The sequence below is a fragment of the Tasmannia lanceolata genome, unplaced genomic scaffold (assembly GCF_043159265.1).
Source record: "Tasmannia lanceolata isolate RefF3 unplaced genomic scaffold, GAP_Taslan_0.1 ptg000003l, whole genome shotgun sequence".
NCBI classification, from domain to species: Eukaryota; Viridiplantae; Streptophyta; class Magnoliopsida; order Canellales; family Winteraceae; genus Tasmannia; species Tasmannia lanceolata.
This window is the reverse complement of record NW_027518680.1, coordinates 42,186,600-42,330,778: the sequence shown is the minus strand read 5'-3', so window position 1 is coordinate 42,330,778 and position 144,179 is coordinate 42,186,600. Positions and strand designations below refer to the sequence as shown.

General features: G+C 39.2%; 2 protein-coding genes across 2 annotated transcripts; both read left to right on the top strand.

Annotated features, from left to right (window-relative positions):
* The first annotated feature begins 35,242 nt into the window (after positions 1–35,242).
* Positions 35,243–36,166, top strand: LOC143869783 (uncharacterized). The gene has a single exon (XM_077376341.1). The coding sequence runs from the start codon at positions 35,243–35,245 to the stop codon at positions 36,164–36,166; it is 924 nt and encodes a 307-aa protein (XP_077232456.1).
* A 22,792-nt stretch (positions 36,167–58,958) lies between these two features.
* On the top strand, positions 58,959–112,493 carry LOC143862349 (chaperone protein dnaJ 10-like). The gene is made up of 11 exons (XM_077373379.1): positions 58,959–59,067; positions 59,149–59,292; positions 62,273–62,332; positions 97,172–97,254; positions 97,450–97,609; positions 104,179–104,308; positions 110,701–110,859; positions 111,232–111,410; positions 111,512–111,592; positions 111,698–111,874; positions 112,258–112,493. The coding sequence occupies exons 2-11, from the start codon at positions 59,206–59,208 to the stop codon at positions 112,351–112,353; spliced, it is 1,212 nt and encodes a 403-aa protein (XP_077229494.1). The 5' UTR covers positions 58,959–59,067; positions 59,149–59,205; the 3' UTR covers positions 112,354–112,493.
* Positions 112,494–144,179: the final 31,686 nt, after the last annotated feature.

The window sequence follows — 144,179 nt, the reverse complement described above, 5'->3', positions numbered from 1 at the left end:
TGCCTAACTCATTTAGGATACCGATCTAGACTGGACTCAACTGTTTCAACAGTTTATGAGAGATACTTAATTAATTCAAATTGATTGTGTTTTCTTACCCTAGGACTCCATCTATGATGCTATTCCTATATGATCCTATCTAAATGCAAGACACTCCCTAGACTAATGCAGGTGGGCCCTACCTCCTAGGTTTACATAGGCTTGTCCTGTGGGGAAAAGGGTGGACTAAGTGAAACCTAGTCTAATACTTGATTAGTAATTATAGTAACTAGCTGTGATGAAGCTTACCACACTTGTAACTGTAGGACTTCTTAGGACTTAGGACTCAATTGCGACCTAAGTCTTCCTAAAGGGGTTTTTCAGGGCTCCTATTTTGCACGTCGGTTTGACCAACCCAATTTATTAAGTTGATAATTTTTATCTTTTAGGGGTCCCTATCACCTAAAAATAAGGGCTTTCTAAGGCTCTATGGGTAAATTCACCTAGGCTAGGGTTTTTACCAAAACAGCAGGTTGTGAAGACGCTCAATGTTTTTTAGGGATTTTTACTTCAGTGACTTAGGGATTATAATGGTTCTAGAAAATGTTGATGTTCTGGAATTTTTTAGGATTTTACGAGATATAGTTAATTTGTAATGATTTTTATCAATTTAGTCAATTTATTGATGTTCCAAAGCAACCTATACTAAATATTGTCCAATTAAGTCCAAAATAGTATTAAAACATGCTCATAACAGTAGTAAATTACTGTACAAATTTTAGGCATTTTTTCTGTGATTTACTATTTTTTACAGATTAATCGAAATCAGACTAATTTGAAAAGAAAATAATTAGAATTATCTAATAACATACAAAGATTATGAAAACTTCATGGTATGTTAAGAGAAGATCAATATATTTTACTACCAAATTTCGGCCTCAGAAAATTTCATTTTCATTAGAATCATATCATTGAGTTGAAAATCAGTTATTTTCTCTATCAACTTACTAATATTAATGAATAATAGGTACTGAAATACCTCAGAAAACAACCAAAATTTTAATGAAACATTCCAGTAATATTCTTAATCTGTTTCAAGAGGAAAATCTAAAAAATTATTAGTTTTAATGTAAAAATTCATCATCATGATTAAATCACTGTTTTGACTATAAATCCATGAAAACAATTGATTTTTCTGAATTCTAAAACATAAATCTACTAAGATATATAAGAAATTAATTTTTGAAAAGTTTTGTAAATTTTAAAGGTCTTTTACTATTTTTAGTAATTAAAACGCTTTTCATGTAATTCATAAAAATACTAAATTAATATGAAAATTCTAAAAAAATCTGTGTGGTCTTAAACCCTTAAAGAACTACTGAAAAATAAATTTTCAGCAATTGTGGACTCGTTTTGACATACTTTTGTATTTAATCTTTTGAAAAATACCATTTTCTAGGCAATTTTCGAATGATTAAAAAGCTAACCAAACATGTCAAAACTTGCTGGAAATCTTGATTTCCAATCCTATTTTAATGTGAATTTGACTCAGCAATCGAAAGATTTTGAAAAACTTGGAGTTTTACAATACTTGATTTGAAAAGTAGATTTTAACCATGAATTAATTAAAATCGATTTTAATTAGCAAAAATAATTTTCCTTCAACAAAAAAGTAGATAATATCATATATTAGTACTTTCCATAACATATTGAAATTTCACAAGAAAATTCAATCATATGCTTGATGGTTACATACAAAATCCTAAAATCATAACCCTAAGCATGTTTCTAGTTCTTATTCTAAAAGAGTTAGGGTACCAACCTTCAAACGCAATCCAAAATCTCTAAGGCTTTTGATCCAAGATATTCATTTTGAAAAGCCTTTTAATCCGCAATGGAAAAACCCAAATCGTCAGAAAAGATGAACCGCTTCAAATAATAACCGAAAGAAGATGAAGGAGATGGGTGTCCTTCACTAAAATTCAAAGAGATATGGCCGAATCCTCCACAAAAAGGGGTGGACGGAGTTTTTTTTTGTTTTTGAAGAGGGATGGCTGGACGAAATTCCAAGAGAGCCAAAAGAGTTTGCTTTGCCTTGTTTTTATTGATAGGGCAATGAAGAGAAAAGGAAGTTTCCAATGTGGGGAGTGGCCTTTTTTTATCACTTTTTATTTCCTTTCATTATTTGCTTTTCCTTTAAGTTTCCTAATAATACATATTTCCATTATCAATAACAATTGGCTTGCTTGCTTACTAAGACATGCCAATTGTTTAGATAGAGAATATACACATTGCTTTTTTAGAAAACTTACATAGGAAAGAATCTTCTTACAACCTTTTAACTTTGATCACAAATCCACCCTCATGGGGGGATGCCCAACATGTGGGGACCACTAGTTGGCCGAACCACACATGTGGTTCCCACATGGGCTTCGGTCAATGGGCTTTTTGGTTAGTGGGATTTTTGGGTGTATTTTGGACTTTTATGAAATCTAACCTCCATCTCGTTCCCAACTCCAGCCAACTCCATGGACCGAGGCCACTTCCCCTTCCACCATTTTTTTAGGACCCAGACCCATGTCCCTCTAATTACACTAAACCCTTTCCAATATCACCTTAGATATAGGAAACCCACATCAATCTAAACCCAAAACCTTCAATCCTCAACCCATCTACCCAAAATCCCTACCTTACTTTCCTGACATCCGAACATCCTCTGGCCCATTTCCGGTTATCCGAGGTCCTCAGCCATCATCATGATCTACGACCACCACCACTGGTTCAAGCATTTGGGATCTCTCTCATTTTTGCTAAAACATACAGAGAGAAAGAGAGATCGGAAGAGCAGAGAGTGAAAGGAGAGGGAGTTTTGCTCCGACTTTCCTCTCCGGAGACAGTTTTTGATTGAAAAAGCAATAAACTGCAAGTGCACAGATTGCGTGTAGTTAAGGGTCGAACACAAGGAAGAGATTGATTCAAATTCTCAACTTAGACAGAGTGCACAAATTATTCAGAATGTATCACTAATTTTCTAATCTAAAGCAAACTCTCAAATTAAATTAACTATTCTAAACATAAATTTTCCAATCTAAAGAAAACTATGAAATTAAATTAACTATTCTAAACATAATTCGAACAAAGTAAACTGATTATCTAATCTAAAAGAAAATTTCAAATCAATCTAACTAGGAAAGAAAATCCAAACACACACTAAATTGATTATCTAATTCGATCACTAAACTAACACAACTAGAATTCAATTTCGAAAATTACTTAGGGATAGAATCCACCATAAAGTTGGATCAAATCAATGGTTTGTAGATTTATTAATTCAATCACACCCTTGAATTGAATTGAATTGTGTATATGATGAATCCGGTCAATGGAAAATAAGATCAATTGATGTTATTTCCCATGAGAAATACATCAAACACACCCTTCAATCTAATGATTATACAAGACTTTATAAAACATCATCAACAATCATGCATATGAAAGAATATCATAATGGCATGTCTGATCTAAAATCTGAAATTACAAACCCTTGTATATATATATATATATATATATATATATATATATATATATATATATATATATATATATATTAACAAGATTGAATCTAAAGCATTGGATTACAAACTATCAATTTTTATCCTTCCTCATGGCTTCATCTAAACCCTAAGTTAATAAAATTTAGCTACTCATGGCCGATTTTAAACACAACAAATAAGATAAAGAAAACAATATACTTATTCAATAAACTGAAAATAACCAATGAATAAAAATAAATAAAGTTGACTTCCCTCTTATTCGCCGAAAAGGTTCAAGTACATCCAGGTTCAAGTGAGCCCCCAAAACAAAAACAAAGGCTTTGTTTTCTTCTCCACTGCTCCTCTCCCCCTTCTTTCGATTATGTTGAATGCCCTCAATAGGAGAAGACTTTTTTCTTTTCGTTACGCTTTTTTTTCTTCCTTTTTTTGTTACTGGCCGTCCCAATCTATATTGTAGCAAAAACTATTTTTTTTTTAAAAAGGAAATCCTAAGAAATTTTATCTAATAAAGAGACTGGCCAACATAGCAAACTTGACTCCTCTCTTTCCTTGAATTTTCGAATTTATATAGAATACCACAAGAAAATAGGAAAGGCTCTAATCGAATAAGTGAAGTTCCTACTAAGTAGGAAATAGTACTACAAAATAGGAATGGTTACGACAAAATAGGGAGAAGCCTCCCAACGAAATAGGGAAGATGCTAACCAACGACATAGGGAAAATCCCTCCCAACAAAATGGGGAAGTTCCCACCTTTACTAAAATCGCATCTCACCCTTGTTGATTTCAGCAAAAAAAAATCCTAATTACTTTTGTTGTAGACTTGATATGATCTTAGCCATTGAAAGTATGAACATCCACAAATCATCTTTTCTCTTCAATCAGCCCATAGTTGTGCTAAAATCAAAGACAAAAGAGGGTGTCAGTAACAAATTTTGGCCCATGACTGCACTTTTTACATAACCACTTCAGCTTGGTTCAACTTGATTTTCCTAGCTTTACTTGAAATTCCTGGAATAATCCTGGAAATTCCTGGAATAATCCTGAAACACATAAAACATAGAAAATACCTTAAGCAGCACAGTTCTAAGTATAAAAAATGCATGCTTTACTACCTAAGATTCACACATAGTGCTCATCAGATTCCCACATACTTAAACTTTGCTAGTCCTTGAGCAAATAAAAGAAAATAAACAAAAATAAAAATGAAATAAAAACAACCTACCACACTTTCGTAGGAATCACGATTGCACTTAGCACATGCAACAAGCCTTTAAACCCCTAGGTTACCCTAGTGGACGAGTTGTGTCTCGTGAGTGTATGCATTGAATATACACACAAAAGTCAAATTTTTTTCTAACTTGAATACCAATCCTTACTACGGAATAAAATAGAATATAACCATTCCTTTGCCTTGATATTATACTCAAGATTAAAATTCCTAAAGTACCCCCACAGTTGGATTTTACTATCCCATTCCAAGTTTTGAACTAGTCATATATCCTAATTAATGAATCGTCTTCATGTTTTTCACACTTTTGTCCCTAGAGGTTAAATCCTAGTGTCGTCTAGGCTACAAAAGACCTTGGTGAAGAGGTTTGATAGAAGTTTGGATACTCACTTGGTTCCATCCTTGAAATTCTTTCCACATTCCCACTGTTTCTAAGAATTGAAACTCAATTGTTCCTTTACTGCCGTTGGCGTGAATGACATGCAGGGCATGCACCAAACACCCAAGTTACTAAGTAGCATTGGAATTATTTTGTTATTGTGCATATATCTTTAAATCACATTTTGTGCGATTTTAGAAATTGATGCAGTATGAGTTCAAACTTAGTTATTCTTTTTTTTTTACTTTTTTTTACTTTAATCCGAGCAATGTCTCAACCTCTTATGCTCTGTTTGGTTGCCGGGTTTTTTTTGTTCCCGGGAGTTATGTGGGAGAAAAAAAATACCCTGGGAGATAGGTGGGAAAAAAAAGTCCTGGAAGTATCCTGGTAAAATAAAAATTCCATATTTGGTTATGTGGGAGAAAAAAATACCCTGGGAGATATGGTGGGAGAAAAAAAAACCTTTGTTTGGTTGCTTGAACTGTTGGGTAGAAAAAAATTCTTCTCAAGCTTATTTTTGGTTCCTGAGTTTATTTTTGTTCCTGGGGTTATCTTGGGATGGGATGAAAAGGCAATCATTACAAAAGTGGGATTAAAAAATTCACCCCACAAGTAATCATTACAAGAGTGGGATTAAAATAAACCTAGTGCTAAAAGGCAACCAAACATGGGATGGGACCAAAATTTAACTTACTCTCCCACAAAACTCCCAGGCACAAAAAAAACCCGGCAACCAAACAGAGCATTAAGCTCTCTCGATGACCCTCGAAACGAGCTTTAGGCCAATTACTCTCAAACCAGATGGCTTTAAGGAATTAGGTGTAAAACACCCCTCGAACTTACTTACTCGAGCCAAAAAGGCTACAAGTCAAGACTGGATCAAAGAATAATTTTTTTTTTCAACCATTTCATTCCATTTCTACCTTACCATGTAAAAATCTAAGCTCTAGTCGCATCTCCTAACCAAGACTTATGTAAACAAGATTACATAAAAGATCGGTCATATAAGTAAAAAGTGTTATTTTCTTATTAAATTCCCAAATTAAAATATAGAGTAATTACCTTCCTTATAATGGGATATATAAAAAAATTCCTTTTCAAATAAAAGGAGGGTATCTAGGTATCTCTTTCTTTTGCAAAAATATAAAAACAATCGAAAAAGAAATAATTCTACCTTAAACCATAGAAAGAACCTACAAATAAGCTCACCCCCCATACTTAAGTGATGCAGTGTCCTCAATGCATGCAAAAATAAATAATGAAAACAAGGACAAAGAAGAGGGGCGTACCTTATACAATCAAGAAAGAATAGAATAAAGAGGCTCATGGAGATAGACCTCTTCGAAACATTGTAATTCAATTAGGGGCTTCAAACGTTGTCCATTTACCTAGGAAAGCTCACCAGGGCAAGGATTCAAGATCTCAATAGCACCATGTGAGAAAACATTATGCACAATATATTGACCATCCCAACGGGATCTCAACTTACCTTGAAAAATATGCAATCTGGAATTGTACAAGAGGACTTTGTCACCTACTGTGAAAGATTTCCTAAGAATCTGCTTATCATGAAAAGCCTTGGTCTTCACCTTATAGATCTTTGTATTTTGATAGGCATCATTACGGAGTTCCTCCAACTCACTAGGCAAATCAAAGTTCAATTTCTTAATTGCCCAAAAAGCTTTGTGTTCTAACTCAATAGGAAGATGCCATGCCTTCCCATACACAAGGCGATAAGGAGACTGACCAATATCAGTCTTGAATGTGGTTCTATGAGTCCACAAGGCGTCCACTAGCCTAAGGGACCAATCCTTGCGATTTGGGTTGACAGTCTTTTCCAGAATTTGTTTAATTTGCCTATTGGACACCTCCACTTGGCCACTAGTTTGGGGGTGATACGGGGTAGCCAATTTATGGGTGATCCCATATTTCTTCATAAGGGTCTCGATAGGTCGATTGCAAAAGTGCTTACCCCTATCAGTAATGATAGCGCGTGGTGTACCAAAGCGGGAAAAAAATATTTTCTTTAAGAAATTTGACCACCACTTTGTGGTCATTGGATTTACAAGCTATGGCTTCAATCCATTTGGAAACATAATCTACAGCCAACAAAATAAATAGATTCCCAAAAGAGTTGGGAAACGGACCTATGAAATCGATACCCCACACATCAAAAATTTCAACTACTAAAATCGAGTTGAGGGGCATCATGTTCCTCTTAGTTACACAGCCTGAAGATCGACAGGCTTTGCAAGCCTTGCAATAATCGAATGCATCTCTCAACAAGGTCGGTCAGTAGAAACTGCAGTGGAGAACTTTGGCAGCGGTTTTCTTAGGACCGAAGTGACCTCCACAAGCTTGATCATGGCAAAAAGATAAAATTGATTGGTGTTCATGATCGGGAACACATCGTCGGACAATCTGATCAAAACATGTCTTGAATAAATATGGATCATCCCAGAAAAAGTACTTGACCTGTGAGTGAAACCTATACTTGTCTTGGGTGGACCAATGATCTGGTGCCGTACCCTGACCAAATAATTTACGATATTAGCATACCAAGGTTCACTATAGATGGTCAACAATTGTTCATCGGGAAAATTCTCATTAACAGGGCATTCATCATTCTTTGCATTAGGGAGACGGGACAAGTGGTCTGCAACCAAATTTTCTGTACCTTTCTTGTTCCTAATTTTGAGGTCAAATTCTTGAAGAAGCAAAACACACCTAATAAGGCGAGCTTTGGCATCTTTCTTACCCACAAAATATTTAATGGCAGAATGGTCTGTATAAACTATTACATGCGAGCCAATTAAGTAGGACCGGAATTTCTCAAGAGCAAACACAACAAATAGAAATTCTTTTTCAGTTATGGTATAGTTAAGTTGTGCTTCATTGAGGGTCCTACTAGCATAGTAAATCACATATGGTAGTTTATTAATTCTTTGACCTAAAACAGACCCTATGGCAAAGTAAGAAGCATCACACACTAATTCAAAGGGTTCAATCCATATGGGTGCTTGAGTGATAGGAGTCGTGGTTAACTCCTTTAGACGCTCAAAAGAATCTAAACACTCTTGGGAGAAATCAATTTTTTTGTCCTTAGCGAGCAAGTTAGTTAAAGGCCTAGTAATCTTACTAAATTCTTTGATAAATCTCCGATAAAAGCTAGCATGGCCCAAAAATTATTAGATATCCTTCACATTTTTTGGGTGGTGGTAGATGAACAGTAAGATCCACCTTGGCTTTGTCAACCTTTAATCCCTCATTGGAAACAACACGACCTAACACTATGCCTTCCTTCACCATAAAGTGGCACTTCTCCCAATTAAGAACTAGGTTCTTTTCTCTACTCCTTTCTAGGACCAACTTTAAATGGTGAAGGCACTCAGCATAGGTGGAGCGGTGTATAGAAAAATCATCCATAAAAACCTTAAGAAATGACTCCACCATGTCTGAGAATATGCTCGTCATGCATCTTTGGAATGTGGCAGGCACATTGTATAGCCCAAAAGGCATGCGTCTGTACGCAAACATTCCAAAGGGACATGTAAAAGTAGTCTTTTCTTTGTCTTCGGGAGCTATAGGGATTTGGTTGTAACCGGAATACCCATCTAAGAAGCAATAATACCCATGACTGGCTAGTCTCTCTAACATTTGATCTATAAAGGGCAAAGGAAAATGATCCTTCCAAGTGGCTGCATGTGGGACCTTGAAATTCTACTAAGCAACCCAAGAGGGGGGTGAATTTGGTTTCTTTAAAAAAAAAACTTTAAGGATTTAAAAACTTAGCTCACATTAGTTTTGTTTAGTTTTGTGGACCTCGATCCAAGAATGCCGAGGGATGGATCCCCTACATCCTTTGGATCTCCACATGTGAAGGAGAGCTCTACCAAGGAACTCTCGAAATGATGCCCCTTATGGCATGAGTGGCGATATATGAGATACCTCTTGATTCGGAGACAAAGCACTGAATCAAGACGTACCTGAATACAAAGAAGAGTCACCACCCAGGGAAGTCGACCTTGGAACCCATAAGATACTCTGTTGCAATGGATAACCAGAGATAACAAAGGTTCGTGCCTGGTTACGAGTTGGGAAGGTGTTAGGCATCCAACTTGCCCGAGCGCACTCGGTGTCTTATGCAATTTTTATTGTTTTCGAAGAATTTTGGCCTAAAATCATGTGAAATGGGAACGGGCATCCTCGAGAAGACGTCTACCTAAGTATGCATGACCCGGAGATGGCAAAGAAAAATAAATAAATTGTAACTCATCACATCACATCTAAGAAAGCAGTAAACAACCACATGCACAGCTACAACTAAGCAGATAATGACAGACATGATAAGATAAGCAGGAAAAGTAGTAAAGAGCTACATCTAAACAGATAATCGAGATAAGATGAATGGATAAATGCTACAGCTAAACATGTGAATGAGTATGAAACTGATCAAGAGATATATCTAAAGAGTGAACACTCAAGATAAAGAAGTAAACACACTAACATGCGCCTAATTACGCAGAAGATAATACAAAGCAGTAAACAACCAAAGTAGTAGAATAAATACACTAGCATGTGAGCCTATGCAAGAGATAATACTAAAAAAATAATAACTAATCACATGCTAGAAAAGTAAGCAAGCTGAAAGTAAACACCTAAGAAACCAAAGACAAACACGCAATAAGCTAAAAGATGCAAGGAAAGGAATAAATCGGGAAATTGACAGTATGTGAGGACCAGAAATGCCAGGAAAAAGAAAAGGGGACATATGATAGTCTCAAGAAGCAATTCTAAAAGAATCAAGCCCAGCGATCCTGATTCGCTAAAGATTGGATAAATCTCAGACTCACGGTCGTCGTAGCCTATCGTTGGGCTCAGCATGGACAATCCCTGTGAAGGGGCCATGCTATGTCATCACCCATCCCAAAATCTGATAAAACATCGAAAAACCGTTGAAAACCGAAAAACCACGATCAAAATTAGAAATTGAATTAAAAGAGGGCTCCGAGTGACCTGGTAATCACCATCCTTGCCCATATTTAGTTTTTTTGTATATTTTAGTTTTTGTTTTGAAAGGTTTAAAAAAAGTTTTACTGAAAAGTTCGAAATAGATTATTGAAAAAAAAGGTTTGCAAAGTTTTTATTTAAAATGTTTGACAGGACTCGGGATTATGGTCCCATGCTGCCTATGTACCCTGTGAAAAGGGATGAAGCCAACGTAGTTCGAAACAGCTCTTTCGAAAAATGCTTTTGTTATTTTTGCTTAAAAAAGGAATTTTTGACCCAAGAGGACAGACTCCTAAACTTTATGAAGGTAGGACAGAATCCTATGACTCTATGGAGATAGGACAGATTCCTAAACTCTATAAAGGAGTAGGACAGACTCCTAAATTCTAAAAGGGAGTAGGACAGACTCCTCAATTCCGTAAAGGGTAGGACAGACTCCTAAATTCTATAAGGGTAGGACAGGCTCCTAAATTTTATAAGGGTAGGACAGACTCCTAAATTCTATAAAGGTAGGACAGGCTCCTAAACTCTATAAGGGTAGGACAGACGCCTAAACTCTATAAGGACAAGATCCCTTAACCTGCGAAAGCTCTAAGGCAGGAAGGAAGGAGGTTGGCTCAAGAAACATTCTGTCATAGCCTGGACCTTAAAAGGAAATTACGAAGAAGGTCAATAAATGGAAGGAAAGAGAAAAGAAAAGGAGGGGCTCCGAGTAGCCTCATCATAGCCCGAAACCTTCAACCCTTTTTGTCTGTCCTAACATAAAATGGTTTATCCTGGAGATGAACGATTTTCAACCTATGCATGGAAATCACTCTTCTGTAAAAACAATTGACAGTTCAAATCATCACAGTATGCAAACATCAAGTTTTAAACGAAACTATTCTGATGTGACAGTTGAAATCCCCTTACAATCATTTTAAGTTTTGAAAAATTCATTACTTATATCTCAACAGGTCAACACTAAACCAGGAAATGAAGACTTCACAAAAACGTTTGCAACATCATGCTCTTAAACCAAAAAACTTCAAAACTTGAATTATGACATCAATTAAGGAGACCCACGTGAACATGAGCTTAGTGAATACATCCATTAAGATTTAAACACTTCAGGGGTATAAACTATTAGCAAACATCCACCCTACAAACTTTGGCAAAAACACTATTAGAAGACTCAGATGCCTAAAAAAAAGTCACTATATACAGTATGTGCCATTATTGAATGGAGTTTATCGAGGATTATAAGGAAATAAATATAGCCATACACACATGTACTTGATTCAATTTGCATAAGTAATGAAACACACATCTGTTATCATAAAAAAAATTAGTCTTTTTCAATAGTAATTTCCTACGTTTTCCAACACTTTATTATTTGACAATTACCCAAAGGAATTAAGCAACACTCTTATAATCACTTTAGATAATAAACTCACAGAATAACTTCATCTATAAAATCTACTCAACCCTAGGGTTCATGTCTACAGGCTATCAAACTAAGGGACTACCTTTAGCATAGAAAAGAGACGACTAATCCTTGTTATTGGTCTCGTATCAAAGCCAAAATAAGCTGTTTAAACATCCCTTTTGTCTTAAATAAGAGAATCAGCCTAATATCCATTACATGTATGATTACATTATCAACACCTAAGATAAAAAACTTTTACTCTAATTTCTAGTGCATAGTTAAAGCTAATTTAAAGTGAGGAATAATAATTATCCCTCACAGCATCAGCATGAGCTGAAACTGAAATTCCATAGGCCTCACCCATTCATTAGTTCCTAACCTCATAATACTATAAACAAATTTACTCTTTTACAGCCCAACTAACATCTAATTCAATTCATTGAAATGGAGCAACCTTACAAACCATTATTACTCACAAATCCCATACTATGGATTACAATTACACTGGCATGATCAGCAGACAAGGCTTTCCCATTCAACTCTAAGGTTTTAGAATGAATTGTATCACCTAATGCTTAGACTCCCTACAAGAACACTGGTCATTATTATAATTCCAATCGCAATGAGGATTCCTTCTAGGTTCCAATTCAGATTGTGGTTCAATAAACCATGCTCATGAGAACATAGTTCAGATCTCTACTATCACACTCAATGAAACACGAACTTTCGATTTTAATCATTCAAGTTTGGGAATAATAAATGAATGCTTTAAGTACAATGAAAATACTCATCTCATTATTATGTGGAAACTAATTCTATACCATTGTGCAAAAATCACTTTCAAATATAAACACCAAAGTTTTCTAAACCAAACTAACATCTGAACATAACGTGAATCATATCTGTTCTCTTACCATGACTTCATGAGAATAGAAAGAAAATACCGGTATAGATACACTCATCCTAGCAGTAGTGAAGAGAGTTATCATTAAGGTAATAATTACCATAAAAGAATCTTTATCAAGGTAACAAGAGTGTCCTAAAAAAAAGTTTCAACCAAGAGATAAATAAAATAAGCATGAATAGGAATCGTCCATTACAGGTGAAGAATGATGAACAATATACCAATATTCTTTGCAAATAAAACATGTGCTCAAAATTAAATAATATGAATGAAGTTCCAGAGTGTAAAAGAAATCATTCCAATGAACATTCATATATATATATATATATATATATTAAAAAAAGACAGATGTATAAGTCATAGATGACGCTATGTACACAATATGAGACACCACACAAAATGAGTCATTTCTATTTTATATAAAAAAAACAATATGATATCAACATTTCAGCGTATTGAACCCTTTCACCTCGAACCTGGAAAAAATCCTGTGAAAATTTAGCATGCATTTTAATCTCTAATCTTAATTCCTTATTCCTTTTTCCGTTATCAATTTACAAACATATTTTCCTGCAATTCCAACTGAGGCATTAAAAAAATTCATTTACACTACTTTTCACACTACAATAACAATTAAGAAATAATCCTTGAAACAAAGACATAATCCATGTATCAAAGGCATTCTTAAGGTGCCTGTTCTATCAATACACGTATGACAAGGATAAAAACATTATCTTCTTTGGTCTAATTGATCGAACAGGAAAACACCAAATTTTTAAACAAGAAGAAGAAGAAGAAGAACAGAGCACTTCAAAGAAAGAATAAAATAAAACCAAAGTTTATAAAGAGATGGCCAATATATATGAGATCAAGGTAAGAGTAAGTAGTAATGAATAGAGTAAACAGACCATAAGCAATCCAAACATATAAAGGAATTAAAATTAGACTGCAAGGTAAGAGTAAAAATGATTTTTACCTGCTTGTTAAACACTTAATCTCACCTACTTTACCTCCTTTGTGCAACAATATGATGTACTCCTATTGTCTTTCTCCTTCCAAAGTATGATTTAAGCTACAACAACGATGAGATCTGAGGTTTTTGAGGTAAATTTTTACTCCAAGGTCAGATCTGAAACTCTTCTTCTCTGAAATTTTTGAGATGGAATCCCTGCCACAAGATTCGCCGGAACTAATGGCATTAGGACTGGATCCGACAAATGAAGGAATAGATCTAAGGTTTTATAGCTAAAGCTAGGGTTTGATGAGCAAATAAGGTTAAAAACTAGATAAAGAGAGGGAATTATAGTTCCAACAACTACTGATTAGAAGCCCTGGCCAGATTCCAGCCAGATTCTGGCAGAATCTTGCCGGAGAAGATGGCAGGAGAGGAGAATCTCTCTCTCTCTTTCTCTTTCTCTCTCTTAGTTAGGGTTTCAATGGGAAATGAAAGTGAATTTTCAGCAAAAGATGAAGAAAACAAAGTGAGAAACCAAGATCTGTATGGAAAACACCGTGCAACTATAGAGATACTATTGGTCGGAGCATGCCGGAGCTAGCTGGAGAAGACAAGGAAGATCGAAAAAAGTACGAATTAGGGTTTCAGTAGTTTTTCTTCTCTTTCTAATCTCTTCTCTAATTTTGGGAAAAATGAAATTTTTCTTAAAAAAAAGAGGTTATCTCTCTATTTATAGGTATTTTTTAGGTGCTGATATTGGCACTACAAGTGGATTGGGCGTGCTGATTTGCGCAAAAATTTGATGGGCGCACGCCCGAATCGTGTCTTATTCGGCTATGCACGGCCCTCTCCAGGATGATTCACCTCCCCTTCTATTTGCACTGTGATTCCCACTCGGCTCGTCTTATTTGACAATATAGCTCGGATTTCGACGAAATTTTACAGGGACCTATGGGAGACCCTAACCTACCTTAGGGAGAAATTTGGAGTTTTAAAATATTGGTTTAATGGGGTTTTGCTCAAACATGGAGGTTTAGGGTACGGTCAAAATGGGGTGTCTACAGCGGCTGACCACTCACTTCTATCGGTTGTGGGATGAATATATCCCATCTTCAATTAGTTTCCACATCTCATAGTCATGTGATTGAAGAAAGAAAGTCATTCTAGTTTTCCAATAACCATAGTTTGAACCATTGAAATAAGGTGGTCTAGTTACGATTTGTCCTTCGACATTTCCTTGAGAGGTTGCCATGATCTTTTACTATTGTAAGATTTTGAACACTAAAAATCCTATATTAAGAGTCCAAAGCTCTGATACCAAGTGAAAATAGACTAGGCAACCTAAAAGGGGGGTGACTTAAGTTTTATAAAAACTTAGTTACTTTGAAGCCCTTGTTTTAAATAATTTTTCTTTTAAAGCTATCTAACAAGTGCTAATAAGACATAGAGGTTTAAGATATTACCAATGAAGTCACAAGAAGATAGAGTGTGGGAGAGTAGAAAGCACACCAAATGAACACCAAGATTTATAGTGGTTCGGTCTACCCAAAAGACCTACTCCACTCTTTCTGAGGTCGCACTCAAGGGTTTCCACTATCCGAAAACCATACAACGCCCGGCTTAGAGGCTCCTTACAAGTACCGAGTCTTTAAACTCAACAACGGTAACACCCCTTCTCTTACAATGGTAGAAGGAAAGTAAATGCTCTCAACCCTCTTCAATAGGCAAGTACAAATGTAATAGCTCAATTATCACTCTTGCTTCACCCAAACATGTAAACCCTAAAGATTCTCTCTTTGAGGATTGAAAGTAATGGCACACTAAAGATGATTTAATGAAAGTATATCTCACAATGAATATCAAGATTAGAGTAGGTGAGAATTGAATGCTTGACAGAAGGTAGCTAGCGTTTTTTAGAGTGCAAGAGGTATGTTAGGGTTTTTCCAAAAGGTGATTTTATATCGAGAAACACAAAACCCTAATTTTTTAAATTCAAAAGCGTCGCGGACGAAGTCCTGGACTTCCGCCGAAACTAGCCGTTTTAAATTCCAGACGCGCACCAAAGTCCGTCAACGGACGTCCGCCATATCCCGGACGACCACAATTATCTCGGTTAAAAACCTCATGTTCATTCGGACGTCCGCCAAAATCCCAGACGACCGCATTCTTCTCTGTTATTTTTCTTAAAATTTAGAAGTTCAAATGGACTACCGCAACTTCCCGGATGACCGTATTTTCTGAGGTGCAGAGGTGCAGACGGACGTCCGCCAAAACCCCGGACGTCCGTAATTCTTCTAGATACTTAATTATGCATTTCTTCGAGGAAAATCATTACAGACTTAGGTCTATTAGAGGGAGTGTGATTCCTAGAAACTTCTAAGTCCATTCTAAACTTCCCTAAATTCCAAGAACACAATCAACCAAGAGAGAATATACAAACTAAGCTTTATTAGGGCAACTTCTCTTCTGGGCTTCTTGAGTCTTCAATCTTCTTCTTCTCGGCTTCATTTGACCTTCAAGATGTGTGCGTCAAGGTTCCATAAGTCACTTGCGATGTCCACTTCGACTTGCTTGCCTTCAATCTATTAACCCTGTTCATCTCATATGCAAACAACTGAACATAACCAATCAATATGGGTTTGATTACAATCAAAACATTGGTGATCGATAGCCTTTCGGCTTACAGGGAGTTGATTTCCCTCCTGTGCAAGAGGTTGGTTTTCTCATGGCGTGGGAAGTTGATTTTCTCACGGAGCCGGAGACTGATTTGAAGTGGAACCTCAATTAATATGACTCATGATCACTCTATCACTCAGTTTAGGATTTGCGGTCTTTCTCATCTTTTAGTTGAAAAAGGTCCCACTGTCGACACCAATCTGATGGTGCTGAAATCTGGTTTCCACGATTAGTGGCTGGTGGAGCTCCGACCTATGATTAACCTGTGCTCACACTAAACATAGGGGTCCTGGAGTTGTGGCTCCGGGAGGCCACTCCGACGTTCAAGTTAGAAATCGGTACAACAAGTGAGAACCAAGTAATAGAAGAGCTAGAGAATAATAACGCTTTCTAGAGATTATGAGATGTGTACCTTTGAGTGTGGGGGGCTTTTTTATAAAGAAGGAGCTCACAATAGTTTAGGAGACTTGCCTTAGTGGGAGTCTTTCCTCATTGGGCGATTTCCTTTGGAGATTACCACCAAGTTTCCTCATGGGAACTGGTTTCTACTAAAGGTTCACTAACCTTGGGAGAGTTTCCATGCCCGTGTTAGACTTTCCCTCCGAAATTCTTTCCTTTATGGATGTTGCTAAATTGGCGAGATGCAAGATCCTTCCTGTATCTTTCTTCAAGAAAACGAAGTTGGTTTTCTCATTTAGGATCCATGCCACGTGTCATTAATCTAAGGGGGAGGTAAAATTTACCCCTAACAGATACATTTTCATGTAGAACAATGATACTACCTTACTAGTATAATTAATTGTGGTAAATAAATAAGAGAAGTGATATTTACGCCCCTTTTATCACCAGGGACACCCAGCGTCAGTGTATCAATGACAAAAAGGAGGCTAATATGTACATGATGTCAAAAAAATCCAGTGGCTTTGATTGCAAAGTACACTGGCATTGGGTGTTGCTGGTGATCAAATGGGGCGAAAATATCATTTCCCATAAATAATTTTATTTGTATGATGTTTCTAAGGCCGTTTTGTTGAGTATCGCACGACTTGATGTAGGCATGAGGGCTTCTTTTGAGTGAAGATCCGACCAAATCAGTAGGGGGCCTTCATTCTATGAAGTGTGCATTAAGGTGTCATTGGTGCGTGATGAGCCTTTTGGTAAGACCATATGGAAAGTTCAAAACCTTAAATTGGAAGCGGTCGGTGTTTTTGTTCCCAAAACAATAATTCTCCTGATCTCGCAAAGGCATTCTCATTGATTAACATACATTTCATTATCTATAGGTAAATGTTATCTGTACTACTATATTTTGATGAGGGCACTCCTCACTTTGTTAAAAGTACGGTATGGCCCGCACTATAAGATGATCCAATCCGTCCATTAGATGGACCACAGCCTAAATAGGTTGTGCCCCAAAAATTATTTCCATAGTTTGATCCTAACCCTCCGATATATAGAGGGTTAGGAGATCGGGGGGTTAGGATCAACCTATGGAAATGATTTTTGAGGCACAACCTATTTAGGCTGTGGCCCATCTAATTGATGGTTTGGATCATCCTATGGTGTGGGCCATACCGTACTTTTAATAAAGTGAGGAGTGCCCTCATCCAAATACATTAGTGCTGATAACATTTCCCTATCTATATAGAGAGGAATTACTAGAAAAAATTTGTCACAAGTTTTGCCTTTGCAAGACCATTCTAGATAATAAGTCTCACAAAATCCAACCCAGATAATCTGTTTTTAAATCCAACAAAGAGAACCTCTAGTTGATTTCATTGGAATTATAAATAAAATAATAAACAATGCAAAGCATGACTCGTCCATATCACATAGGTGGGTTAATTGTCCCTCTCTAGTGAGCCTGCATTATTTGAACTACAAGATTTCTTTAATACAAGTAATTCATGTTCCGTCTTCATTGCCCCTGAATGTGCCTCACGTGTGCACTCGAATATGATATTAGGAAAAACTTTTAATTAACAATGTCATTTTCTGTTTTGTGGCTCATTTATTTTAGGAAAAACATATTATGCAAGAATTGAAAAATCCAACTAGAAGCAGATGTTTTCGACCAGAAATTGGGTGGGCCCACATTGTATTTTTCTGTTTTTGTGGATGGGATGAGGGGGTCGGGGGAAATAGATGTGGATGAGTTATATGGGAATGGGCACCCTCCCCTTAACGGCTAGCTTTTAAGGGTGAGTTGAGCAAAAGCAAGGTTCTTGTTCTTGAGAAGAAAATTAGGCGAAGGCAAGAGGGGTTTTCTCTTTGGGGCTCTAGGAGGGCTTTTGTGCTGAAGCAAAAGCAAGATTATTCTTATACTCAAGGTTGAAGAGAAGGTTTAAAGCAAAACGTGGGGTTTTCTCTTGGGCACTTGGAAGGCCTTTTTGTGGTGTAGCAAAAAGGGTTTTTCCTCCTCTTCTTGTTTATCAAGGTGTATTCTTGTTCTTCCATTGTTTTTCTTCTCCATTGCGTTTTCTTCTTTGCAAGAGAAGCATTGTATTGGAGGGTTTTCCAAAGTAGTTTTTGAAATTCCTTTGGAGAAGAGATTGTTGGGGTTCAACGCAAAATCAAAGATCCCACATCGTTGAAGTGAAATAGATGTGGATGGGTTATAAGGGAATGGGTCCCTCCCGTTAACTGCCAGGTTTTGAGGGTGAGTGACCCTAGTCCCAACAAGTAGTATCTGATCGAGACCGTGGTGACCCCGGTGTGCCTCCGAGGATGAAAAAATCCCTTGGAGAAGATCTCGGTCACCCCGGTATGCCTCCGAGGACAGAAAAATTCCTTGGGGAAGATATCATAGTTCACACATTCCTGCCGTGTGGAGGCGCAAGATTGTCCACGGTGCTTCCACATGGAGGGCAGCTTGTTGGGGGTTCCACGCAAAAGCAAAGATCCCACATCAGTAAAGTGAAATAGATGTGGATGGGTTATAAGGGAATGGGCACCCTCCCCTAAACGGCTAGCTTTTGAGGGTGAGTTCTACCCTGGTCCCAACAAGTTGTATCAAAGCTCAGAGCATGGTAAGCCCGGTTTGTCCTCTGAGGGCAGAAATGTCACTCGGGGAAGATCTCAAAAACCCCGATGAAGTATCTCATAGTTCCCACGTTGCCGCCGCATGGAGGAGCGAGATTGTCCACGTTGATTCCGTGTGGAGGGAAAGATTGTTGGGGTTCCACGCAAAAGCAAAGATCCCACATCAGTAAAGTGAAATAGATGTGGATGGGTTTAAAGGGAATGGGCACCCTCGCCTTAACGACTAGCTTTTACGGGTGAGTTTTGCCCTGGTCCCAATACATCCGATGGGCCCCTGACATAGATAGGGTGCGCCCAAAAAATCATCTCCATAGGATCATCCTAACCCTTCGATTTGTGGAGGTTTAAAATGGACAAATTTGTGGAGGTTTAAACCCATCCATTTTAACCTCCACAAATCGAAGGGTTAGGATGATCCTATAGAGATGATTTTTTGTGCACTCCCTATGTATGTCTAGGCCCATCAAATGAATGGTGTGCATCTCCCACAACGTGGTCCCATGCTATTTTTGGTTGATGGACCAGCTAACTTAACTAGTCCGATGGACCATAAATGTTTTTCCCTTGTGTGTGTGTGTGTGTAGAGGTCGCTCATTTATTTATTGATTCTATTTCATCATCCAAACTAGATTGATCTAAAAACCCCCACTCTAATACAATCATCAAAGATTCAAATAGCTTCATTCGTGTCCCTAAATGTAAGGCGCCTAACTACTATTAGTAAGGCGCTCACGCTAGCATTTTTCAGCTCTAGTAGTGTAGGGTGCCCTTACGTGATAGGAGCCAGGCCAAGTCAGAAAGGAATTGTATTGGAATGTATTTTTATTGACCAATTAGAATTGCCTCCCATAACCATTAATTGTCTCAAAAGGTCCAATATACATATATTATTGGACCTTTGGAGTAACAACAGCACTTTCCGTCCAACTTGCATGTGTTAAGCATGCCGCCAACGTTCATCCTGGGCTAGGATCGAGTTCTTGAAGGGGGGAAGTCTAACACACAGAGTATTGAAGCTTATCTATTGCATAAGTCTTTCCCGAAATATTGATATCTTTTCTAAGATAAAAATTGAGAATCCTCCACTCAAAATGTTTTCTATTCTAATTTTTACCTGTATCCATAATAGATTCTTCTCCTAGATAATCACTAATAGCTATAGAACTAATAACCAGCTCATTGCTTCGTAGTATCGAGATCTAAGAAAGAAGTTATTATATGATGTGTCGATCATATAGTTGGAGCAACTGGAATCATTTTTTTTCCATCAAGGAAAAATCAATCTGATTATGGGTTGTAAAGCGAAAATAGAGGGATATGGGTAAAAGGAAGGGTAAGAGAAGGGTCCCCTCAAAAAAGTGCGCTACTGGAGTTTTTAGCTGATAAAAGTGCGTTGTTGGGGTTACGCTAAGAAAAAACGTATTTATCACACCTTTACTTCCCTATGGCTATGGGATATCCCCCTTCCTGGAGGAAGAGCCATGGGAACCTGTGAGATTGATTGAACAAGCTATATGCATCTGAGGGGTACAAAAATCATCCTTTTCTTTACGCTTTTGGGGAACATGAGTTGGGATTTGGCAGTGGATACTGAACATCTTTGGAGCAGAATTCTCAAGGGGAAGTAATGTATCAGCATGGAGGGCTTAACTCCCAAACAAAGATCGCAAACTTTTGCTGTGTGGAAGGGGGTTAGTCGGGAATGGAGTTGCTTGTTTTGGTTCAGAAAAAAAATGAAAAAACATGATACATAGCCAATATATATATATATATATATATATATATAGCTAGAGAAAAACAGAATTTGTTTTCTTTTTCTGTGAGATTTACACATCAGCATTACTCTTTTACCATTTACCCCTTTGCTAATATCTAACATCTATCCTACTATATAGCTAGAGAAAACAAGAATTTGTTTTCTTTTTCTGTGAGATTTACACATCAGCATTACTCTTTTACCATTTACCCCTTTGCTAATATCTAACATCTATCTCTATGAGAAATTATTTGAGGGTAAAATCGTAATCTACATACGAAAAGTACCGACCCAGGGTACCTGTCTATGAAAATTACGAAAAAAACTACGAAGAAGAGGTAAAGACATATGACAATGACGAAAGAGCTACTTTATATTACTCATGCATGACACTTGCAAAATATTGACGGATTCCTGGCACTTGAAGATGGACAACAATTATGGAAATCTCTATCGATTGGAGGGCTAGGATCAGCTTATATTGATTGGAGGGCTAGGATCAACCTATGGAAATGATTTTACGGGCACAACCAATTGATCTTGTGTTCCATCACATGGACGGTTTGGATCAACCTATAACCCGCTATAGATCGGAGGGTTCGGATCAACCTATAAAAATTATTTTTGGGGCACAACCTATGTAGGCAGTGGCCCATCTAATGGACGGTTTGGATCATCCTATGGTACGGGCCATACCGTACATTTTAATAAAGTGAGGAGTGCGGTCATCAAAATACAGTGAGTAGTGCCATTATAAAATATGGTAGTGAGGACATTAGCACTATATATAATTTGAAATCATCGTTATTACTTGGATGTTCCCATGCGGGTCGGGTTCAACCCGAACCCGACGGGTTCATCCCAAATTTGGGTTGCGTCGGGTTAAGCTTTTTCACAAATCGAGTTGGGTTGGGTTGGGCTGGGAAAAATCAACCCGAATTGGAAATTGGGGCGGGTCAAGTTGGGCTGTCGGGCAACCCGACCCGACCCGACCCGACCTGAAACCCGAATTTGGGTTCCATATGAAGAAGTTATGTATATGTGTTTTTCTTTTTCAACATTGAAATAGTCTCCACAGTCCACAATGGACGGTTTGGATAATCCTATGGTGCGGGCCATACCGTACTTTAATAAAGTGAGGAGTGTGATCATCAAAATATAGTAGTGCGGATAACATTTCCCTTTGTTAATTATTAGTCCCTGTTTGGGTTGGATTTTGAGAACCGATTGTGAGTTAAAAACTGATTATTGGTGAATCACTATTGGTTCTCAAAATCCAAAACAACCCGGCTTGAGTTGAGGTGGTCAACAATTGGTACCATATCAAAGCGGGTCAACCCGACCCAACCCAACCAGAATTGGAAATCAAGTTGGATTGGGTTGAGGAAATTGCAAATCGGGTTGGGTCAGGTTGAACCCAGTCGGGTTGGAAATCGGGAACTACTTTTCCTTATTCACTATGTGCGGGTCAAATTACGAAAAGTTTGATATTACGAATGCAAGGCACCTGTAAAAATATTGACGAATTCTGGGCACCTTAAGAGGAACACAATTATGGAAACCTCTATAGATTGGAGGGCTAGGATCAGCCTATAGAAATATTTTACGGGCACAACCTATTTAAGTTGTGTTCCATCACATGGACGGTTTAGATCAACCTATGATGTGGTCTGTACAATTAATTGTCGGCCCGTTCATCGCACGGGGTTTTTTGCTAGTATATATATATAGTAGAAGAGAAAAGGAGATAATTATTTGAATTTCTCCCAAAATTCGATGAGAATTGCACATCACTTTTTTTAACTTTTTTTAACAAAGGCACCCATTCAACCCACATATTTTCAATCCTAGCCCCTCATTTATGCTTTTTAACAAAGGCACCCATTAAAGCCACATAATTTCAATCCTACCCCCCTCCTTTATGCTTTTTTAATTATGGAAACCTCTATAGATTGGAGGGCTAGGATCAGCCTATGGAAATGATATTATGGGCACAACCTATTGATGTTGTGTTCCATCACATGGACAGTTTGGATCAACCTATGATGTGGTTCGTACAGTTCTTTGTCGGCCCGTGCATCGCACGGGGTTTTTTACTTGTGTGTGTGTGTGTGTGTGTGTGTGTATATATATATACACACACATACACACTCACATACACATATGCATCCATACATACATACATACAAGTGGTATCAGAGCCATCGATCCTGCGCCATGGCTACATCTTGGGATATTTTGGATTCAATATGTGAAGATATTGAGAAGATTAATGCACTTGTTTCAAAAATGTTGGAAGGAAAACGACAATTTGTAGAAAGCTTGAACGAAATGCACACGGCAATCAAGGAAATGCTCAAGGAAGAGAAAATGCTGAAACTTGAGAAAGCTAATGCTCGGGTAGAGAAAAGTGCGAGAACTGATGCTGAAAAAGATGAAAAATTGTGTTTCTTTTCTAGTTTGGTCATAATGGAGTTTGAAAGTGGAGTTAAAAAAATCGTGAGCATTATTTTTGAAGATGGAAGTCCTACATTAATTGTGTTGCTCAACAAAATCATGTCCAATTTGATCTGGGACCCCCGTGGATTAAAGTAAATTATCCAATCATTCGACCTTGAGGGCAAGGTCATTTCTAAAGGGAGAGGAATGTTGTGTGCATGTCAACGGTTTCAACCAATAGCATATATGGATATTTCAATTAGTTTGAATTAGGGTTCAGTTTTAATTAGTGTCTTAATGTAGTGGATAAGCCCTTGCGAGTAGTGGGTGGTGGTTGTGAGATGTGTTGTAATGGTGTATTTATGTAAATCTGTTGTAGGGATATCATTGGTCCAAGTGTCTTTAGTAGGTAAGGGTGGTGTTTGTTATTTAAATATGTGTTGTAATTGAATGTAATGGAAGAAAATAATTTTACAGAAAATAAAGGAAGCCTTGTTTTGGAGAGTCATGGTTCCTCTCGAATTGAGCTGTTAGGAGATTCAATTGCCTCGAATCAACCTCTCTTCATTCTTTTATGTCTTTTTTGTTTATTTGTGTTATGGCCAATTAGGCACATAACAATTTTGGGTTTCAGAGAGAGGCAAAGAGAAGGGGTATGGAGAAAGTGAAAAATGAATTTTTCTGTTTGAAGATTGTGTACAGATAAAAATATTTGCCTGGAAACGGGGTATTTGGGGTGCAAAAATCATGAAATACGATTGGGCCGAAAAATCTATGATGGGAGAGATTAATATGAAATGGCACCGTTTGATGTGATGGGGATACGAAAAAGGCGTGTTTTGAAAAAATCTTGGACGCAAAGAGCAATAAATCAGTTAACAAATAAGTGATTTTTGGCATTTTTTCTTATGAAAATTTACTTGCCAAGTAGATTTGATGGAGGAATGAGGGACTCTCCATGTCAGCGTGATCAGTGAAACCTCCCTTCCAATTCTTGGGCCAATGTTGTTAAGGGAACTGCAAGTGTTGATGTGAACACTGGTGCAGCTCCTAAAATAGATACTGTGAATTTTGAAAGAGATATGCTAACAGGAACCTTCCCGAATCTATAGAGCTGGTTTTCATGTTGGGGACCTTCCACTCTTAGTCTTAGCCAAGTGAGGGTGTGTGTTAGAGAGTTAATTCAAACAAGTGGGGCCAACCTATAAACACACCATTTAGTCAAGACCGGACTAATGATAGGTAGTCACGATGATGATTCCTATTATGAGTGTCGTAGCTTCTTTGGTATCTTTCTCTCGATATTTCTCTTGATGTCTCTCTAGGTTTACAAAACTACTGAAAACCAGTAACCCCAACAACTAGTTGTGGACCCCGATCCGAGAACGGCAAAGGACGGGTCCCCCTCGCATCTTTTAAATCTCCACATGAGAAGGAGAGCTCCGCTAAGGCTCTCTCAAAGTATAGTGCCCTCACAGCATGAGTGGCAATATATGAGATACCTCTAGATTCGAGGACAGAGCCAGGAACCAAGACGTACCTAAAAATAGGAAAGAGTTGCCATCCAGGGAATACGGCCCTGGAACCAATAATATACTCTTTTGCAACGGATAACCAGAGAAGAATGGGTCCGTACCTGGTTACAAGTAGGGAAGGTATTAGGCACCCCACTCGCCCAAGCGCACTCGGTCTCTTATGCTATTTTTATTATTTTGAAAAAATTTGAGCTAAAATCATGTGAAATAAGAACGGGCATTCCCGAGAAGACGTCTACCTAAGCATGCATGACCTGGGGATAGGCAAAGAAAAATAAACAAATCCTAACTCATCACATCTAATCCTTAACTCAACACATCTAAGAAAGTAGTAAACAACCACATGCACAGCTACAGCTAAGCAGATAATGACAGATATGATGAGATAAGCAGGAAAAGCAGTGAAGAGCTACATCTAAGTACATAATCAAGATAAGATGAATGAATAAATACTATAGTTAAGCATGTGAATGAGTATGTAAACTGCTCAAGAGATATATCTAAAGAGTAAACACTCAAGATAAAGAAGCAAACACACTAACATGCACCTAACTACGCAGAAGATAATGCAAAGTAGTAGAATAAATACACTAGCATGCGAGCCTATGCAAGAGATAATACTAAGAAAATAATAATCAATCACATGCTAGAAAAGTAAGCAACCCGAGAGTAAACACATAAGAAACCAAAGACAACCGCACAACAAGCTAAAATATGCAAGGAAAGACAAAAATCGAGACATCAAAGGAATGTGAGGATCAGAAATGTCAGGAAAAAGAAAAGAGGACATACGATAGGCTCAGAGAGCGATTCTAAAAGAATCAAGCCCAGCAATCCTAATCCGCTAAAGATCGGACAAATTTCAGTCTCGCGGTCGTCATAGCCTATTGTTGGGCTCAGCGAGGACAATCCCTGTGAAGGGGCCTCGCTACATCATTGCCCATAGGCTCGGGAGGAAAATCCCTGTGAAGGGGCCACGTGTTAGATTGGTTGTAAAACCCCGAGCAAAATCGCTACACATTGCAGAAGAATAAACCGTGTAGAACAAAAAATTTGCTCTAACCCAGGATTCCTAGGGACTAATTGATTTTAATGTGATTTAATAAATATAAATATAAATACCTTATTTTGCTGATGAGAGGAAAAACGTCTGCGTGATCTACTCCTCGAAAATTTGCTAACGATCTAATCGATGCGAAACCGTAATTTGAACCGATGGATTCCTTTCTTTGCACAAAGGATCTTGTAAACAACTCTTTGTTTACTTTATAACATGATGTAAATCAGATTATAATGTGGGAATATGTATTTAGATCAATGGAACGTTGATGGATGTTTGTCTTTGACTTAGAAAAGACAAAACTAGTTGATGGAATTGAAGAAGAAGAAGAAGAAGAAGAAGAAGAAGAAGACTTTGGGATGTCTCTACCAATTTTCAACACATGGAATTATGGAAGAGCTCTCTTACTAACTCTATTTCTTTGTCTTGTATATATAGAGTTCTCAATTTTCATATACACAACCCAAAAGCTTCTAGAGAAATCTCACAAAACATAGAAACTATCCACAATTAGAAGCTCCAATTTGGAAACATGCTAGTTGGCTTTTTCAAAATAGAAACCAAACAATGTAGGAGTGTTTTTAGAAATTCTTAGACTTTTAGAAATCCCTAAATTAAGTTTCTCCAAGTAAAAACTATGGTCGCTTAATTGGATAAAAACAATCCCAAAAATATCTCACACATTGTTTCATTTTTCAACAATCCCGCTATAAGCCTGTATGTCAAATTTCGACCTCATGTTTGGACAAGAAAATGGCTGAACTATAAAAATCACAAACTACAAAGTTGCAGATCTTTCCAAATCCTTCAAAACGAGTACTTACACATTAATGTTTTACCAGAGATGAGTAAGTTATGACTGTTTTAGTAAAACTAGTCTATAAGTTAAACTTACAATTATTTATTTGATTCTTTTAATTAAATAAACATATTTCCTCCCTTCCAATGGGATAAAAAGCTCCATCCATATTTTTCTATAATTCTCAAAATACACTTATGTTTTATACTTAACCATTTTAGTATTTCCAATGTATCCCATAGTGCATATACACTATATACATTGTATATATCATTTCAATGCATCCAATGCCACGAAACTAGTTCGTGTAAGCAACCAAATAAATGCGGGGCCTCTATCTAATAGATAATAATAGGTCAATCGAGTAGTGCGTAGGATCGTAGCACAGATTCAACCGTAGATCCAGCAGAACCCACAAGTGGACCCCACTGTGATTATTGCTCCGTAGCAAATGCTACAATCCTATTGAGTCAGTGCCCTCCATCGAGACGTAACCCTGAAGATAACTGTCAAATCATCATACACCTAATCACATCAAATGTGCAAGTCCTTTCTCCAAGTCCACATCTACTGAGTTGAGTCCTACGGGGGGTGGACATCAACTACCCCCTGGGCTCACTCACGGTATACCTTTCAGTCAAGCAGTGTCGGCCCGTAAATGCATTTGCGGAAAATATTTCAAAACTTATTTTGTGAAATCATTTTGATAAACATTTTATCAAATCCACCTGGCCAGGTATTTTTCTAGGCCTACTGCTCTGTCTAAAACCGTACATGTTATCCTATGAAATAGATGGAGAATTTCATGTTGGGTATCACTATTGACCTCGAAGGTTTGTCCAACATTCCAGTACTACCCTCTAGTGACTCCAAGAGAATCACGGTTAGATAGACCAAGAATAAGAGACTCACCAACAGACCAATATGACCCCTCAGGTTAAAGGACATGTAAAGGGTCCTATCTGGTAGAATAGCTCAACTATCTCCTGTCCACAAGCTATTCTAATGTTATCCCGTTTAGTATGCAATCTCATTGTCGTACCCATTCTATCTTGCTTTGGGTCAACTACCCAAGTGATTGAGATAAGTCACTCCACATCACGTGCATGTCGGCAAGATAGATGCTAGTTGTATACAGGAGGAGGTGTCCAACCTCAACCCCAACTAGGAACTATTAAGGTCTGCAAAGAATCGGAATCCCATATCTCCTTGCTCCCTAGGATCTGTGAATCCATGGGCATGAGTTTCCTACTTTGCTACCTAAGGACAAATACGTGTCAATAACAAGTAGTATGTCACACATATTTAACTTTTAGTTACCCATTAATTGTCATGAAAAGAAACTTTTATTGATTAACATGGGAAATATACTGGGTTTTAGGGTACATACTCTAACAGTCTCCCACTTGCCCTCAAAACCAGTTATGCATATATCTTAGACCCATGCCCTCAACATGCCGGTCAAGCACCTTTTGACTAAGGGGTTTGGTAAAAGGGTCTGCCACATTAACCACTAAGGCAACCTTTGCAATAGCGACATCCCTTCTTTCAATGATCTCCTGTATCACATGATACTTTTGAAGCATATGCTTGGACTTTTGATGAGACCTCGGTTCCTTTGCTTGAGCAATCGCTCCGCTATTATCACAGTACATCGTAATGGGTCTCTCAACAGAGGGCACGACTCCAAGGTCGTCCCGAAACTTTCGTAGCCATACTGCCTCTTTCGCTGCTTCACTCGCAGCGATGTACTCAGCCTCAGTCGTGGAATTTGTCATAGTGTCTTGCTTGCAACTTCTCCATGACACTGCCCCATTTGCTAAGGTGAACACAAAACCATTTGATGATTTCATGTCATCAATGTCAGACTGAAAATCTACGTCGGTAAAATCAGAAACGACCAACTCGTCTGCACTGTAAAATAAACAATAATATTTAGTTCTCCTAAGATACTTGAAAATATGTTTAACTGTTGTCTAATGCTCTAGACGTGGGTCCGACTGATATTTGCTAACCACACTTACAGAGTGACAGATATCTGGCCTTGTACATAACATAGCATACATAAGGCTTCCCACAGCCGAAGCGTAGGGAATGTTGTTCATAACATGCTTATCCTTAAGTGTGGGAAACATCTTCTTGGATAATCTAATTCCATGCCTGAAAGGAACTAATCCCTTCTTAGAATCTGTCATTTTGTCCCTTGCCAATATCTTATCTATGTAAGTTTCTTGTAATAGCCCAAGCTTCCTATTCTTACGGTCCCTAAACAATTTAAGTCCTAGAATGTATGAAGCTTCTCCCAGATCTTTCATAACAAATGTGCTTGAAAGCCACAACTTTATACTTGACAGCATTCCTACATCATTCCTAATTATTAGAATGTCATCTACATAAAGAACCAAGAATGTAATCGCGCTCCCACTGTCCTTCATGTAAGCACAAACCTCGTCTATGTTTTGACAGTAGCCAAACTCTTTGACTGCTTGATCAAAACGAAGGTTCGAACTACGGGAAGCTTGCTTCAATCTATAAATGGATCTCTCAAGTTGCACACCTTTTGATTACCCTCTTCAGCAGCCTCAAAACCCTCCGGCTGTACCATATAAATATCTTCCTGAATGTTTCCATTCAAGAAGGCGGTTTTGACGTCCATCTGCAAAATTTCGTAATCATAATGTGCAGAGATAGCTAGTAAAATTCTAATGGACTTTAGCATAGCTACTGGTGAGAAGGTTTCCACATACTCAATACCAGCCTTTTGACTATATCCCTTCGCTACTAGCCTAGCCTTATAGGTCTCCACCTTTCCATCAGGGCCCTTCTTCCTCTTGAAGATCCATTTGCATCCAATGGGTTTAATACCCTCAGGTGGATCAACGAGAGTAATACATAGCGTCCATTTCAGATTTCATAGCGTCCATCCATTTTCTCGCATCGATGTCTAACATCGCCTCTTTGTAGTTAAGGAGATCTGTATCTTCTGTATTTACTTCACCCAAGTAGACAAGTCTATCGGGTTGTCTGACCTCCCTACTACTACGTAGAGTGTTAGAAAAGGTTTAGTGGCTACTTGCTCAAATTTTTTATATCTCTCTATTGGATTTTCAGGTTGCTCTTCAAAGGCAATCATATTCTTTCCGCTCGCATCTTGAATGAACTCTTCTTCTAAGAATGCGGCATTTCAACTCACAAAACAGTTTTGCTCACCAGGGTTATAAAACATATAACCCTTTGTTTCTCTAGGATATCCAATAAAGAGACACCTATTGGTTTGTGCCTTCAACTTTCCAACACCTATCTTTTTAACATGGGCAGAACAACCCCATATCCTCATATAATTCAATGCGGGTTTTCTGCCCGTCCATATCTCATATGGAGTCCTTGGTACTGATTTAGTTGGTACTCGATTAAGGATGTAGAGCGCCGTTTCTAGGGCATATCCCCATAGAAACAAAGGTGTCTGTGCAAAGCTCATCATATATAGAACCATGTCTAATAGTGTTCGATTTCTCCTCTATGATACACCGTTTAACTCTGGTGTTGCAGGTGAAGTCCATTGAGAAACTATTCTGTTTTCTTTTAAGTAGTCCTTAAACTCATCCGAGAGGTACTCTCCTCCCCTATCGGAGAGAAGTGTCTTAATCTTCTTGTTTAGCTGGTTTTCTACTATATTCTTGAACTCTTTGAACTTTTCAAAGGTCTCAGACTTACGTCGCATTAGGTACAGGTAGTCGTACCTTGAATGGTCATCTGCGAAAGTCACGAAGTAGACAAACCCTCTTCTCGCAGGATGAGAAAGAGGACCACATGCATCCGTATGTATCAATTCCAATATACTTTCGCTTCGTCCACTCTTGCGCTTGAAGGAAATTTTAGTCATTTTGCCTTGGAGACATGGCTCACAAGTTGGAAAGGGTTCCACTTGGATTGAATCCAATGGACCATCTTTCACTAACGTTGTGATCCGCTCTAGGCCAATATGACCTAATCGAATATGCTAAAGATGTGTTGGAATTATTGTGTCGCTTGCCCTTTGAGGTTTGGAACATCAATACTCGGAATATTCTCAACATTGCTCCAATTCTCTAAGGCGTTTATTAAGTATAGGACATGACTCATTGTACCTTCCACAATTGAGGAATTTTTCTTTTTAATAAAAACAGAACTTTTATTAAAACTAGTAGAATATCCATCATCAAATAATTTTGAAACTAAAATTAAATTCCTTCTTATTGAAGGTACATAGAGACAATCCTTTAATATTAGATAACCGCCTGAGAATGTCAAAATATAATCTCCTACAGCTTGGACAGCAACTGTTGCTTCAGTTCCAACCGCAGGGTGAGCTCGCCTTCAGTCAACCTTTTGATTTTTCTGAACGCCTGCAACATATTGCAGATGTGTGAGGTCGCACCTGTGTCAACACACCAAGAAAATACAGGACCAATCATATTAGTTTCAGCAACAAACACTTGCAACATGCCTAAGGTAGGCTTGTTGCCCTGCTTGGCAGCTAGATAGCTCCTGCAGTTCCACTTCCAATGTCCAAGTTTTTCACAATCGAAGCATCCGTCGTTGGCCTTGGTTGACTTCTTCTTTTTAAAGTTCTCTATATCTTTACCATTGGCTTGTTCTTCTTAGAGCCTTGGACTTTTGCTCTTCTCTTTCCTTTACCTTTCGGCTTAGGAGCTGAGGGTCCATTACCCTCTGCTAGGAAGGCACTTTTCTTATTTTCTTCTAGGATCTTAGCTAATGGGTTAAATGAAGCCATGGTATCTACGCGCAAAGGAAAGAGGCATAATTACTAAAACTACCATTTTAGTTAATTTCATGACATGTCCATTGGATCTGAGATTTTGATCTACGATGGAACCACCCATTGCACGTCTCATTCACGAGTCCCTCAACCTCGTGAATCAAGAGAAATGTATAATTTCTCCAATGAGCATCGAAAACTTACTCAACAACTTTGAATAAGTGGATTCATCTAATCCTATGAGATCCAATTTATGCTCGACCTTCAAGCATTGTAGTATGTATATCCTTTGGGCGTCAATACCCTTTGCTTGGTTAAGTTACACCCTTTGCAAATTCTTCTTATCCTTGTAGGAATCTAACGGTTTACTCTAGTCAAGAAATAAGATCAGCTTCTGCTTTGGCATGTGACCGTCCTATTTTCAAAACTAGCCAACAGTTAGATGGCTATAGAAGGCCACGAGATCTTGTCCTTTCGACCTAACCCCATTTATCAACTTAATATTTTTAAGAGGCTTATTTAATGTGGGAGTTACAGTCATCATTGTGTATGTTTGATTAGTCATCCATTGCATAAAAGAAAAACATACATCGCAAACTAAACCATGCCATCCATCACATGAAAAGAAAACAAACAAACAATGCCATCCATCACATGAAAAACAAACCATCAAACCATGAAAATAAAAATACACCGTCCATGAAACCCAATTTGGCATCTTGGATCATAGAGATTCTCCCACTTACCTTATTTGAATAAGGGAATCCCTATAACACCATCTTGTCAAATTGAGGGTGAATTATGGGCAACTTTGTGCAACGGCACAAGGGGAACTATGCTGGCCTCAAAGTGAATTCCCAAAGGAGTGTAATCTGATTTGCCTCACTATATGAAGCACAATAACATCAGCAACATCAGCAAGTTCGTCCCTTTTTGGTTGGATCGAATCCGCCTCCATCTGCCAGTCAATCTGAAGCATCACCATGCCGCAATATCTTGATGAATTCATTCATAATGCGTTCTGAACCCATAGTCGGCAATTCACGCAAACTCAGAAGCCATTTCTGTGCCACGCCTTTTAGAGATATCTGAAAGATGAGGGTCAGCTGATCTGGGGGCAGACCCTGTGATCGCAGCATACTTTCGAATACTGCCAGGTGATTACGAGGACAACCAGTTCCATCGTATTTACTAATGTCAGGCCATTTGAAGCTAGCCGGGAGCTGTACATCTGGGAACAAAGAGATGTCCCGGAAAGAGTCATGACGACCCCTGAACCTTGATAACTTTGAGGTCTTGACTAACCTTGGCAAACTTATCTTCCCACTGCTTCAGAATTTGAGCAAAGGGATGGTTCTCATCTACATACTGCTCTCCTAGGAATGGATCCGGTGGTTGAGCTATAGACTGACTAGTTGGTGGAGTTGGTAGTAACCTGAGGATGTGATCTCAATGCGGCATTCTCTTATGAGAGTTGGCGGAGACTCTGACTAAGTTGAACTACTGCTTGTTGTAGCTCTTGGGTAACATGGGACTAGTCCGTAGGTTCTGCCATGATGGCAAGAGGGGTTGTAGGACTAGATGGCTCTGAAATTTCTACTGAGTGAGTAGGAACTAAAGAACTAGATAGTTCTGAGGTTCTCACTAAATGAGAATCGGTTCGGTACCAGGTTTTTTCTTTCCTAGATGTAATGGTTTCAAGTATACGAACTTTCTACCTGCAAATGGGAATATACACTAGTTTTAAAACTTTTTCATGCAAGGAGAAATAATTATACAGACAATTTAGATTTCAAACAAGATTTTTCAGGGAATGATCTTATTTTATTCATATGTCTGATCAACTTTTACAATTTGTACAAAAGGGCTGTGCTAGCCTGACTTTAAGTAGTATTTTCACAAAACTTGCAAAAAAGGAAAGAAAACTTGAAGTCTCCTGTATGAAGCAATCCCTTGACCAGTAGATCTGAGCCTTGACGAAGATAACAGAGAGTCGGTAGAGCTTCTATGCTTCTGAGAAATCCGAAGGCTGGGCATCCGAAGGGATGTGTGAAAGAAGTGCTGAGTAGTAATCCGGATGTATCCTGTTTCCATGAGGAATGTAAGCCCAAGGGCTCAACTAATCCCTTGTTTTGATGATTAACAAACCTAAATTGATTAAACATTAATGACTAATAAGTTGCCTTTGAGTGTTGTGCTATAGACAGGTTATTCACAGGTCAATCCAAGTTAGCACATCATCATACATGGCAAAGCTTGAGGAGAAACAACTTAAAGCCAAAGAGCACTCGAGCATACATGGATCAATCACCTCTTGAAGGAGCAACCAAGGAAGAGCTCAGTTTCAAGTATCCCAAGCAAATGTGCATTCAAAGGAAGACTTCTGGAGGCCATACGAGAAGAAGAGTAAAGGAAGAGCTCAAATTTAGACAGTATGTAAATCCTTCTCTTTTGATTGAACTCAAGTCAAGGAACTTAACACAAGTCTAAAATCCCCAAATATAATAGACTAAGTAGGACAAGACCATGGCCCAAAGCCCTATACTCAAAATAGGAAAAGTAAGAATTTCAAGACAGGGCCGGTCGACCGAGGCACCACGGGCGACCACGCGATAGATATTGAAATTTCAAATCTATCGGATTTTAACGGGCCGGTCGACTGAGGCATCGCAGGCGACCGCAGATGGGCTCCTGGAATTATTGAAACCATCCAACAAGGTCTTGGCAGTCGACCGCTACTGTTCTGGCCGACCGCGAGTAAAGTTTTTTTGAAAAATAAAAATGGATAGGGAACCCCTAAAGGGCGACCGCAATGGGTCCAGTCGACCGCGCAACATTTTTTGATGAAAAATAAAAAATGGACAGATTGCCCTTGGCGGGCGACCACGGATCCCCCAATCGATCGCGCGACCTTAAATTTGAAAATAAAAAGGTTGCCTGATAAGGGCGGGCGACCGCCTCACCCCGGTCGATAGCCCCCGTCTGGCAAAGTAGTCGTTAGAGCTCGAACGGCTTGACTTTTTCTTGACCAGTTTATTATAAAAATGCCCCTAACAGCTAGTGTGAAGTGTTGGGTCTATATATACATATTTCCCTTGAACATTAATGACTTTTGATGATCTACCAACCCTCAAGAGCCTCCATTAATACCTTGCTCTCATCTTTAGGCTAAAAATTTCTCTTCCAAACTTGTGCCTTGACTTGTGTTTGTTCATTTGAGTTTGGATATGGATTCTTTTACTTGTAATTATTTGAGAGAGTTATTGTGAGATTTTTAAGTGTGCAATCAAGCCCCAAAGGGAGGCAAAGCAATCCTTCTTCTTCATTCAATCATTGTAAAGTGGAAAGGGTATTGTACTTAAATCCTTTGGAAGATTTGTAAGGAGCCTTGGAGCCGAGCGTGGTATGAGCTTCAATTAGTGGAATCCCTCAAGTACAACCTTGAGAAGAGTGGACGTAGGACCCTTGTTTTGAAGGGGCCGAACCACTTAAAAATCGGTGTGTAATTTTCTCATTTCTCCCTTGCTTACTTCCTTCTTGTGGTTGTTTTTTTTAATGTTATTATTTTTATATTCATTGTGCTAACATTGTAAGGAAGATAACAAGTGGATTAGGTTAAAACCTTTAATCAAAGCTAAAAAATTTAATCACCAACCAATTCACCCCCCTCTTGGTTGCCCTAGACTATATTTTAATTGGTATCAAAGCCTTGTCTCTAAGATAATCCTTAACAGGTCTAGAGTAAAGATCCCTAAATATGGCAATCTTTCCCCAACATCTAGAAGGACAATCAACCACTAGACCACCCTATTTTAATGGATCAAATTATGGGTATTGGAAAGCTAATATGAAAATCTTTTTAACTCAAGACTTTCAAATTTGGAGAGCCATTCAAAATGGTTACACACTACCTACCAAAAATCTAGATGAATGGGCCGAGCAAGAACAACAAGCCTCAAACTACAATGCCAAAGCTATGAATGCGCTAATATGTGCCTTATCACCAGAAGAATTTAATAGGGTAGCTAATTTAACTTCGGCAAAGGAAATTCCGGATATTCTAGAAGTAACCCATGAAGGTAGAAGTCAAGTAAGAGAATCTAAAATGAATCACCTGTTTAGGCAACATGAACTATTTCAAATGGAACCCAATGAAACAATCACCGATATGTATACTAGATTCACAAATATAACAAATGGACTAAAAGTACTTGAGAAGCAATTCTCAAACAAAGAACTTGTATCTAAAATTCTTAGATCTTTGCCTAAATCATGGGAATCCAGAACCGCCGCAATCATAGAAGCCAAAGACCTAAATAGACTTAGCTCAGAAGAACTAATTGGATCTTTGACAACCCATGAAATGATGTTCAAAACCAAAGAACCACAATTAGAAGATAAAATGGAAAAAGGAAAAGGTGTTGCTTTGGTTTGTGATGCAGGTAAAGATGAAGTGGAAGGAGAAAATCTTGAGAATGAAATTGCTCTTATGACGATGAATTTCTCCAAGTTCCTAAGAAGAAACATGGGAAACATGAACAATAGAAGAGCCGCACCTCAAGGAAAGAAGGAGGAGGAGTTTGAAGACCAACCTCGGTACTTCAAATGCAAGAAGGTGGGGCATATTAGACCGGAGTGTCCACTCAACAACACCACCACCTCAAATGAGAGATTGATGTAAGCGAGTTCGCACCAAATGAGGGAGAAGATTGCTTGATAGGAAGAAATGTATGCTTCCTGGCTTCAAATGACACTGATCAAGAGGTAAGTACTTTACGTGTTGATTTTACATTTGATGAATTATTTGAAGCATTTCAAAAATTGCATGCTCAATTAGAAAGTGAACTAGCTAAGAACATAACTCTTAAGAACTCATTAGCTAGTTTGACTAAGGAATTTGGATGGCTAACAAAGGATCATGAATACTTAAATGAAGAGAATGAGAAGTTTAGCATTGAGATTGATGAGTTGAATGTTGTTATTGAAAAATTGAATGAGAATGGACAAGAACTATCCATTGAAAACAACAAGTTAAAACATGAAAATTATGAATTATCTCTCAAATATAATGACTTAAAGAAACTATTTGAGAGATTTGAGAATGATTCACTTAAATTGGATAGAATAGTAAACATTCATAGATGGTCACATGATAAAGTTGGACTTGGATATAAATGGGACACTAAAATGAGCAACTACAAGCATAACTTTGTGAAAGGATCTTCTAGTGGAACCAAGTCTTGCTTTTATTGTGGACTAGACTGACATTACAAGTTTGCTTGCAAGTATGCTAAACAAGATAACTTGAACTTGAAAATGAAAGATAAAATCAATAACCTTAGACATAACAAGTTCATAAAAGTCTGGGTACCTAAGAATTCTAATTTATCTATTCATAATGTAGTTATGCCTTAGAAGCCTCAACAAGAAGGACACATGGTACCTTGATAGTGGATGCTCAAGGCACATGACTGGAGATCTTACCCAATTTGTATCCCTCTCTATCAAGGATGGTGGTAGTGTCACCTTTGGAGATGACCGCCAAGGAAAAGTTATTGGTGAAGGCACCATAGGTAACTCTACCTCCCCCATTCATAATGTCCTCTATGTTGATGGTCTTTCACTTAACCTCATGACCTTCAGTCAGCTATGTGATAATGGGTATGAAGTAATATTTAAGCCTGACAAATGCATAGTTAGAAATGAGGTAGATGGAACTATACAATTCAATGCATATAGAAATGGTAATGTTTACACAGTTGGGCTAGATAAATTAAGACTACAAAATGTAACATGTCTAACTGCACTTAATGAAGACTCTTGGTTGTGGCATAGAAGGCTAGGGCATGCTGGAATGGATCTCATATCAACCCTTCCTCAAAAGATGTAGTTAGAGGTTTACCTAAAATAAGATTTGATAAAGATCACACATGTAGAGCTTGTCAATTATGTAAACAACTAAAGAGTTCATTTGCCCCTAAGAACATGATCTCTACCACTTACCCCTTACAACTCCTTCATATGGACCTATTTGGGCCTATGAAAACAAGTAGTTTAAGTGGTAGAACATATGTGCTAGTTGTAGTCGATGACTACTCTAGATTCACTTGGGTCATGTTCTTGGCTCATAAAGATCAAACATTTCAAAACTTTTTGGCACTGTGTAATCAAGTTCAAAATGAAAAAGGAATTGCTATCTCAAACATAAGAAGTGACCATGGAACAGAATTTTAGAATATTCAATTTGATAAATATTGTGTTGAAAATGGTATAAAACATAACTTCTCTGCACCTAGAACACCTCAACAAAATGGGGTAGTTGAAAGAAAGAACATAACCATCCAAGAAATGTCCAGAACAACGCTACATGAGAATAATCTCCCTAGATATTTTTGGGCTGAAGCTGTGAATACTTCTTGCTATATCATGCATAGGGTATACATGAGGCCAATCACTAAGAAAACACCTTATGAATTGTGGAAAAGTGTAAAACCTAACATAAGTTACTTTAGGGTGTTTGGTTGTAGATGCTATATATTGAATATTAAAGACAATCTGCATAAATTTGATGCAAAATCATATGAGGGTATTTTTCTATGGTATTCTATGCATAGCAAAGCTTATAAAGTGTTCAATAGAAGAACCCTAGTGGTAGAAGAGTCAATGCATGTGACATTTGATAAGAGGGAACCCCCTCTTGAAAATTGTCACAGGATGAGGATGAGCCAATTGAAGATCATTTGCCCAAGGTAGCTGAACCTCCAAAAGAACTTGATAATGTAGAAGTTTCTAATGAGGAGGTTGTAGATGTAGAGGACCCACCTAGGGATAGAAGAATATTAGTAGACCATCCAGAAACTCAAATCCTAGGTGATGCCACACTGCCAGTTAGAACCAGATCATATTATAGAAGTGTTAGTACTACTCTAGCATTCTTATACGAACTAGAACCAAGATCCTTCAAAGAAGTAGAAAATGATGAATTCTGGTTGATGGCTATGCAAGAAGAGCTAAGCCAGTTCGAGATGAACAAAGTGTGGAAACTAGTCCTTAAACCTAGTGATCGTCCAGTTATTGGTACAAGATGGGTATTTAGAAACAAATTGGATGAAAATGGAATTATCACTAGGAATAAGGCAAGATTAGTAGCCCAAGGGTACAATTAGGAGGAAGGAATAGATTATGATCAGACATTTGCTCCTGTTGCCCATATGGAAGCTATTATGATACTTTTGACATATGATTGTCATAAAGGATTTAAACTATATCAAATGGATGTCAAAAGTGCCTTCCTAAATGGCTATATTCAAGAGGAAGTGTATGTTGAGCAACCCCCAGGTTTTGAAGACTACAAGCATCCAAATCATGTCTTCAAGCTTGATAAAGCTTTATATGGATTGAAGCAAGCTCCTAGAGCTTGGTATGAGAGGCTTTGTACGTTCTTTGTAGACAAGGATTTTGAGATGGGCAAAGTGGATAAGACATTATTTATCAAAAGGAAAAATTAAGATATTCTTCTTGTCCAGATTTATGTAGATGACACCATTTGTGGCTCAACTAATCAAAGGATGTGTGATGAATTTGCAAACCTAATGAAAAATGAATTTGAAATGAGCATGATGGGTGAGTTAACCTACTTCTTAGGACTCCAAATCAAACAGTATCAAAATAGGATATTTATAAATCAAGAAAAGTATACAAAGGAGTTAATAAAGAAGTATGGGATGGATAGCAGCAAGACAGTAAGAATTCCAATGAGTACAGCTGCGAAGTTAGAAAAAGATGAATTTGGCAAGTCAGTGGACCAAAAGATGAATTTGGCAAGTCAGTGGACCAAAAGATGTATATGGGTATGATAGGTAGTCTCCTCTATTTGACAACCAGTAGAGTGCCTACACTGTGATATTAGCAGTGGGGCCTATGTTTGTGAGTCCCTTGAAGATAAAGAGGCCTATGAGTGCCTGCTCTGTAATTGAACAATGAGGCCTATGTTATCCCCTCCATAAAAGTAATTGGAGACATGGCTTATGCAAGTCCTCTATATTTTCCTTTGGACCCATCAGGATGTGGTTTTATGTATGATAATACTTTTGAATCTTGATGATTGATTAGGTATATGAGTGACTAGTTTATACTGTGCCTTTGATTTTCTATGCGCTCCATATGAAAACTGTGAGAAAAGGCATGTGTAATGGATTTGCAACCATCTAGTTTATGAAGGCACTCATATAGTGAACATGGATTTGCATCCATCTACTTTTGCTATTTTTCCAAAAATCTGAACCATCTGGCAACAAATTTAGCATCCTTAGCTCTACAGACATCTTCAATGTATCGTATACGCTAAGGAGTGCAGGAATCTTTTTTAGGTGAGCTAATATGTCATAGCGAATATGTTGCCCATTAGCTGCTAAAGTTTGACCAGCAAGCATTCGTGGATAGGAATCTATTAGTTACTCTAGTTGAAAATTAAGACCGGCTTCTGCTTTGGCATATGACCGTCTTATTCTCTAAACTAGCCAACCAATAGATGGATACAGAGGGCCATGGGGATTAATCCTTTCGATTTAAATCCCCATTTCCAACTTAATATTTTATAAAGAGGGTATCATTTTAAGTAGAAGTATTAGATTTCTATGCATGCATATAAACCAAACCATCAAGTGAAAATACATACATAAGGAAAGGAAAATGCAATCAACCATCACACATCCAAACAATGAAAAGTAAAACAACCACATCCATAAGCTTAATTTCGGCATCATGGATTTATAGGGATTCTCCCACTAACTATTTTAGAATTATCTAATAATTTTAGAGTTAGTTAATCCCCATAATTCCCTATTACCAAAATTAATAGTGAAATTTGGGTAACTATTCGTTATTCGCAATAGGAAAAATCAGCCTACCTCAAGGCGATTTTTCAAAGGTTTTGTACTGATATACTTTATCATATAAAGTATCAAAGATCTGGAATAATCATGAAGAAAGCGTCCACCCTCTAATGAATCGATGGAATTGAAGTCAATCATCATCTATAGCCTTCTTGAAGTATCACCATGTCAAGGTTCTCTTTGATTCTTCGAATGACCTCATCAAGAGTGATATTATTTCTTCAATACTTCTGATGTAAAATAAAAATAAACTATCCTAGTGTCCTACACTAGTCTAAACAATATATACATCAAAAGAAATTCTCAATGGGAAACCAGTTGTCCTCACAACTGCCCAGAGGGAGTGCATTAAACAATAAAACCATTAATTATTACATTGCAGATTTTTAATCCCTACATTCCAGCAATATCAAACCGTGAAAAAGAAATAATAAACATGCACAAAAATTATCCATATGCATCTCATGCATGGATAAAGGTTGAGTAACCTTTTTTCCAATTTTTACCAACACTGATAAAATAATGCTGAAATTTGTGGGACCCTCGAGGCGACGACGGGATAAGACCCCATGGCCTCTATCTCTGAGATGGAGAGCTCCCTGTGGCTCTCGTATAGTGCCTTCACAGTATGAGCAATGGTGTGCCATACCACTTGATTTGGGATACAGAAGACCCGAAACCAAGTCGTACCTTAATAAATATCCCCACACATATCCAAGGATCTGATGGGGAACTAATGACTAGAGTCGCCATCCAGGATGAAAGCCTGCAACCCATAAATGATCTATGTGCATGATAAAGCAAGTTCTAGAAGGAAGAGTCTGTGCCTGGTTATGAGTGGAGAAGGTGTTAGGCACCTCACTCGCCCGAAAAAACTCAGTCTCTAATGCCATTTTTGTTAATTTTAAAGAATTTTGGGTGAAAATCATGTAATGGGAACCTGCATCCCCGAGAAGATGACCTATCTACAGTATACATAGCTCGGGGATGAGCAATCACATCCACAAAAAAAAGGAAAAATCATCCACAGCCTAAGGAGGGTTGATATCAGTATCACCCAACATTGGAAGAAACACTATAGTCCGACGTCTCCCCCTCTCAAATATACAAGCCTGATATACATAATACATCAATAAACCTCACACCACTCATGGGGAGGCGGGAAAGACTAGTGAAACTCCAATATGGTGTGACACTGTTACCTGTCTCCACTATAGCCTAGCAAATATCATCTAAGAAAGCAATAAACATCCACATGCCACAGCTAATCAGATAAGCAGATAATTAACAGATAATGATAAAGAACTTTACCTAAGCAAATATATGAACATCTATCATGAAATAGTAATAAAGAAGCAATAATCAAATAATGCTAATAGCTAAGCATGTGAATAAGCATGTGATCAAAGCAATAAAGCAATAACCAGCAGCATGCATGCAAATAAGCAAGTATAAACATGTGATCTGACTATAGCTATGTAAGAGACTAGTCACATGCTACAGCTAAGCAAATAAGTATGTGATCTAAATATAGCTATGAAAATAGATCAATCAACAAATCAAAGAATCAATAAAAGGATTAGCAGAAGAAAAGGGGCACGATAGGCTAGAGAGGGCAATCATCCCTGCCTATCGCCTGTGTCCAATGAAATCATCTCTCGTGAGAGTGTTAATCACATAGTGTCGTCGACAACCTTTTCTTCCTTGTTATTGGTTGAAAATATTTTTTTTCTTAGATTTTTTAAAACTGCTTTATTAATTTTGAAAACAAGGTTTTGAAAAGGCTTTGTTTTGAAAGGTTCTGAAAAGTTTGACTGAACTTTGGAGGACCCAAGCTGCCTACGTACCCTGTGGAAAGGGATCAAACCAATGTAGTTCGGAAACAGCTTTTTCTAAATATGTTCTGATTGTTTTTTAAGTTGTTTTGTCTTTTATCATTTTTTAATTTTTTGTAGTTTTTATGTGTCTTTTCACCCTTTTGGCTTAAGGGAACTGTAGACACCCCATTTTGACTGGACCCTAATAGAGTCGTTAAGATAGAAACCCTATCAAACTAGTGCTTTAATGTCCCAAATTTGTTTCTAGAATAGTTTAGGGTCTTATTTAGGTCCTCATAAAATTTCATCGGAATCCGTCACGGTTTGCCTAGCAAACGAGCGACGTTTGTAGAGTAGTGTAGTGTAGGAATAAGGGTGGCGATTTAGTCAGAAATAGGGGTGCGTTGGAGCCTGAAAAGCCAGTTCAAATTTGCTGTGGTGGGGTGTCCAGGAGGATATAGGGGTATACGGATTAATGTGTAACGTAATTAGGGGGTGTATTATCCTGAACCAGGGCAATTTCGTAATTTGCGAAGATGCTTTTCTTCCCCTCCAAGTCACCATTAAGCCCTAAGCTAGGTTAGTGAGATGGTTAGGACTAGGATTAGTTAGAGGGAATCTTAGTTGGTTATGTTTCTTTTGATCTCAGCCCTTGAACGAAAAAGGTAATTTGGAGGGTTGAGATAAAAAAGAGAGAAGATATTTTTGCAAATTTTTTCCCCCTGTTTTCTACTTGGGCCGCCTCTTATAGAATAATAGTTGACCTGATTTGCCAAGGGGGTTGTCCTGGAGGGTTTGGGGGTATCAAATATATCATTTCTCGTTTTCTTCTTGGGCACCCCTCCGTGTGTCAAAGGGTATTAAAAATGCGCTGAAGGTGGTTGTCTCAGAGAAAAAAGGGGGTCGGATTTTTGGTATTTTCGTCTCATAAAACCCCGAACGAAATAGGGTTTGAAGGACAGAGCCTCATTTTCGTGGAGAGGAAAACCAGAGAAAGGGAGCCACCACCACTCTTTTCTTCTTCTTCTTCTTCGTTTCCCTCACCCACCGGCCTGCCACCACCACCTCTATCCCACCACCTCAACCACCTCCACACCCATTTCCCCTAATATCCAAACGCACCTCCACCACTTCAGCCACCCACCTCCGCCACCACACCATCACCTCCGTCTACACCACCATCTCCATTAAACCCAAACCCTCTTCATCCTCCGACCACCAAAGCCTCTCAACCACCACCACCATCTCCGGCCGCCACCATTTCATCCTCTAACCCTACCCGCATCTAACCCAAATGCCATCGTCTTCTCCCTAGCCATCATTCTAAACCCTCTTTGCCACCGCCATTTATCTGAGAAATCTCCGGTCCGATTGCCATTACCACCTCCATCTCCTCTGCAACTCCGGTCAACCCATCGATTCCGACCAACTCCCCACAACCATCTTCTTGTTCTTCTTTCTTTCACTTTTTTTTTTCTAAAACCCAAAACCCACTCCAAACACGTCTACTCCGGCCTGCCAACCTCCATTAAATCCGGCATCACCATCTTCCTCCTCCTCTACAATCCAAACCACAACCATCTTCTTCTTCTTCTTTCTTTCACCTTTTTTTCTAAAACCCAAAACCCATTCCAAACCCATCTACTCCAGCCGGCCAACCTCCATTAAATCCGACACCACCATCTTCTTCTTCCACCTTCTTCTTCATCACAGCCACCATCAACCAACCAAACCCACATCCACCACCATCTTCTCCGGTGAAAAATCCCCAAATCCGACCGGATCTACCATCTTCAACTCCACCCAGATTTAAGCCCATTCCATCAAACCCATCTCTGCAACTCCAGCCGGCCACCTCCATTCTCAGCCGCTTCTCATTCCCATTTCCCCAGTAAAACCACCCCACCTCCATTAAACCACTCTCACAACCCATTTCATTCTTCTCCACCACTTCATCTACCCAAAAACCTTGAAACCCACTTCCGCCACCTCCACCATTAATCCATTTTTCTTCCCTAAACCATCTGCAACCTACCTCTACCTTGAAACCCATTTTCTGAAAAAAAAAAAAAAAAAAAAAAGCAGAGAGGGAGGGAGAGGAGAGGAGCCACCGCCACTATCTTTTTCTTCTTCTTCTTCTTCTTCTTCCATCTACAACGGCCGAGCCACCTCCTTCACCAGCACCACCATCTTCTCAGGCCGGATTGCCAGAATCCGGCTAAGGTACCTCACAGCCACCCCATCCTCGCCATTTTCTCCTGCTTCTACCGTCATCATTTTTACAAATCCTTTTTTTCCATTTAAACCCATCCCAAGCTCCATTTCAGCCATCTTTTCCTCCACCCTTTTTCATTGTCTTCTTCACCTATTTCGACCACTAAATCTGAGTCCGCCGCCGCCATTTATTTGTCTGCAACCAAACCCAGTTCCATCAATTCCCCACCCAATCTTATAGATCGGAGATAGTGTTTGAATTTTGGAAGCATTTCCCCATCTTCGAGCAGAGGATTTGCGAAGAGCTATTAAAGAAGCAGAAGGAAGGAAAGATCAAGATCTCATCATCTCAATTCAAGCTTGAATACCCTTATTTGGTAATCACTCGGAATTTCATTTTATTATTTACTGTTTTTGCACGTAATCTCTCTCCTAACTATTGATTCCTACTTTTCATTATGTATTTGCTTCCTTTTGATCATCTGTTTGAGCTAAATCATGGTCTATATGTGGCTACCATTTTTGATGATTCAACTACTGTTGTGTGGCGATGGTTTTGCTTGGATTTATGATAGTTCCTCTAAGATCTGCAGCAATTTTTCCTTCGATGTATAGGGGATTACATGTATTTGTATATTCGTCTGAAATCTATGGAAATTCTGAAGATTTATCCAATCGTTTATGCCTGTGTTGTTTGTGTGAAGCTTATAGCTTAGTCTCAAGATCTGTAGAAATTTTTCCCTTGGAATTCATCTTATTTTCTCCAGATTTATGGGCAATTGTGGTTTCAGTTGGAATTTGTTGCTGTAAACCTGCCATGATTCGTGATGAATTTGCCATGTCTCAAATTCCGCATATTCCGGTGCTTGTGTGTGTAAACATATTCACTTGAGTATCAATTGGTCATGTAGGGGTGTGTGTCATTTGGAAGAGAGTTAATTTCTCAATGATGTGTGATAATTTTTCCCTGAAATTACAGCTTTCCTGAGTGTTGAGTGAGGCTCGAATGCTTAAGTTGAATTTAATCTTCATGACTATATAATATAGCTATTTGGATGTGGTCTGGATAAGATTATTGTTGGTTTTATTTTTGGGAGAGAGTTAGTTAAATACATCGCATTTTCATTTATTGCAAATAAGAGTGTTGTTTGTAATTGATATACATTCTTTGATAAATATTTGTTGGGTTCCGAATATATACCTTGCATATGAACCTTCATGATAAGCTTTATCTCCCCCTGCCTGTATTATATTTTTATAGTTGGGTCAAATTATTCACATTCGAAATTCACTGGATTTCATTAATAACTTTCCTGTGTTGACCCCAGTATTGTGTATAAAATCAAGGGTGTTGCTGTGATATCTTCGAGCTTTAATTATTTGCTTCTTATGCGTGGCTGAATGTTCTATGCAAGAAAATGTTTAAGAGCATTTTAGTTGATTTAATTCGGAGAAATCTTTTCTTTGTATAGAAGAAGTTTGGATGTTTGGAGAAATTATTATGACCACATAGATGAATGACAACAGCTTATTAACTTACGCATATTTTACCTTTGTGGACATAAATTGATTTTATCATCCAAAATTATTTTTGTTTCTTAAATATTTTCTCAAAGGTCTCAGTAAAGGTCATAATATGGCTCATAAGTAGACTTTAAGGTCTGGTTTTCTTGAATATCATATTTAATTAATAATTACTTTGGAAAACTCCAATGTTTATATTCATTCATGCTTGCCATCATTATGTTTATCGCAGTCTTACTATGCTTTTCAAACAAGTTTTGTAAAGTCCATTTTTTTTGGGGGGATTCTAAATTTAGATATGTTGTGATATAACTCTCATTGGAGGCTTTTGGTAATCTCTCATGATCTGTTGTTATTTCTTTTTCTGTGTTTGTTTGAGAATAAGTGGATATGCCCTGTTTAGAATCATTGGTAGATCTTTTGTAATTTGTTGTGTCTTGCTGATCATAGGAGAATGACCTCTATTTTTCATTGGTCCTGCATCACTTTGTCTTGAAGCATGTTGCAAATTGGAATCGTGAATTTGTGATTGGAGTTGAAGTTGGAATTGCAAAAAATGAAATGGTGCGGGTGTTAAAGCTTGTTTTTAAAGACTTAATGACGGTAGTCTTTCCCTCATTACAAGGGCAATGAAAGAGATATCTGGAGCCCCCACTAGGAGACATGCTTTGTCTCATTAAGGTGTTTCTCCCTCGGGGGCAAGCCTTATTGTTTAGAGCCTCCCCCTTGAGAGTCTGAATTAGTCTGATAGAGAGTTTACCCATAGGAGGCATGCCTAGTCTCATTTATAGAACCCCTATTTGGAGACATGCCTTGTCTCGCGTATAGAGTTTCCTATTTAGGAGGCTTACCTAGCCTCATGTTAGAGTGGCCTCCTCTTTTAGAGGGAGTCTTTTTCTTGGTAGCGTTATTAGAGAGTAGTTGACTCATCCCCTCCCCTCTTTGGTGTTTTTTTAGTTAGGAGTTTCTCCTTTAGAATTGTCATTCTTCTTGATTCGAGACTAACTCAGTCTTATTAGAGCCTTCCCTGCTTGGGATCTTAGATTGTTTTCTCTATTCTTGGGACACTATCTTTCTTGTTGCGGTTTGTCTCTTTGAGACGCTAGTTGCTTATTTGGGGTTTTTCCTTTAGATTTAGGGCTTTGCCCTAGTTTGTGGTGTTACTTGCGTGTTCCCTTTAAGATTGAAAACATTTAAAGGTTCAGAGCATTGGAAAAGCTTTAAAATTCAAAAAAATTAGAAATTTGAAACTCAAAAACATTTGAAAAACTTTAAAAATATCAAAAACATTTGAAAAACATTAAAACCCTTAAATCATTTGGAGTGTTAGGTTTTAGTCAAACCTTTGTAAATAAATCATTCAAACTCTTTAAAAAAGTACAAAAATATTTCATAAACCTGTTTTCGAAAAATCTTCCTCTAGAGTTAGGACTTTGTCCTAGAAGGAGAGTTTTAGAGTTACGGGTTTGTGTTTGGTTTTAATCTTTGATTTGTTATGTGCTTGTTTACGTTTGTTTTAGGGTTAAGAGTTTCATCCTTGGTGTGTTGTTTGATTGTTGTGTGTTTTGTTTGTGTTTGTGTTTGTGTTAGAGTTAGGAGTCTGTTACGCCTCCGTCCGGTCAGTGGGCGATTCACATTGCCGACTGATGACTAGAATATGATGCGTTAGTCAACCCTTTGTTTTCCTTAGGAAATACAGCCTAGTTACACATAGGTTGTAGGAACCACCTGCATTAGCTTAGGGCTAAACCTGCATTTAGTTAGGGCATATAGGGTGTCCTAAAATCTACAATTCACTGGAATTTAAATAATCGTTCAAGAAGCTTTAATAACTAGTCCGGTCTTTTAGATCGAGTCTAAGATAGAAGTCTAAGTGTCTTAGGCATCATAGCTTAGAATAGGCGCAAAGAACTATGTTGCCTTGATTCTCGTGGAGGCGGGGATACATAGGCTTCTTTGGATGAATATCAGACCATCCGAGGACTCGGGCTTAAGCATTAGAGTCTTAGGGTCTGTTGTTAGCGCTTGAGATTTATGTTTGTATATCGATTTTTACATAGGATCATAGATAGTGTGTGTTCATTTCTTGGCTTTCTTACATGCTTATTCTTTTATCTGCCTGCATTGCTGCTTATTCTTTACTTCGTTTATTGTATCTTAATTCATTTCATGATTAACTGCTAGTTCTAGATTTTTTATCTTGTGCAGACTTTATACCTTTAGCTGTAGCATGCATGTGTTTGCCCACAAGAACTTAGACACCTATTAGCATGTCACTCATAACCTAGTTATCATTAGGTGACATTTATTTCGGTTCTTTTGTGTGTGCTTATTTTCATCTCCGAGAGATGCATGATTAGATAGACGTTTTCTGGGAGATGCGTGTTCCCATTTCATATGATTTTCGCTTGAAACTCTTCAAGGTTAATAATAAATGGCATAAGAGACCAAGTGTTCGCACTCGGGCGAATTGGGGGCGCTCTTCGGACCTTCTCCATTCGTCATCAGGCACGGACCTTTTGTATCTCTGGTTATCCATTGCAAACAGAGCATTTGTTTTGGTTCCATGGCGCATCCATGGATGGCGACTCTGAGTTATTTTCAGATATATCTTGGTTTCGAGCCCTGGCTCCGGATCAGGATGTATCTCTTTCTTTTTATATCGCCACTCATGATATGCTGTGAGGGTGGCACCAGTTTCGAGAGTTCTTTGGTAGAGCTCTCCTTCACGTTGTGGAGATCCTGAGGGTGTTAGGGACCCGTTCCCTCACCGTCCTCGGATCGGGGTCCACAGGAACCTATAAGACTGACACCCGTGATCCACTGCTTGGCGGAATGTCGACAAGGAAGGATATAATCCCTAAAGCTAAATGGAATCCCAAAACAAGTGAATAAGAGTCCCTATACGATGTTAAGATCCCAAGAAGAAGACATAATCTAATAAGACTAAACTGGTCGCTAAAAGAGAAGGGAGACAATGGAAGGCTCCGAGTATCCTCATCATCGGCCTAATCTAAGGGGATATATTTCTAAACTAAGGGACAAACTCCTAAACTATAGGACAAAATCCTAGACTATAGGACTGACTCCTAGGCTATAGGACTGACTCCTAACTAATGACCCTAAAAAGGGGAATGGAGTGCTAATGAGACTAAGCAAGTTTCCTAGGGAAGGGCTCCGAGTGACCTTATCATTGCCCCTGCAATGATAAATAGGAAAGCTAAAAGACTAAGTTAGTCTCTATAAAGGGCGAGGAATAATCCATGAGAGGTGATTTATTCATGAGACTAAGCAAGTCTCAAAGGAAAGGCAAAGAGTAGAAAGGGTATTCTGGTGAGACTATGTAAGTCTCCTAGGGGTGGGCTCCAGGTATCCCCATCATAGCCACGAAATAAAAGAGAGTAAACGTATCAAGATTTTGGGAGAAGCCAGGATCACTCAATATACATGGAGTCAGACCCCAAGCTCCTAATTGAATCTGATCCCCAAAGAAAATCATCTTGCAATGAGGAAAAGAAGAATTAAAGCTTAGGTCCATTTTCTTCTAGACAACAAGAATCTTGACCCGAAAGGATAATGTGGTTACCTGATGACCCCACATCCATTTTCTTTTCAACTACACCTCAACACACCATGGATCAAATAAAACTAATTTGGGAAAGTCCATAGATCTCTATAAATACCAAATAAAACTAATTTGGGCAAGTTCGTGGATCTCTGTAAATACCAAGACAAAGAGAGAATTCCAATGAGAGCTAGAATCAAAAGATAAAACCCCACTTCTGCTCTTTATTCAATACAAACAAAATGGATGATTGTGAGGTCAAGAAGGCATTAAAACCAAAGATTACTTCTGATCCCATGACCCTTATAAACACTGAACCAAGAGATCAAGGTCTATACAAAGTTTAAGATCAAATTCTTCTTCAGAGATAAAGACTTAAAACCTCGAACACTCGAACACAGAAAACAAAATCCTTAGACAAAAAGGTCAGGTTCTAAATCGAGATCTCGTGTTCTTATACTACTATACTCACACGTCCAAAGTCAGGTATTCAAGTCAAACTACAATGAAAAGGTATACCCCATACGTCGAACCAGACATGGGAATGAGCTTGGATCAAAACTGATTTAATCAAATATCGTATTTACTTTTTCAAATAGACACATCAAGAATCTGAGCTCAAATAAGAAACGAGATCGTGGGACAAACCATATCAACCACTCTTTGGGAAGCAAATTAATTGGGATCAATCACATTTAGGGAGATAAAAAACACAGATCAAATTCAACACCAAATTCCTCCTCTAAAACATAAGACTAAAAAGTGAGTTTAGGGATCGAGTATCATACTAACATTAAGCATCCAATAAAAAGCAGATTAAAATTCAGCTTGTAAAATAACATCTAGCTATTTTCTTTTTTTGGATTTAAAGACAAAATTCCAAAACAAATTCTAGAAAAAGAACAAGCATTTACCCCCTATTGTTTAATTCATTTTCTTAGTAATCAAACTCTTAAATCAAAGCAGGGATGAATTCGACCCTAAAACAGAAATTATTAACAGAAAAATCTAACGAGAAATAACAATGGGGAATCAAATACACTGAAGAAGAAAGATTGAGCATTACCTTTGTTTGGATGAAGACAATTGGAATGTCCTGAGATGATGGAGAGTTATCTGATCGGATTGCTCACCGGATTCTACGGGATTGCCGGAAATTGATGAGATTTCTTGTCAGAAACATGAATATGTGACCAGAGAGTTCCTGAAAAGAATGAATCCTTGCTGAATTTGATGGAGAGTTTGCAAGATCAGGACCGGAGAAGGTAGTCAAGGTAATGGACAAGTTATGGAGCTAGCCGGTCGGATCTTGAAGATGATCTCCTGAGTTGAGCGGAATTGCAAGATTCCGATGGTTTTGCCCGATTTAGACGGAATCTCGCCAGTGAAGAAGATATCAGTGGATTTGATGGTAGAGATTGCAGTGGAAATGACTAGACTTACAAAAATCAATAGAGATTAAGGTCAGATCTTAGGAAATGGGTTGGATCTATGAAAAAGAGAGCTAAATCTATGTTTTTGGGGATAAAAAGAATGAAAATATGACAGTAGTGGTGATAGAGGTAGTGGACAGTGGTCAGAGCTCAGATTTAATGGAGGAGGGTTTGGTAATGGAGAGGGTGATTGTTCTGCAAATGATGAGGTGAGATCAAATAGATGATGGCTATGATGGTGAAGTTTGGAGATGACTGGAATTAGGTTAGGGATAATCATATTTGAGTGAAGGTTGGCCAGAAGCCATGGGGTTTGCCGGAGTTAGGGTTTAAATTTCAAGGAAAATGGGTTTTCAAAACAAGTCCATCAAATAAGGATCAAAGGAAGGGGAAATTGACAAAGGTAATAGAGGTGATGATAGCAGGATCTCGCTAGAGAAGATGATCCCAAACCCTAAATCCCTCCGCTCTCTATCTCTCTCTTCAAAAGAAATGAGAAACCCTAGATCTAGGAGAGATATTCCCAAATGAGGACCCTTGATCCTCTATTTATAGAGAATGGATAAATTTCACCCCCTTTAGTTGACTCAAGACAGCCCCTTGTTAAGGCATTTTCCTTTTGCTTTGTTGTTGAGGGGGTCCAAAGGAAGAAAGTTTAATGAAAGATTACTCAAGCTAATTCACCCCCTTTACTGGGTAGCTTAGATCTTAAGGTAAGTTTCTCTTCTTGTTCAAATAATGCACCCCCCTTTTGGCTCAAATGTATAGGTTAGTTGCTTGGCTGGATAATTTACTCCCCTTTTGCTCAACAATTCGAAGTTGGCTTGTCTTATTATGTAATTTTTGTCCGATTTTTTTAAAATTTTACAGGGACCTTATTGGGATCCTAAAATACCCTAGGGTTGATTTTGAGACTCTAATTCACTTATTTGTTAGACTTTATTCAAACATGATGATTTAAAGTTCGGTCAAAATGGGGTGTCTACAAAATTAAATTAATTAATTTTTAATTCAGCCATTAAAACTATTGAAATCTAAAGAAATATTATAAAAACAATTCTTATGATGTCATAAGTCACCACAAAAAAATTCGCACAAAAACAAAATCGTTTTAGTGAGAAAAGCTCAAAATAGTGGTTTTCGGAAATACTTTCAGAATAACATAATTTCTGAATATTTAACTGGGAGAAATATTATTCGGAATTTTGAGGTTTATTCGAAAATAATGCTATTCTGAAACAGAATAAAAAAACCACCCTTGATCAATTGAGGAAGGAGATCCAGCATAGAGAGCGAAGTGGTGCTGAGGAGCATCGATAGGTGCAGGCGGATTATATTTGTAGCAAGTAAGGGCGGAGTGGCCAATACGCCCACAAAGTTGAAAAACGACTCGTCCAGCGGTGTTGCCCGGTCCATAAGATGGTGGTGAGTTTGATCGTGGAGAGGAGTTTGTTTATGGGGGGCATCCACGGCCACGACCATTACGAAAATTTCGCTGACAACTTTGACGATGGCCAAAAGAAGATGATGGAACTTTGGATGCAGCATTTGACTCGGGAGATACAGCTGGTTTATGAAGAGAAAGTGCTTGAAGTTCTAAACGAACCTCATGGTTGTAAAGTAAACCGTGGGGGTCTTCCAAAGACAAGTCTTCGGAGCGATTAGTGATGGTAGTGACAAAGTTATCGTAAGTAGGTCCAAGGCAAAAAGAATATAAAGAATAAGGTTAGAATCCAAGATAGGCTGACCGACAGAGGCAAGAGCATCTGCTATGGACTTCGCTTTCTGAAGATATTCCGAGATTGAGTGAGAATCCTTTTTCAATGTCTACAATTGCAGACGGAGTTGCATGATGTGTAGACGTGAAGATGACGCAAACATCCCAGAGGTGGATAAACAGACTACTTGAGTGAGGGGTCCTTCAGTAAGTGAAGAGATGATTCAACTAAGGGTAAGTTGGTCATGACAATGCCAGATTTCAAAATTTGGATTGGGTCGGAGAGGCTCATCAGGCTTGTCACACGAATAGAAGGGTGCTGGACAGGGTGTATAGCCTATGACATAGCCAAAAAGGCCATGTGCCCGAAGCGGGAATGAACTGAGGCCGCCAAAGGGGATAGCTGGTACCGTCCAGTTTCATTGAAAGTGCATGGTGGACATGCGCAAGATTTGGGAGAACTGTCAAATCTGAGGACTTCGATGAGCTAACAACATCAATTGAGGATGTAGTGGTCGAAGTAGATGATGCCATAGCAACAGAATGATGCCGCCTCTAAGAAAATGGAGAAAGAGAATATTGACAGTAGAACAACTGTTCGAAAAAAAATGAATGAAGGTAAATACCTAGACGTCTGATACCATGTTAAGATTTCATATGAAGATTTCCTCCAGTACCGATTGTGGTGGAGGTTTTCATTTATATAGAAAACTATTACAGGATTTATGATATCTGTTAACAACCAAGATATCCAAAAGATGCAATCTGCTGATCTAAACCCCTAGAATATCACAAGATAAACCATGTAATTTTTCTAATTCGATTCCAATTAGAGTTCGCGTTGGAATCGAATTGTTTGGATTTTAGAAGCTATATTTGAACAATTCTATCTCCAAGAGTAGTTCTAATACAACTCAAAGTTCATGATCCATTGGGAAACGTTTTCCCCTGTCTTCCAACTGATTTGGGCGTGTGTGGACCCCAACACACGTTTCCAATCTGTAGGACAATTCTAATCCCCAATTCCGTTCCAATTTCGCTCTCTTTGCTAAACCAGTTTGGGAATACCTATCCTCATTTGGATATCACATTATTATTCTTATTATTAATCATATTAATAATATTTAATAATGTATAATAAATGAATAATTAATTATCCATTTAATTAATTAATAACTCGCATCCAATGGGAGTTATTTAGCTCCAATTTTGTTCTCAAAAAATTCTCTCGTAGTCTCTTGCTAGTTAACTAACAAAGACATGTATATATATATGTATATATATATATATATATATATATATATATATATATATATCCACATTGATCTAACGGATCATATCCTTCCGTGCAATTATATAAAATGCGGAACCTTAATCCATTTGGATGTTATCGGGTCATTCGAGTTATGAGTGGGATCGTCCCAGTGATCCTATATATATATATATATATATATATATATATATATATATCCACATTGATCTAACAGATCATATCCTTCCGTGCAATTATATAAAATGTGGAACCCTAATCCATTTGGATGTTATCGGGTCATTCGAGTTATGAGTGGGATCGTCCCAGTGATCCTATGGTAGATCCGGAGGAACCCTATGGTGGGTCCCAGTGATCCGACGGTAGATCCACGGTGATCTGACGGTAGATTCGCAGTGATCCGACGGTAGATTCATTTTGTAGTTAATCCACGGTGATCTGACGGTAGATTCGCAGTGATCCGACGGTAGATTCATTTTGTAGTTAAACTACACTCGCATTAGGTCAGTGGCCTCCATCGAGACGTAACCCTAAAGATGACCGTCAGATCATCTTACCCCTAATCACATTATGTATGTGCAAGTCCTTTCTTCTTGACTACATCTACTGAGTTGAGTCATACAGGGGTTAGACACCTCTTACCCCCTTGGCCCACTCTAGGTATACCATTTTAGTCAAGCGGTGTTCGGCCTGCATTTGTAAAATCCTTTGAAAAACTTTTCAATGTTTCAGAAAATATTCTGATTAACCTTTTATCAAATCTGCATGGCCAGGCTATTTAATAGGCCTACTGCTCTGACCAAATTGTAGATCTCATTCCTTAAATTTTAGGGCGAAGAATCCCATACTGAGTATCTCGAGGGTTTTCTCTAGGATATAGCACTATCTGAATGCGACTCTATACTAGAATCACTATAGGATATACTAAGACCCTAGAACGGGCCGACAGACCAATAAGATCTCTCAAGTCTAAGGACATGTGAAGGGTCCTGTCTAGAAGAACAAATCTCTTGTCCACAAGTTGTACTTTTATTTGATCCAGTTTGGTTGCGGGATCCCATCGTCGTACCCACTCTTCTTGCTTAGGGTTCACTGCCTAGATGACCAAGATAAGTCACCTCACGCCAGACGCATGTAGGCAAAACTGGTGCTAGTTATATACAGAAAGAGATGTCCAGTCACTTTCTCAACTAGGAACTATTAAGGCTTGCATAGAACTGAGATGCCATATCTCCTTGCTCCCTTGGATCTGTGAATCCTTTGAGCATGGCATTTCTATCAAACCATCCCAACCATACAAATGGTATCCAAAGTAGCTTTTCATACCAACCATACAAATGCCACCTTCCATCAAACCATCCCAACCATACAAATGGTATCCAAAGTAGCTTTTCATACCAACCACACATCATGACCTCAAAAACTTTATAAATAAGAAGCACCCCATACATCAAAGAAGGAGAAAAACCAAAAAGTGAAAACTACACCCTTAAGAGTTCCTCCCCATCTTCTCCGAGCCCTTAGCCTTTAGCCTTAAGCCTTCACTCTTAATCTTAGCCTTAATCCTTCACCCTCAAGCAAGCCTTCACCTTCAAGCCTTCCATGTTATGTAACCCATAAACCTTCACTGTTAAGCGTTCCCATAGCCTTAACCCGCAAGCCTTAACCCTTCCATGTTAGTGTAACTCCCCTCTCTTTTATTTTATGTAATTTTCTTCTTCAAGTTTTCTTACCAAGCTTTACTATTGGCATACTCTCTGTGAGTTTTTAATTTGTATATGTTTATGCCTCTCTCTCTCTCATAATTAATGTTATAATTGCTTCCGCCTCTCACTCTTTAGGTTAATTGTTTAGTTAATCTTCCTCTTCTACCTCTCTCTTATGTTAGCTTGTTAGTTTATCTTTTTTGTTTTCCTTTCCTATGTTGTCGATATTATATTGGGATTTGCTAGGGATCATCAGAAAAAGTGTTTCTGGTCGACAGACCAAAATACAGTGAGGCCCACATTATTTGGTTGATGCAAACCATTCATTTGATGGCCTCTGACATAGATAGGGTGTGCCCAAAAAATTGTCTCCATAGGATCATCTTAACCCTTGATTTGTGGAGTTGCAAAATGAACAGCTATGAAATATGTCCATTACGCACCTCCACAAATCGAGGTGGGTTAGGATGATCCTCTGGAGATGATTTCTTGCACACAACATATCTATGTCTTGGCCCATCAAACGAATGGTTTGGATCACACACAGAATGTGGGCCCCCACTATATTTCTGGTTGATCGACCAGATAAATACAGCCCTATATATATTTATTTATTTATATGAATGCTAGACAGACATGTGCCCTTGCAAAAAGACAAGGAAAGGGCACCCCCATTGGTCAAAACCTATTTAGGATGGCACAGAAAATCCTGATCATAACTGCCATAAATGGGTTTTGACCAATGGGGGCACCCTTTCCTTGTGTTTTTGCAAGGGTGCCTATCAGTCTAGCATCTCTCCCTCTCCCTCTCCTACTACCACTCAACTAAAGGATCCATAATGTAACCTTATACATTTATCCTCACCAAACTCCAATTTCTATAGGAGGCAGAGCAGAACTTAATCTCCAAAAGCATGAGAGAGAGAGAGAGAGAGAGAGAGAGAGAGAGAGAGTCTAACTGGACTTCTAGATTGGTGAAGAAAGTAGTCTATTCTCTCCTAATCATAGGTAAACCTTTGTATAGTTTAGGTTTTAGATGGTCAATGGTTCATATTCAATGGGCAGACATCTAGTGTTCAGACTTCTATTATTTAAATGGGTTGGTTTATATAATTGGTGTGATTTTTATACCATTGACAGTCACATATGTGCAACTCTACCCGTGAGGTTCATACAAATCATTTTTGAAAACGATAAGAAAACATGCTTGTGTTGAGATTGTCCAAAACAGCCCTCGCAATATCGCCAAGTGTACTAAAATTGGGATATATTTGTCATTCTATTAGATGATGGGTATATATCTGTTATAAAGAATATGGCACTAAAAAGTTGGCGAAATAGTGGTCGTCGGGGACATGCTCGCGTCTTCCTGGTAGCTTTCAATCTTTTCACTCACGTGCATCATACTTGGAACCTTTATTTTTTTGGTTAGAAATTCCTTTTCATTTTCTTTTGGGAAAAAGAGGGATTAATTATCTTTTGAGTATGAATTTACGTAGTAATGGTCCTTTAAATTCTATTGTCTCTAGAATGGCGTAGTACAGTCTAAAATACTTTTTTGCTCTATTTTTTCCTTCTCAGAAGAAAAAGGAAGTGGAAGAGGGTAAAGAAGAGGAAGAAGAAAACGAAAAAAAATAAGCGGAAGAAAAGGAAGATGAAGAAAAAGAACAAGAGGAAGAGGAAGAGGAAGAACAAGAGTATGAAGAATCTATGTCGAAAAAATGGAAGGCGCTGAAAAAATAGAAAAGAAAAAGGAGTAGAAGGAAAAAAGAAGTTGTTAAAAAACAGCTCAAACGACAAATATTAGCATAAATTGAGCCAAATCGGTAACGATCGGGTCGAATTATCAGAGACCATGTCGACACCACAAGATCGGGATGACTCGGCAAAGACAGGGTCGACTCAAGAAAACATTGGGATGACTAGGCAAATTAGCAGGTTGACATTTTTGCAAGTCGACCTGGTATTTTTCCTTGTCGACCTGATCTCTGAGGATTCAAACTAATTTTTAACCAATTCGACTAAATTTTTGCCAATTCAACCTTTTTTTTGTTGGATTTGACCCCATTTGGCCTCTTCTTCTTCTTTTCCTTCCTCTTCCTCTCATTCTCCATTTTTTCTGGCACTTTCTATTTGTCTTGGCACCAATTATTTTAACCATTATTGGATTTCAAGAAGATATGACAAGGAAAAAATCCTGAACTAAGTGTTTTAACCCATGGTTCTCTCTCTTTAGAATTGGCTTCTTTTCCTCTACACTCGAATCCTCCAAACAAGATAGTCCCTCTTCTTGATGGGTCTCACGAAATACAAAATTCCTAGAAATATAAGAACTTTTTTTGAAATACAAAACCGCAAAAACCCTAAAAATCACACTTTCTATAAGAGAAATAAAGGGGACCTTTCACTGAAACAATTGTCATCACCCGAAATACAAGAACCTTGGAAAGGGATTTCAAAAAACAGCAAAACACAGTCGATGTGATACATGTTCTTGTTCCGAAGGGAATCATTTGGAGTGGGATTTTCAATTGGAGAAAGAGAGAGAGAGAGGGAGAGGGAGAGGGAGGGAGAGAGAGAGAGAGAGAGAGAGAGAGAGAGAGAGAGAGAGAGAGATGCGCCTGGAATGAAGAATACCACCTCTTCGGGCGGTAACAAAACCTGCGCAAAAGTTCAGTGTTTTCCTTCCTAGATTTCTGTTTGCGCCAAAAAAATTGATCCAAACGCCAGAATCGACACAAACTGAATCAAACATCGATTTTGATTCTCGATTCTAGCAATCCAAACCCACCCTTTGGTTTATCATTACAAATTTCAGGTCCCTTTAATATAACTCAAACTATGGGGTTCAAATCACTTTCTTCATATGCAATCATACAATGAAAAAGTATGAAGTTTAGGAAAAGTTTTTCTTTTCTATACTTCTCTCGAAAATTAGGCGTGCAACTCGGATCGGGTTGAGACCAAACCGAACCTGACCCGACCCGAGGAACCCTTTTTACCAACCCGAACCCCAACCCGACCCGAGTTCAACACGGTCCAACCCGAGATTTTAAGCTTAAATAATTAAACAAATTATTAAAAATGTCGGGTTCACTCGGGTCGGGTTGCCCAAGCCCTCAACTTGAACCCAACCCGAACTCAACCCAACCCGACTTTTTTCCGGGTTGAACCCGTTGGGTTCGGGTTGAACCCGCCCAAGTTGCACCCCTACCGAAAATCCCCGGAATCCAAACACGGCCTATAGAATACCTCTTTCCCAAAAGAAAACCTATTTGGTAGTTTCAATAACTTAAAGAAATTAAATAGGAAAGTTTTTTAAAATAATTGAGAGAAAAAACCATGATCCACATGGCTCTCTATAAAAGTTGAGTTACAAAGGCCAAGGGCACGAGTAGGAAGAGAGAGAATTGAGCGCGTATAAATTAAAACGCGGTATCAGGTAATCCTCACTCTCTCTCTCTCTCTCTCAACTACTTGACTCTCTCGGAATCTTCGAAAAAATATTTCTCTCCCGTGGCAGATCGTGAATATCCATTCCCTGTCCGATCCCTAAACTCAAAACCCAAGTGGAATTTCCATGGTGAAGGAAACGGAATACTACGATGTGTTGGGGATCAGCCCCATGGCTACAGAGGCCGAGATCAAGAAAGCTTATTACATTAAGGCAAGCAAATAAATTCCATACATTTGAATTTTCTTCTCTCCTAGGAAAATCTGAAATTGAACGCACTAACTGTTGTTGACTTTGACTTTCGCCTTTAGATCGGTTTTTCTCTCTGTTGGAATATTTCCCTCCCATTTTCCCCTTCTTCTTTAGTTAGAACTCGGTTCTGATTTTCTTTGTCTGCAACATTCTTTTTTACCTCTTCGACTTATGAGGCATATGCCTAGTTAGGGTTTCAGTTGGCCTGTTTGGATTGCAAGAATTTTCTGAAAAGTTTGGAAAGGGAAATTATTTCTAAAATTTTCAACTTTTTTACACAAAAAAAAACTTAAACCAATCCTATTTAATTTTTACTTAGATGGGCCTTCAAATTTTGATAATTTCCCTCTAATTTAACCATGAACATGCTATTTCCCTCTGAATCATGGAAAGAAAAAAATTTCCCAAGAAAAAAAATTCCTCCAGATCTTGCAATTCAAACAGGGCCTAAAGGAAGGGTTGGTTGTGGAAGAACAGAGAGTGGATCTCTTTATATGGTTTGAAGCAGGTGAAATGGCATATTAAGACATTCTTCTTGTTTTATTTCATTCAGGACAAGTAAACCATTCGGCCGTATATAGTTCGCCTTGGAAATTGTAGACAAGATGCTCAATTAGTACCATAGTTTTAAAACTCTCTCGCGTCATGGACTCCCCCGAGTTGACTCCCTTTTCCCTTGGTTGTGTTCTGCGTTTTGCCCTACAAAATCTATAAAAACTCCTTTGACTCTCCCGAGTTATGACCACTTCAATCGAGTACTCAGCCCTGTCAAGCACATTCTTGGCCGATGAAGATTTTTCTTTGCTGCTTTTTGACCCGCATCCACATTTTTAAAGTCTGATTAATATCGATGTTTGGTTCTGATTAGGGTATGCTTCTTGGTTGCTTACGATTTTATCCTTCTTTTCTCATGTCTTTTTAATTTTCACGGGGAAACTCCTCAATTAGGTCCTTGAAACATAATTTGAAAGTTCTGCTTCCCGTTCACTTAAAAAATGCAGAAGACTTATGCCTAGAACTTAAAATCTTGATAATTTGTGTCAGAATAATGCCTATGAAGTGTCATAGCAAAGCTATATTTTTATTCAGAAATGTTAGGATCGCACAAATTAGCTTTTGTGGTGGCCATGTGATTGGTTCTGTTCTGCGCTGCAAATTATTTGACTTTGTGACTAGTTTATGAGAGAGGGATTTAGCTATGGAATTGGTAGTAATCATTTCGTCAGATGTCTTATTAAGTTCTCGTTTTTTTCTCCCTCTCACATTAGTGAGGACTATGGTCTTTTTAGCTTCCTCTTATCAAAATCTATGAAATCATTTAAAAAATCCTTCCATAGTGAAGCTTAGCTGCTGTGACATGTTTTATCAATTTCCATGGAAGTCTTGGTGGAAGGGAAGCAAATCATTGAATAATATTTTTCTACAACATGGAAGCATAAAAGGGGTCTTTCTTTACCATTTTAAAAAAATGGGGGGTGTTTCTTTCACTGTAAAAGAAGTGGGTAGATGCTGCATCTTAAGCTGAGTGTAAGAATAGAATCCCATCCTGTTCTTTTTACTTGTGAAGCTTTATTTATATGGTGCCCGACCGTCAAGTCCCTTGTAGGTGGTACGATGGAAGTACCACCCTTGATATTTGATCCTGGTAAACTATAAAAGATTAAATAACGCCATCTCAATCAGCTTAAGCTTTTGGAGTAATTGGCAGCTTCACATGGTATCAGAGCCAAAGGTTTTGAGTTCAAACCTCCCGGATAGCAAAAATCCACATGCAATGGCCAAACCCAAAAGTGGGGGACACATGTGCCATGTGTAAGCCAACCCCAAAAAGAGGGGCCACACGTGAGGGGGGTGTTAAATTTTTAAAGATTAAATAATGCCATCTCCACCAGCTTAAGCTTTTGGAGTAACTGTCAGTTCCACAGATCCAACAGCAGCCTCTTAAAAAGTGGGCTGCTGTTGGATCAAATATCAAGGGCGGTACCGCTAACACGGTACTTGACGGTCAGACACCATATAAAAACTCTATTTTTTCAACAAAATGGATAAATGTGAACATTATAAATGGTAAGATTTGTGTATGCTTAATCCTCCTTGAGATTGAAGGCATCCTTACCCTTATTCCAATACACTGTCATTACATTGACTCTACTCTTGGGAAGGTTCTGAAGCCTCTTCAAAAAAGTGCCCCCACTTCCCTTTTTCTGCATTTTTTTCGACCAAGTTATACCACAACTTACCCTTTTGTCATCTACGTGCAGTGAGATAACATGGCTACATGGTTTTCTCTCTAATTTTGGTGTTGCTCGTACTTCGCCCACTACCTCTCATTGTTGATAATACAAGTACTATCCAAATTGCTTCTAATTCTATCTTCCATGAGTGCACTAAACACAATATCTTGGAGATGTTTCTTGGTGGACTTATCGCTCTTCCTCTGTATCCCTTGTAAACATCAACTTGCTGATCTCTTTAACATAGCTATGATCAAACACGACATGAGTTTCTTATCTGCAAATTAATGCTCTATGATCCTCCTTATCAAATTGAGGGCGAGTGTGAACAAAGTTTGTAGGGTACACTGAAATCTTGGTTCATATACTATTTATATTGTATTGTTTTTTGTTTCCTACCCTTAGTACAACTGTATATAGTTGGTATATTTTTGTCTTTATCTCCTGTATTATGCTAGAGAGAGAGAGAGAGAGAGAGAGAGAGAGAGAGAGAGAGAGAGAGAGAGAGAGAGAGAGAGAGAGATTTTGCATATCCAAAATCACTAACCACTTGTGAGAAACATGGTTGCATAGAAATGTATAGCATTTCTCATCTATATATGTGGCTTCTGACTGTTCCTGATAATGTTTTTAATATATTGCAGGTTGATTGTTATGCTTGTCAATTTCATAGGCATCTTATTTATTTATTTTCTTGATGTTTGTAGGCAAAGCAGGTCCACCCAGATAAAAATCCTAATGATCCTCAGGCAGCAGAAAAATTTCAGGCAAGTCTTTTGTTCCAAATATCATGATAAATATCCATTCTCTGCCTTTCTCTTTATTTACATAATGGAAAAAATAATGGGGCTGGGTTTTTAATAAAAACTGAAAATTTGACATAGACCTGACAATTGGAAGGAAGGAGCGTTGAATTGTCGGTCACTTTCCCGGATGTACCCTTTTGGGGAACCGGGTCACCAAAGTCAAGATCAGAGGTGAGGTTAGCAGGATTTTCACATCTTCTAGTGTTGGTTTGAGTCCAGCTTGTGAGAAGTTCCTTTATTTATAAATTCCATGTCTTTGTTTGAGATAAGAAAACTGAACCTTTTTTTTCTTGTTTCTTTCGAGAAATCTCCTTTTCGGGATCAGGAAATACCCAGAGAAAGAACAAATGTTTTCCACATTTAGACAGCTCCTCAGAACTACTTAATAGGGGAGGAGGCCCTGTTTTTGTTTCACATATCGTGAAAGAGGCTAGATTGAGCTGGGCCGGGGCTTTTCTGTTTTGTTGGTGGCACTACTTACTGAAATCGATATTTTCAAGTGAAGAGTCTCTAGACTCATATCCCCCTATGTTGTAAGTGGTAAGGGGAGAGTCTTACTCAGATAATAAAAAGCCCGCTCTTTAAGGCTTTCTTCTATTCTAAGGCCGTATCATCATGCTGTCCTATACACTGAGTTTTCAATAAAAACTGAAAACTTGAAGTATAGATCCTTCGGAAATTCAATCACTTGAATGGGACGACATTTTTTCCAATCCTCCCTTTCTATGTGTTGATTTTATTTGTATTTCTTTTAAATGTTTTTATGTGGTAAGTGGGATGCTTTAACTGAAGAAATGTTGTCAGGAACTTGGGGTCGTCCATGAAAGTGTCATAGGATTAAAGTGTTCTATTGGAATCTTTGGAAGCAAGGTTGACCTTGTCTGGGAATGACAGCTTTTGTTTGAAAATTTTTATTTTCTCCTATTCCCTGAAAATTTGTAGGTGTGTTGCGGGGCACACACACACACACACACACACACACATATATATATATATATATATATATATATATATATATATATATATATATATAATTATCTACACCCTAGCTTAAAATACAGTGGGGGGCACATTGTTTGGGTAATCCAAAGCATTCATTTGATGGGCCCTCACATAGATAGGGTGTGCCCAAAAAATCAGCTCCATAGGATCTCCCTAACCCTTCGAATTATGGAGTAAAAAATGGACAGATTTGTGAAGGTTTATACAAGTCCGTTTTTACCTCCACAAATCATAGGGTTGGGATGATCCTATCAAGCTGATTTTTTTGGGCACACCCTATCATGTGAGGGCCCATCAAATGAATGCTTTGGATCACCCAAACAATGTGGCCCCCACTATATTTTAAGCCTAGGGTGTAGATAACTTATCTACACTAGGGTGTAGGAACTCTTTTCTCATATATATATATATATATATATGAAAATCGTTTCCATCAGAATGAACTAACTGGACAATTCCATAGTATTAGTTTTCATGTTTGCTTTTTAAAGGCAGTACAGTGATACGATGATGCGAAGGGTAAATGTGTTTGTTTCTAAGATACTATCTGCCATGCTAGAAAGTTTGTGGTTGCGCCTCTACGGATGGAAAATAATCTTTTACAAATTGGGTTCGCTACTACTCCATGTTAGTGAGTGCTATCATAGGTTCTTGATAAAAGCAAATTGCCACCATGTGCGACCACAATGTATATTTTTCTTAGGTTTGACAGCGTGTTTATTTTGATCCTGTTCAGTGGGTAAAATTTTCTCAAGTTCTAGTTGAGTATATTTCGTCACTATCTTGTGTCCTTATGATTGTTGATCCTTGTTCTTTATGCATTGCGGCTGGAGAGTCGGTTGTTCACCTATTGATTCATTGCTAAGTAGCGCGGAAAATTTGGAGTGGCATTTTGGGTAGATTTGGTATTTGTTTGGTGTTTCCATTACACCTTAGTGATTTATTAGAAAGTTGGCAGTTGGTCCCTTGATAGAGGAAAGGCCAGATTTTGTAGAATGTCTCATTCCTTGCAGTTATCTGGGTTCTTTGTAAAGTGAGGAACACTGAGGTCTTCAAAGGTCATGCCAAGAGCTCCCATCATCTGTTCTTGTTCCTGAAGGTGATTGCCTTAAGAATTTCTTAGGATTCGATACCTTGCTTCATGTTTGTGTCCGCTTTTGACCTCTGGAATGGGTGGAGGGAGGTATCTTTTAGCTCAGAAGTGCGGCCCACAGTTGCACAGTTGTGCAGTGGTGGGAATGAAGGAATGTTATCCCCTTCCGGCAAGATCGCTATGCGCAGCGGAATAAAAACCGCATAGAACTTTAAATTTTCTTTTCGATCTTGCTAGTGCCCAAGATCCTAGAGTCTAGATTAGTTAATTATGTTAATTAAAGATAAATAAATACCTCTTTGAAGAAGAAATCAAGGAACCTTGCTGCTTGATGTACTCCTCGAACAGTTGCGATCGTTCTGAACGCTGCAAACCTTACAAGTTGAACCGATGTACTATTTTCTTTGCACCGTTGATCGTGGATGTGAATAACACTTATTCACTTCTTTAAGGTCTGATCTAATCAGTACCTTTCATATAAAGATCAGAGAATTATATTGGAAGCCTTTCTTTTTGAAACTATAGGGTGAATTTCCAACAATTGGAAGAGATGTAGAGAGAGAGAGAGTGTGTGTGTGAAAAATGATTTTTTCGAAGGTGGGGAGGAGTGGCTGGCGAATTTTGGAGAGGGAATACTTCTAAAATTCGTTCAGCCCTTTCTCTTAAATAATAAGAAGAGCTTGGTTTGATCTTTCCCTTGTTTATCTCTCACAATTCCTAACCAATACGAAGACTAGTTGCATTAAGACTCCTTGATGAATTGGGACTCTTCCCAAACATCTAAGGCTTTGTGGGGACGCCCAAGATACTTAGGAAAACGTTTATTGATGTCTCTCTCTAGCCCTTGTGGCCTTATCTCCTAGGAGTTGGTGTTGGAAAGAAATTTTTTGCTTTGTAGATCCTACAATTTAGCAATTCTTATCCAAAGAGGAGTTTGAGTGCAACTCAGAGTCCTTGAGAAATTGAGACTCTTTTTCCCAGCTCTCCTACTGATCTGGGAGTGTGGTGGGCCGTGCAAACCTTATCCAAATAGGTAGTCCTATCTGAATTCTCAATTCCGTTCCAATTCCACAACTTTTGCAAAACTAGTTTGGGAATAACTATACACAATTCGATTTCATTTTACTATACATATTATTAATCGTATTAATAATATATAATAAAGTATAATAAATGAATAATTAATTAATAATTAATTATCCATTTAACTAATTACTAACTCACATCCAGTTGGAGTTATTTCGGCTCCAATTTGTCTTCGAAAAATTCTCTCATTGTCTCTTGTTAACTATTAACAAAGACATGTATATATATATATATATCATTATATATACATATATATTTACTTAATTAATATCTACATTGATCAAAAAGATCATATCCGTCCGTGCAATTACATAAAATACGGAACCCTGATCCGTTTGGATGTTATCGGGTCATTCGAGTTATGAGTGGGATCGTCGCAGGGATCCGACGGCCGATCCTGCAGAACCCAATGGTGGGCCCCACTGCGATCTCGCTCTGTAGTTAAACTACACTCGTATTAGGTCAGTGGCCTCCATCGAGACGTAACCCTGAAGATGACCGTCTGATCCTCTTACCCCTAATCATATCTTGTATGTGCAGGTCTTTTCTTCTTGACTACATCTACTGAGTTGAGTCATACGGGGGGTGGACACTTATCCCCTTGGCCCACTCTTGGTATACTATTTTGCTCAAGCGGTGTTCGGCCTTCAAATGCATTTGTAAAATCCTTTGAAAACATTTCAATATTTCATAAAACATTCCAATAAACTTTTTATCAAATTCGCCTGGCCAAGTTATTTAATAAGCCCATTGCTCTGACAAAATTGTAGATGTCAATCCCTAAATTTTAGGGTGAAGAATCCCTTTTTGAGTATCACTATTGGTCTCGAAGGTTTGTTCTAGGTATAGCTCTATTCGAATGTGACTCTAAACTAGAATCACTATGAGATAGATTAAGACCCTAAAATGGGCTGACAAACCAATAAGATCCCTTAGGTCTAAGGACGTGTGAAGGGTCCTGTATGAAAGAACAACTTTATACTCTCTTGTCCACAAGTTGATCTATATTTGATCCGGTTCGATTGCGCGATTCAATCGTCGGACCTACTCTTCTTGCTCAGGGTCCACTACCCAGATGACCGAGATAAGTCACCTCACGACACGTGCATGTAGGCAAGACTGGTGCTAGTTGTATACAGAAAGAGCCCAGTCTCTTTCACAACTAGGAACTATTAAGGCTTGCATAGAACCGAGATGCCATATCTCCTTGCCCTCCTGGATCTGTGAATCCTTTGAGCATGACATTTCTGCTACGCTACCTAAAGACGAACATGTGTCAATAAACAAGTTCATCACACACATTCATTAATATAATTACCCATTCATGTCATGAAATAAATCTTTATTGATTAATAAATGTCATTCTACTGGCTTTTTAGGGCATATACTCTAACAGGGAACCCTCGGCTTTTGGATTTTTAAAGCTTAAATTTGATGGATCTAGTTTGGGCAATCCTGGTCCTACGGGGATTGGGGGTGCCCTTAGAGATGACTCCGGGGTGGTTAGATGGGATTTTGCGGGTCCTCTTGGGGTGGCTGACTCTAGTGAGGTAGAGGTGTGCGGGGCCTTTCAACGCTTAAATTTGTTTTTATTTATTTATTTATTTTTTTTTTGGGGGGGGGGGGGGAGAAGAGTTAATTTGGATAAGATGGTGGTAGAAGGGGACTCCTTGAATGTGACCCGTTGGTTGTGTGGTTCTAAAGTCGTCCCTTGGGGTTTTCTATGATTTTCGATGAGATTCGTGACATCTTGGGCTCCTCGTCAATTGGTTTTCATCGTATTAGAAGATCTGCTAATGAGGCGGCGGATAATCTTGCTAGGAGAGGAGTTCCTTGGGGGCGTTGGAGAATTATGACTTCCTTCTTTTGTTTTTTGTTTCTTCTTTCTTTTACTCTCCTTGTAATTTCTTGCTATCTTTTCGGTTTTCTTTCCTCAGTGTATTTTTATTTGATCATCTCGGTCTTTTTTTAGTGTAATTCTTGGCCATTCAAAAAGAAGAAGAAGAAGAAAATGATTACGAAAGGGAAGGGTGGGAGAAAAGGGAAGGGTGAGAGAAGTCGAGGCTCATGAGGTTGCGAATTGTGTGTGTTAACAAGTCTTTAGGTCTTTATTGTAATGCCCAAGGGCATACTTGTCTTTGTACTTCACTCTTTATTATTTATATTACATGAGTGAGGGGGAGAACCCTAACTCAATCTTTTTTCTCACTCTTTACTTTCTCTCTTTTCTCTACCTCTATCAACATGGTATCAGAGCTCTAGGGCATGGATGCCTAGGGCCATTTTTCTTTCTTTCTTTTTCTTTTCTTTTTTTTCCTTCTTTTTTCCCTAACCCTAACCTTAACCTCCACCTCCATCTTCTCCATCCCTAACCCTAACCATAACCCCTCCATTCATTGCTACAGTACTGCTACAGTGAATCGTTACAGTACATCGCTACCGTTCCTGCTACAATACCCTCTTTTCCCCACTCTTCCTTGCCCTAATCTGATCCATCATAATCTCTTCTTCCTCTTTTGGGTCATAGCTATGCCCTAGATTTTCTTGTTCGGCTTGATCACTATCTTCATGGTGTTGTTCTGGATTTGTACTTACATCATTGTGATGTTTGTGGCTCGGAGTTGTCTCGACTTTGTCTTTATGTCGTGAGGCTATCTCATGCCTCCCTTATGCATATGTTGTCCTCACGAAGCCGCGGTCTATTAGCTTGCTTATAGTCTTCATCCTTGTCTCTACCTACTCGTTGTTGGTCCTCTTCAGTCTTCTTCTCGGTCTCTTATGGAAGATACCCCTCGTATTGAGGACCCTACTATTCGTATTCCAGCTATGGCTACTAGTTCCCACCCGCGTTAGGCTGCGTCGTCGTCTTTGTCTTCGGTGGATGCGTCATTCCCACCGATTACCACTTCCCGTCTTGATGGATCCAACTATTGGACTTGGAAGATTGCTGTGGAGACATATCTGAAGGCCGACGAAAGATTTCTATTATTCATCGTGATCCCCCTCCTGAGACTGACCCTACCTTTGATGATTGGGATGTAGATGATGCCCTTGTTCATACACTTCTATGGCAGAGTATGACCCCTGCCATTGCTAGCACCATGATGGATCTCCCTACTGCCAAAAAGATATGGGAGCACACTGCGGCATTATATTCTAGTGAGGGGAATGTCGCCCGTCTCTGCGACACTTATTCGCAATGGATGGGTCACAGGCGTGGTGATTCTACAGTCCATGATTACTACAGACAGTTTGTCTCTTATTGCCAGCAGCTGGATGCTCTTATGCCTCTCACCACTGATCTTACCACGGCAGCCAGACAGCGGGATCAGCTCCGTGTTGTTCATTTCCTTGAGGGTCTTGGATCAGAGTTCACTCATCTTCGACAACACATTCTTGGGTCTAGTACTGTACCCACTCTTCAGGAGGTACTTTTATGAGCTCAGCAGTGTGCACTTGGCATTACTGTTCGTACTCCCGTGGATGTCTCGACTACTGCTGCTTATGGAGCCGCTGACCGCCCTTCCCGAGGAGGAGGCATTTTTGGTCGCGGCCGTGGTCGCGATACTAGCCGAGGAGGACGTGGCGGCGGTCGAGAGGGTGGCCGTGGAGCTCGGCCCTGTTGTACTGATTGTAGGCGTGAGGGTCACTATCACGAGATATGCTTTGATCTCCATCCTGAGCTGCGTCACACTCCAGATCCTCGTCAGGGCCGTACTGCACATCTTGCCCTTCCAGATTCGCCTGCTCCTATTGACAGCCCCTCACAGACACCACTGGCTACTCCGACCGATCAGATGGTCGTCTCTCGTGCTGACTATGATGAGCTACAGCGTTTCAGGTTTGCCAGCCGTTCTCCTACTGTTGGTCTTGTTCAGCCAGGTAGTTCTCCTGCTTCGTTCCTCTCTAGTTCTAGCTCCTGGATTATTGATTCAGGAGCATCTCATCACATGACAGGTACCCAGTCATCCTTACATGATTTTCATCATGTTGTTTCACGTTCTATTACTCTTGCTGATGGGAGTACCTCTCCTATCACTGGTGTTGGCAGTTGTTCCCCTTCACCAGGCATTACATTATCATCTGTGCTTTGTGTCCCCAAGTCACCTTTCAGTTTACTTTCTGCTAGTCAATTAACAAAGCATCTTCATTGTTCTATCTCATTTTTCCTTCATATTGTCTTTTCAGGATCTCTCGACTGGGAGGACGATTGGCTCGGGCCGTGAGGTGGATGGTCTTTATCGTCTCGACTGCACTTCGTCCCATCCGATTCTACATGGCTCGGTCTATGCATACCAGTGGCACTGCCGTCTAGGTCACCCGTCTATGGAGCGTTTACACAGGATTCCCTTCGTTCCTTCTTCATCTGTTAGGTCTTTTCAGTGTGAGGCCTGTGAACTTGGGAAGCATCATCGTGTGCCATTTCCCTCTAGGACTGTTAGTCGGGCTTCACATCCTTTAGTCTTGTTCATTCTGATGTATGGGGTCCTGCGAGGACTACCTCTTTATTTGGATTTCGCTATTTTGTGGTCTTTATTGATGACTATTCACGTATGACATGGACTTATTTAATAAAAGATCGTTCTACAGTTTTTTCTGTGTTTCGTGATTTTTATGCTGAAGTTAGTAATCAATTCTCATGTGTTATCCAATGTCTTCGCACTGACAATGCAAATGAATATTCTCTTACTCAAATGGTTTTCAGGAATTCCTCTCTTCGCGAGGCATTCTTCATCAATCCTCATGTGCTCATACCTCTCAGCAGAATGGAGTGGCTGAGAGGAAGCTTCGCTCCTTGTTAGATGGGGCCCTGACACTACTCTTTCAGATGCGGGTCCCTAAGACCTATTGGGCTGATGCTGTACTCACAGCATGCTACCTGGCGAATAGGCTTCCCTCTTAGGTCCTTGGTGGCACCTCTCCGTCCTACCTCTGACCCTTTCCCTCTTACACCTCGAGTTTTTGGCTGTCTCTGTTTTGTCCACGTTCTTGGGTCAGGATTAGATAAGTTGGATCCTCGGGCTGAACGGTGTATCTTTCTAGGTTACTCTCGGACCCAAAAGGGTTATCGTTGCTACAGCCCTCGCCTGCGACAATCCTTTGTCTCGACGGATGTTACATTCTTTGAGACTCAATCATTTTTTAGTCCGTCCATCTCGTTGGATCCCTCCCCCTCTACACTTCAGGAGGATTCCTCGCATACTCCTGTTCTTCCTCTTCCCATTCTTCCTGATCCCATCCCTGTTTCTACACCTCCGGTGTCCAGTTCCTCCCCTACAGTTGATTCTATTGTTATGCCGACGTCAGCGCCTTGTGCAGCCCCTCTACCTCAATCATTGAAGCAGTATCAGCGTCGGGCCAAATCTGCTGCTCATTCAGCCCCGCCCGAGCCATCATCATCTCAGCCGGAGATCCCCACTTCTGAGGTACATTCTGACTCTCCCATTGCCTCTCGCACTCGGTCTCGCAGTACTGCTCATCCCATTTCCTCTTTTGTGTCTTATGACTTTCTCACCCCTGTATTTCGTAGTTTTGTTTCGTCTTTGTCCTCTATTTCTCTACCTAAGACTCTACAGGAGGCACTTGATCATCAAGGCTGGCGGGCGGCTATGGATCTTGAGATGCAGGCCCTTCAGGCCAATCAGACATGGGCTTTTGTAAAGCAATAAAGTGCAGAAAGTAAAACAAAATAAAGATAATGACATTTATATAAATTCGAAGTGGGCCGGAGAACTTATTCACCACCACATACCTTACTTTCTTAAAGTAGTAAAGTGCAGAAAGTAAAACCAAGTCGGAGGGATTTTTATCTCGAGCGCTCGGCCGTAGCGGAACAAGTCTCTTTGACATCTCAACCTCGTACCTTACTGTGCAAATGTAAAAGTATAGAAAGCAGTAAAGTGCTAGAATTAGTAAGAGGCAGGTAGAGGGGCTTGACATCAGAAATGATGAAACCCACCCTAACAGTTTTGTAAATACAACTGGAAAGTAGTAAGAGGGGGTTGAGGGGCTTGACATCACGGATGATAAAACCCACCCATACCCATTTTGTAAATACAACTGGAAAGTAGTAAAGGGGCAGGTTGAGGGGCTTGACATCACAAATGATGAAACCCACCCATACCCATTTTGTAAATACTCAACTGAAAGGTAAATTGCAGAAAGTAGAAAAGGGCCATGTAGAGGGGCCTGACATCACTGATGATGAAATCCACCCTACCCGTTTTGTAAACACACGAGTGAAAAATAAATTATATCTTACCAGTGAGAATTGGGCAGCGTAACCGCGCTTGTTTCAGAGGGGCCTTCGAGGCTGCGAAGAAATCGGCGGCGTAACGGCGCTGTGTAGCCGAATCGCCTCTGAGTTTGTCGAGATTTCAGCTGAACAACGACGCTACTATTGAAAAGTAGCTCGTAGTTCTGCGAAATTTGACAGAACAACGGCACAAAAAGAGGATGTCGATCCGAACCTTCAAAATTTCGGCGCAGTGCCGACGCCCAGTGAGAGCTACCTAGTGTTTCTCTACTTTCTCCCTTCTAAAAAGCAAGCTAACTAGGGTTTTTCTAAATTTCTGCAGGGGTTTGGGGCTTTAGTAATACACCCAAGCAGGATTATATGTCTCACCTTAGAAATACACCCAAGCAGGGTTCTATATCTAATCACATAGGGGGGAGAGAAAATCCAAAAGAGGAGAGAGAGAGAGAGAGAGAGAGAGAGAGAGAGAGAGAGAGAAAGAGAGAGAACCCTTATCCCCCCTCTCCTATTTATAGGGGAGGGGGATGAATTTGGGGGTGACATCATCCCCATAAAGTAGGGTGATGTCATCCCTGTCTCCGCGATAGTTCGTCTCTTCTCCAGTTTTTTAAAACGGGCGTAACGTCTTCGTTTGAACTCCGACTTACGAGCGGTCAGGTGCGTTGGATTCGTCATTTCACGTACTTTCCAATGAACCTAATATTGCTTGGTCTTGGGAAACAAAATTTTCTTTAGTTTGCCTGAAAAAGGCGGGTGCTATGTAGAAATAAGCGTTTTGGTTGCCGAAAAAGGCGGGTACTATAAAAACAATCCTTCTGAGGTTCTCTACAGGATAACAAGATTTTCTTAAAACCATTTCCTTTTGTAAAACACCTTGAAGAGAGATTGAGAGAAACACAGCTAGCGCTCTAGGACTCGTCATAAGGTTCTTCCTCGCTACACCTATCACTAATACTACCTTGACAAAATTGGGTGTCTACAGATGCCCCTCTTTGGTAGAGGGTGCAAGGCACCTGAATGCCAAAGTAAGGAGACAGCAAAATTTTGTCACTAGAGACTAATGATAGGCTTGCATGACACACATCAGATCCTAGGGCGTACAGCCCTCACCGAGGAATCTTGCTGTCAGGTCATTGAATGGAAACCTCTCGCCGACGATTTAAAAAAAAATAAGACCGTTAGGACGAACCCCGGGATGGACGTCGTTACTAACACCCGGGAGGGTCATCGGAAGTCAGGTTTAGGACATCGGACTTGGGGAGGGACTTCGGGTTATCAGAAGTTAGATTCAGGACACCTAACTTGGGTAGGGACCTCGGGGGATGTCATTTTGACATCCAGTGCTGACACTGATGTCCCTCTACCATATGGTGCTCGCCCCGTTGGTTGTCGCTGGGTTTATGCAGTCAAGCACCTTCCTGATGGCACAGTTGAGCGCCTTAAGGCTCGACTTGTTGCCAAAGGGTACACGCAGACATATGGGATTGATTATGGCGAGACTTTTTCACCAGTTGCGAAAATTCCTTCTGTCCGTGTCCTGCTATCCCTTGCTGTGAATCATGGCTGGCATCTTCATCAATTGGATGTAAAGAATGCTTCATGGTGATTTGGAGGAAGAGGTCTATATGGAGCAACCTCCTGGATATGTTGCTCAGGGGGAGATATCTCTTGTTTGCCGTTTGAGGAAATCCATTTATGGTCTCAAACAATCTCCGAGAGCCTGGTTTGGGAAGTTCAGTGCTACACTTATTCGCTTTGGCATGAAGCAGTGCGCAGTTGATCACTCCGTCTTCAGTTTCAGTCTCAGGCTGGTTGTGTTCTGTTGATAGTATATGTCGATGATATCATTATCACTGGTAGCGATACAGGTGGCATTCAGAGGCTCAAATCCTTCCTTCAGACAGAGTTCTCTACTAAGGATTTGGGTCGTCTTCGGTATTTCCTTGGCATTGAGGTTGCCTATTCGACTAGGGGTATCTACCTCTCACAGAGGAAGGATGTTCTGGATCTTCTTGATGAGACAAGTTGTTTGGGAGTCAAGCCTGCCTCAACTCCTATGGACCAGAATATGAAATTACTCTATGAGGAGGGAGTCCTGTTAGAAGATCCAGGGCGATACAGACGCTTAGTTGGTAAGCTCATTTATCTTACTGTTACACGTCCAGATATTACCTTTGCAGTTAGCGCTGTTAGCCAGGATATGAGCTCACCTCGCACTTCACACTGGGCTGCTGTACTTCAGATATTGAGATATCTGAAGAGTTCGCTAGGTAAAGGGTTGTTATTTCAGAGGCATGGGCACCAGATAATTGAAGGATACACTGATGCAGACTGGGCAGGATCTCCGGCTGATAGGCGGTCTACTACAGGATATTGCACCTTTATTGGAGATAATCTTGTTTCATGGAGAAGTAAGAAACAAGATTACGTGTCTAAATCCAGTGCCGAGGCAGAATATAGAGCTATGTCTCATACGAGTGGCGAACTCATGTGGCTACGTTCCTTACTTTCAGAGATTGGATTTCCTCCTTCTTCTTCTCCAGCTCAGTTATACTGTGACAACAAATCCGCCATTTACATTGCCACGAATCCAGTCTTCCATGAGAGGACCAAACATATTGATGTGGATTGTCATTTCATTAGAGATTTGATTCAGCGAGGCTACATATCTCCTGTGTTTACCAGATCTACAGATCAATTAGCAGACATGTTCACGAAGCCTCTAAGTAGAGCTAAGTTAGTTGATAATTGTAACAAGCTAGGAATGTTAGATATCTACATTCCAGCTTGAGGGGAAGTGCTAACAAGTCTTTAGGTCTTTATTGTAATGCCCAAGGGCATACTTGTCTTTGTACTTCACTCTTTATTATTTATATTACATGAGTGAGGGGGAGAACCCTAACTCAATCTTTTCTCTCACTCTTTACTTTCTCTCTTTTCTCTACCTCTCTCAACAGTGTGTATCAAGCCCCATGATTTCTCTCCATAGCTTTTATTAAAAAGAGATTCATCCAATATTGCTAGAGTGCCACTCATAAGTGAAATCATAATGACTAGACTATTCTAACCTTTACACCATAAAAAATAATGATAAATGGATTAGAAATAATACTCACCCTACAATTGGAGCATATCATCGCCCATGCTTAGCTTGGAAAACATCTTTTGGAAATGATCTTGGCCAATGTGTTAGTAATATGTCTACCAATTGACTTCTAGACTTCACGTATGGAGTATATATTTGTTTGTCTAAAATTTTTTCCTAAATAAAATGACAATCTTTTTTACTGGTAAAATGTCATTAATAGAGATAAAGAAATAAAGTACAAAGCCGACCGAGAAGGTCGACCCAAGAGAACAATACAAGAGCAATAGGATACACCAAGAAAATCCCTTAAGGAGGAAGGAAATCAAAAAGTTCCAACTCCTGCCTTCCCACCCCATCTCTAGCTAATTTGTCCGCCTCTGCATTTGCAGATCTTTTGACATGAATAAAAGCCACATCCAATCCTCTAATCTGGTCCTTAATCTCATCGATCCAAGTAGCAAATCTCCAAGGAAAAGTCTTACTTCCTTAGAGCCACCTTATGACATTAAGCGAATCACCTTCCTTGATTACTTTAGCCAAATCGCTATTCTCGGCAGACCTGACACCGTGTATAGCCGCCCAAATTTCCACCTCGTTTGAATCTGCCACACCTATAGGACCCGAAAATGCCTAGATCGTGGTGTCGTGCTCATCTCTAAGAAGATCTCCAATCCCTGAGGGCTCGGGGTTACCTAAACTCGATCCGTCAAAGTTGATTGTAAGGAAACCTAGGGAGGAGGACTCTACGTAGGGCCACCGATCTTCTCACTATTACTACTAGAACACACCACCCCCCAGCCATGACGAAGGTAATAAGTTGAAATAAATCTAAACATAGGGAGAGCTCTGGCCCAAGAAATGGTTAGGGAAAAGACTAATGAGGAAACAAGGTGGGGGCTTTTCTTTATACTTTTGAAAATTCTAGCGTTTCTTTCCTTCCAATTGGACCAAATCGTAGCAAGCAAGGATAGCTTCCATAAAATTTTGCCTTTGTGACACCAAGGAGAGAACTCCCAACAAAAGACCAAATCCTCCAACTTAGCGGGAAACACCCACTCCAAACCAAATCTCTGAAGGACCCTACTCCACACAAATCGAGCAAACTTATGGTGCAAAAGAAGGTGATCCACAGATTCCCCGGCCTCAATGCATAAAACACAATGATCCACTATCCACATTTTACGACTTCGTAGGTGGTCAACCGTGAGAATCTTGTCGAGAACCACGGTCCAACTGAAAGCGCAAAACCTGGGAGGAGCTGGGAAGGTCCAAACTTTAGCTGCCTGCAAAGATCCTGTGCAAGGGGTGAACTAAAGGTAAAAGGACTTAACATTGAACTCCCCTCAAGTGCACAAAATCCAAACTCTCTTGTCCACCCCAAAACAACTGATGTACTGCGAATCAAGAATCTCCAATAATCGAGCTATCCTCTCTAGCTCCCAATCGAAGAAATTCCCGCGGAAGTTAAAGTTCCTTGCAATACCATTTTCCCCATTCGACATATAATTCGACACCCATGCCTCCCTGTTTAGTGTGATAAAAAAGAGGTCAGGAAATAAAACTTTAAGCGAGGACTCCCCACACCACAAATCGGTCCAGAATCTGACCCTTTCCCCTGAGTACACCCTGAATCGAATCCCATTATTTTGATTTAACACTTTGTTTCAAGATATCTCTCCACACTATCACCCTCTTATACTTAAACTTAACATCGGACCCCCAATTTCCAGGAATAATCCCATATTTATCTCTAATCAAACGGAACCCACAAATGCTGGCTCTCCTCCCCAAATCTCCAAAGCCACTTCCCTAGGAGAGCTAAGTTCATCTCATAAAACCTTCTAATACCCAAGTCGCCCGATTTTAATAGTCTACGATGATATGTTAGTATCCTCTTTGTTGCCACAAACTATTTTCATTGGCTTCTCAACCTTAAAACCCATTTCAAGCACAAGAATCTACCATTACATTAACTGACACGTTGTATGAGCCATTGCCTTATACTTGGCATCTGCGATAGATTTGACAATGGAACTCTGCGTTTGCTTTTTGAAATCACCCAATTTCCTCCAACAAGGTATACAACATGTAGTAGATCATTTATCAGAAAGAGACGTTGCGTAATCAGCATAAAAATAATTCTCAATGCTCAAGTGACTGTTTGGCTTGAAAATAATGCCTTCACCCATGGGGCACTTGTTAGGTACTGTATGACGCGACAAATTACTAGCCAGTGACAAACTCTTAGTGAGTGCATAGACTTACTGCACCTTTGTTTTTTGCAAAACGTGTAATGATCAAGTAAATAATCTTCAAAATAAGATGTTTGTATCAGCCAAGGTCCTCAAAAGGGTCTCCGTGATCTTAAAACAACTTGAAATTTGGATCCATAGGAGATCAAGAAGCTTAGTACCCAAAAAACTAGTCTCTAACAACTAATTTGTAGCATACTTAACTTTGTTACAAAATAATACCAAACTGAGATCTAGCTACTTCAGTCCCGTGAAAATATTGTAGCTGATCCAAATCATTTGCCTATAAGTGTTGCAGCAAATATTTATTCAATTCATCAATGCTTCCCTGGTCACTATCTTTGTTGGCCTAGTTACAGCAGAGAGAGAGAGAGAGAGAGGATTGGGTCTAGTTGAAAACCTTGTTCTTTTTAAAACAATTTTACAATTAATGCAAGAACAAAATAAAATTAACGAACTTGAATATAAAATCCAATGCAAGATAAATATAAATAAAGAGAAAGAGAGTGAGATATTTCACTGGGATTTTATAGTGGTTCGAGGATATTCCCTCCTTGTGCCTTCACTGGACCATTCTTCTTATAGGTGAAGATCAAATCGTTACAAACCGAAGGTTGATCCGCTGCCTTCTTACCATTCCCAAAACTTTATCCCCAAGCTTTGACTCTGAAGCTTGATCCGGTGCCTTCTCACCAATCCTATTGTTGATATGGTGCCTTCTCACCAATTACAAAACAAGAGAAGATTCTCTCAAAGATATACAATTGAAGCTCACAAAATATCTCTCTAGAAGAATATAGTAGGAAAACTATCTAATCCCTCAAAGACTTATCTTCACATTCATCACTGTAAGCGGGGACGATGGAGGAGAGTTTTTTGGCTCCAAAGCTATCAGCCGAGATCCTAAAGGGCAAGTCTGTGGAAAAGGATGCTAGGGATAAGTCGAGTACATGCGCGGGTGACTGGCCGTGTCTTTACTGCAACTACTATAACTTCAATTGGCGAAAAATGTGCAGACGATGCAAGCAAGAAAAAGGGAAAATGAACTCTCCAACTGTTTCGCTACTTGAGAGTAGTTACCCACACCTGTATGTGGGGAGGGGGGGACTCCAAATGGGGAGCTAAGAAAAGAGTAGGCCCTTGCATGGGGACTGGTTTTGCCCCTCTTGTAAGTACTTCAACTTCAAGTGGCGGGAAAAATGCCGTTGGTGTCAGCAGGCTAAAAAGTAAAAACCCTTCAAAGTGGATGACCCGTATTAGTCTATCACCCCCTCTGGAGGTTGATTGTAGTGAGGGCGAGCGGTGGCCTGACATTGGTAAAATCTCCTCACATGCGGATGGAGGGATTTCATCCTTATTCATCTCGGGAAGGGAAGTAGAAGTACGAATGGATACCCTAAAAGCTTGCCTGATAGGGAAAAAGAGTGATCATAATGGGACTTTAGAGGATCTTTGGCTTTGGGCGCAAAAGCATTGGGAATCTCATCCTTACATTGCCCCTGCATCTTGGCAAAGGACGAGTTTCTTTTTATGTTCGAATCAGAAAAACAGGCCTTAAATATCCTCACTAAGGGATCTGAGGCTTTGGGGAATCAATTGCTCTCTCTCTCACCTTGGAGTAGGGATTTTCTTCAAGGTATGGAAGCTCTCTGGGTCTACTTCTATGGTATCCCATTACATGCTTGGGCCATATCAACGTGGAGGCTATAGGGAGCCTCTTTGGTAAGGTTCTGGAGACAAAGATGGAAGGGAACCACCAGCACTGCATGAGCTTTGTATCGGCCAAAATCCTACCTCCCTGATGGAAGTTTTAAGGTACCTTTGTTAAAATCAAGATTTTAGACCACGACTATACCATTAGAATTGAAATTCAAGCGAAATAGGTGAGTGCCCAACCAATCTCGAGCCTTCCAGCTCTAAGGGGCGGTTGCCTTCTTTGGTTGAAACCTCTTCGGGTCTCGATGGTTTGGGTAATTCGATAGTGCCACCGTTCGAAGATCTTCCGAAGTTGCAGGGTTGGCTCTTCGGCGAACTTTTGGGACCCACGCTGAATTCAAATTTCAAATCCGACCAACCAAATTCCAATGGCGCACTGCTCAAGAATGGATTTCAAATCCGACCAACCAAATTCCAATGGCGCGCTGCTCAAGAATGGATCAGAGAAAGGTGTGGTGGGATCTAGGAACAAGAGTTTTGGTCAAACTTGCCCGTTTTCTGACGGGCTCGACTCTAAGTCAAATGACCTTCTTGCCCCCCCCCACACACACACAAGAAAAGATGGTTGGATGGATCGTCCCACCAAGAAGAGTAACAAATCTGGTCATGTTTTAAAACTAAGAAATTTTTAGGATCTTTCAAAACTCGAGCTTCTAGGTTGAGCCATCTTGGATTAAAATTCAAGGCCAAGAAGGCTAGTTCTAAAGGAAAGCTTCTTAAAAGGAAATTGGAGAAACCCTCGGGATCTACTTTAGTACAGATAAAGGAGAAATCTTTTAGCCGGTTTCCAATATCACTCAAAACATTTTCCCATACGCCCAGGGTAGGCTTTGCCTATGGATAAGCCACTATTGGCCTCCTCTAGTCATTGTCCCAGATGAAGTTTTTGGGCTCGGGGGAGTGGGGGCCCCATCTTATAGTATATTCACTAGGTTTGAGGCTATAGAAGTTTCCCGTATATTATTATTTTTTGAGTATGGGGTAGGAGGCTACATTCCTTAACTATCTAACATTTTGGTACGAAAAGAAGCATTCCGTCAGGATTAGGTTACCTTTTCTAAGCGTTCTTCCGTGTGTTGAGTATAGTTCACTTTATATAGCTCTATTATCAAGGAGAGGGAAGCTGTAAAGGTATGGTTTTGGGCTAGAGGACATTAATAGTCCCGTATTTTGAAGGGAAGTATCTATAAGCGATAGTGGATACTGGAGGACGGCTATTGGACGATAATCCTTACATAAAGAGGCAAGGAGAGTCCATTGGAATCCCCTTGGAGTCTTGGGTGATCCGCTCTCATCCTCAACCAAGCAAGAATGGACAGTCGAACGCAACACGATTCACCTTCATGCTCCGGAGGTTGGAATAGGAGGTTGTTTATGGAGATCTTGGTTTTAGAAAAAATTCTTAACAGGATGAGGACGATGGTTTATGATGAAGAGAGGGCATCCATTGACCCAACTCATAAAGAGATGTCGGGAGATCTTCTCAGGAAGCAATGGAAATTTTTTAAGCTAGAGACTCAAGATTATCCTTGGACATTCCATAGCCTTTGTGGGGCAGCTACGGTCAAAGATACCCATTCGCCGCTGCATAAACATCATTTCTTCAAATTAATTATGAACGAAGAAAGGGTTGCGAGGAAGCGGCAGTGGGAAGCTAACAAGGCGGTGGGCATCCTGCTGGTGGAAGAAAGAATTGCTAGTAGAAAGAGTCCCGGTTTCCTGGAAATGGTTCCGGAGGATCTTCTCAGAGACATGCCGGATTTCCAAATCGAGCACATTCTGGAGGAGCTGGAGAAGTGTTTTTCCTAGGTGAGCAGTTTAGTGCTGAGATGCCGCTAGATTTTTGTGGAAGAAGGGTGGTTTCCGTGGCGTTCGGGACAATGCTAGAACTTTAGGTCTTTCTGGTGATCTCTATACAAATGGAGTAGTTGTAACCCGGTCGGTATGGAGTTGGGGTTGGAATAGAGGGATTTTCTGGGTTTCTGATGTCATACCACAGGTTTTTTTTTTTTTTTTTTTTTGGGACTCCTGGTTCCACTCCCTTGTCAAGGTGTTTGAAAGATTGAAATCTGAATAGAAACTGTCATTTTTCAAAAAAAATAATCCCTCAAAGACTTGTAAATTATTACACAAGGGAGATAAACACTTAGTATATTGGTCACAATCATACTTTGATAAACACATAGTATATTGGTGTGGAACCAGATCCGGGACGGGCGTGAGGGGACGGGCCCCCGCGCGAGTCTCTAGATCATCCACGTGAAGGAGAGCCCCACCAAGGAACCCTCGAAAGAGTGCCCCTCACAGCATGAGCGGCGATATAAAGTGAGATACCTCTCGATTCGGGGACCAGCCCAGATTCGAGGCGCACCTTAAACAAAGAAAGAGTCGCCATCCAAGGAAGTGGGCCCTAGATCCCATGCTGTGCTCTGTTGCAACGGATAACCAGAGATATAAAATAGGGTTCGTGCCTGATGACGAATGGGGAAGGGATTAGGCGCCCCCAATTCGCCCAAGTGCTAGCACCTGGTCTCTTATGCCATTTATTATTAATTTTGAAGAGTTTTGGGCGAAAATCATGCGAAATGGGAACGAATATCTCCGAGATAACGTCTAGCTAATCATGCATGTCTCGGAGATGAATAAGAAGCACACACAAAAGAAATGAAAGATATGTCGCCTAAGAATAGCTAGGTTATGAGTGACATGCCTAATTGGTGTCTAAGTTCTGGTGGACAAGCACATGCATGTTACAGCTAAAGGTATAAGATCTGTACATAAAAATAAGAAAACACAGCAAAACACACAACACAACACGACTCGACAAGACAAATCCTAAAATTCTAATGCAGGACTTGACTCGGACCAGGATGGCCATCCATCCTAGCTGCACTACGTATCCCGGCCTCGGGAAGAATCAGAGCCAACGTAGTTCGGTGTCCTATGCTAAACTACAATGCCTAAACCTCTAGGACCGCTATCCTAGACTCGATCAACTAGACTCGACTAGTTTTTAAAGCTTTTTGTGCGATTGGTTAAATTCAAGTGGATTGTGATTTTTACGACTCTCTATATGTCCTAACTAATGCAGGTTGTTTAGCCTTAAGCTAATGCAGGTGGGCCCTACATCCTATGTGTATCTAGGCTGTGCAACATAAAGAAAACCATGGGCTGACTATATGCTTCCTAGTCTAGCCATCGGTTCGACTAAGTGTCTGACCGATCGACTCGAGGCCTCCTAACTCTAGGGACACTCACACGACATGACACACCACATCAATACAAATCAAGACCGACTCCTAACTCTAAAACACCCTAAATATCTAGGACAGACTCCTAACTCTAGGGGAAGATCTTTTTGAAAAGGTTTTGAAGTTTTTTGTATTTTTGGGAGGTTTTGAAGTTATGAAAAATGGTGAAAGTTGTGAGAAATATTTACAAAAATGGTGACTGAAAATGGTGAAAGGGTGTAAAAATGGTGTCTAAAAATGGTGACTGAACTCAGGGTGCCAGCAGCACGCCTGAGCTGCCTACGTACCCCTCAGCTAGGGATCAAGCCATCCGTAGTTCGGACGGAAAGGTGAGAAATAAAGAGTGATAAAAAAAAGGTTGGTGACTGCACTCAGGATGCCAGCAGCACGCCTGAGCTGCCTACGTACCCCTCAGCTAGGGATCAAGCCATCCGTAGTTCGGAACGAATTCCTAACTACTCTGCACATGACTCAAGATTTTTTGAGATTTTTGATTTTGATTATGTTTTTGGATTTTGAATTGTTTTTGAGATGTTTTTGAATTTTCAAGTGTTTTTTGGAATGTTTTTGTTGTTTTCAAGTATTTTTGAAATGTTTTTATTGTTTTTTGACACCAGAGAATAAAATCCTATCATCATACGGGTAGGGAGACTTCTGGAATCCCGCAAAGGTTGGATAGCATCCTATGCTTTGCGGGGGAACGAACAGGAAAATAACTCGGCAAGGGTTGGACAGCATCCTATACCTTGCAGGAGCGGGTAAAGATCACGACTTGATGAGAGGATGGACAGAATCCTAACCCCTATGATGATAGGAAAAACTCCTGGACTGACTGAAGGACTGACTCCTGTGCTGAAGACTGTTATAATTACTATTCACAACTACTATTCACGACTACTATTCACAGCTACTATTCACAGCTACTATTCACAGCTACTATTCAAAGCTACTATTCAAAGCTACTATTCAAAGCTACTATTCAAAAGTACTATTCAAAAGTACTATTCAAAAGTACTATTCAAAAGTACTATTCAAAAGTACTATTCAAAAGTACTATTCAAAAGTACTATTCAAAAGTACTATTCAAAAGTACTATTCACAGTAGGACCTACCAAGTACTATTCATACATCGGCGGGCCCCACACAAACGGGTCCCACATCGGCGGGTCCCACATCAGCGGGCCCCACATCAGCGGGCCCCACATCGGCGGGCTCCACACAGCGGGCCCCACATCAGCGGGCCCCACACAAACGGGTCCCACATCGGTAATTGGAAACGAAATAACAATTAAATATTCCACCGAAAGAAAAATAATAATACTTAATTAATAGTAATCATCGCGGTCAAAAAAATTAATAATTTAATAATATTAATAACCGACAAAAATAATAATTTAAATAAAATAATCATTACGGTCAAAAAACAATAATTAATCACCGACAAAATTAATAATTTAATAATATTAATCGACGAAAATAATGATTTAATAATATTAATCGACCTGGTACTGTTCACGCAACCTTTACTATTCACGAAAATAAAAATTTAATCCTATTACTATTCAAACAGCTGTTACTATTCTCGATAATTTAATATTAATAATCAACGAACAGTCAAACATGCAATGATGAAACGACAAAAAAAATTAAAAATAAATAAATAAATAAACATAAAAAATGAAAATACCTGAGCGTAAGGGTGGCCGGAGTTGGGGCCGGATTTCGGCACAGCCGGTCGGAGGTGGTGATGATCGGACTCCGACGAAATTTCTGTCGGAGAAGAAGATCCTTCTCTCTCTCTCTCTTTTCTCTCTGCAGATCTCTCCTTCTTTCTTTCTTTTTCTTTTTTTAAAAATAAAATAAAAATAATAAAAAAAAAATAAAATAAAATGAAGAAGAAGAAGTTGGAAGTGGGGTGGAGGAGATGGTGGTAGGGCTGGAAATGGCCGAATAGTGGTGGTTTGGGTTTTGCAGAGGAGAAAAGGGGAAAATGAAGGAGAAGGTGGAGATGGTTCGACGGTGGTGATCGGATTCCGGCAAGCTTGCCGGAATCAATGGAGGTGGTGGCTGTTGGTGGTTGTGATTGGGTGAAAGCTCGATCGGAGGTGGTGATGAGGGAAAATATGGGCGGCTCCGGTGGGATGTGGTCGGAGGAGTTGGGTTGCAGAAATAGGATGGAGGCAAAGATGAGGTGGTGGCCGATCCGATCGGAGCTCCGGCACCGTTGCCGGAGGAGAAGCTCTCTCTCTCTATCTTTTTTTGTCTTTTACCAATGAGCTCTCCCCCTTTCGTTTTTGATTTTTTTTTTATATAGGTTAAAATAACCTGTTGATATCCCCGCACCCCCATTTGATGGGCGCACAAAAATGATAAGGCGCGCCCGTAACCTTTGTCCCATTCGGTCCAGGTTCGGCCCCACCCAGGATAAATCACCCCCCTTCTGCGCATTTACACTACAGCACCGTCTTAGCTCGTTTGCTAGGCAAACGCGATCGGATTTCGACGAAATTTTGCGGGGACCTAGCTGGGACCCAAAGCTAGCCTAGGGTTAAGTTTGGGACCCTAACTCATTGATTTGATGGGGATTTTTGCAAAACTGGAAGGGTTTAGGGCACGGTCAAAATGGGGTGTCTACAGATGCCCCTCTTTGGCAGAGCGCGCTTGTCGCGCGAATGTCAAAGCTGAACAGACAACACATTTTGACTGGCCCAAGATTTCGAACAGAAGGGATGCAAAAGGGTGGCGAGATGGATCGACGAGACACATTCTCATCGAGAAGGAATGATAAGATGAATTGACGAGACAGAATCTCGAAAAGAAAACTGAGATGGACTCTCAAGTGGTAATGAGACAGACTCTCACACAATGCAGAATGGAATGATTAGACAGCATCTATTTAAGCCATTCAGGGATTTGGAGATTGTAAAGCGGAATGATTAGACAATATCATGATCAAACCTAAATTTGGATCTGGGACAAGCGAAATGATTAGACAGCATCTTGATCATTCCTGAATTGGGATCTGAGAAGACAGCATCTTAACAGATGAACACAGCGGAATGATTAGACAGCATCATGATCAAACCTGGATTGAGATTTTGAGAAGACAGCATCTTGACAGACGAACGTTGCGGAATGATTAGACAGTTATCATGATCAAACCTGGGATCTGAGAAGACAGCATCTCGACAGATGAACGAAGCGGAATGATTAGACAGTTATCATGATCAAACCTGGATTGAGATCTGAGAAGACAGCATCTTGACAGACGAACGTTGCGGAATGATTAGACAGTTATCATGATCAAACCTGAATTGGGATCTGAGAAGACAGCATCTTGACAGATGAACGAAGCGGAATGATTAGACAGTTATCATGATCAAACCTGGGATCTGAGAAGACAGCATCTTGACAGATGAACGAAGCGGAATGATTAGACAGTTATCATGATCAAACCGGGATTGAGATCTGAGAAGACAGCATCTTGACAGACGAACGTTGCGGAATGATTAGACAGTTATCATGATCAAACCTGAATTGGGATCTGAGAAGACAGCATCTTGACAGATGAACGAAGCGGAATGATTAGACAGTTATCATGATCAAACCTGGGATCTGAGAAGACAGCATCTTGACAGATGAACGAAGCGGAATGATTAGACAGTTATCATGATCAAACCGGGATTGAGATCTGAGAAGACAGCATCTTGACAGACGAACGTTGCGGAATGATTAGACAGTTATCATGATCAAACCTGAATTGGGATCTGAGAAGACAGCATCTTGACAGATGAACGAAGCGGAATGATTAGACAGTTTCATGATCAAACCTGAATCGGGATCTGAGAAGACAGCATCTTGACAGATGAATATAGCGGAATGATTAGACAGCATCATGATCAAACCTGAATCGGGATCTGAAAAGACAGCATCTTGACAGATGAACACAGCGGAATGATTAGACAGCATCATGATCAAACCTGAATCGGGATCTGAAAAGACAGCATCTTGACAGATTGACAACAGCGGAATGGGTGCTCTAAGGGAGACTTTAGTGAGGTGCTCTCAGGGAGACTTTGGTTGGGTGCTCTCAGGGAGACTTTGGTGAGGTGCTCTCAGGGAGACTTTAGTGAGGTGCTCTCAGGGAGACTTTGGTTGAATGCTCTCAGGGAGACTTTGGGTGGGTGCTCTCAGGGAGACTTTGGGTGGGTGCTCTCAGGGAGACTTTAGTGAGGTGCTCTCAGGGAGACTTTGGTGAGGTGCTCTCAGGGAGACTTTAGTGCGGGTGCTCTCAGGGAGACTTTGGTTGGGTGCTCTCAGGGAGACTTTGGTGAGGTGCTCTCAGGGAGACTTTAGTGAGGTGCTCTCAGGGAGACTTTAGTGAGGTGCTCTCAGGGAGACTTTGGTTGGGTGCTCTCAGGGAGACTTTAGTGAGGTGCTCTCAGGGAGACTTTAGTGAGGTGCTCTCAGGGAGACTTTAGTGAGGTGCTCTCAGGGAGACTTTGGTTGGATGCTCTCAGGGAGACTTTAGTGCGGTGCTCTCAGGGAGACTTTAGTTGGGTGCTCTCAGGGAGACTTTGGTTGGGTGCTCTCAGGGAGACTTTAGTTGGGTGCTCTCAGGGAGACTTTGGTTGGGTGCTCTCAGGGAGACTTTAGTGAGGTGCTCTCAGGGAGACTTTGGTGGGGTGCTCTCAGGGAGACTTTGGGTGGGTGCTCTCAGGGAGACTTTAGTGAGGTGCTCTCAGGGAGACTTTGGTGAGGTGCTCTCAGGGAGACTTTAGTGCGGGTGCTCTCAGGGAGACTTTAGTGAGGTGCTCTCAGGGAGACTTTGGTTGAATGCTCTCAGGGAGACTTTGGGTGGGTGCTCTCAGGGAGACTTTAGTGAGGAGCTCTCAGGGAGACTTTGGTGAGGTGCTCTCAGGGAGACTTTAGTGCGGGTGCTCTCAGGGAGACTTTGGTTGGGTGCTCTCAGGGAGACTTTAGTGAGGTGCTCTCAGGGAGACTTACACGGATGATGCCTCAGGGGTCTTACATAGATGGGATGCCTCAGGGGTCTTACACAGATAGGATGCCTCAGGGGTCTTACATAGATGATGCCTCAGGGGTCTTACACAGATGGGATGCCTCAGGGGTCTTACACGGATAGGATGCCTCAGGGGTCTTACACAGATGATGCCTCAGGGGTCTTACACAGATGGGATGCCTCAGGGGTCTTACACGGATGGGATGCCTCAGGGGTCTTACACAGATGATGCCTCAGGGGTCTTACACAGATGGGATGCCTCAGGGGTCTTACACGGATGGGATGCCTCAGGGGTCTTACACAGAAGGGATGGATATTTCTTTTGATTTTGATTGATTGATTTATTGATTCAGATTGATTCATTTGAAAATTGCTTTGTCTCTTGCCGAGAAAATGGGATTGCGAGTTCTTTGCTGAGGACCAGACTCACATGATCTGCTGAGGTTCTGAGTATTGATCATTTCTTCTGAGAGAACTGAATTTTGCTGGAGATTGAAGGCTGCGTGAGCAAATTCTAGACTTCGCTAGGGAAACTGATTTTCTTGGAGAATTGACTCTTCTGAAGAGTGGAATCAACTGAGGAGTTTAGAGGTTTGGCTTGAGATGTGCTCGTACCCCTCTTATCTTAACTTGCTGGAGGCCTTATTACTGATTGCCTTTGTGTGCTTGACATCTTTTATGACGCGAGTCATAAAAGATGCCCCTAGTATATTGTGTTTCCATGACAGGAGTTTTAAGGAGGCAGGACAATGATGGTTGAAGAAAAGATGTTTCATTTCATGAAGGCTTGAGGTTGCACAGTTTTTTTTTGTATGGAGAGAGTAGGACAATCACCATGATGGCTGGGTCTGAGAATCCCATTTTTTTGCATTGCTCACTTTTGGAGGCTTAAGGTCTCTGGTAGGTTTGAACAAGATGTCTCCCGCCCCTTCTGATACCTAAACCAGGATTTACTCTGAATTTTCTTCGCATTTTGGATGACACGCTCCCATTCTTCCAGCATCTGACAGTTTGGACTTCGCAAGGAGAGGGAACACAAATATGAAGGAGGAACAGATTTCCAAGGACTCAATCAAAGAAGATTCTCATTGTTCCAAGGACTCGACTCGCTTTTGACTCACTCTTGGATCTGATGTGTTATTTTTCAAGGGTATGGCTTAGCCACTCTTAGAGTATTTCGAAGACCGTGTCAAGAGGCACTATTCTCCTTTTTCGGTGTTTATGTCATGATTATTATCCCTTTCGGATTGCTCGGTTTCAATGCCCCTAGTTTAGATGAATGTTAAAGTAAGCTTGCTGGCACTACTTGGACTCCAAGATTTTACCCTGGTTGAAGACTGTTTCTCCACCTCAATGATTCGCTTTTTCGTTGGAAGTCATTGCCATTGACCAGATTGCCTTGTCAGGTTTTCAATCTGGCGGACCGCTTGCCCTAACTTTTGCCTGGTTCGCCCTTTCGGGTTTTCAATCCAGCGGGCTCGATACCCTAACTTTTGCCTAAGCTGACTTTTCAGTTGTCAACTTAGCGGGTGAATGACCCTAAATTTTGCCTAGACCGCCCTCCCGGGTTTTCAGCCTAGCGGGTCTTCAGATTCCATCGTGTTTTGTTCTTGACTTTGAACCTCTGCTTGTTCACCAGAAGGACTTTCTAAGTGGGCTGGGGTTCAAAACGGTTGGATATTTCCTTTGGATTTCAAAGTTTCAACCGAACCTGGATTGGTCAGGTTGCCTAAGTACCCCAAAAATGGAGGATCAGGTCCGCGTAGTTTGCTGGGGTTTGGAACACAATGATTTGGCTTTAAGCTCAAAAGTTGAAAGGGAATAATTTGATTTTTATTCCAAAGGTTGAAAGGGAATAATTTGACTTTTATTCCAAAGGTTGACCGAACCTGAATTGATCAGGTTGCCTACGTACCCTATAGAAAGGGATCAGGTCAGACGTAGTTCGAAACGAACTACCCCTGGTTTGTGGGTGCTTGAAAATAATGTTTGATTTTGTTGAGGCTCGAAGGTGATTGCAAAATGTTTTTTTTTTTAAAAAACTTGGGATTTTGGCATTTAAGGCTCAGGCGTCCAAGGATGGCCTTCTGGTGTTTTGGCATACAAGCTTCTTGAATGGCTAAGGTTCAATGGCTTTGAACTTTTTTCTCTTTCCTCTTTTTTTTTTTTTGAGGAGTCTGGCGGCATTTCCTGGCAAGACTTCATCTGCACTGTGCGAGCTAGACTGATTGAATTCCCACTTTGTCTTTGAGATCTCGCACTGATATTCGGGATTCTACGACTCTGGGTCTTCTCTAAATGCTGAAGATGATTTTGAAATTTTCAATCTATTTATCAGCTTTGCTTTTTGAGATTCTGACGTTCTTGAGGAGTTGACGTGGGGCATGCTCCCCTCTCCTTTCTTCTCTGGATTCTATCTTTTTTTTATTGGATGTCGGGGAGGCCCCTACTCCTTGAATGTTCTAACTTGAAATTCCATCGGAATGTATAGCCCAAGTATTCTTTTTGGGGTTCATGTTCTATGCTCATGACTTTGTTGTCCGAAAGTCTTCTCTCAATTTTTCATTAACTTCACTTGATGTCTGGTATTCTTCGTTTGAAATTTTCACTTTTTCGACCCGATGTCTGAAGCTGAGGGTGACTTACGTTGAACAGTGCCAAGGCATGCTTCTGGTTTATCCTCATAGGACCAAGCAACACTTCTTTGAACCCTCTAAATAGGTTTATCGATTCTTTGCGCTCTTCGGGAGATTTTGCCAATCCTTATTTCCCGAGTTTCGGATTTGGATACCACTATCCACGGTATCGATTTCATCTTCGAGTGGCTTTGCTCGACGCTCTTCCCCTCGTTTGATCAGCTTTCAAATCTCGAGGAGAATTTCATCGGCATCCTCATTCGAGGAGGGTGTCTTAATTTGTTTATTAACATTAGATCCAAGAGTGAACATATACAAGAATATTGACGACACTGGAATCAAATGTTCTTTTCATTGAATGTTTGAAGTACATACAATGATTTTTGATGCGCCACGATAGGCTCTCCATCAAATTCAGCAAAAGATTGGACATTGGCTCACAATGAGAGAGACCAATAAACACAACGTACGTAGAATTGATATTGGCATGGTTAGGCTTACCAACTTTGACAGGAGGGTTGGTATACACTCTTCCAAACAAATTTCAAAGATGAGACACTTCATCGGAGGCAACGGATTGGCGCTGAAAGTTCAAGGACAACGTGCCTTCATTGATAATGATTGGAGAGAGCAATCCTGGAGTTAGAATCTCAGAAGAGAGGGCCTCTTTGGTTTCTGTTGATCCAGCTCAAATTGTCCTTTAGCACCTGACAATGGCAAGGCTTTCTCTGGTATAATGTTTTCAAGGAGTTCAAGCTCTGACATTTTTCTTTTCCCTTCCTAATCATTTTCCAGCCCAGAGGTGGTATAGGTAGAGGTGGTAAGATCTGTGAAGGGTTGAATGAGTTGAATGGTTCCCATGGTGGGTGAAAGAAGTGCAACACGGTTATGTGCAGGGTTCTCAGAAGCATTTGAGTTCGAGAAGACTGAGGGGATCCCCGTCTATCAGGTCATGGATGTCATCACCATCTCTCTCATTTCTCTCAAGACGAGACTTTCAGCATACTCAGCCATCTGGGCAATGTGAGAGGAAAAAGGTATAGCGGGCTAGACCAAGCGAGTTTAGAGATGAAAGCTTTTTGGGGTTGATGGTAAACGAGTGACTAAGACTCCTGTCATGGACATCATAAACACTAGGCTCAATGAGAATTAATCCCATAGCAATGTAATGTGCAAGTTGAGACAAAAGGTAGCGCCAACACATCCTTCCCTTGGATCAAAATCCGACAGCTTAACGGTTGTGCATGAAGATGTGGTACGACAAGTACATGGTTTGTCAACAAGCCTAAAAGGATGATGACCACACTCAAGGTATTTGGAGAAAATTCGGCAGCATAACGGCTATACCAGGAGATGTGGTAAGGTAAGCACATGGTTTGTCAATGAACCCAAAAGGATAATGATTACGCTCAAGGGTTCTAAAAAAAATTGGCAGCATGACGGCTATACTAGGAGGGTCTCAGCAACTAAACATGAAGAGTATGCCGTCATGGTCAAGATAAAGCAGGGATCTCAGCAAGAACACACACTCCGATAATGATAATGGCAAGATAGACTCACAATCGACATGTGGAACACGGTCTGATCAGGATCAATCAAATGATCAAGCTCACGGAAGACAGATCATGACTAAAAGAGCCAAGAATCTGATGATAATCCACAGAATGGATAGATGGGGAAAAATTGATTAGATTAGAAGGAAACCTAACTAAGAAGCAAGCCCTAATCTAATAATAAATATATACATATATATATATATATACATCCTAACCAGGGGCACCAACCCTAGTCTAACTAGCGCAGCCAAGAAAATCTTGACCCAGAAGTGTCTGTGAGTGTACTAGATAACGCGGCGGGTAACCACGGTGTGACTTACCCTTCTACACTACATGGGTAGGCTGACTTCTATCCTAGGCTTACATATGCTGGTCGCACATGTTCGTCCTATATGAGTACATATATATAGTGTCCTAGCAAGGGTTCCCTAATTTTGGTTCTAAAGGGAGAAACTAATATATATACATAATATAATGAAATAAAAGTAGGGCCCGGGCATTTCTGCAGGGTACTATGCTTATGACCATACCCTTGATGTATAACGCCAGCACACCCAGCATTATACAAAGTATGTTCATTGCTCATCGGCTGCTGTAGAACACCAGCACACCCAGTGTCTACGGCTGCAGCTCCGGCGCATAGCTCGGAAATAGATACAACGGTTCCCATCTGGTACGCGTCATATCTATTCCCTGAGGCCAATAATGAAAATGATGAAAGAAATAAAGAATATGACAATGTATGATGTGCGATGTGTGAATCCCTTGTTTTATTTACGCGCCTACTTGGTGCCCCTGGATTTCTAACGATAAAGTTCCCATTTAACTCGATTTTGGCCCAAATTTCCTCAAAATTAGTAACAATGGCATTTTTACAGAGTTAGGCAATGTTTCAAGATTTCCCCAGCAGAGTCGCCAGTCTGTGGAACCAGATCCGGGACGGGCGTGAGGGGACGGGCCCCCGCGCGAGTCTCTAGATCATCCACGTGAAGGAGAGCCCCACCAAGGAACCCTCGAAAGAGTGCCCCTCACAGCATGAGCGGCGATATAAAGTGAGATACCTCTCGATTCGGGGACCAGCCCAGATTCGAGGCGCACCTTAAACAAAGAAAGAGTCGCCATCCAAGGAAGTGGGCCCTAGATCCCATGCTGTGCTCTGTTGCAACGGATAACCAGAGATATAAAATAGGGTTCGTGCCTGATGACGAATGGGGAAGGGATTAGGCGCCCCCAATTCGCCCAAGTGCTAGCACCTGGTCTCTTATGCCATTTATTATTAATTTTGAAGAGTTTTGGGCGAAAATCATGCGAAATGGGAACGAATATCTCCGAGATAACGTCTAGCTAATCATGCATGTCTCGGAGATGAATAAGAAGCACACACAAAAGAAATGAAAGATATGTCGCCTAAGAATAGCTAGGTTATGAGTGACATGCCTAATTGGTGTCTAAGTTCTGGTGGACAAGCACATGCATGTTACAGCTAAAGGTATAAGATCTGTACATAAAAATAAGAAAACACAGCAAAACACACAACACAACACGACTCGACAAGACAAATCCTAAAATTCTAATGCAGGACTTGACTCGGACCAGGATGGCCATCCATCCTAGCTGCACTACGTATCCCGGCCTCGGGAAGAATCAGAGCCAACGTAGTTCGGTGTCCTATGCTAAACTACAATGCCTAAACCTCTAGGACCGCTATCCTAGACTCGATCAACTAGACTCGACTAGTTTTTAAAGCTTTTTGTGCGATTGGTTAAATTCAAGTGGATTGTGATTTTTACGACTCTCTATATGTCCTAACTAATGCAGGTTGTTTAGCCTTAAGCTAATGCAGGTGGGCCCTACATCCTATGTGTATCTAGGCTGTGCAACATAAAGAAAACCATGGGCTGACTATATGCTTCCTAGTCTAGCCATCGGTTCGACTAAGTGTCTGACCGATCGACTCGAGGCCTCCTAACTCTAGGGACACTCACACGACATGACACACCACATCAATACAAATCAAGACCGACTCCTAACTCTAAAACACCCTAAATATCTAGGACAGACTCCTAACTCTAGGGGAAGATCTTTTTGAAAAGGTTTTGAAGTTTTTTGTATTTTTGGGAGGTTTTGAAGTTATGAAAAATGGTGAAAGTTGTGAGAAATATTTACAAAAATGGTGACTGAAAATGGTGAAAGGGTGTAAAAATGGTGTCTAAAAATGGTGACTGAACTCAGGGTGCCAGCAGCACGCCTGAGCTGCCTACGTACCCCTCAGCTAGGGATCAAGCCATCCGTAGTTCGGACGGAAAGGTGAGAAATAAAGAGTGATAAAAAAAAGGTTGGTGACTGCACTCAGGATGCCAGCAGCACGCCTGAGCTGCCTACGTACCCCTCAGCTAGGGATCAAGCCATCCGTAGTTCGGAACGAATTCCTAACTACTCTGCACATGACTCAAGATTTTTTGAGATTTTTGATTTTGATTATGTTTTTGGATTTTGAATTGTTTTTGAGATGTTTTTGAATTTTCAAGTGTTTTTTGGAATGTTTTTGTTGTTTTCAAGTATTTTTGAAATGTTTTTATTGTTTTTTGACACCAGAGAATAAAATCCTATCATCATACGGGTAGGGAGACTTCTGGAATCCCGCAAAGGTTGGATAGCATCCTATGCTTTGCGGGGGAACGAACAGGAAAATAACTCGGCAAGGGTTGGACAGCATCCTATACCTTGCAGGAGCGGGTAAAGATCACGACTTGATGAGAGGATGGACAGAATCCTAACCCCTATGATGATAGGAAAAACTCCTGGACTGACTGAAGGACTGACTCCTGTGCTGAAGACTGTTATAATTACTATTCACAACTACTATTCACGACTACTATTCACAGCTACTATTCACAGCTACTATTCACAGCTACTATTCAAAGCTACTATTCAAAGCTACTATTCAAAGCTACTATTCAAAAGTACTATTCAAAAGTACTATTCAAAAGTACTATTCAAAAGTACTATTCAAAAGTACTATTCAAAAGTACTATTCAAAAGTACTATTCAAAAGTACTATTCAAAAGTACTATTCACAGTAGGACCTACCAAGTACTATTCATACATCGGCGGGCCCCACACAAACGGGTCCCACATCGGCGGGTCCCACATCAGCGGGCCCCACATCAGCGGGCCCCACATCGGCGGGCTCCACACAGCGGGCCCCACATCAGCGGGCCCCACACAAACGGGTCCCACATCGGTAATTGGAAACGAAATAACAATTAAATATTCCACCGAAAGAAAAATAATAATACTTAATTAATAGTAATCATCGCGGTCAAAAAAATTAATAATTTAATAATATTAATAACCGACAAAAATAATAATTTAAATAAAATAATCATTACGGTCAAAAAACAATAATTAATCACCGACAAAATTAATAATTTAATAATATTAATCGACGAAAATAATGATTTAATAATATTAATCGACCTGGTACTGTTCACGCAACCTTTACTATTCACGAAAATAAAAATTTAATCCTATTACTATTCAAACAGCTGTTACTATTCTCGATAATTTAATATTAATAATCAACGAACAGTCAAACATGCAATGATGAAACGACAAAAAAAATTAAAAATAAATAAATAAATAAACATAAAAAATGAAAATACCTGAGCGTAAGGGTGGCCGGAGTTGGGGCCGGATTTCGGCACAGCCGGTCGGAGGTGGTGATGATCGGACTCCGACGAAATTTCTGTCGGAGAAGAAGATCCTTCTCTCTCTCTCTCTTTTCTCTCTGCAGATCTCTCCTTCTTTCTTTCTTTTTCTTTTTTTAAAAATAAAATAAAAATAATAAAAAAAAAATAAAATAAAATGAAGAAGAAGAAGTTGGAAGTGGGGTGGAGGAGATGGTGGTAGGGCTGGAAATGGCCGAATAGTGGTGGTTTGGGTTTTGCAGAGGAGAAAAGGGGAAAATGAAGGAGAAGGTGGAGATGGTTCGACGGTGGTGATCGGATTCCGGCAAGCTTGCCGGAATCAATGGAGGTGGTGGCTGTTGGTGGTTGTGATTGGGTGAAAGCTCGATCGGAGGTGGTGATGAGGGAAAATATGGGCGGCTCCGGTGGGATGTGGTCGGAGGAGTTGGGTTGCAGAAATAGGATGGAGGCAAAGATGAGGTGGTGGCCGATCCGATCGGAGCTCCGGCACCGTTGCCGGAGGAGAAGCTCTCTCTCTCTATCTTTTTTTGTCTTTTACCAATGAGCTCTCCCCCTTTCGTTTTTGATTTTTTTTTTATATAGGTTAAAATAACCTGTTGATATCCCCGCACCCCCATTTGATGGGCGCACAAAAATGATAAGGCGCGCCCGTAACCTTTGTCCCATTCGGTCCAGGTTCGGCCCCACCCAGGATAAATCACCCCCCTTCTGCGCATTTACACTACAGCACCGTCTTAGCTCGTTTGCTAGGCAAACGCGATCGGATTTCGACGAAATTTTGCGGGGACCTAGCTGGGACCCAAAGCTAGCCTAGGGTTAAGTTTGGGACCCTAACTCATTGATTTGATGGGGATTTTTGCAAAACTGGAAGGGTTTAGGGCACGGTCAAAATGGGGTGTCTACAATTGGTCACAATCATAGTTTAGTATATTGATCACAATCATAGTTTTAAATTTTGTCCCAAATGGACCGAAATTTTGGATTTCGGTTGGAAGCGAAACCGAAACTTCGCGAAATCTGAAATTTAGGATTTCCCAAATTTCGTCCAAAATTTCCGAAATGATTAATTAATTATTTTTTTACCCGATTTCTGCCAAAATTTCAGTTTCGGCCAAGGCCGAAATTAGGACAGAAACTGAAATTTAAATCCATGGTGACAGCCCAAGTGTCGTGTATGTATGTTTAAGGACCCCAAGGGTCCTTTTATAGAGGTTTGGAAGAGGAATAGTTTTTATAGCACCTCAAACGGTCGGATCGGCTTCAAATTTTATTATCTGTGAGGTTTAATTGATAAATTGATTGAGTCAATTTTTTTCAAAAATTAATTATCGTATTTAGTTTTGCTAGAAAGTCTTTTAAAAATAAGGACAATTTTATTGTCGAAACAACTTATTGTATATTTATGTTAATTTCTATTGATATTCATTATTCTTTCCTGATTACCGATACAGTTTAGAATGGATCTTACTGTTCTAGACATGCGCCACAACGCATGTCATTAGGTATTCGATCTTGTTAAACACTTAAACTAAATTACATGGTTGACTTGCTTGTGTGATGGTTTCTAAGTGTGAATTTACGTTTATTCTAACATTTCATGAAGTTTCACTATTTGCATGCGTTGTCATAAACCTTTGTGATTTTACAAGATTTTCGCCCAACCGACATTTTTCCATTTTTGTGGTGACTGACAGGCATAACGAAAACGATATTTAAAGGGCGATGATATTTTCCCTCTCCCCTGCAGTACGCATTCGCCCTACCTTTTAACGTGATTTGATGTCAAAAAGCGTTAAAGTTGCCCGCTGTTCACTACGCATTCGCCCTACCTTTTAACGTGATTTGACATCAAAAAGCGTTAAAGTTGCCCGCTGTTCACGTTATAAGGGGGGCGAATGCACTGCGGGGGGGGGGGGGGGGGGGGGGGTGGGCGGTGTTGCAAATATCATCTCCCTATTTAAGACGTTGGTTTAGGCATCTCCTTCAGGAGTTGTACTTGAGATCATATACTCATAACTTTTTTTTCTGACCTTATTAAAACACATCTGATTCTGATATTTCTTAGTCTGAAAATTTCTGCTTTATCTGGCCATTATAAAATGTTAACTACTATGAGTTATTGTGATTTCAGGCCTTGGGAGAGGCCTACCAAGTCCTCAGTGATCCAACCCAGCGGCAAGCTTATGATACTTATGGGAAAGCAGGCATTTCAACGTAAGTTTCTTCTTTTCTTTCTATTCACTGTGACACAGATTTTGAGGATTTTATGGAATATAATTGGATAGATATATATTATTATTATTAGAAACACACAATTGTACCTAATTGTTCCTCTTTTTAAATTATATCTATCATCTTTCAGTTTAAAGAGGACTGATCTTTGTACCCATGCCTATGTGTTTGTTACAGTGAAACAATTATTGATTCAGCAGCAATCTTTGCAATGCTCTTTGGGAGTGAGCTTTTTGAAGAATACATAGGCCAGCTTGCAATGGCATCCATGGCTTCCCTCGACATGTTCACAGAAGGGGAACAGTTTGATGCCAAAAAACTGCAAGAGAAAATGAGGGTATGATTCCTTAGTACCCATCTGAGAAAAATGTGTTCTTCAGATGGGCTTTATTGGTTTCTTTATTATCTTTCTTATATTTTATTCCTCCTTTTTTCAGCATCATATCCATTTCAAAGGAAGTTCACTGCTTGAGTCTTTTCCTATGTAACAGTGTTGTGTTCAATGCTCATTAGACTCTTTTATTGAGCGCACTAATAGTTGGGCTGTTCATCAAATATTTTCTGTTGCTTATCTCATCTATATCCATGGATCATGATGAAACCTGGCTTTAGGGAAGGAAAATTAGCAAAGGTACATATAAAAAAGAACTATAAAAGTGGTAAATTAAGAAGCACAATATAAAGAGCCTGGAAATAGCTTAAAATATTATAAGAATTCTCTCTCTCTCTCTCTCTCTCTCTCTGTGTCTTTGTCATATGCCTGGTTTGACTGATTGTCTTATAAGTTAAAACTCTTATAATTGCCGTACAATTTTAGACTTGATGACCACTATAAAACATAGCAATCTGAGTGTTATCTGATTCAACACCATAATTTCACTTTAATGAAAGCGAACCAATGAGCTCACCTTCTGGCTCCCTAATGGTTTTGTTTTAACTCCACTTGGAAGTGACACAGAATTTGTCATGAGAGAATTAGCTCTAGATTGTGCTGTAAAGCATGAAATGTTGTTAGTTCCATAATTTATATTATATTGTATTAAAGAGCCTGAAAAATAAAGAACCATTTAAGAAAAATATTACCCTTGCTTCTAACACTAATAAAGTATTATCGATGAACCATGGTAAATCTCTAGTTGCACGAAATACCTTCAATCACATCATAACCTATTGAAATGTTGCCATCATCAACCAAATGCTTGTGAAATTTCAACTCAATGTGTCAAATTGTATTTATCTATTTATTGTTACTCAAATGTGGTTCCTCTGTTTTATTGTTAGTCAATGAACTATTCTAAGATTTTCACCTCTTTCTTTATTTGTCCATTGTGAGAAAGCATTATTTCTTTTTGTTTTTACTTCAATTCCTTCAAAACATTGGAATTCTTTGCTGATAAATCATTCATTGCGACATCCCATGTCTTAAGTTTCTTTTTCATCAATAAGAGGAACAAGCAATATGCTATGTAACGTCTCTATTCTAGGTATTGGGTGGAGGATCCGATTGTATTCTCTTCTAGAAGTTGTAGTCTTTTGCGTAGAGTGGCAACTGATTAAATCTGGAATTCCTGTGCCTTCCTTTAGATTACTGTAGGCGGCTATAGTTCTGTTTTCCGATGATAAGTTTTATATACCTTAATGTAAATTCAAAAGATAATGAATGAAGAATAGGAAAGAAATCTCTTATGTAAATGGGAGACTAATATGAAATCTTTTTCATTACTCTGTTCTTGTGTGTGTGTGTGTGAGCGCGCGCGCGCGGGAGAGAGGGTTGGGGGGAGAGGCAACTTGACCTTGAACTTAACCGTATTATGGTTGGCAAAAACATCATGCACTCTAACAAAATATATTCAGTATCCAATACGATTCCTGAACTTGACATTGAAAATGCCTATGATAGGTTGGAATGGTCTTTATTGATGTGGACCTTGGAGAAAATGGGACTTGGAATAAAATGGAGAAGTACATTCCTTAGTCGGTTGGAATCCAGTCCAGTGGTCATGTAATTTCACACTTTACTATATGGATGACACCATTCTCGTCAAGGTTTTAATGATTCAAGAAGAAAACATTAACATTTACTTGTTATTATCAAGGGGACAATTGACAAGACCATTAAAAGAAAAGGGAGACAATTGACAACAGAATTAGTAAATACTAGGTCTGTGGGATTATGTTTTTCCACTGTCATCAAATCCATTTCCTTGCAGATAAATTTCTACGTGTCGCCCCTTTTGATAAAGTATCTTAGATTACCTGTAAGGATGGTAGTCTAAATCCTCATGATTGGTTTATGGAAATAGAAAGAATCGAATCAGAATTAGAATCTTCGAAAAGCAGATATTCATCTCTGTCAAGTAGAATAAAGGCTTCACTATGGAATGTTCCTACCTACTTCATGTCTGTGTTATGATTTCCCTTCTGGTGCCAGTGAGTATCAAACGGATCCAACGAAACTTTCCTTGGAACGATGACACATGCCTTAAAAGGTACACCTAATAAATTGGCACCAAGTGTATTGTAGAAAACCGAGAAATACCTCCTCTAATAAAGATCAAACAAGATGTGCAGCAAAACGTCAAGAAGAAATGCAAGAAACACAATCGCCCAAAACAAAGATTTACGTGGTTCGACAGTTTTCCTACATCCACGGAAGAAGAGTTTCACCATTTCAGTTCAGGGTAACTCTCTATCCCGCGAATCTTACTCGCTTTGCTGTCATTCGTGAGTGAGGTGGGGTGGGGGGGGGGGGGGGTTGTGTTGTTCAACAACATGATCATTCTGGATTATCATGGTGGAGCCGTGTAGGTGGGGATAGTATGCGGCTAAGGTGGAGGTCAAAGTTGTTTGGAACATGACTAATCTGTTGTCTCATTTAAACCCTTCCAAAATATCGACTGAAGGCCATTTGTTCAAGGCAATTAGGTGGCTTAAAGGGGAGTCTTGCCCTCCCTACGGATTAGAAGATTATTTGGAGAAATGAAGGATATGTTTATGTCTATCGAGTATATCTTTACTCATTCGTCGTGAAGGAAACTTGCAATTTGGCACTGTTGCAAACTATGGACTCTTGTTCTGAGTTATTAGTATGACATGAGATGCCAAATTTGTAATTTTGGGGTAGCATGTTGCGTATTAGGTTTTTTATTCTCTTTATTTTTAGATTGTATATGCCCTTTTCTAGTTTAATTTAATATGTTAACTTGTTCAGAGAAAATATTTCCACACATTTTCTAGCCGTTCCACCCTATATTTTTTGTCTTTATCATGTCAACCAGCTATGAGCGAGGGAATTTGAACGTATGAGAATAAAGTTGCACTTATGCTTTCTCTCTCTCCCTCCGGAAGTTTTTCCTTGGAAATGGCAATGGTGAGGGATGGGGGTTCTTGTGTTCAACAGGAGAGGAAAAAGTGTCGCCTGTCTTGTTTTCTTTGTCATCTTGGGATGCAAGTGGCTAGCCCATGGAAGGGATAATGGGGGGACTGCACTGGTGATGGGTCGCTGAGGCAATCATCTGCGATTTGTCATGTCCTCTATCCACAAGTACACTAATGGGCTAGGGGTGTTTGTTCGGTTATAACCGAACCGAATAGACCGAAATTTGATAACCGAAATAATTTCGGTTATCAAATTTCGATAACCGAAACCGAACCGAAATTTCAAAAAACCGAACCGAAACCGAACCGATTAAAAATTCGGTTATTCGGTTATAACTGAATAACCGAATAGTGGGAGGAAAAGAGGAAAAAAGCAAAATTTCGATTTGGATCGGAGGGCTAGGATGATCCTATCGAAATGATTTTTTAGCACAACCTAATTAAGTTGTGATCAATCAAATGGACGGTTTTGATCATCCTATGGAGTGCCCATATAGCACTTTTTTTTGAAAAAATAATGGTTTTTATCATAATTTCGGTTATTCGGTTAACCGATTTTTTTTTTTGTGATAACCGAAACCGAACCCGAACCCGAATAACCAAATTTCAAAAAAAAAAAAAACCAAAATCGAATCAAGAAGGAAAAAAAACCGAACCGAACCGACCAAACCAATGGGAGGGTGTTGACCATAGAACCCATGAAGGAAAGCCAAAAGATATGTATATATTGCAGTCTCCATCTTTTTGTATATTGTTGTGTGCTTTTAAGTGTGTAGGAATAGGCAACAGCATTGTTGTTTCCTTCATCATCATGTGAAATAGATGGCTGGCCCATGGAAGGGGATGATGAGAGGATAGTGGTGATGGTGGTGGGTTTGTTGAGACATTTCACCCATGAATCGACTATTTGACTACGGGCTGAAAATGGATTCCTTTTGGCAATCTATTAAATGAGGAGTTTACAAGAAATCAATAGCGAAGGCCTCTTGATGCTAATTACACCATAATTACCCATGAGCTTTTCTATTACGCCCAAAGTTACTGAAATACCCCTGGAAGATGGGAAGCACAAGCACATTCCCCCAATTTGGGATGCATGTTTCCATCCGTTTTTCTCCTATCTTTGCTCTGTATCATTTACAAAATTTCAGGGAAACGAAATGGAATTACAGGGAAATAAATGGAACATGGTTTTTACATGCAAAATCATTTAAGTAAATGAAGATTTGCATGTAAATAAGGAAATACCCTCTATTTGGATTTATTAAAGATAGTTTCAAGATACTTGAAAGGAAAGTTTTATAAGATAGCTATGAGGCCAGCCATGGTATACGTCTCAGAATGTTGGGCCACCAAGAAGCAGCTTGTGGATAAGATGAGTGTAGCGGCGATGCGAGTGCTTAGATGGATGTGTGGCCACACAAGGTTTGATAGAATTAAAATGAAGACATACGTAAAAGGTGGGGGTGGCACCAATTGAGGAGAAGATGAGAGAGCACTGGTTAAGATGGTTTGGGCATATCCAACATAGGCCTTTGGATGCTCCAGTGAGGAAGTGACTTGTGCCAAGTTGGAGTAAAAAGAGGTAGGGGCAGACCGAAAACAACTTGGGTAGAAACAGTGAGGAAAGACTTGATGGCTAGGAACATAACAGAGAACATGACCTTGGATAGGAGAAAATGGAAGAAAATAATCCATGTAGACAAACCCAACTAGTGTTAGGATTAGACTTGGTCAATTTGAGCCGGGTAGATTCTTTCACCTTCTTCATGAAAATTTTCTAAAGGATTCATTAGCCGACCCCAACTAGTTTGGGACAAAGGCTTAGTTGAGTTGAGTTGAGTTTCAAGACTCAAATCTAAAAAGACAAAAGTCAACTTTCAAGTTCTAGTACAAAATCTGACAGTTTTAGGTCATTCCGGGCCGGGTCAAAATCTTAACTTCCAAACGATGAGGTATTTTGCCAATTTTAAAAATTCATAAATTCTATCGTGTCCAAACATTATTAAATCCCAAAAGTCCAATAAAAAAATCTCATAATTTGGTCTCTAATAAAATTTTCATCTAGTCAGGCCCTGGGCATTTAAGCTAACAGTGATTTTCCATGCAATTTATGATGGTTGGATTCAAATTGCTTGTGTTGGCTGGAAACTGGAATTTACGTATTTTAAATTTTGTTATTTTTTAATAAGTTCATGCTTCCCTGGCTGTCCACACTTCCTGTTTCCCGCCTTCGTGAAGAGCCTTACGTATTTTTAAATGTTATTATTTTTCAATAAGTTCACGCTTGGCTGTTCACACTTCCTGTTTACCGCCTTTGTGAGAGCCTTTGCTTCCCGCACCGGCAACTATGATTACACCATCGTTATGATGAGCTAACCGTTGATGTTAATTTGGTAAAGCAACAAACTATGTCAAGACTGATTTATCAATTATAATGAAAGCTGATAAGCATAGATATTCAAACTTTAACATGGGTTATCCCCACCCACAGATTCCTCACCATCGTTACGATGAGCTAAATGATTCTGTTGAGATTGGTCGTATACCACATACCCTCTTAGAGAGGGTATTTTTGTCTTTTCCTATGTATACACCATGTGGGCCTATATATGCATATTACTGACGTGAATGAGAGATAACTCATTCACGTATTCTCTCCTCTCTCTCTCTCTCTCTCTCTCTCTCTCTCTCTCTCTCGTTATCTTCTCTTTCTTAACCCCTCATTCTCAATAATCTTCAACATGGTATCAAAGCAAGGAGGTTGAAGATCAAGATTAGAGGAGATCTTTAACCCTGACCCTAGCTTGCTGTATGTGGAAGAAACACTAACCCTAAACCCAAAATCCAATTCATACGGTCAACCCTAACCCTAAACCTAACCCTAGACTGACCAAACCCTAGTCGCACCCCTCATCAAAAGGGCTCTCCTTTTCTCTATTTCCTTACCGGAAATAGATAACATTTGAACTCCACTCTCCAAGCATATAAAGGTCACCCCCGAGTACGGCCAGAGTCCCTCTTCCTTTGCTGAATTTTCAGAGTGTGTGGGAACTGCCAGGAAGGGATTTTTTTCCATACGGCTTTGCCCACACCACCAACAATTTATCCTCATTTCAAAAATTTCCAATCTTTCCTAGCCTTCCTCCCCAGATTTCGATCCCAAGCTTCGTGGATTCGGTAATGATTAGCCCCTTTACCTTTAACTCCGTTGAAAGAGGTATATGTTGCGAACAACATCCAGATCCTGACCATTTCGCTCCAAGCGGTACCCGATTTGCTCCAGTCGGAATCATACCTTTCGTTCCAACCCCAAACATACTTTACACGATCTGCCACCTTGATTTTAGATCCCTCACCTTCCCTTTTCCCCAATCAACATTCTCGAAATGTAATAGTCTTTTACAGTTCAGTAATCAAATTGTTTAGGATATATTTAGTTTCTATTGGTGTGTGAAGTGTGTTTTTGGTCTTCACATCAGAATTTTTCCTTGCTTCTTATGCCTTGCAAGTAAATCTTATCTCCAGGTTGTTCAGAAGGAAAGAGAAGAAAAACTTGCTGAAATTTTGAAAGATCGACTAAACCAGTATGTCCATGGAAACAAAGATGGATTTAGTAGTCACGCTGAAGCAGAAGTTTCAAGGCTCTCCAATGCTGGTAAAGTTTTGATAATCTTGCTTTCTGCATTAGTATATTTCTTTTATTTTATGTATCGTATTCCGTTCACTGTAACTGGAGGGTAATGGAAGTATCTCAAAGGATTTAAAATTCAGAAACGTGATAAATACTGGACACCCAAAATTAAAGAGAGCATAAAGCATGATTTCAACATGCAAAATCTTGGGGAATTGCACTGCTTCCCAGGTGTTTAAATTGTCCAAATCAAGGGGTGATAATAAAATAAAGTAGGTATTACATGCTTCTCAAAAGGTTCGAAATAATGAATTGCAAGCCAATAAATCCTAGTTTTTAAATTTTGGCCGAAATCCGAAATTTCGGCCGAAATCCGAAATTTCGGCCGAAATATTTCAGTTTCGGTCCAAACCGACACCGAAAGTACATTGAATCGGTTTTTTACACGATTTCAGCAAAATTTTGCCGAAATCCCGAAATTTGGGTTATTTACCAGATTTCCACTGAAAATTTGAGATTTCCACCAAAATTGCCAAAATTATCCAAATTTCGGCTGGAATATCTCAAATTTTCACCAAAATTTTGTAAATTTCCACGGAAAATTTTTACCGAATTTTACATGATTTCGCACGAAATTTCCACCAAAACTGAAATATTTTGATTTCGGTGGTGGCCGAAACCGATATAGAGACCGAAATTTAAACCCTATAAAAAGGTGATTTGTAAATAAAGAAAGTAGATAAAGGATCCTCTCATGTATTGTAGTATGGTACGTGATCTTCAATGTCTTAACATCACCAGATATGATATTACATACACAGTAAATCAGGCTTGTTAGCATCTACATGATCCTAGAGAGGTACATGTACATGCAGCTAAGGGGATTATGAGATCCATCCATAAGAGGAATCATTGGCTATGGCTTGTTCTATGAGAGACGTTAGGACAAAGGTGACACAGTACTAAGGTTTTCTGATGTAGATTGGAAAGGAGATCTAGTCACTAGGTTGTCTGCTGTCCATTATAGGTTTTTATGTTGTGTTATGGTGAGTAAATATTTAGTTTCTTGGAGTAGCAATATGTAGAGGAGTGTAGCCAGGTCATGCCGAGGCAGAATATAGGGCCATGGCATCTATCACTGGAGAGTGTACATAGATTTGACATTTAATCCTGGAGCTTCATCTCAGGTCAGACATCAACACTCTGAGCTTTCACTTGACAATTAGAGTGCTATTAAGATCTCACAAAACCCAGTATTCCATGTTAGGACTAAGCATGTTGAGATAGACTTTCACTTCACTCTTGAAAAGGAAGAGAAGAGTGACATCACTCCAGTGCATATCACTAGACCCAAGTAGTGAATATGCTAACCAAACGTTTGATTGTGTATCACCACGCTCACGTGAATACGTGATCAACAAGCTGAGTCAAACATCGACTCACCCAAGTTGACTCTCTTTTGCCTTTGCTAAGTTCTTGTCTGAGCCCAAGTTTTGCCTACCAAGTTATCAAAACTCCTTTGACTTGCCCTAGTTAATAAAAAATTGACTATGTCAATCATTGACTCCCACCATTCAATAAAAAAAAAAAAAAAACATTAGCTCCAGAGTCGACTCCCTTATACCTCGGCCAAGCTCTCGTCTGAATCGGAGTTTTGAAACATTGTTAATAACATTATTTTCATCTAAGGGGAATACAAGCTCCATGCGTTGGGTCTCCTCCATCTTCTACTTCTTCCCCTTACAGATTTTACAAAAAATCTTTAAGAAAACTTTGTTATGAAATTTCAGAAACTCTGTCTTTTCTGTGTTTTTCTTTTTGTTCTTTACTTCTTTTCCAATCTAAGATTTCAGATCTAGATCTTTGGATTCTTCTTGATAATAAGTTCTTTTACACCTCCAGCCAATTCCCTTAAGTTGGACTTCTGATGGGGCCTCCCTTGGAAACCCGTGTCCGGTGGGGATCGGTGGTGTTATGAGGGAAAACCTTAAGGCCATGAAGCTTTCGTTGTCCGGACCTATTAGGAAGACTAATTCAAAATCAGGAGGAGGCTTGCACTCTGCTAGTTGGTCATTAACCTTTTTGTCAACAGCCTTTCTGATTGTCCCCTTTTTGCGAAGGAGACTCATCCAATGCCATTTTCTAGACTAATTATGACTCTCCAGGTCCGTGTAGGCTTGCTTCTGCTGTATAAAAATTTAGAAGACTTTAAATTGCTGCCCCCAATCTCTGTACATTTGCTTCATCTATTACAGTTTTAATACAACTGCAGACTCCCTTGCTAAAAGGGGTGTTTCTATATCCTCTATTTTGGTGAGGAAATCTCTGCCTGTTGTTTAGCATTGTAGATCTGTATTCATTTTTTTGTAATAAAGTTATCTGGTACCATTAAAAATTGTTATTTACTAACGATATTATATCCTATCCTCTGAATTGGGGTTCTTTCACTGTTTTAAAATGTTATGAATTCTTCTCTTAACCTTGATTACCGGGTTAGTTTCCCCTAGGCAGTGTTCAACCTTCAAAAGAAAATCAGAATGTTTTACAAAATTTCAGGGTTCTGAAATTTTTTTTGGAATTGTAATTTTCAATAATGTACTTTTCAGGCCTGCACCTTGGATCGATTGATCAAGGTGCTGACATTTTTTCTCAAAGTTTTAATATTTTATTAATGAAACCAAAAGGTATTACAAAAGTACATCAGGTACAAGGTATCACTAATAATATAATTTATATTAGGCTTAACAACAAATTTATTGTTGTAAAACTATTTCTATTCTTAAGTGCATCACCAATCGCTTTCATTTAGTGTGTCAAAATGTGTACTACTTGTTTATGAGTTGGGCATACCAATGAAAAGTCTTATTAAAGGCTATGCTAGGAGAGTATCGGACTTGCAATAGCATTTCCCTTATATAAAAATACATTATATACCTATATATGTATATCCCTTATTTACATACATACAATATATATATATCGGAAAAGTGTTGCTACTCGGTCTTGTAGCTAAGCTTATCTACTCGGTCGGGTTAAATACAGTGGAGGCCCACATTGTTCGGGTGATCCAAACCATACATTTGAAAGTCCCTTAGCTAGATAGGGTGTCCACAAAAAATCAGACCTATAGGATGATCCTAACCCATCCAACAATGGAGGGAAAAATGGGCAGATTTGTGGACAAACTGTGTCTGTCCATTTTTCCCCATTTTGCCCTCCACTGTTGGATGGGTTAGGATCATCCTATGGGTCTGATTTTTTGTGGACACCCTATCTAGGTAAGGGACTTTCAAATGAATGGTTTGGATCACCCAAACAATGTGGGCCCCCACTGTATTTAAGATCATTCTAACCCTTCCATTTGTGGAGTGAAAAATGGACAGATACTGTTTCTCCACAAATCTGCCCATTTTTCCCTCCACAAATGGAAGGGTTAGGATGATCCAATGGAGCTGATTTTTTTGTGGACACCCTATCCATGATAGGGGCTTCCAAATTAATGCTTTGGATCCCCCAACAATGTGGGCCCACACCTGTTTCTAAACTCGAGCTCAGATAAGCTTCCCTAAGCTCTAGCTCAGGAACACTTTACTCATATATATATATATATATATATATATATATATGAGGAAATGAAGTATGTGCAGCTGCACAGATAAGCTATTTGTGCATGGCTGCACAAACCATAGTGGGGGCCACATTTTTGGTGATCCAAAGTGAAGCTACACCGCCGGTGTAGCTAACTTAGCTACACCACCGGCTTAAAATACAATGGGCCCACATTGTTTTGGTGATCCAAAGAATTCATTTGATTGGCCCTCACATAGATATGGTGTCCACCAAAAATCAGCTCCATAGGATCATCCCAACCCTTCAAACTGTGGAGGCAAAAATGGACAAATTTGTGAAGGTTTTTACACGTTCATTTTTGCCTCCACAAATCGTAGGGTTGGGATGATCCTATGGAGCTGATTTTTGGTGGACACCCTATCTATGTGAGGGCCAATCAAATGAATTCTTTGGATCACCAAAACAATGTGGGCCCATTGTATTTTAAGCCGGCGGTGTAGCTAAGTTAGCTACACCGGTGGTGTAGCTTCACTTTCCTCATATATATATATATATGAGGAAATGAAGTATGTGCAGCTGCACAGATAAGCTATTTGTGCATGGCTGCACAAACCATAGTGGGGGCCACATTTTTGGGGGGATCCAAAGCATTCATTTGGAAGGCCCTTCCAAGGATAGGGTGTGTACCAAAAATCAGCCATTTAGGATCATCCTAACCCTGCATTTGTGGAGGGGAAAAATGGGCAGAATCCGTTTTCCCCTCCAACTTTGATTGGGTTAGGATGATCCTATAGGGCTGATTTTTGGTACACACCCTATCCATGGAAGGGCCTTCCAAATGAATGCTTTGGATCCCCCCAAAAATGTGGCCCCCACTATGGTTTGTGCAGCCATGCACAAATAGCTTATCTGTGCAGCTGCACATACTTCATTTCCTCATATATATATATATATGAGGAAAGTGAAGCTACACCACCGGTGTAGCTAACTTAGCTACACCGCCGGCTTAAAATACAATGGGCCCACATTGTTTTGGTGATCCAAAGAATTCATTTGATTGGCCCTCACATAGATAGGGTGTCCACCAAAAATCAGCTCCATAGGATCATCCCAACCCTACGATTTGTGGAGGCAAAAATGAACGTGTAAAAACCTTCACAAATTTGTCCATTTTTGCCTCCACAGTTTGAAGGGTTGGGATGATCCTATGGAGCTGATTTTTGGTGGACACCATATCTATGTGAGGGCCAATCAAATGAATTCTTTGGATCACCAAAACAATGTGGGCCCATTGTATTTTAAGCCGGTGGTGTAGCTAAGTTAGCTACACCGGCGGTGTAGCTTCACTTTGGATCACCAAAAATGTGGCCCCCACTATGGTTTGTGCAGCCATGCACAAATAGCTTATCTGTGCAGCTGCACATACTTCATTTCCTCATATATATATATATATATATATATATATATATATATATATATATATATATATATATATATATGAGTAAAGTGTTCCTGAGCTAGAGCTTAGGGAAGCTTATCTGAGCTCGAGTTTAGAAACAGGTGTGGGCCCACATTGTTGGGGGATCCAAAGCATTAATTTGGAAGCCCCTATCATGGATAGGGTGTCCACAAAAAAATCAGCTCCATTGGATCATCCTAACCCTTCCATTTGTGGAGGGAAAAATGGGCAGATTTGTGGAGAAACAGTATCTGTCCATTTTTCACTCCACAAATGGAAGGGTTAGAATGATCTTATGGACCTGATTTTTGGTACACACCCTATCCATGATAGGGCCTTTTAAATGAATGCTTTGGATCCCCCCAAAAACATGGTCCCACATGATTTTTGACGTTAGAACTCAGATAGAAGCTCTAGCTCAGAAACACTATTCTCTCTCTCTCTCTCTCTCTCTCTCTCTCTCTCTCTCTACATATATATATATATGTGTGTGTGTGTGTGTGTGTGTGTCTGTGTGTGTGTAAGAGATCCAATGATTCTTGGATCCATCGTATTACCATGCTTCCTAGCTCTAACATGCACATGGGGCCTATATTGATTGATGTTGACTTCTTAGAGAGTGCAGTTCACCTTAGATTGACCGTACCCCAAAAATCAACCATTTAACCATGTCTTCAATGCCCTTTACTAAACCTGGATCATTGCATTTTATACTTTGCATTTTGTTGTAAAGATTTTGATCGGATAGTTAGGGTCATCCAATCATAAGAACTTTTCAGACATTAAACCATCGAAGGTGAGGTACTGAAGTCTACTACATGAATGGCATCCCATACGTGCAATAGAAATAATGAAACATGGTGATACAATGCATAAGCCGATCTCAACTAGTTTGGGACAAAGGCTTAGTTGAGTTGAGTTGGTGATACAATGCATAAAGGAAGCAGTGGTCATTCTAGGTCATTCTCTCTTATATATGTGGGATTTGCTAGGGAATATCGCAGAAGGCATTTCGCGGACCGGCTGTTGCATGAGAAAGCAGCCAACTCCGATGAATTAAATGAATGAGACAAAATCTGAGCCTAAGTGGCTGCTTTCTCATGCAACAGCTGGTCTGCAAAATGCCTTCTGCAATGTTCATTAGCCAAGACTCCAACTACTTGGCTGGTTATGTATATTTTATAGTTTTCCATTATGAATAAACAATAATTATCCATTATACATCTATTTGGTCTCTGCTGCAGATTTTAATCATTTTGATTTGGTTCAATTTCTTTTCTTATATTCATTTTACATTGACAAAAACATTCCTTTTACATTGACAAAAACAGTATCCTCTTCCTTACAAAAATTCCCATCTAATGTATCCGTTGTTGATTTTCTACAGCTTATGGGGTTGACATGCTAAATACTATTGGCTACATATATTCAAGACAGGCAGCAAAAGAGCTTGGGAAGAAAGCATTATATCTGGGAGTGCCATTCATTGCAGAATGGTTTCGAAACAAAGGCCACTTTATTAAATCCCAAGTAACAGCTGCTACAGGTTAACAAATTTATTTGCCTCAATGGCCACGCTCATTTTGTAATTGTTTTGCCTGTATATGAATATGTTGACTGCATCTTGCATGTGTTGGGGTCTTGGGTATATGAGTGTTGCTTCAACCTTGCATGGATTTAAATTTCGGTTTTGGTTTCGACCCCTACCAAAACCGATTTTTTTTTTCAAATTTCGGTCATTTCGGCCGAAATCCGAAATTTTTACAATTTCGGCCAGCCGAAATTTAAAACAATGCAATCTTGAGCTGTGGGATTTCATTGGTTTGGTTAAAACAGTGTTTATGTATGTGCTTGTGTATCTTTGCTGACTGCAAGGGTTCTTGGTTTGTGAATTGGTAGTACTTGGTTTCTGTGGCAGGTGCACTTGCTTTGATCCAGTTACAAGAAGATATGAAACGGCATCTCAGTGCAGAGGGGAACTATACTGAGGAAGAACTTGAAGCATACATACAGTCTCACAAGAAATTGATGATTGATTCCCTATGGAAGCTCAATGTTGCTGATATTGAAGCCACACTTACCCGTGTCTGTCAGATGGTTGGTTCTATTTTTTTATTTCAGTAATGTTGTTTTAAGCCGTTTGCTTATGTTAGATTTCATAGTTAACCGTTTAATTCCATATGAATAAATATGTCCAGGTGCTTCAAGATAGTTCTGTCAGGAAAGAGGAGCTCCGTGCTCGTGCAAAGGGGTTGAAAACTCTTGGAAAGATATTTCAGGTGTTGCTCCAGATCTGTTTCCTTGGTATTACCTGTTTTATTATTTTATTATTTTATATTTTTTTATCGTAATACCTTGAACTATATTTGGACATGATAATTTAGAGGACCAAATCAGCCAAAACAAGTGAGAGTGAAGCTGCTGCCAATGGTGAAGCCCACAATTTGAATGGAAATGAACAGAGCAATGGTGCTAGGTCTCCTGACATGAAAACAAAGTCTGCACCTTTTGGGCAACCATCTTATGGGGAACCATCTTATGCAATTCCTGTTGTCCCCCAGGTACCATTCTCATTGCCATGCTCTTCAAAAACCATATTTACAAGAGTCTAAAACATTAAATTGGGTTCTTGAAACACTTCCTAAGTAGACTTATCAAGGGTCGGTTAGAGGAGACGTTATATTGTTGTAAAACCCTTACAAAAAATGACCGAGTACCTAGAGAACCCGATTTAGTGCCTGAAGTACTCAATTGAATAGCTGAAAAGAATTAGATTACATAACCTTTTTAAACTTAAAAGATTTGGGTGACCAGTGTACTGAGGTTCAGGTCCACTTTCTTTCCAAGTGCAGTTTTTAATTGCAAACTCTTCAGATTTCAGAAGGATCTATTGTTCTTAATGGTTACTGATTGTAAATTTTGGCCTTTATGATATATCTTGTAGAGCCCATATGTAGTGGAAGCTCCTCCCCAGTATGCAGGTGTTCAGTATAACATGCCGATGCCAACAGCACCACCTGGTGCCCAGAGGCAGTATTGATCGACAATTAGGGAGGTGGGAGGAGTTTGATCTCTTGATCCATTATATTGCTTTGATGTATTATAGTGTTTGGGCTTTGGGGTGCCATTTGTTGGATGATTGGTTTTTATATGTAGGAAAAAAAAAAAATTATATATATATATATATATATATATATATATATATATATATATATATATATATATATATATATGGTCTCCAGACCCACCTGGCATATATATAGTTGCACCCTTAGGATTAAGGGTTGTTATGTATAGACGGGCTTTTGTGCCGTTTTAAGTTTTCCATCCCTTATGGATGCATGTTGTACGATGAGATTCTATGTGGCTTAGCTTCTTCACTCATTTTTTGTATGGGATCTTTATAGATAAAATATACTTTGTATATAGTCACATTTCAAGCATTTATTTCACTCTCCCACACACTGATACAAAAATTCCTTACCTTATTGTATCTAATTAAAGAGGCATTACAATAGGATGGTGCCTGTTTTTCAAAAGCCGCTAAATTTTGTTGTGGATCAGAGATTGGAAGACTTAGAAAAATGAGTCATTTTCCCAAAACTCTCTCTCTCTCTCTCGTGTATCAACATCAATGGAAAGGACAACCAGTGCAAAATCTCTACCATCCTCTCGTTTCTGCACATCAATGCAAAAAACAATATGTGTTTTTGAAATAGTGCCTTTTAGTTTAGCATTCTTCCTTTTATTATGCCAGGGACAAACTGATGCAGTGCATTTAACACAATCACAAAGATCAACGGTCAAGATCGTCTAGAACCCTCAGATCAGAAGATATCAAACGGTGTTCAAATCAAAGGTCCACGTTGATTACTATGTTCCAAGATTTCTTTTTGCGTTGTTTTGTTTATTTTTATTTTATTTAGAGTTGGTTGCCAATATTAGTTATTTTAGGAGTTTGAGTTTGTATAGGATTTTAAAAGATGAATTAGAGATTTTAGGAAGCTTGGTTTTGGATTTACGGAGGAAGTAGGGAGAGATTTTAGGAACTTTTAGAGAAATTTTAGAGAATGATTTAGAGAAATTTTAGGAGTTTTCTTTTAGTTGGACGTCCAAGGTAGGATTTGCTTTTATTTTGTGTTCCTACTTTCAGTCAAATTAGGATGGGCCAATGAGCCTACATCTTTGCAAGGAAGTTTTACATTTGATAGGATTACTTTTGCAAACCATATAAGAGACTGACTGTAAATGAAATTCCCATCTTTTTGGAATAAAATTTTTAGTTCCTTTCGAGTTGTTGCCGCTGCCGCCGGAAATCACATAGAGAAAGAGCCATATGCTGTCTTCCTTGCCCCTTAAATTCAGTCCCGTATCACCACTGATCACCACCCTCAAGCTGCTCCACAACCCTCAATTGATCTCCATCCCAATCTTCATCTTGATCTTAATTTTAACCACGACCGATTCCCATCCTTCTCTTTCATTACCCACCACTCGTAAACCCTTCTCTTTATCCCATCTTCATAACAAAGAGCACCCAATTCTTGTTTGATCCCATAGCCCCCTGCTATTTGACACTTAAACCCCAAATCAGCTGTGAAACCCATCTCATTCTCCCTTGCTTTAATCCCAGTTTTCAACCACTTGCTTGCCGTCCAGATTCTTTCACCCATTGAGACCGAGTTCTCCTTTCCCTCACAGTATTCACTTTAGAATAAACTAATTCACCTATCTACCTTTCTACCCTAAAATAGCCTCTTGCCATATTTCTAAATTCTAGCCACCCAAACTGAAATCCAAATAGGGCAACCCAAGAGGGGGGTGAATTGGGTAATTTATAAATTTTTGCCTTAATAAAATGGAATATGTTAGTCTAAGGGTTCAACAAATACTCCTAGTAATATGTTTTGATGATTAATAAACCAAATTTGTCATAAAATGGTTTTATGTACTAATGATCTTCAATGTCTAAGTGAATGTGTTCCAAGCTTTAGTACCTTACGTTTACACATCCATGATCAATTCATTCAGAGACATGAAGAAGGCATCAACAACACAAAGGCATTTCAAAGCATCATCAAGGCAAGACAAGGTCATTCAAAATCAAGATCGAATTTAAGCTCAAAAGGATGAAAATCAACTCAAAGGCTAAAGCTATGCTCGAGCATCAATGGAGTTGATAGAAGACATGTCAAAGCTTCTCCAAAGTGCCATCAAGATTGAAGACCAATCTATATTTAGAATGTAATGGTCAATCATGTACTAGCTAGGTTAAAGGCACAAAAGAGAGTTAAAACTAACCTAAAATAAACTTAATTGGACTAGTGAATGATCATGGTGGTGCCCTCATATATTTGGACCCATATGACATTCCATTCATCAAGATAAAAATGAATTCCGAAGGCCCAAAATAAATCAGCACACAAAATTGGAAAATCTGTTGAAATAGCCTTCTCGGAATTCGAGAATTTTCTCGGAACTCCGAGAAAGCTTCTGTTGCAAAATAAAAAATGTGCAACGGTCATCTCGGAATTCCGTGCGATAGTTCCAAGGCAACCGTTGGGGAGTCTAAAAAGGCCATATTTGTGACTCCCCTATATATATCATCACTTGAGCCTTAGGAAAGACTTTTAATGATTAAACCTAACATTCCTTGAGCATTTATAAGAACATTTACTACATTCTAATAAGAAAATCACTCTCCCCTTCTCTCTTGTGCCTTGACCTTTGATAGTTCTTGAGAGATCTTAGGAATCTTACTTGCTTATCTTTTCTTGAGTGAGAGTGAGTGTGATTTACATGTAATCAACCTACTAAGAGGCAAGTGTGCTACATCATTTATTCTCTACATTGTACTTGGCAACGAAGGGCGCCGTAGTTAAGACCCTTGGAGAGTTGAAGCTCGGATTGTACTTGGCGGAAGGAACGCTGTATTTAAGTTCGTTGGAAGAAGATAGTAGAAACCTCAAGAGACAAACTTGAGAAGAGTGGAGTTGGTCTTGGGTTTAAGACCGAACCACTATAAAAACCCTTGTGTCAAGCCTCCTGTTTCTTCTTCTCTTCTCTTGTGTTAAGTGCTTGACTCTTGTCTTTGAATCTTACTATTGATTTTCTAATCAAACTAAAACTAGTGCAAACAAAGTTTTTTAAATTCTTAAAATTTCAAAAGACACCCAATTCACTCTCCTCTTGGATTGCTAAGTGGAATTTCAGAATATTAAAATCAATTTACCAATTTAAGCAATTTAGATCTAACACTTGTTAATTAAGCAATAAATAGAAATAGGGTTTAGATATTACCAATCAGCAAATGCAAGGAGAGGAGAAGCACACCACAAGGAACACAAGATTTTTATAGTGGTTCGGTCTATCAACAAGACCTACTCCACTCTTCCAAGTTTATCTCCTTGGGTACTCCACTAATGGTGAGATTCCACTATAGCCGAATCTCCTAGCCGTACAATCACCTTCTTCGCCTCCGAGGGAACAAACCCTCTTCGTACAACGCCTCCGAGGGGACAAACCCTCTTTGCACTGGATTCACCTTCGTTAACGGGCCGAATCGTAGACCCTCTATTACAATGAAGAAGAAGAAATAAAAAAAACTCTCTTAGCTTCTTGATTAGGCTTGATACAAAGATAATAGCTCACAAACTCTCCAAAAGATAGTAAAGATAAAGCCCTATGGAGATCCTATTGTTGAATGTAAAATACACAAATCAAAGAATAGAAGAGGATTTATGAAAAATCATAGATTTGAAGGTGTAAGCTAAAAAAGATATGAAATGATCTTGCAAAAGGGTTGTTTAGATGGTCAAGGATAGAGTATAAATAGCCCAAGTAGTAATATGACCGATTGGGGGCAAAACCGTAATAAACTAGGTGAGAAAAATCAAGTTGCGCAGGCCCCAACGACTATTTTTCCATACGGGCGCGGTCAACTGGGGTGTCGCGGTCGCTCGCCCTTTTGGGCACTCACCGTTTTAATTTGAAAATTCGAACCTCCACGGTCAACTGGGTTGTCGCAATCGCCCACCTTGAACTTTCTAGACATTTTTATTTTTGTCCAGAAACCCCTCCGCAGTCGCCCGATTCTATGGAGGTCGACCGGCGTGACCTTTCTGGATGGCTCTGGAATTTCCAGGAGCCCATCCACGGTCGACCGGAGTAGCCTCGGTCTATGGGCCCACTTTAATTGGGTAGATGCTGGACTTCCAGCATCCATCCCGCGGTCGCCCGACCCTGTTTTGAAAACTTGTTTTTATACATTAAAACATTGGGGTTTTGGGCTTCGGTCTTTGGGCTTTTGTCCAAGATTTTCAAGCACATTCTGGGGTATGTGGGTGCTTCTCTAAGATGTCAAATTTGTTTATCAAAACCATTTGAAAACCTTTTGAAAGTACAAATACATTTTAACAAGATGACTCCAATAAAATCTATAAAAAATTAGAACCTTGAGTCTTCTTGTTGTTTTAGCTCCTCAACACTTTCTTGGACATCTTCAACTTGCGAGTGAACTCTTCAACTTTGTTTGGGTCTTGTGACTTCCTCCATTCTTTGAACATCTTCAATGGTACATTAGAAGGTCACCAATGTTGGTTCATCTCCAAGCTTCTCTTGGCACTTTGCAAGGCATGCTTGTGGGATCTTTGACTTGAGCTCTTGACTTGAACATCTTCTAAGGATGATGTCTCCAATGAATGTAGAAGCTCGTTTGGTTCATTGTGCATGTTGATCCTCAAGCCTTATGTTGAGTTGTATTGTGCTAGATGTTCTAACTTTGGTTTAACATTTGGCTTTCCTGTTTAGGGCACAATGCTACAAGCAACACATTAGTCCATAAAAGCTAATCAATTTGGGTTTTCTAGCATCAAAACAACAAGGTAACGGTGATTAGTTGAACCCATGGGAACCCTTGGGCTAACAATCTCCCCATTTTTTATGATGGCAAACCGAATTGATTAAGAGGCAGGAGATATAAAGAAATAGACAAAATAAGCTTCAAATGATATAAACAATGAAGCATTGCTCCCCCTCACTATATGCACAGGTGTAATATGATAATATAAAGAAAATAATGCATATAGAACATGGACTACCTAATCAATTCCAAAATTCACCCTCTTTTGGCATCAACGAAAAGGTTTTAACAGTAAAAGTTTAAAATATAGTGCCAAGCAGTGCAATAGCTACTCCCCCTATCTACTCATCATGAATATGAGATAATTCAAGTGAGACATACATGATAAGAACAATCAACAATAGAGATACATGATGGCAGTGTGAAACTGAAATTCCAAGGGTGGTCCCTAGTACGGCAACTTATGAGGAGGTAAAATTATGTTGCTAATGAGTTTTAATCTTTTGAAACCTTCTAACCCAATTTTGAAGATTAAGAGATCAAGAATGAAATTCAAGCACGCAAGTTAAATCCTAAGTGCAATGCAAATAAAGAGCAAGAGTTTAAGAGAGAGTGCACCCGAGATTTAAAGTGGTTCGGTCCTCAAAACGCGAGGCCTACTCCACTCCACCAACCAAACCCGTTGATGGTTTCACTAATTGATCTTCTTAACTCCGGTGAAGATCGGTGCTGATTACAATTCCAATTGCTTTAACCTTGGTGGCAATCCTCACCACGGAGAGTGGGCTCCGCTTCTCCGAACACTCACTCGAATACAATGTTCTTGAATAAGAAAGAAAGAACTAAAACAATCCCTCACAAGGGTTTGCAAGATTTGTAGAAGATGTACAAATTTGAGCCTAATGATCCAAATCCTAAATCTAGAGGATGAGAGGCATAAACAAGTTTGATTCACTCTTGGGATATTAAAGTAGGGTTTTAGAGTGTTAGGATTGATAATTGGGAAGTTGGAAATACCCATATATATAGAAAAACCCAAATATGACCGTTTGGTGGCATAGTGGTAATTTTGGCAAAAACACCAACGGATATAATTCTTCCTGTTATAGTGTTCTCTGAGTTCCGAGAAATGATCTAGGAGTTCCGGGAATACAAACAGAAGTTGGAAAAAAGCTACTGGACCAAATCTCGGAGCTCCGAGGATTTTCTCGGAGTTCCGAGCTCGAAGCTCCGAGAAGCCTATGTTAAGCAGATTTTCAATTCATGTTTTTGGGCTTCCAACTTTACACCAAGTTGGGATTGCTATGAGGGTTCCAAAGTGTTGGAACTCCACAAAGACAATCTCTTAAACATTTAGGGTGTGTGTTTATTACTTTATTTATCCCTCTTAAACTTAAGCTAGGATTGGATCAATACAATCTAAAAAAGGCTTAAAAATGGTCTTCACTTGCAATGCTTCAAGTCTTCATGCTTCTTGGATCTTCGATGTATTTGGCTTTCCGAATGTGGTCCAATGAGAGCTTCTTGGCCTCAATCCAAGCAATCTTGTCTTAGCACAATTAAGATCTACAACTTAGACATCCAAACACATTAGTGATATAAAATCACTTGTGTATTGGAATCATCAAAAGAAGATGGGAATGCCAAGGTGGGAACCATTGGGCTTACAGAAACATTCCTATATTTGCTCTCTTGTAGAACTATGTGGATGGGCATAAGTAAGGGATATATACTACAAACTATTTCTATGGCTTATGAAACTAATATGATATAACATATTAAGCTCTCCTAGCTTATTATTGAGTTTGAGCAAGTACAGTGCATGACAAACAGTTTTTTTTTTATCTATAAGATTTAAATTTTAAGCACAACTAATGGGGTAATGGACAATGTGAGCACATCACTATGGTCAATATAAACACAAAGATGAAATAATTTGGCTCTCTCTCGAAGTATTTGTCATTGGCATTGGGTAAAATCTATGAGGCAAGGCATGACAAAGCACAATGACTAAAGATGTGATAGTGAGTGCATAGCCATTGGATCTTTTCATGGTGAGTGATGTATTTAGCTTCAAAAGCACATGATAAGAGTGTCAATCCATAGGAAATGAGATGATCAACTGGAGCAAGATGCTATGAAGGAGAGTTCTAGGAGATTTTCAAGATAAAGCTCTAGAACAAGATACTTATCATTGGCAGAGATAGTAACATATGAATCTATCAAAGATAAGTCTAAAGCCTAAGAGGATGTGACTTTACAGCTCAGGCTATGGGCTTTCGTCTTATACAAAAATGATAGATCTAAAAATAAGAATAAGAAGACAAGCCCACCTACAACACATATGGAGCAACAAGGCTCCAATTGAGTCTACTTATCATATGTAATGTAATATTGAAAACACCAATTCACCCCCTCTTGGTTGTTGCCTGCGGGCGACCGCGTTGACCTCGGTCGACCCCTGCGATAAAGATTTTGAAAATAAAAAGAGGCGCCCGATAAGGGCGGGCGACCGCCGTAGCTCTGTCGACCGCGACGGTATCGCGAATTAGCCGTTGGGGTCTGCAGTGGGTAGGCGCAACCACCCAGTTTTATTACAGTTTTGCCCTTGGTTCTTTCCAAATGAACTAGAGTTATTTAAACCCCAACAAAGACTCTCATTACTACCTTTTGAATACTTGAAAAATCAAACATAGAGCTTTCTCTTGAAAATCAAAAGGATTCTTCTTCAAATCTCTTGAGCATTTAAACTTGCATTCACTTCTTGCCAAGAGGTTCTCCCTAGGCTTTTATTTCAATCATTGGGAATCTTGTGAGCTTTGAGAGTTGTATACGCCTATAAGAGGCTTGAGTGTTCTTCATTTTTCCTTATTTTTCTTTCATGTGTATTTGAGATTGCAAAGAGGTGTTTCTTGCTTCAAGGCCGGAGTGCAACGAAGAAGAACATCTTTGGAGGTGGATTTGTAATACAAGGGTGTGTCCCCTTGTTGAGGTGGTGAATGTGTATACGCTTTGTGAGACGGCGTCAAGGAGTCTCACCAGAGTGGAGAAAATCCCAAGGAAAGGCAAAGGGTAGTGGAGTAGGTCAAGTTGTGACCAAACCACTATAAATCATCGTATGGCTCCTTACTCTTCCTCCTCTCTCTTGTGGTGTTGGTAATATCTTTTCCTTTTATTTTTACTATAACTTGAACAAGGGTTAGAACTAATTAGGCCAAATTCGCTTGCCCTAGCTTTTCAAATAGAAAATTTGAAAACATCAATTCACCCCCTCTTGGTTGTTGCCCTTTGGGATTTCACTTGGTATTAGAGCTAAAGGCTCTTAATAGAGATTTTAGATCATAAAATCTACAAGAGAAAGATCCATGGCAACCGATCATTCTCCATCCTCATCTAATCCCCTTCCTCCTCCGGTAGCTCCCTCGGGGTATATTGAGGGTCATGCCTCAAATAGACCTCCGTATTTTAATGGACTAAACTACGGGTATTGGAAAATTAGAATGGCCTTTTATTTAAAATCCGTAGATTTTGAAATTTAGGAGTTAGTCCAAGATGGGTACATTGAACCCACAACGGATAGGAAGGAATGGAGTCTCGTCGACAAGAGAAAGGCTACATTGGATGCCAAGGGAGTAACACTACTATTCTGTGCTCTTTCTCCGGAGGAATTCAATAGAGTCTTGACTTGTAAGACGGCGAGGGAAATTTGGACCTCACTTGAGACAACCCATGAAGGGACAACTCAAGTGAAGAAATCTAAAGTAAAAATGCTTATTAGTGATTTTGAAGCCTTTGAGATGCATGAAGGAGAATCTATCTCCAACATGTTCACAAGGTTTACCAATATTGTAAATGAGTTGAATGCTTTAGGAAAAACCTATACAAGTTATGAACTGCTCCAAAGGCTCCTAAGATGCTTCCTTGACTCATGGGATTCAATGATCACGGCAGTAAAGCAATCAAAAGACTTGGATACCCTTAAACTAAATGACCTCATGGGTAACCTCATCACTCATGAGATGAAGATGAAGAAGAGGGAAAGCAAAAGAAAAGGAAAGAAGGAAGAATCTAGGAAGAAGGATGTGGCTTTCAAAGCCAGGGTGGAAAGCGAAGAAGATGACAGTGAGAGAGAGCTAAGTATGGAAAACCTAACTTCAGAAATTACTCTCCTCTCCAAACGGATCTCGAGGTTTGGGAAATTCAATCGAAAAAATAGGAGCTCAAGAAGAAGCACCTCCCCAAAGAGAGATAAAGACAGAAGAAGAAGAGATAATGATGATGATCCTATCCGATGCTTCGAGTGTGGCAAAGAGGGACACATTCGTACGTACTGTCCATTACTGAAGAAGGAATATAGGAGAAAAGAAAAAGATGACAAGAAAAAGAAGAGCTTTAGTGCTAACTGGGATGACCTGAGCGACACATCAGATAGCAAATCAAGTGGAGACGAGAAATCCAACTTTGTGTGCTACATGGCAAGTGATTCCCCCAAACTCAATGTAAGTCAAATATTAGATTCTTTTGTTCAAAGTAGTGATAGTGATAATAGTAGTGGGAGTGAAAGTGATAATGAAGACGAACAACCTACCATGAATGAATTAATAAACACTTGTCAAAAAGTCAACAAAGCACTACTTCTTGAAGTTTTCAAAAACCAAAAATTAAAGAAGTCACTTGAAAATATAACCAAAGACTTTGGAAACTTGAAGAATGAACTTGATGAAAAATCTTCTCTAAATGATAAACTCTTCATGGAAAATACCTTGTTTAAAGGAAAATATGAAAACTTGAAGTGTAAGTTTGATCATTTAAAAGAAGAAAATGATAGATTGTATATTGATATTGAAGAAATATGTGATGAGAACAAGAAACTTAAATATGAAAATGATAAACTTGTTCTTAGACATGCATGTGGAAAGGACAAACTTGATGAGATTTTGGCGAGCAAGGTTTCTATTGGGAAGCAAGGTCTTGGTTACCAAGATTCCCAAAAGAAGGTTGCTCATAAAACCAAGTTTGTTAAGTCCAAAACTCCTACAAGAAGTTTAACACTTTCTCTCCTACATGTTATTATTGTGAAAAATTAGGACATTATAATTATCAATGTAGATTGAGAAAATCATCTAACCTTGTTTGGGTAAGAAAGGATAAGTCTATTGATACTAACAATAGAGGACCCAACATAGCTTGGATACCTAAGGGCAAGACTTAAATCCTTTTTGTAGGGGTGCTTGAGCTCAAGAGCCACAATGGATAAATGGTACCTGAACAGTGGATGCTCAAGGCACATGATCGAAGACCCCACCAAATTCTCAAGCATTGTCATGGGAAATCAATGACATGTCACCTTTGGAGACAATGGCAAATGAAAAATCATTGGGGAAGGTACTATTAAATTCAAAGGTCTTAGTATAAAAAATATTTGTCTTGTTGAAGGCTTACATCAAAATTTGTTAAGTATTAGCCAACTATGCGATGTTAATTGTGAATTTTTGTTTAAAAACAACAAGTGCATAGTTAAGAAAGAAAATGAGAGTAAAATCAAATTTGCTGTGGCTAGAGACGGAAGCCTATATTCATTGGTCCTAGAAGAGCTAGATGACCAAGACGTGAAATGTCTTTCCTCTGCGGAAGACAATTCATGGATTTGGCACAAAAGACTAGGACATGCAAATATGGATCTAATGTCGATGCTTGCTTCAAAAGAAATTATGAGAGGTTTACCCAAGTTGAAATATGAGAATGATATTGTATGTAGAGGTTGTCAACTTGGTAAACAACACAAAGATTCATTTAAACCCAAGCATATCATATCTACTTCTAGACCATTACAATTATTGCATATGGATTTGTTTGGTCCCATGAAAACATGTAGACTTAATGGTAGAAGATATGTATTTGTGATTGTTGATGATTTTTCTTGATTTACTTGGGTTTGTTTTCTTGCATCTAAAGATGAAACGGTTGAAAATTTTTGTACTTAATGCAATATATTACAAGTTGAAAAACGATGCAAGATTTCAAAAATTAGGAGTGATTATGGAACCGAATTTGAAAACATTAACTTTAGTTTATATTGCAAAGAACATGGAATTGGTCACAATTTTTCAACACCTAGAACCCCACAACAAAATGGTACAGTGGAGAGGAAAAATAGGGTTTTTTTCAGGAAATGGCTAGGTCTATGCTTCATGACAAAAATGTGCCTAGAATCTTTTGGGCGGAAGCCGTTAACACGGCTTGCTATGTTATTAATAGCGTCATGATTAGGCCTCACAGTCACAAAACACCTTATGAGCTTCGGAATGATAGAAAGCCTAATATTAAATATTTTAAGGTGTTTGGATGTAAGTGTTATATCTTGAATATAAAAGATAACCTTCACAAATTTGATGCCAAATCCAATAAAAGTATTTTTCTTGGATACTCTACTAGAAGTAAATCATATAGAGTATTCAATAGAAGAACACTATGTGTTGAAGAAGTCATCCATGTGAAATTTGATGAACTTAGTGAAGAAATGAAAATATCATATGATGATGAAGATTATGAGGTTACTCCCCAAAACACAAACCAAAATAAAATTGAAAATGAAGTGCCTGTTGATAATATTAGCGAAACCTTAGAGACACTAGAGCTAGAAAGTCCTCCTAAAGAGGTTAATGATCAAGGGAAAGGGAAACAGATTCTATCTGGTCACCAAAGTACCCAAATCATCGGTGATACCTCTCAAGGAGTCAAAACAAGGTCTCAGTATAGAAATGTGTGAGTTTGCTGCATTCTTGTCAAATATAGAGCCTAAGAGTATAGATGAGGCGGAGAAAGACGATTTTTGGATTATCGCCATGCAAGAGGAGCTAAATCAATTCGAAAGAAATGGAGTTTGGAAATTAGTTCCTAGACCTAGAGATCATCCTGTGATTGCCACTAGATGGGTCTATAGAAATAAGTTGGATGAACAAAGGGAGATTCAAAGGAACAAAGGGAGATTCAAAGGAACAAAGCTCGATTGGTAGCCCAAGGTTACAATCAAGAAGAAGGAATCGACTATGATGAAACCTTTGCACCCGTAGCCCGGTTAGAGGCCATTAGGATGCTTCTTGCATTTGCTTGCCATAAAGGATTCAAGCTATATCAAATGGATGTCAAGAGTGCATTCCTAAATGGCTACATAATGGAGGAAGTTTATGTTGAACAACCTCCCGGATTTGAAAATTTCAAATTCCCTAACCATGTCTATAAATTGGACAAAGCCTTGTATGGATTAAAGCAAGCTCCTAGAGCTTGGTATGATAGGCTTAGTTCATTCTTAATAGACAAGGGATTTGATATGGGTAAGGTGGATAAAACCCTTTTCATTAAATGGCAAGAAAGTGACATACTCATTGTACAAGTATATGTTGATGATACAATCTTTGGATCAACAAATGAGAGTGTAGACACCCCATTTTGCTCTGCTGTAATCAATAAAGAAGTTAGTGTTCTTGTTATTAGTCTTCTTCAGTGTTTCCCATTCCCGTGTCCGTCCCTTATGCTTTCTCAATCTTTCCGATCATTTCCGCAATGTTCCGTATTTTTCTTTTCACTAAGTGTTGAGAAGGGTTATTCCGAAGAATCCAAACTAGGGGAGAACTTGGACCCGTCGGTGGGCCCGCATTGAACATTTGCTTAAATTTGGACCAACCAGGGGGCCCGCATATGGTTTTAATGAAAAATGAGTGTTGAACCTACGTCGATCTAATGTATAAAGATGTCCATCAAGGGAGCGGTCAAGATCTCAGAGATGTCGTTTTAACAACCAATTTTGTTGCAACCATCAGGTTGAGCTGTGCAGATAATTCTCAGGAATAGCTTTGAGGCACAGCTTTATAAGTTATCGGCTCAGATCATCCCAAGAAAAATGATTTGAAGGCCCAACCCATTTGTATTGCGGCCCCCTAATTGAACGGATTGGATCATCCAATGGCTGATTTGTAGGGTATGATTATTCATGTGGGGATCCATCAATTATGTAGTTCGGATCATCCTATGGAGTGGGGAATATTATGTTATAAGCAAGGATTTTAATCGCAATGGGGAATTCGGTCATGTGCAGGACCCACCTTTCGATGCATCATATTCTACACATCAGGATCTATAGTGGGGCCCACTAGCTTCACTTGTATTGGATGTGGGTGAGGTCATCATCAACCCATGTGTCTGTGGGTCCACCATTATCCATGTATCGCGCTACCATTCCAAATGGGTCCTACCCATATTCGGTTAGCCCACTTTGGGTTATTAGAAAGTGAATATGCAGGAAAAAATTTTCGTTTTTCTTTCTTAGCATGGTAAGCAAGAAAATGGCATGCATGTACGTATATAGAAATAGACAGCAAGGTTTTCTTTTCCAAGGGATTGAAGTTTTGGCAAGAGCTGCTATGGAAAGCATTGGCCGTGAAGGAATGAAAAAAAAAGAGGAAAGAATTCTATATACGATCTGATGAAAAAACCATTGAAGGGAGAAAAGCAAGCGGTAAAAAAAAGAAGGGGGAGAGGCCGAAGGAAAAAAAGAAGGGGACTCTGTTTTTGTGAAGATTGATTGTGGCAAAACCAAAAGGGCAATCTCCCTCTGCCTCGGCGATCTCCCTTCTGTGTTTTTCTCCCCATCTCTTCCTCTGTCTTTCAAGATCTCCCTCTCCATCTCTTCCTCTGTGTCTTTCCTCTCTCACCCATCACTCTGTTCATCTCCTCCTCATCTCACCATCTATCCCACTCTACCACTCTATATCTCACACACCATTCCTATCACTCTCTTTTTTTTTTTTTTTTATTCTCCCTCTCTCGATCATTTGTCTCTGTTTTTCTCACTATCTACCCCACTATCTCACGCTCACTCCTCTTCCTTTAATCTCCATTCCCCACAAGCCCATCTCTATCCCTCGTCTACACCTAACCACCAAAGCAAAAAAAAAGTATATATAAAGAAAAAGAAAAAAAACAGAGTGCTGTTTTGGATACCTCCCCTGGTTTTTACGTTTTTTTTATCCTTCTACTTTTGTGTTTTACTCCCACCCTCTCTCACTCTCTCACTCTCTCCCTCTCTGAAACGGCCGGCGATCTCTCTCTCTCTCAACAGCGAGCCATCTACCCCAACATCAACAGCGAGCCATTTATCCCAACGGCAGCCGATTCCCACTCTCTTCTCCCTCCCACTGTTTTGCTCTCCATCTCCATCCCTCTGTCCTCTCACTCACGGTCTCTCCACTCTCTCCCACCCTCGATCTCCCTCTCTCAGTTTCTCTGCATCTCTCGGTCCATCTCATGATCACCCTCTCATCTCCTTCACCTTCACAATACAGGTTTTAACAAAAAAATAAAAAAGAAAAAAACGTAAAAAAAAAGAGCATAGCGTGCTCTGTTTTTTCGCGTTTCTCTCTACTCCTCTCTCCCTCCCTCTCTCTCTACTCCTCTCTCCCTCTCTCTCTCTCTACTCCTCTCTCCCTCTCCCTCTCTCTCTCTACTCCTCTCTCTCTCTCTCTCTCTCACTCTCCCTTGGCCCCTCTCTGTCCATCTCTCAAAACTCACTCTCCCTCTCTTTCGATCTCTTTCTCTCGGTCTCTTTCTCTCTGTCTCTTTCTCTCTGTCTCTGTCTCTCTCTCTCTCTCCCTCCCTCTCTCTCTTTCTCTCTTACTCTCTTACTCTCTCTCGGCCTCCCTCTCATCCACCTCATCCCCATCAGCAGTGAGAAGAACAACAAGCAAAATAAAATTAAAAACGAAGAAAAAAAGAAAGAGGACGGAGCGGATCGAGCTTCGGCGGGATTTTCGGACTCTGTGGCTCTCGGATTCGGCGAGGATCTTCACCGTAGGTAGGTACACTGTTCTCGGAATTTTTCAGAATTATTTGGTATATTTTCGGATTTTTGCATGATTTTTAAGCATTTAAATGAATTTAATTGAATATTAAATGTGTGTGCTTAAAATCATGATCTACATGGGTGTTTCAATTCTGTTTCGTCCGGAAATTTAATACAACGATCTATCTAAATAAAGTAAAATAACTATCGGATCGGATCGGACATTGGATCAACGGTTTTTTAGAATTTGAGTGAAGAGTGGTATTTTATTTAAAATATTGGCTGAGTAATTACGAAATTCGAAAAAATAGCCATCTCAGGATGATCTATTTTTTGGAATTTTAAAATTTTCTTGTGTTCATCACATCAGAACAAGGTTGGAGGACGTTTTCCGGAATCGTAATTTTCTCGAAAATCGTGTTTTAAAAATAAAAAACTCTTCAAAAATATCTTTTCGACGAAGAAAAATAAAATATATACTAAACGAATTCCAAAATTAATGAAATTTCGCAGGAAAATAATATAATGCTGATACATTCTACCATGAATTTTTGAGAATTGTGGGAATTGGTTTGGTATATTAGTTTATGCTTTCTTTGAAAATTATCAGATTTTGGGAGAATTTATACAGACATCAGATCAGAGATAAAATTCCCAAAATTTTTACAGTACTCTTATATTCCATATTTCTAGTTGCTGTAAAATTTTCAAGTGATTTAGATCTTGTTACATATGGGATGTATTGTTAATTCATAATCTTGTCTAAAAATTACAAAATCCGAAACTGATAGTAAATGGTTTCTAAAATTCATGAAAATCTCACAGCATGCTATTCTTACTTATATCTTTTTACTGTAGAAATTTCATTGAATTTAGATTCCTATTTCTAGTAGTTTCTGTGTTATTTTTGCAATCTGATCAATTAATTGTTAAATCAAAATTAGATAGGAGCTTAATGTAAAAATCTGTAAAAATCTTCCAATAAGCTACATCTCATCATATCTTGCTGCTGTAGAAGTTTCAACTCATTTCGAATTCGTTTGCAACAGTTTCACTTGTAAAATGACTCATATGTTTAAAATTGATAAAATTCATTGAAAATCCGAAATTAATTGAAAATCATCTGAAAATCTCTAAAGAACCTTAAATCTCTGTCACATATTAACTCCTTAATCCATTAAAACAGAAATTTTAAGATCTTTAGATTTCCCTGGAAAAATGGCCAGCGCATCCATAATCGTATCCCAATTGCACTCGATCTTTGACAATTTGAATATTTAAGCTATAGCATGTTGTTGGCTCCGAGGTTCACTGTCCACGGAAATCCTGAGATATGCCAGGCAATAAGATGCTATAACCTAAGTATTAAATTGCACAAGGAAAGAACGCACGATTCCCTCCCTTAGATGCTATTCTGGGCTGAAAATTGGTGAACCCTAGAACCATTGGGAATCCTTAAATGTCCACAAACTGAAAATCCTTGAAATCTGAAATTCATTAACTTCAAGAACTTGAATCGATTTGTCTCGAGTCTTTCAGAACCATTGGATTATGGTTTCCGATATAAGAACCATTAGTGCCCAACTTAGGAACACTTATGTCAGGTCGTGTCCTAGGTTTTAGGGAGTCCTAGAGTTAGGAGTCCAGCCTCATCACGGACGCTTGCTATGGATAGCAACCGTACCATAGGTCTAGTTATACTAGTCACCCAATTTTTCCCTAGGACAAGCCTAGTAAATTAGGATGTAGGTTAACCTGCATTAGTCTAAGGAACGACTTGCATTTAGATAAGAATCATACAGCATCTTAGATGAAATCCTAGGATAACAAAATCTTCTACTTGAATTAAATAACTTCTCCTAAAACTGTTGAAACAGTCAATCCCGTCTAGGTCGGTGTCTTAGTTGAGTTAGGCATAAGTAGCTTAGCTTAGGTGCACCGAACTACGTCGACTCTGATCCCAGTGAGGCTTGGGTACGTAGGCAGCTTGGATGTCTGATGGCATACCAACCGCGAGTCGGCACTACAGCAAATTGTGGTGTTTTGTATATTAATTTTCTTGTAAATGCTTAATCAAATCACTTAGGATTTTCCATGAAATTAGAATTTTAGGAGAACTGTCACTTAGATTGAATCCAAACAAATAAAGTAATCAAGATACACCTCTAGGATCCACATTGAAATTAGATCATAGGATGCATGTCACATAGCTAGCACGTTAACAGAGAGTTGAAGAGCCATTTAAAATAAATTTAAAAGAGTTAGGTTTTGGAATCGAAGACCGATTATCGGCCAGGAATGGTGCATGTGGTGGATAACTCCCCATACCTTCCATTCTTGTAACTAGGTAGCGAGTCTAGATTTCTGGTTAATTATGAGTCCTAGATCTCACATCTAGGTGGCGACTCTGTCAGTCTCTTTTGTGTGGAATTCGGATTGCCTTAGTGATCCCAAGTTCACATAAAAGACGAATTTAAATCAATCATAAAAATGCACATGCCAATCGCGTGGGTACGAGAGACCAAGAGAGAGCGTGGCGGCTCGCGCCCTACCTCATCTCGCAGGATCGGGTCCCACAGTTTGGCGACTCTGCTGGGGACCACCTAACTTCATTAAAATTTCAAAAGATAATTCATTTGAATTTAATTTAACTAGCTCATAAAAACTCTATCATTTCTATGCTTATTAGATTAGTTTGTATGCTTTATCTTCTCATCACATTTTACTTGAACTTAATCTAACAAAACCTGAAGGCATCATAGATTGCGCGAACTTATTGCACACACTAACATCACTTACATCTAAACCCTTGCATCTCACGTACACACACATCCTATTTTAGGAACCCAGAGTGTTATCTAGCATGGTTGACTGGGATTTCATCACCTGGTGCCTCTGTGCTAGAGAAGCATTCCACCCTTAGCCTAGCACCTTATGGTGCGTAAACGGATCTCTTGTTCACGTACTGATACGCCGGACACTGGTACAGTATATCGAACATGGATTCGTGCTAAGGGAACTCTTGGCCTTACCCCTAGATTAACCCACACATGCATGTAGAATACGAACACATGTGCATCACGTGTGTGAGCCTAGTTTAGGATATCTTACCCATTTGTGTCTAGATTAGGCCGTGGTCCATCTTCCAGTGGTCACGATCGGTCCTTAGATACACGAACAAAGTCATGAGTCGAGATTCTCTCTCCACTCCGATAGATTAGGATTAGGGTTGATGCCTTTAGGTAACACTGTTAAAATGTGCGAAGATTAAAAACTTTCCCTTTGGGGTTAGGATATAAATCCCATCATTTCCAAAGATCTCATAGGATTAGTCATTCATGATCTATCCGTTAAAAGCAATCTTACGCTATCTCATCTCATCTCTTGATCGTACATCTGTCAATCTTCCATCATGTGATTCGATCATGTATTCATACTTTCTTTTACTGGCAGGAACTTATCCCAATCTCGTGTTCATATAACCCTGATCATTCTTGTATCCTTTCACTTGGCTTACAGGCACCATGTCTACTCGTACAATTCTTGATTGGATCCGTGGTACATTAAGAGAATCCCACATCTACGCCATAAGTGAACAAGAGAAAAATCTCTTCGGCTACTTGGCAACCATTAAGCTCGATTGGGGATTACTCTATGCCGCATCAGAGTGTTGGGATCCCGATCATCATGTCTTCCGTTTTGGCAACCAAGAAATGTGTCTCACCTTTGAAGAATGGTGTTGTAAGCCCAAGGGTCTACTCTCCAATCTTGTTTTGATGATTCTAAACATAATTGATTGTGTTTTTAAATACTAATCAATTTGCTTTGAAGTGTTGCGTTTAAGATAGGATTGATCATTGAAGAAACCAACACACAACATGGTCATGCTTGAAGATGTACCAACACAAGAATCAAAGGAGCTAAGTGGAGCTCACATTATCTCTCAAGCAAGCATACACAAGATGGAAGATCAATTGAAGACCTAGACTAAAGAGAAGTTGAAAGCTACATAGGTATCATTGTACATCCTGTCTCTTTAGATTTCCAAGTCAAGGCAAAGTGTTTTCAAAATATTTTTCAAAGAACACTTAAAGAACTTTAAAGGTTTAGTGAATGATTATGTGGTGGACCAACATGTTGGGACCCTCATAAACATTCCATAATTATCATAGGAGTTGAGTTCCAAAAGCTAAAAAATCAAATAAACAAAAAATACACAAACTGCTGATTTTTTAGGCTTCTCGGAACTCCGAGATTTTTCTCGGAGCTCCGAGCTCGGAACTCCGAGAGTTCTCTCGGAACTCTGAGAAATGGTCCAGTAGCTTCTGGCCATTTTCTCGGAACTCCGAGAAATGGTCCAGTAGAATATTTTGTTCTTCTGGCCATTTTCTCGGAACTCCGAGAATGGTTCTCGGAATTCCGAGAACCTCGCGACAGGCCAAAAACTAGCCGTTGGGATTTAAATTAACTTGTGATTTTTTATATCAACACCCCCAAACGGTCATATTCTTTGGTGAGGCTATATATACAACATCTGGAGGATTCATTTCCTCTCTCTTGATGATTTGAAAACCTCCTTAAGCATTGAAGAAAACTTGCAACCCATTTTGTGCTTAAGATTTGATTTTTCCCAAACTTGCCTTGCACTTGCAAATTTATTGAGTTGGGATTATTAGAGCTTTCACTTGCAACTATCATCATTGAAGAGCAATCAAGGATCTACAAAGAGCATCAAGCTTTCAAGATGAAGCCAAGCTATTCAATCTTCACTTCTTATATAGGTGGCTAGGGCATTCCTTATTTTAATTCCCTAGAGAGCAACCGCTTAGAACTCGGCGGAGAAGGAGAGTCTTTGTAAAGGTGTAAGGGCATCCTCATTTAATATCCCTTGGAAGTGTAACCGCCTCGGAGCCGGGCATCGTGGAGGTCTCCAATAGTGGAAATCCTTAAGGACGATCTTAAGAAGAGTGGAGTAGGGCTTTGCCCGAACCACTATACAGCGGTGTGTTCTTTCTTGTCTTGCATTTCTATTATTATTTTTTGGTTTGGCATTTCATTTTGGTTCTAATTATTTGCACTAACCAAATATTTAATTAAGTGAAGAAAATTCCAATTAGGTTCACAAGTAATTTTCAAAAGGGATAATTTAGTGTTAAAATTCAATTCACCCCCCCTCTTGTTTATTTCAATTGGTATCAGAGCCTCGTCTCTAATTTTTAGAAAACCCTAACCGGTCTAGAGTAAAGATTCTAAAATGGCAAACTACCCTCAACACCATGAAGGTTATTCAAACACTAGGCCACCCTATTTTGATGGAACAAACTATGGTTTTTGGAAAACTAAAATGAAAATCTTTTTAACTCAAGATTATCAAATGTGGAGAGCCATTAATAATGAATACATATTACCCACAAGAAACTTAAATGATTGGACCGAAGCCGAACAACAAGCTTCGAATTATAATGCCAAAGCCATGAATTCCCTTATTTGTGCTCTATCTCCCGGAGAATTCAATAGAGTATCAAATTTGAATTCGGCTAAGGAAATTTGGGACACTTTGGAAGTCACCCATGAGGGAACCAATCAAGTCAAAGAATCTAAAATGAACCATCTCTTTCGGCAATATGAACTCTTTCAAATGACACCAGATGAAACAATTGCCGACATGTACACTAGGTTCACCAATCTTGTAAATGGACTAAGGGGACTTGGAAAACAATTTTCAAATAGAGACTTAGTGACCAAGATTCTTAGGTCCCTACCTTTGTCATGGGAATCCAAAACCTCCGCAATCACCGAAGCCAAGGACATGAACACATTGAACATAGATGAACTAATAGGGTCCTTGATCACTCATGAGATGATTTTCAAAACAAAAGCACCCGAAATTGAAACTAAAAGTGAAAAAGGAAAAGGTGTTGCTTTTGCTTGCAATGTAGGTGAAAATGAAGATACAAAGGAAGACATGGAAGATGAAGTTGCGCTCCTAACAAGAAGGATCAAATTCTTACAAAGGAACATGGGAGGCATGAGAAATAGAAGAACTAATCCCCCATTCAAGAAGAAAGAAGAACTTGGTGATGGGTCTTCTCAACCCCGATGCTACGGTTGCAAGAAGCTTGGACACATTCGCCCGGATTGTCCACTCAACAATGAACCTACTTCAAACAACCGCTTCAAGAGAAGAGAAGGCAAGAAAGGAATGACCGCCACGTGGGATGAAGAAATTGAAAGCGAAGGCGAACAAAATGATGGCGAAGATTGCTTGATAGCAAAGAACGTGTGCTTCATGGCCTCAACAAACGACAATAACGAGGTAAACACTTTAAATGATGTCGTTGTTTTGAAAGAAGTTCTTGATTCCTTACAAAGTGCAAATGATGAACTTGAAATTCAATTTGATAAAATTGCTTCACTTGAAAACTCTCTTGCTAACATGACAAAAGAATTTGGTTGGTTAAAGAAAGATCATGAATTTTTAGATGATAAAAATGAAAAATACAAAGTAGAAATTCATGAGTTAAATGCTTCTATCACCATTTTGAATGAAAATCGACAAGAGCTTTCGATTGAAAACAACAAGCTAAAGCATGAAAATGGTAAAATATCTTTTGAATATGATGAACTAAAGAAACTATTTGAAAAATTTGAACATAGTTCATTGAAATTGGATAGGCTTGTTAACATTCAAAGAATGCCACATGATAAAAGTGGACTTGGTCTTAAATGGAATATTACAATTTCCAACTATAAAAACAAACTTTTAAAGGCTTCTTCTAATAGTACCAAAACTTGCTTTTATTGTGGTTTAGAAGGTCATTATAAAGTTGCTTGCATGCATGCTAAACAAGATAAAATTAAATTGAACTCTAAAGTAAAAACAAATGAACATAGCAAGATTAGGAAGATTTGGGTACCCAAAGGATCTCACTTGCCTATTCATATGTAGGTATGCCTTAAAAGCCATAATAAGAAGAACACATGGTACCTTGATAGTGGATGCTCTAGACATATGACCGGAGACCTTACTCAATTCGCATCCCTATCACTCAAGGATGGTGGAGACGTTACCTTTGGAGATGATAAGAAAGGAAAAGTCAAAGGTGAAGGCACCATAGGTAACTCTACCTCTCCCATACATGATGTACTATTTGTTGATGGCTTATCCCATAATCTTATTAGTATTAGTCAATTATGTGATAATGGTTTTGAAGTTGTCTTCAATCCCGATAAATGCATTGTTAAAAATAAGATAGATGGAGAAGTAAAATTCATAGGTTCTAGAGACAATAACATTTACACAATTGGACTAGATGATCTTAGACTCCAAAATGTGACTTGTCTTAATGCCATTAGTGAGGATTCTTGGCTATGGCATAGGAGGTTGGGTCACGCCGGAATGGATCTCATTTCGACCCTCTCCTCAAAAGAAAGTGTTAGAGGATTGCCTAAGTTCAAATACATCAAAGATCACATTTGTAGAACTTGTCAATTAGGAAAACAATTGCAAAGCTCATTTGCACCTAAAAATATGATTTCAACTTCCTACCCCTTAGAGCTACTTCATATGGATCTTTTTGGACCAATGAAGACAAGTAGCCTAGGTGGAAAGAGGTACGTGTTCGTAGTTGTGGATGACTACTCACGGTTTACTTGGGTCATATTTCTAGCACACAAAGATGAAACTTATGGAAACTTCCTTACATTGTGCAATCAAATATAAAATGAAAAAGGTGTTGCTATCTCTTACATTAGAAGTGATCATGGAACGGAATTTGAAAATGTACATTTTGACACTTACTGTAATGAACATGGCATAAAACATAATTTTTCCGCACCTAGAACACCTCAACAAAATGGAGTAGTAGAAAGAAAGAATCGAACTCTCCAAGAAATGGCTAGAACTATGTTGCATGAAAATGATCTCCCTAGATATTTTTGGGCGGAAGCGGTTAGCACCGCTTGCTATATCATAAACAGGGTATATTTAAGGCCAATTTCTAAGAAAACACCTTATGAGCTTTGGAAAAACTTGAAACCAAATATAAGCTATTTTAGAGTGTTTGGATATAAATGCTTCATTTTGAACATTAAAGAAAATTTACACAAATTTGATAAGAAGTCGGATGATGGAGTATTCTTAGGGTATTCGTCACATAGCAAGGCATATAGAGTATTTAATCGAAGAACCCTAGTTGTAGAAGAATCCATGCATGTGACATTTGATGAAAGAGAGCCAACACCCCAAGAAATGCCACATGATGAGGATGAACCCATTAAATATCTTTTTCCAAAATTGAGTGCTCCTCCTCATGCATCTACAAGTCATACATTACCTAGTGAGGAAGTAGAAAATGAAAATGATGACTCATTGCCTAGGGATAGGAGAACATTGGTAGATCATCCTGAATCCCAAATTTTAGGTGATGCCACATCGCCAGTGAGAACTAGATCATACTATCGTAGTGTGAGTAACAATTTGGCGTTCCTATCCGAATTAGAACCTAAATCCATCAAAGAAGCTGAAAAGGATGAATATTGGTTGATGGCTATGCAAGAAGAGTTAAGTCAATTCGAAAGGAACAAGGTGTGGAGGCTAGTGCCTAGACCTAGTGATCATCCAGTCATTGGCACGAGATGGGTGTATAGAAATAAATTGGATGAAAATGGAATTATCACTAGAAATAAAGCTAGGCTGGTAGCCCAAGGGTACAATCAGGAGGAGGGAATAGACTATGATGAGACATTTGCTCCTGTTGCCCGTATGGAGGCTATTAGGATACTCTTGGCATATGCATCCCATAAAGGATTTAAATTATATCAAATGGATGTCAAAAGTGCCTTCCTAAATGGCTATATCCAAGAGGAAGTGTATGTTGAGCAACCTCCAGGTTTTGAAGACTTCAAACATCCAAATCATGTCTTTAGGCTTGATAAAGCTTTATATGGATTAAAGCAAGCTCCTAGAGCTTGGTATGAGAGGCTTTGCACTTTCTTGGTTGAAAAAGGATTTGAGATGGGAAAGGTGGATAAAACATTGTTTATCAAAAGAGAAAATCAAGATATCCTCTAAATGCATTATTGTATTTGAAAACACATGTTTTAGACCCAAAGACTATGGCCCAAAGTCCCTTGCACAAAATATTTAAAATCAAGTTTTTAACTCAGGGCCGGTCGACCGGGCTAGGCCGGGTGACCGCGGGATGGAACCTGGAATTCCAGGGCATCTCGAAATTTATTGGGCCGGTCGACCGAGACAATACGGTCGACCGCGGATTTGTTTTCTGAAAATCCAGAAAACATTCAGATGGGTATTGGAGGTCGACCGCGGAACGTTTTAAGGCAAAATAATTTTTAGAAACAGTTTGCCCATGGCGAGCGACCGCGGGACGTTTTAAGGCAAAATAATTTTTAGAAACAGTTTGCCCATGCCGGGCGACCGCGAAGGTCCGGTCGATCGCGTAAGCCTTTTTAAGCCAAAATATTTTTCAAACAGTTAGCCCTCTGTGGGCGACCGCGTTGACCTCGATCAACCGCGGCGATAAAGATTTTGAAAAGTATTTTGGCTTAAAAAGGCTTACGTGATCGACCAGACCTTCGCGGTCGCCCGCCTTGGGCAAACTGTTTCTAAAAATTATTTTGCCTTAAAACGTTCCGCGATCGACCGAGGGGGTCACGGTCGACCTCCAATACCCATCTGGATGTTTTCTGGATTTTCAGAAAATAAATCCGCGGTCGACCATATTGTTTCGGTCGACCGGCCCGATAAATTTCGAGATGCCCTGGAATTTCAGGTTCCATCCCATGGTCACCCGGCCTAGCCCGGTCAACCAGCCCTGAGTTAAAAACTTGATTTTAAATATTTTGTGTAAGGGACTTTGGGCCATGGTCTTTGGGTCTAAAACATGTGTTTTCAAATACAATAATGTATTTAGAAAAATGGTTTTAAAGATGATTTGAAAACATCAAAACATGCAAACGTTAAATGCTAAGAGGACTCCCATGCATTCTAAAACTATAACCTTGAGTCTTCTTGATCTTCAATCTTGTTGGGCGCTTGCATGATCTTCTCCTGGTCTTGAGATAGTCTTGAATTACATTCTTGCACTTGTGGCTTCCTTAATTCTTCAATAAACTATACGGCTTGAAGGATGACCACCAAGACTTGACTTTCTCCAAGACTAGCCCTTATTCTTCTTGCTCTAAGTGTTGACATGAATGAACTTTGTCTCTGTCTTAATCACAACACTAGAGCAACCATTAGCAAACTATCATCAATTTGGGTTTGTTGATCATCAAAACAAGAGAGGGATGTACCCTTGGGCTTACAAAAAAAAAAAAAAAAAAAAAAAAATATATATATATATATATATATATATCAAACAACATATGATAAGACAGATGATAGATATTGCATATATAGCTCACCCTTTGTTAATGACTTATATAGAGTATGAATCCAAAGGGCTGTCCAACACCGAGACACCAAGGGTTTGTGAAGTGATTAGTTGAAAAATAACTCTTGGGCTACAATTACATGTTTGCTAAAGATACTAAAATGATATCAAGTGAGATGGTGAGACATCCTAGCAACACATGCTCTCCCTGAATAAATGTATATAATATATATATCAATCTAAGACACATATACCTTATCATGGTTAAGATGTTGGCTAGAATCCAGAGAAATTAGATGTATTCATTAAAGTGATGGTACTGTTCCTTCAAGAGAAGGCATGAGCACCTATTGAATAGCTTTTAACTTTAATTTTTAACATCTTTACCATGCAACTAATACCATACAAGGGGTGATATACATAGAGTGCTATACTTTTTATCAAATGAACCACATAACTAGGCAAGTGAATTCAACCATCTAAGCATGCTATCTTAGGACAATCAACTCTATTTGAATGTGAATATATTTTAGTTCTAGAAAGTTATCCTATAGAGGCATACTAGTTTTCAACTTTAGGGAATGTTCATTTTCATTTTCTTGTTCCCTGTTAGCTTGTTAGATGTATTTTGATGGATTAAGTCCAATTGAATAATTAAGTGTGATTATCAAAAACACATTTCATTTTAATTTTCTCTTTTAAAGCCAATTATATACATATATCATTTTTAGCACATTTTTGGCTTTTTAGGCATGATCTCAAGATTTTAATGATGTTCACAATTTGCAATGAACTTATGAGATATAAATTTGAGTGACTTTGGATTTCTCATATTATCAAATTACTCAAACTCTATAGTGTCCAACTTAAGAATACTCAAATATTGATTTCCATAAATCACATATATAGGCATAATATGTGTATATGTCACTTTAAATCACATGCCTTTCATTGAGTGGATTTTCATACTCATATCATTTAATAATTCCACTTTAGTTTGAGGTTCACATATCTATAATGTTTCAAGTTCAATCATTTTGTGAACTTATCAATGTCATATGGATAATATAGATGTCCAAATACCAGACACATTCCATATTGACAATGTATTCCGATGTGCACATAAGTTTGTTGTGAAGGGTGTCAAGATGATTACAGATTTTTATCACTTCACATACACTAATGATTTCATTTTCACTTGTTTGAATGATTAAAATTCATTTTGGAGTTCTTTTCAACAAGTGATTCTCCCATATAGTTTGCATGTCATGAATGAAAAGTCGAGGTTATGGACATGCTACTGTAGACACCCCCATTTTGCTCCGCTTTAATCAACAAAGAAGTTGGTGTTTTTCTATCGGTTCTTCGGTGTTTTCCATTCCTGTGTCCGCCTCTTATGTTTTCTCGATCTTTTCGATCATTTCTGCCGTGTTTTGCATTCTTCCGCTAGGTGTTGAGAAGGGTTATTCACAAAAATTGAAGTAAGAGGGAATTTGGACCCATTTGGTGGGCCGCATTGAATATTTTGATTAGATTTGGATCAAGCAAGTGTGCCCTGCATTATTTTTCACGAAAAATATGAGGTTTTGAATTTATTTGGATCAAATAAGCGAAACTGACTTCCGTGGTCGCCGTCGTATATTTCGGCCAATCTAGCATGGGTCCATTATTATGAAAAAATAAAAATCTTAAGGTGGCAGCCCACTGATTGGACAATGTAAATCATCTTATGGAAATGAATGGGGCCACAACCAATTTATATTGTGGCAAACCAAATGAGCGGTTAAGATCATCATATGAAGATGATGTTTGGGTAACCATCTATCTACAATGGGTCCTATCATTTGGACAGTTCGGATCGCTCAATTGAAGGGGGGGCAACTAGTTTATGTGTTGGGGCCCGCATATTGAACGATTTAGATTGTTGATTAAAAAGGGTCCCCCAATGTCTCAATATAGATTTCGGGTCTAATTTCGAGTAGAGTTCAGAAGCAAAGCGGGGCCCGCAATTTTAATCAAGGGAGAATTCGTGGGTAGAAAGATATCAATAGGTAGAAAGAAAGAAAGAAAATGGATATTTTAAGGGAAATTAGAAAGTGGAGATTGTGGAAAGGCTTTCTAAAGGATGGTAATATTATGTAATAAAAAGAAACGTGTGATGTTACTTGGGAAAGATACCCAAGCTTGCCCTCATTTTCTTTTCAAGCATATTAGTTTTATTCTGCAAAGAGGGTAAGTGAGTGAAAAATAGAAACCTACACTCTATGAATATGGGAAGATACACCATTGAAAGAGAAAGATAGGAAAACCTCTTGGCAACTTTCCTAGAGTAGAGAGATCTTTATAAGAAGAAGAAAAAGAAAAGAAAAGCGGCTCTCGGTTTTTCTGCAATTCTGGGAGAAAAAAAGAAGAAGATAGATAGTTAGGAGAGGGGAGAACGAAAAAAAAAAGAAAAGGATTTTGGCCTAGCTCTCTCGCTCGGCTCTCTGTTTTTGGTTCAAGAACAACAGTTCTGTGAAAAAAGAGAAGAAAAAGAATAAACTCTCATCTCCTTCATCTCGGTTTTGGCTCTCTCTGCTTCCTTCATCTCCTCCACCCTCTGTTTCTCATCTCCACAGCAACCTCTCATCTCCTCCACCCTCTGTTTCTCATCTCCACAGCAACCTCTCATCTCCTCCATCCTCCGTTTCTCATCTCCAATAGCCCTCCCACCACCCTCCCCTGTTTTTCATCTTCCAACCTCTCTCTGCTTCCTCCATCTCCCCACCATCTGTGTTTTCACTCCCTCTCTCTCGGCTGTTACGGTGGCCCAACAGCAGGATCTTTTATATAAAAAAAAAAAAAAAAAACGTGAAGAAAAACAGAGTAGCTTATACTCTATTTTTCCTCTCTTTCTCTCCTCTCTCTCTCTCTCTCCATCTAACTCTCTCTCTCTCTCTCTCTCTCTCTCCATCTTACTCTCCCATCTCTCTCACCTATATTCTCTCTATCTCTATACTCTCTCCACCTCTATTACTATCACTCAACTCTTATGTTCATCCCTCAAGCCCTCTGTTTTCTTACGTTCTTACTCCCTCTCAAATTTCTCCACCCCTCTTAACTTCCGAATTCTATCTCTCTCTATCCTTCTGTTTCAATCTCTTTTAATTCTCAAACTCTATCTATCTCTATCTCTGACTCTCAACCTCTTTAGCCATCATTCTCAAACTCCCTCTATCTCTGTCTCTCAACCTCTCTATCATTCTCACTCTCTCTCACCCTCAATCTCTCCACTGTGAGAAGAAAAAAAAAAGGAAGAAAGAAAGCGGAGCGAATTGCACGTCGGCGGGATTTTTAGATTTTTCGGTCTCGGATTCGGCGAGGATCACCATCACAGGTAGGCGCACTATTTTCAGATTTTTCCAGGATTATTTGGTATTTTTTATGTATTTTTGCATGGTTTTTTAGCATTTAATTGGATTTAATTGAATATTATATGTGTGTGCTCAAAATCATGATCTACATGAGTGTTTCAATTCCATTTCGTCTCGAAATTTAATACGCTGATCTATTTAAATAGACTAAAATAACCATCGGATTGGATCGGACATTGGATCAAAGGATTTTAGAAATTTGAGTGAAGAATGAAATTTTATTTAAAATAATGGCTGAGAAATTATAAAATTCGAAAAAATGGCTATCTCAGGATGATTGATTTTGTAGAATTTTAAATTTTTCTTGTGTTCATCACATCAGAACAAGATTAAAGGATATTTTCCGGAGTCGTAATTTTCTCAAAAATCATGTTTTAAAAATAGAAAACTCTTCAAAAATATCTTTTTGACGAAGAAAAATAAAATATATACTAAATAGATTCCAAAATTAATGAAATTTTGTGGGAAAAAAATATGGTACTGATACATTCCACCATGAATTTTTAAGGAATTTTGGATTCTATTTAGTATGTTATTTGATGCTTTCTTTGAAAATTGGCAGATTTTGTGAGATTTTTTACTGACATCAAATCACAATTAAAATTCTCAAAAGTTTTACAGTAGTCTTATATTTCATATTTATTGCTGTTGTAAAATGTTCAATTGATTTGAATCTTGTTTCCTAAAGGATGTAGTGTAAATTCATAATCTGGTCTTAAAATTGAAAAATCCGAAATTGATAGTAAATAGTCTCTGAAATTCATGAACATCTCACAGCATGCTATGCTTATTCATATCTTATTACTGTAGAAATTTCAATGAATTTAGATTTCCATTTCTACTAGTTTCTGTGTTATTTTTATAATCTGGTCTCATTATTGTTAAATCAAAATTAAATAGGAGCTTAATGTAAAAATCTGCAAAACTCTGCGAATAAGCTACATACATTCCCATCTTGTTGCTGTAGAAGTTTCAGTTTGTTTCGAATTCGTTTGCAATAATTTCACTTGTAAAATTACTCATATGTATGAAATTGATAAATTCCATTGAAAATTCGAAATTAATTAAAAATCATTGTGAAAATTTCCAAAGAACCTTAAATATCTGTCACATGTTCACTCCTTACTCCATTGAAACAGAAATCTTAGGATCTTTAGATTTCCCTGGAAAAGCGGCTAGTACATCCATAATCGTATCCCAATTGCAATCGGTCTTAGACAATTTGAATATTTAAGCTATAGCATGTTATTGGCTCCGAGGTTGCTGTCCACGAAAATCTTGAGATATGCCAGGCAATAAGTTGCTATAACCTAAGTATTAAATTGCACAAAGAAAGAACGCACGATTCCCTTCCGTGGATGCTATTCTAGGCCGAAATTGATGAACCCTAGAACCTTTGGTATTCCTTAAATGTCCAGAAACCGAAAATCCTTGAAATATGAAATTCATTAACTTCAAGAACTTAAATCGATTTGTCTTGTGTCTCTCGGAACCGTTGGATTACGGTTTCCGTCATAAGAACCATTAGAGACCAATTTAGGAACACTTACGTCATGTCGTGTCCTATGTTTTAGGGAGTCTTAGGTTTTAGGGAGTCCTAGAGTTAGGAGTCCAGCCTCATCACGGACGCTTGCTATAGATAGCAATCGTGCTATAGATCTATTTACACTAGTCACCCAAATTTTTCTTAGGACAAGCCTAGTTACCTAGGATGTAGGTTAACCTGCATTAGTCTAAGGAACAACTTGCATTTAGATAGGATCATATAGCATCTTAGATGAAATCCTAGGATAATAAAATTCTCAACTTGAATTAAATAACTTCTCTTAAAACTGTTGAAACAATCAATCCAGTCTAGATCGGTGTCTTAGTTGAGTTAGGCATAAGTAGCTTAGCTTAGGTGCACCGAACTACGTCGACTCTGATCCCAGTGAGGCTTGGGTACGTAGGCAGCTTGGATGCCTGATGGCATACCAATCACGAGTCGGCTCCACAACAAATTGTGGGGTTTTGTACATTAATTTTCTTGTAAATTCTTAATTAAATCGCTTAGGATTTTTCATGAAATTAGAATTTTAGGAGAACTTTCACTTAGATTGAATTCAAACAAATAAAGAAATCAAGATACACACTTAGGATCTACATTGAAATTAGATTTTAGGATGCATGTCACTTAGTTCGCACATTAACAGAGAGTTGAATGAGCCATTTAAAATAAATTTAAAAGAGTTAGCTTTTGGAATCGAAGACCGATTATTGGGCAGGAATGGTGCATATGACGGATAACTCCCCATACCTTCCATTCTCGTAACCAGGTAGCGAGTCTAGATTTCTGGTCAATTATGGGTCCTAGATCCCACATCTAGGTGGCGACTCTGTCAGTCTCTTTTGTGTGGAATTTGGATTGCCTTAGTGATCCCAAGTTCACATAAAAGATGAATTAAAATCAATAATAAAAATGCACACGCTAATTGCGTGGGTACGAGAGACCAAGAGAGAGAGCGTGGCGGCTCGCACCCCACCCCTCTCGAGGGATCGGGTCCCACAGCTACATATGACTTAGTTCAATCAAGATGAATCATGATTCCTTCATTGAACCAAGTTGCATTTGCAACTTCTCTTATCAAGAATGAGACTTTAGGATCAAGAGAATGTTCTTAAGGGCTATAGATTTTCATGAATAATCATGGAAGAGAGAGACCTTCGGCAAATGCAATCATTTTTACCTATGAACCCCTTAAGATTTTAACTAAGTGTATGGAGATTCATTATGTTTTATGTTTTGACTCAACCTTGCTTGTTTAAAGAATATCTAAGGTTTAATTGTCAATGATTTTGATTAGACACAATGTTTTGAAATAAATCTTCTTATTTTCTTTCTATTTTCAATTTCCTTTTAATTTCTTCTATGTTGATAGAATGACATGATTAACAATTCAAGAATAATAAAATCTAGCAATAGCAAGACTTGTTTCATTTTAGTTCAAGTTTCAAGATATTGGACTTAGGAACATAGTCTGAACCAAAATAATCTATTCATATGGGTCAATTTAGGTACTAAATGCATGAATAAGTTTTAAGTGAGATACCAAACACTTAGACCAAGGTAGATTATCATACCATTATGAGAGAATATAATCTATTATGCACGATGACATGGGTTTTTAGGAGTCAATCAAATATATCATGTTATAAATGGTATGACTACTACATCATAGACATAGACATCATGCTAGATAAGCATATTTGTATCTATGATTTAATTTCAAATGATGTGATCTTTTAAGCACTAATGGCTAGAGATATGGTTTTCAATAATTATAAAATATCTAGCATAATGTTCAATTGATATATCAT

Bases quoted from the DNA above. Each gene is read 5' to 3' on its own strand.
- LOC143869783 (XM_077376341.1), top strand. From the start codon at position 35,243: ATGGCAATCTTTCCCCAACATCTAGAAGGACAATCAACCACTAGACCA.
- LOC143862349 (XM_077373379.1), top strand. From the start codon at position 59,206: ATGGTGAAGGAAACGGAATACTACGATGTGTTGGGGATCAGCCCCATG. The intron at 62,333-97,171 runs GCAAGTCTTTTG...TTGTGATTTCAG, and splicing joins AGGCAGCAGAAAAATTTCAG to GCCTTGGGAGAGGCCTACCA. The intron at 111,875-112,257 runs GTACCATTCTCA...TATATCTTGTAG, and splicing joins CAATTCCTGTTGTCCCCCAG to AGCCCATATGTAGTGGAAGC.